General features: G+C 39.6%; 3 protein-coding genes across 3 annotated transcripts in view; 1 reads left to right on the top strand and 2 right to left on the bottom strand.

The window, feature by feature from the left end:
- Positions 1-66525: 66525 nt before the first annotated feature.
- On the bottom strand, positions 66526-89535 carry LOC124271400 (phospholipid scramblase 2-like). Its single transcript, XM_046706542.1, is given in 12 exon segments — positions 66526-67662; positions 68436-68494; positions 69297-69399; positions 69939-70059; positions 70656-70786; positions 71769-71845; positions 74783-74822; positions 74824-74861; positions 75643-75774; positions 76504-76719; positions 80217-80273; positions 89385-89535. Coding segments are annotated over 12 exon segments (1059 nt in total). The 5' UTR covers positions 89419-89535; the 3' UTR covers positions 66526-67611.
- An 18646-nt stretch (positions 89536-108181) lies between these two features.
- LOC124271398 (protein RCC2-like) lies at positions 108182-130931 on the top strand. Its single transcript, XM_046706539.1, has 11 exons — positions 108182-108429; positions 109910-110000; positions 113658-113798; positions 119127-119258; positions 120049-120137; positions 120902-121016; positions 122289-122455; positions 123771-123951; positions 125779-125884; positions 126814-126886; positions 127751-130931. The coding sequence occupies exons 1-11, from the start codon at positions 108205-108207 to the stop codon at positions 127922-127924; spliced, it is 1494 nt and encodes a 497-aa protein (XP_046562495.1). The 5' UTR covers positions 108182-108204; the 3' UTR covers positions 127925-130931.
- A 6713-nt stretch (positions 130932-137644) lies between these two features.
- LOC124271399 (COP9 signalosome complex subunit 7b-like) overlaps positions 137645-144179 on the bottom strand; it is a 19833-nt gene continuing 13298 nt past the window's right edge. The window contains exons 6-9 of the mRNA XM_046706541.1: positions 140398-140540; positions 139726-139831; positions 138569-138687; positions 137645-138166 (exon numbers count right to left, since the gene is read on the bottom strand). Of these exons, the coding sequence (XP_046562497.1) occupies positions 138130-138166; positions 138569-138687; positions 139726-139831; positions 140398-140540 (405 nt within the window). The 3' untranslated portion in view covers positions 137645-138129. The remainder of the gene's footprint in view (positions 138167-138568; positions 138688-139725; positions 139832-140397; positions 140541-144179) is intronic.

Below are 144179 nucleotides of genomic sequence, written 5' to 3'. Positions count from 1 at the left end.
AGGCCATACCAGCAGTGGGATGAGATAAAAAGCTACCGAGCAAACATCCGTATATAGCCAAAGACCTGGACCTATCCTCCGCAAAATCGGTGAATACTTAACTAACAAGTACGCCCTATGGTTGGACATGCGATCCACAGATGACGATAAACTACACGGTAGCGGCCGTCGCGATAGACAATGGCAGCGAGGGATAACCATCCAGATTACCAAGAAGGCTCAACCCCGCTGGCAAGTTGAAATTATATCTGTACGCTATTATGGACGCGCAACTTAATATAGACAATGGAGATTCGTGCAAGCCATCTACTGATGGCAGTAGGCCACTGCCTACTGATTTACCCCCGCGACCCACACTGTGCCATAGTGTGTGGGCAGACTGGCTGTGGAAGACCGTTTTCGTGTTGGATATGTTGGAGGGTTACTACAAGGATGTGTCTGATAACATCGTTATCATGCGCCCTACTCTGAGCATGAATAAAACGTACACGGAAAGACCTTTGGTCATGACTGACCCGGACGTACACAAAGTCGACCCGGGAACACGCCTGCAGGACTGGTTGAAAGCTCTTCACGAGAAATTTAAAGGGGAACCGACGCTGTTCATACTGGATGACCGCAGCTAAATCGTGAGATAACAAAAAGAGAGACATGCTATCGTACCTGGCCTCCGGTCGGCACGCAAATCACAGCGTCTGGGTACTAACGCAGAAGTTCAACCTCGGTGTTGAAAGACCCCAGGGAGCAGACGCGATGGGTGGCCTTTATTTCATTGCAAGGACAGGGATTCGTCTGAGGAGGTTTGAGAGAGAACGATGTGATGAGCAAATTAGAACGGGAACGGGTGAAGAAACAGCTCGCTGAAACTAAACATGCTAAGCTCGTGCTCAAGACCGACCAACCAGTAGCATATAGGGTGTTTTAGCTTAGCAAATGCTTAGCAAAGCTTAGCAATGCTTAGCAATGCTTAGCAATGCTTAGTATAATGCTTAGCATTTAGTTATAGCTATGGTATTTGAAGTGTTCGTCGTGTGCAACTTAACCTTCATTTCCCTGTGTTTTGCCTGCATCGGGTATTATATAGTTAAAACTAAATCTTACTTGTTATATTATAAGATGGAGTGTGAGGAATTGCTCGAACAATTGTTGGTACCCCAAGTGGACGATGGCAAGCGAGAGAAACTGGTGGCGTTGGCTGTTGGTGGCAAAGCCAAACATTACTTTGGGGAGTACACTCCGGATAAAATTCACAAAATGACAGCCGAAGAAATCGATAAGCTGTACGCTAGATACGAGTCCCGGCTCGGAGCAGAAATGACAAAGACAATAGGATCGGCTATGACCCAGATATACACTGGTATTGCGTCATACTTCCTTCCCATTCCCCCAGAGCGTCGACTTTACTTGTGGGAAGACCTCGAGAAAGACCCTTTTATCGAGCACGCCTTGAGCTCCATTAGCCGCGAGCTGTACCACAAATATGGTATGTTGTTAGCCCCGGTGACGGCGGCGATTATTACGGGCAAAGCATTGCCAATTTGAGAGGAAAATAATAATAATAGTATAGATGGATACACAGGAGACCCCACACCTGAGGAAACCCCCACGTTGGGGAAACCCCAACTGGAGGAGACCCCAATAACTGGCGGAAACCCCAAAGTTGGGGAACCTACAGTAACCAGGCAGAAGAATCCTAAGAGAGTAGCTGCCGGTAAAAAACGGTGGTGTAAATCCAACATAAAATTATCAGGGTGACTCACCCGAGCGTCTCTTGTTGGTTGTAGCGTAACTGCAGCCGTGGCTATCTCGTGGCTATATAAACGACACAGTGAGGGAAACCCAGGGACAGGACTCCCAGTGAGGGTCCTGGATTCCGGTGATCCGGTCCCCAATTAGAGGTCGACCCGCACATCATGTTATAATTTAATATTTTATATCATATACATAATGTCTGAGGGGAAAACGTTCTGTCAACGACGCATACCACGCCACAGTGGTCGCCAGTCTAGCCGTAGGATACGCTCGGTTGACCAAAATGGTGCTTAAAACAACCAACTATCAAGCCAGATTTCAACCTGCAGGATATATGCCTCATACAATGAACCTTTGGTATGGCGATGGCTACAAAGACATCCTAGTAAAACAAGGGATACTACCTGAAAATATTATGAAGTAAAGATGGCCACGATAGCTATGATGGTCGGTGGGCGTTAGTAAAATGCCCCAGCATTTTCCGGGAGTAATTTCCTCTTCCCTCGAAACTACGAGTCACACGCGGCTGAAATACAGGCAGAGAGGAAGCGGCATAATCTCGCTTATTGAGAAATTACAGGCTGCCCAATCCGAGTACGCTAAAACGCCTCCAGAGGATCGATTACATTAACGAACAACTCAGGCGTGAAAACCATGCCGCTCACACATTCCACGATGTTGACGACGAATTAGCTGAAAGAATACTACTCTATTAACTGGTAAACAGTTGCAAACCACTAATAAACCCACACTCGCTCAGTACTACACACAAATTCATCCAAGGGACAAAATGGACCGTGGAACTGACTTTCATAGCTTCTAGTATAGCAGCGACTGCATTGGTTGCGTAAACAATTAGACTAAATACTCCATATAAGTATGCTAAACATGAGACCTGCTCCATAACGATGCGAATACATACTTATGGGGAAGACCGAGGCCTGTGGTAGGAAATGCAGGACCCAGGGTACCGTTGTTTCCACACATGGGAAGCCTCTAACTACGTGTGTTCTGTGTGCGGTATAGGGTCAAAGGGCACTACTGTTTATGTAAAGCCTACGGGCTTAACGTGAGTCAGACATCACCTCATCTACGAGAATAAAAGGGCTTACATAAAAGAACGTAGGCGATTTCTCAAGATAACAGTGTAGTGTCCCAATTAGAGATTATACACACCTACGTATAGCTATGTTTGTGTGGAAATTGAGCCCAGGGAAGGTTGCCTGAGCAGCTGGCAGATGGATGTGGGGAAAGTATAGATATCAGTGTCCTGCAAACCCATGATTGTTAGTGAACTATATAAGGGTGCTCCCATTTACAATCATGGTAAAAGTAGGGTTTGATGTGCCATGGCTGGGCAATAATTTGGAATTACTTTGATGGTGGGCGAGTAGATGTGCATGGGGATATAGATATACCTGTTGGGGACTCGTTGCAAGTATTACAAAAACACCCTACTATGCTGCGCATATTCCGGGTGGGTTGAGGGGAATAATCGATAAGGTGTATTCTTGATTTTTACCCACGGTGGGCCAATTAGACATTGGTTCTCTTTAGGTGTACGCAACTATGACCACTGTTGGTGAACTTAAGCCGGTCGCCAAGCAGCCAGGTGTGATCGGTATTCTCGAACGCGAAGCCAGCATTGTTGAGATTACTAGGCTTGAAGCCCTCCCACGGTAAAACAATTAAAAGCTCAAGCAAAACAGCTTGGGCTCACGGGTATATTCCAACCTGGGGGAGAGCTGGGTTAATGACATTGTTATCACATGCCCCCAGTAGCAAAACCTCCCACTGTAAAACAATTGAAACCGAGGCACGTGATTTGGGGTTAGGGGATATTCCCGTATGAGGGAAACCACAGCTTGTAGAACTATTACGACAGAATAGAGCTGTCGACCTACAGTCTTCTGCGCGCACTGAGCGTGCTGTAGGCAACTATTTGAGAGGCTGGCGCATGCACGTTGATAGGAACATAGACATTACAGATATTAAGCCACTGATAGCTGATAAGATCAACCAGGAACTAGCCAGTCTGGGAAGTATCAAGTTCCAGATCACAGTGAAAATGTCGCTCGATAAGAACGTAGGGGTGGGTCACTGGAGTACCGTTCAGCCTTACTCCGAGGTAAACAAGAGGTTGCCACACATATAGAGACCATTGACGCATCAATCGATACTAGTTTTCAGCAGATACGGGAATACCTAGAACGCTACACACACTTGGGGTCTGGGTGGGCTGTAGATAAAATCGATAATGCTCCATCTAGACATAGCTAACTACGTAAGCCTTTCAGAGGCGGGTCATACCTAGACTTGCCCCCTACCATAGGAAAAACAGGCTATGGTAAACGTTAAGAATAGAGGAGACGATTGCCTGAGGGTAGCTATCAGGTCAGCCTTGTTTCCAGCTGACACTCATTCAGACAGGCTTTCTAGCTATCCCCAAGATGATGGGCTCAACTGGGATGGTATAGATGAACCAACCCCATATCCCAGATCACTCAAAGTAGAAAAACAGAATAATCTAGCTATAAATGTCTTTGGGCACGAAGGCGACACAACAATAGTGCATGTGGGTTAGCTCCAGTGTTGGGGAAACCCTAACTGGTGGAGGGACAGGGGGAAACCCCTCGCGTTATCAATATATTTCATGATCCAACGAGGTGAAAAGTATCACTACACGTGGATAAAACATCTCAGCCGGTTGTTGCACGACCAGTCGAAACACGATGGGAAAAAACACTTTTGTGTGCGATGCCTACACGGTTTCAGCCGAGCTGATTTATTAGAATCCCACCGGGAGGATTGCCAAGGTGTGGGGCAGACGGCCATACGGGTCGACATGCCTGAGGAAGGTGACAATATCCTAAAATTCGGCAACCACAAGCACCAAATGTCCGTGCCTTATATCATATACGCTGACTTTGAAGCCTTGGTCAAACCAGTTGTTGGGGATACCCCAACAGTTGAGGCTGCCGCCGGCGCTGGGGATACCCCAACCACACTCAAAACACAAGAGCATGAAGCCTGTGGGTTTGGATACATTGTCGTCCGTTGTGATGGGGAAACGAAAGCTCCGGTAGTGTATAGGGGCCCTGACGCGGCTGAAAGGTTTCTAAAGTGTTTGCAGGAGGAAGAAAAAATTATTAGGAATGCACTGTATAGAGTCGCTCCAATGCGTATGACCCGAGCCGACAGGCTAGCTCACGCCTGTAGCACTAACTGTCACGTGTGTGACTCACCACTGAATGGTGATTCGGTGAGAGATCACTGCCACGTAACCGGTAAGTATAGAGGCGCGGCTCACAGCACGTGTAACCTCAAGCTTAGAATCAACCCTAAGACAATAAACATCCCCGTTGTCTTTCACAACTTGAGAGGGTACGACTCTCACTTAATCATGCAGGCCATCGCGAAAAATCGATGGTAATATAACGCATTCCCAACAACATGGAGATACATCTCCTTCAGCTTAAACGGTCTTAGGTTCATAGATTCAGTACAATTTCTCTTGTCTTCATTAGACAGTCTGGTCAAGGTCAATGATACCTTCCCTATCACCGACCGATACACAGACGCCGAGACTAGACCCCTGCTTATGAGGAAGGGTGTGTACCCCTATGAGTACATGGATAGTTGGCCCAAGTTCACCGAGACCAGACTACCCCCTATCAGAGAATTTTACAGCAATCTGACAGACTCGGAAATATCCCAAGACGATTACTCGCACGCGATTAACGTATGGAATAAACTGAGTTGTAAGAACCTGGGGGATTATCACGACCTGTACTTGAGGACGGATGTACTGCTGTTAGCCGACGTGTTTGAGACGTTTAGGCGGACATGTTTCAAGCAGTATAAACTCGACCCCGCATGGTATTACACCAGCCCAGGTCTGTCGTGGGATGCCTTGCTTAAAAAGACCGGAGTTAAGTTGGAATTGCTTACTGATTACGACATGCACCTATTCATTGAGAAAGGCTTGCGAGGTGGGATCTCCATGGCAACCAAACGATACGCGAAAGCAAATAATCAATACGTTAAGGGCTACGACCCTAGCAAGCCAACCAATCACATTCTCTACCTCGACGCCAACAACCTGTACGGTTGGGCCATGAGCCAGTATCTACCTACAGGGGGATTCGAATGGGCGTCACATGAGGTCGATGTTATGAGCATCGCACCGGATTCAAACACAAAGGTTATATCCTCGAGGTTGACTTGGAATACCCCAAGGAATTACACGCATCACACAACAGCTACCCCCTGGCCCCCGAACGTATGAGGGTTAACCCAGACTGGATGTCTGAGTACCAACATAACTTATTAGGTGGGCGTGTGACAGACGTTGAAAAACTCGTGCCTAACTTAATGAATAAGACCAAGTACATCGTTCACTATCGCAACCTACAGCTGTACCTGTCGTTGGGTATGAGGCTGACCAAAATACACAGGGTGCTCTCCGTGTTCACCCAGAGCCCCTGGATGGAGCCCTTACATCAGAATGAACACAGACCTCCGAAAGCTGGCCACCAGTGACTTTGAGAAAAACCTCTACAAGCTCATGAACAACTCGGTGTTTGGTAAGACTATGGAGAACCTGAGGAAACGCGTGACCGTGAAGCTGGTTCGGTCGAATGAGGAAGACAAGCTCAGGAGACTGATAGCCAGTCCGGCATTCAACCGTAGCAAGATATTCACCGATGACCTAGTTGCCCTACACATGAAGAAAAGCCACATAAAATTCAACCGGCCTGTTTACGTGGGGATGAGCATCCTCGATTTATCCAAACACCTGATGTACGATTTTTACTACAACGAGCTCAAGAAACAGTACGGCGACAGGTGTGAAGTACTGTACACTGACACAGATTCCCTGCTGATGGAGATTCGAACCGAGGACGTATACGAGGACATGAAAAAACACCTCGATTTGTATGACACCAGCGACTACCCTAAGGACCATGCCATACACAGTACGGTAAATAAAAAGGTCCTAGGTAAGATGAAGGACGAGTGTGCTGGCACGCCCATAGCCGAGTACATAGGTTTGAGGCCTAAGATGTACTCCATACTGAAGGCCGACAATGGTGAAATCCGGAAGGCTAAGGGTGTTAAGAAGTATGTGGTGAAACAACACATCAAACATGCCAGATTCAAGGAAGCCCTGTTCAAGACCCGTACCTTTAGGCATAAAATGAACACACTTAGAAGTGATGGCCATAAGATATACGGACTGACTATAAACAAGACGTCCCTGTCGCCTATGGACACTAAACGTTGGATAGCTATTGATGGGATAAACACGTACGCGTATGGACATGAGAAAATTGAACATGTCACGGAACCAGAGAAAGTTTGAGGCTATTTACTATAGCCCGCGTGGGTACTGGAAAGGAGCTAGCGCTGTAGATAAGCTGGCTAAAATGGCGCGAGTACCCCCGGAGGAAGCCAAAGCGTGGCTTGAAAAACAAGCCCTGTGGCAGATCTATTTGCCGGCACCACGCTACGTGCCTAGAAGGAGGTTCGGTATTAACATACCTAATAGCGTTCACCAGGCAGACCTACTGTTCCTACCCCACGACAAGAGGTACAAGTATGCCTTAACCGTAGTGGACGTAGCCAGTCGCTACAAGGAAGCCGAACCCTTGACCGCGAAAGATTCGGCCCAGGTAGCCAGAGGATTCGAACGCATATACAAACGCAGTCCGCTGACGTGGCCAACAGAGCTGCAAGTTGACCCCGGGCGGGAGTTCATGGGTGCCGTGTCACAACTGCTAGCCAAACACGATACAAAGGTCAGGCGTGGCACGGCTGGAGCCCATCGCAGCCAAGCCATAGTTGAGAGATTTAATAGGACTTTGGCTGAGCGCTTATTCGGGCATCAGTATGCTAGGGAGATGGCAACCCCAGGAAAACGATCGACTGAATGGGTCACGAGGTTACCTAAGGTGGTGTCGGCAATCAACCATGAAGTCACCCGGCTCACGGATAAGAAACCGGCAGACGCTATCAAACTAAAATCAATAGTTGCAGAGCCGGCTGCTCCATTACGTGGGAAGGAGAAACAGATACCAGATAGGGCCCTAGTGAGGTATCTATACCAGCCGGGGGAACACGAGGGTGATAGCCGTAAGCGAGCCACCGATCCTATATGGTCAGTCAAAACTTACAACATAGATAAAGTGGACATCAAAGCAGACGAGCCTAACTTATACTACTTGAGGGATGGGCCAGGTAGGGGGTTTGTAAGAGCGGAATTATTGATCGTACCGTACGGTACAGTGTTACCTCCTGTCAACACGGCATAGATGAACTTCAGCCAAGTCCCCGGTAGCTCAGTAGCGCGGCTAGAAGGTATAACATTGGGCGTTCGTACCCCGCTAGCGTCTCAAACTTTTTCATAGTAGGGGAAATGGTAGCAAGAGCTAAGGGTCCGACAAAAGCCTTATTTGGTAAATAAGGCTTTGCAGAGGCTTTTGTTGGAACTGGTCCCGGACTGTCTTTCTCTCTACTACTTGTTGTTTTACGCCGCACTCATCGATCACTTGATGCTCTGGTTTGTTTTCAGGGGCACATGGCAGGAGTGTGGTGACGGGCTATAAATACTTACTCTGTCTTTTTATGATGTTACATGGCGGTTTCTACCGGTAGGGCAGGAACCAAAGGGCTTCTCACATTATGTGCAGAATTGAAAAAGGACCTCCTGTTTTGGCAATATCTTTGCTAAAGGTTGCTTTGGCGATGTCAAACAATATCCCAGCAAACTCACGGCGTGGACACCAGTAGTGGACTTCAAACATTGTATCTGTTTGTGGGAATTTAACCAAGGCCTTTAACGTGGCCAGCCAGCACCTCAACCACTAGGCTACACCAACGCCTTCCTGTAAAAAGGTGTTTTGACGATAATTACCCAAACGCCCACAGTACGATTTCCATGATAACCATTTTGCATGCATCCCTTCATATCGCTGTGCGAAACAAGGATGGGACCTTTAGGGTGGTAGTCAAATCAAGTCAAACATTAAACAGGCGGGTACAAGTGCGATGGTTTTACACCTGGTATCAGTAATAGGTGATGATTTATAAATAAAGGCGACAAACTCTTTCCGTATTCATAATAAATATCTGCCAAACGCAGAGACGATTGCACGATTCCGACAATATCTTGTGATTATAAATCACCATCTAATAGTGATGATACCAGGCGTTCGTTTAAAGGTGAGAGTGGTGGGGTAGCCTAGAGGTTAAAGCGTTGGCTCGTCACGCCGAAGACCCGGGTTCGATTCCTCACATGGGCACAATGTGAAGCCCATTTCTGGTGTACCCCGTCGTGATATGGCTGGAATATTGCTAAAAGCGGCGTAAAACCATACTCACTCACTCGTTGAAAGGTGAGTATTTCTTGCCCCACTGTTCGCACCCGTCAAAGACACATGTTGATGACAGTCGGGATCTTACAATGTACTCTGATGAGTTTTCTTAGGATCCAGGGAAGGGCTCTCTGTTGCTATTTAATATCTACTACTGATGTCATATAACAAAATTCACAAAACATATACTAGACAATTCCATACCAATGAATAACCAAATGAAAACCCAAGAGTGAGTGAGTGAGTTTGGCTTTACGCCGCTTGTAGCAATATTCCAGCAATATCACGGCCGGGGACGTCAACCCAAGAACGACATTGATAATATATTAGTGTTCGGATACAATATGTATAAAAAATTGTAAACAATAAAAACTTTTGTCTTTTAGAAATCATTGTTTTGTTGTCACACTTAAAAACGTATGTGACATAGTCAGAAATACAATAAATAACAATTTCCACTGAAAACTGATTAAATCCTTTGAACCCGAATACAAAACATACAAGAACGATATTGATAATACGTCAGTGTTCTTCTATGATATTTATCTTGTCAAAATTGTAAGCATTAAATTTTGTTTCTCTTTAGAAATCTATATATTGTGTTCACACTTAAAACGTATGTGAAATACAATAAATAACAATATTCCCTAGAAACTGATTAAACCTATTCAACCTTAATAAAAATTAAATTGCATTGTTAGTCGAGCTTGTCTGGGATATCATTAATAAATTTCGTTCCAATCTCACTTTACGAAAAGGATATTGTTTTCGTATGACTTCCCTCAGGTCAAGTCAAATTGAAGATGGCAATAAAATATTTGTTATGGTGAAAATCCCTACACAAACAACCAGATCGTATTTCAATGTTTAGGATGACTATGTATGAGTAGACGTAGGAGTAGTAAGGCCCTGAAGCAGTTGATGATAAGATGGCTGGTTTTGTTCACAAGAAAGAAGAGCAATTTGTTTATGTGACAGGATGAACTGTTTGACGGAATGAATATATTTAGAGTTTTGATTCTTTAGTTTTAACTAAATTAAATATTCATGATCAGTTTAGTATATTTTAAACATTCTGTAAATAATCGAATCTGGATCAGACAATCCAGTGATGAATAGCATGAGCATCGATCTACACAGTTGGGGTACGATGACGTGTCAACCAGGTCAGAGTTGAAAAATCAAATGTTTTGACATCATTGGATTTGGTGATTCTCCTAGATTGCAAACATAAAAAACATCATTGGTTTATTTTTCAGAGGGACCACTTGGCTATTAATTCTCCAATACGTGCACACACATGCACGCACACACGCACACGCACGCACACGCACACGCACGCACGCACACGCACACGCACGCACAGAGCTAGATGTTACAAACATACACTCCACTTATACAAACATTATGTTTTGGCAAATGGATTTGCGTCCTGAATCTATCGGAAACAGTGTGTATTCATAAATCACACATTAGTTATACCCCTTGCTGCGACAGATATTTCGATATTGTAGCCATTATCTTAGAAATGATACATCAATGATTTCATATCTGAAAACATATTATCCAGATGCTCCCTTGATTCTTACAGTGACATTTAAAGATAAATGTCAGCTTCGTGGCAGCTAAAGAGAACATCTTGAGATTTATTGTATATTATAGCGAAATAAATGATTACCCTTGAAGAGTTTTTAAATTAATCATGCAACTGAGTAGTGGTTGTCGAGGGATGTGACAGAGCTTTTAGTTTATTTCATTATACTACACATAATCAGATTAATATGAAATAGCATACTTTGACGACTGAAGGATTACATATTTGTTAATTTGTAAATATGCATGCCCACACCAACATGATAAATAGTGATTTTAGGGAGAAGGGAAATGCAAAGCGCCTATTTTAGAAAAAGCTTCAAGGAAAACGTAGATGTCAAGATTGCCATAACATGTTGTCATACATAAAGTGCAACGGATCATTCTATGATTTGAGTTGGACAATCCTACAATCGAGTTACATGTTAAGATGTCGAGTTACATGTTACGGTGTCGACTTACCTGTTAGGGCGTCGAGCTTCATGTCTTGATGTCGGTTGACAGGACATTGTTGAATCAATCAGTTCAGAGCTCCATGTTACGGTGTCGAGCGACTTACGCGTTACGATGTCGAGCTACGCGTTACGATGTCGGCTGACAGGGGCATTATTCAAGTACGATGTGTCGACTTACTTCAAACGTCAGTTTCATGTTGTTGAGATCAATCAGTTCAGGAAGCTCCACGTTACGGTGTTGAAGACATTCATGTTTCAGGATGTTTCAGATCCATGTTACGGTGTCGAGCACCAGCTGACTTACCTGTTAGAATCAGCATCATCAATGTCTGTTGACAGGACATTGTTGAATCAATCAGTTCAGAGCTCCGAGTTACGGTGTCGAGCTACGCGTTACGATGTCGGCTGGTAGGGCATTATTCAACGAAGTAATTACTTCAAGGCAGTTTCACTGAAGACATGATTCCTGATGTTTCAGATCGTAGAAGACCAGCTGTTGCTGCACTCGAGGATCATCAGTTTCAAATGCCAGTAATTATAGAACTACATTAAAACTTTGAGGATGCTGATTGACATCAGTTAGCCCGTCTGTGGTATCATCTGTGTTAATTAACAAATTCCATTAATCACGAATTACTCAAGGATGTTATCGATTCAGTCAAGACACTAGATATATTACTTCACATTCCATTAATGTAAACATTACTCATTCACAGTGTAAAATAGTTACATAATGTCATTTTAAAATTATTGCACCTTTCAAGGAATAAAACATTTATTTTACGAACACATGTGTAGAAGAAGTTACCGCGCCTTATACCAGTGCGCTCCATGTGTTCTCCCAACAACCACTCATATGGGTGAGTAGGATTTTACGCCGCATTTTCGAGCAATATCACGGCGAGGGCCTTCGGCGTGACGAGCAAACACTTTAACCACTAGGCTAACCACTCGTATGGATTTAAGATGTTTTCAAACAGATCAATAAAGAATATTTAACTTCATCGTACTTGCAGTCAATTTAATTTAGTGATTTCCTGATGACACCAAAAACACTCCTGGGTCCTGCATGTTTGATGTTGCAGCAAACCAAGTATTCCCAATGACATTGCCTATTGGCTCGCTCGTACAGTGTTGTTGGCGTCATGAGCTGGACTTTATCTTGTAGCGAATATCCCTGCAGCAGAGAACCCCCTACACATGGCGAAAGATGACTGAGTATTATGTAGCAACATCTTCCGGTATGTTCTGTAAATATACTTGACAGCCCTTCCTCTATGACGCAGACAATGTCTATGGATATTTGAATGTATGCAGCTTTAACGTTTCTGGGTTGACTGAATTGCTGTGATTTAGACTTTATGCGTTATTTTGGTCTTGGTGAAAAATATATGATCATTTCTATCATTTAAATTGTAAACAATTTTGTAATGGTGTTCATGTAATGTATGTCGTGTCATGGCAAAACCATTCATCCTTAACTCGCTGATATCAGGTTTCAGAATTACTCCAAGTTGATGCTTTGTTTATGTCCTTGCTCGTTATTTCACCAGTGTGACCAGATTCAAAGACGCCGGTCTCATGGCTTACTAACAGCATTATACTGTAATATCTTAGGGACTGTACAAATCCCCAACCACTCGCTCTTTCTGCCAATCTGCGGGGATGTTCTTGAGACCTGCGATAGTTCAAATGTTGCATCACATAACACGTATAATCTGATAATAAAATACCAGTTACCTTTCACAATGTACGGACAATGGGGGTGAGGGTAGGATCAAAGTTCCTTACGGGACATCTTACAGACACGTTTACCAACACCTGGTGTCAAAGTACCTTTAGTAATAATCACAAGTATTGGTTTCTATGAAGATGCTGCTTTTTTTATTTGTGTCTCTTTCATGTGGTGATTCACGTCCTCATCTCGCCGATGGCAAAGAACAAAGAAGGATTAAAGGAAACATGTAATAACGAGTTGTACTCTCGGGACAGGTTCAAGTTCACTATCAATTGTGTTGTTCCGCACAATCGTTTGTTCTCTTAAAATCACAGAACAAGAAAAATAGATCCATAAAATCCTGATTCTCGTTACAAAAAGGGCATTGACAAACAACGGACCACAATTCTCAATCGTTTCTAATCGTTTACAATTTTCAATCAGCTCTGGGTGCGGGGGTTTCATAAATGGATTCACAACATCAAAATCTTCAGATATTCACAGACGTGTGAACGATTCACATCAAACACAAATGTTGAACAATCAAAACCCTTCTTTCTTGTTTACAAAGGTTCAGACAGACTCTGTGGTGTATGATATCCTAATTATTATTATTGCAAAACGTCAACACTACAAACGTTTCAGTCATCGGACAAAACACATTCCATTGAGCGTACAAGACAAACAAGCTGCAAAAATTATGCTGTTAGATCACTGAAAATAAATGGTGATACCAGGTGTTCGCAAGACGAGTTGACCGATTCATGAGGTCACACTTCAATGCTGACATGAAAGAGTGGCTTTAAAATATGTTCGACGCATTTATATTTTTCTGAAACAGGTAAATGCCAGTAACTGTAAATATACTGACCTATCATATGATGTAACTATTAACTCACTCACTCACTCGTCCACTCACTCACTCAACCACCCACTGACTCACATCTAAAAATGACGAAGATAATGCGTAGAAACATACGATCAGTATACTAAATCATCAAACAACGAGGTACATGTATAATAGGCGTTTAACAATCACAACCGTGGCACAGTGTTTGTAACGTCCGTCAACCCTCAGCCAACTTCCTCCTCTCTGCCAACAATAGAACCTCAGATGCTCATTGATCATGTCGAGCCAGACATTATTGCAATCACATCGCTCTGAACTACAGATATAAACACACATCCCGACTCAGCCAGTATGATACAGTAACATGGCATGGTAATAACCAACATTAAATACCTTGATCCAGACTGGACGCCCGTTTCCTACGTATTCCAATACATTACGGGAGAGTCTGTTCAGGAACTCCACTGTTCAACTTCTGACAGGAACCACTCCACATGATCAACATCCATTTATTGACGCCATCCAGATAATTATTTTTCCATACAAAATACGTCTGAAGGAACAAATGGCCCTTTGAGTGGTTCCTGCGAATATCAGATACCTTTTTTAATGATGCTGTCTTTGTGAGGGTGTCGGGTGCAGTAATGCCAATTTGGTAGATTGGCCATTGCGGAATGAATTTGTCAGATGAATTGGTTGTAAGGTTATGTACACAACTGGCTGGACGAAATGAAGTTTATCTGTCTGATTTTGTAAGAAAATTTTCAGATTTTCAGAAATCCAGTTATTGTATCGAGCTGGAATGGATTAAATGTTACGGAAGTTCCACGTGTACTGGAAACCATTATTCATTTTTTCCCTTTCAATCTCAGGATTAGATCTGTACATGTCAAAATTCTTCTATATCATATAATTTCATTTGGCTGGATGCAGTATATTAATTTGAATCTTATTAATCCAGTTATTGTATCAAGCTGAAATGAAGTTATTGTAAATGTCAGATGTTTCCTTTTAAATCTAAGGAATATGTCTGTACATTACAGGATTAATACCCGGTTAATTGCAGTTTCATCTGTATCATGTAATGGCATTTGCAGGTGGAACTGATGTTGTTTGACTATTTGTCAGAGGAACAATGGCAAATTTTATATGCGATCCTCCAAGACTTACAGGAACAGAATGAAATGGTAACATTGATCTTTGGAACTCATAGGCATTTTTATGGGATTTGTAAATCCTTCCGAAAATCATGTACCGAATCGATTGATGCACTAGGAAAGTCTTTCAACTGGCTCGTTCTCTCGTTTTGATGGATATTTTTCAACGTACACTTTAACTTACATGGTTAATTGGAATAATAATCACAACTGTATTTGTACTGGTCGCGATATTTGGCGCCACCCTGTAATAACTATCAACATGACACAATGCCAGGCGTCACCAGAGTTGAATCTGTAGACCACAGAATGGGAAAAGCGCGACTACGGGCTATCACTCGTGCTGGATATAACTCAGAACTCCCCTATATTTTGCCAGGAGTCACCAGCGGAGAATCTGTAGACCACAGACTGGGAAAAGCGCGACTACGGGCTATCACTACTGCTGGATATATCTCAGAACTCCCCTATATTTAGTGCTGGTCGGTTAGAGCTAGGTAAATACACTCAGCAAGTTGGATTTACAGTTGGGAGCTAGAATGGACAACGGGAAATGCTTCATCAGGGTAAATATTCGGTCAGACTTGACATAAATATTAGATATGATAACAATACCCAAGACTTAGAAGGAAATCCCTTCATATCTATTCATTTACACTTCAATGTCCTTGGAACTGATTTAAGGATACGCACTTCCGGTTGAAATTGGTTTAATTTGTACAATGTAATCAGTAGCTGGTGCCCCAGCTATTGCTGGAATATTGCTAAAGCGGTGTAAAAGAAAACCAACTCACAAATGTGAGAGGTAAAACCTAGTAAGTACTGTAAGTCTCCGACCTTTGTGAAATCCAGGAGCACGCAAGGTGTGAAAAGTCTAGAAACGTAGTCAGGATTCGAACCCATTATCATAAGGTTCTGACATGGCACTCTACACAGCGAATAGTGGCACCTTTAGACATGTTCTAACGTATGTTTATGTTAAGTAACAGTCGACCATGCCTCATAATCCTCTTAATCGCTAAATAAACAATTTGCTCGACTGGCAAAAGAGGATACCACCGTTTGAGTGAGGGAAGAATAAGAATAAGAATATTTCAGCAATATTACAGCGGGGGGACACAGGAAATGAGCTTCACACATTGTACCAATGTGGGGATTCGAACCTGACCCTTCGGCGTGACGATGAAATGCTCTGACCACTAGGCTATCGACCACTAAGTTCGATTTTTTATATTACTGCAGTGAAATCGATGGTCAAAATCATTGCTACCATTAGGAATGTAGGGATATTAATGTGCACCCATGTATATATAATTGAACTGAAATTGAATTGACGGAGGTGTGTAAATAATCGAGTAAGGACCAGACAATCCAGTGATAAACAACACGAGCATCGTTTTAGGCAATTGGGATACGATGACATGTTTCAACCAAGTCAGCGATCCTGACCACCGAATCCCGTTAGTCGCCTCCGAACTGTCTGTTAATTTGGACGAACCTAGTGGGCTTCCATGTTAGAATACGCCTCCAGTAACGCAAGCTGCTCCAAAGGTCGGTGAGTGAGTGAGTGAGTTTAGTTTTACGCCACTTTTAGCAATATTCTAGCAATATCACGGCGAGGGATACCAGAAATGGGTTTCACACGTTGTACACATGAGGGGAATCAAACCCGGGTCTTCAGCGTGACGAGCGAACGCCTTAACCACTAGGCTAATGCCCCTGCTCCAAAGGGCTACCGAAGGTATGGGATGGTCAAGGTCGGTGACCACGTTGACTGTTATATCACCCCGACGCCGGGAATCGTTGGTCACTCAACTCAGTTATTTACCTACCCCCGTCATATTCATGGAGAACTGCTACCTGCGGCGTTAAACAATAAGCAAACTATACCATTACAACACAAATGTCCGGTTTCTTTATGTTTTAGTTTAGGTGGACTTGTCAAAATCAGCAGGCCTCCACCGTGGTCTGGTGGGAAGGACGTTGCCCGGTTCATGAAGGTGTGGTTCGATCCTGTCGCCGCATCACACAAAGCTCGACGATGGTTACCCTGCTCGATGTTGGGCAAAGGCGACGTCTCGGGAAGATTAGTTCGGTGTCAGTATAATGTATCTGGTAGGTCATCAGCGTTAAACTGCAGCTTGGTATCTCGGTGGTATAAACTCGGTATTAGTCTCAACTATTACAAGCACCCATACCTAATGATGGCCTTAGAAGTTAAATAATGTTGAACCCTATGTAAACCCTACTCAACTTCACAAGATTGTACGGTGGCAGTTGATGTACATAAGTCAAACACAGCTGTGTCAAACTTCCGGTTGTATCGTAGGGTGATCCCTATGTATTCCTAATTGAGTCATAATGTTTGGGTTGTCTCGAACCTTCGACACAACCGTGTTTAAGTATCTATTCAGCCTTTCAGTTTCCCAACATTGTACAACACATTCCTATCTCAACAACACCGTCAGTCAAGTACATGGTTACTTCAATAGACGCTTCAACTGACGGCTGAGAATCGGATATTCATGAAACGTAGTCTCGCTTTGCACACGCATACCAATGAGAATCTCACCTCGTGATTTCTCGTGATTTCTCGTTCAGTCACCGACTTCTATTGATCCCTAAACTTTGATTATCTACCAGAACAAGTACCGGAAATAAAGGCAGAGTAATTCAAAGAACGGTCCTTATTTAGAGGTCGGCGTGGTATGACTCTCAAACAACCATCAAACGCCATAAGTTAGATCAAAGCAGATAATGGCTCATTCCGGAAGCTGGCTGCACGTGACTGGCATGTAGCACTTAGCTCACGTGATCACCTCGAGTATTTACAGCTTCTGTGGTGAAGCCGTGCCGCTATTTGGCCTATTGATGTTTAAAAATCAGGTCAGAAACCAGAAAATATTAAATATTTTTCCTCTGACTTGCAAGCTGAATCTTTGTAACATATGTTACATTTGGGATTACACTTTCTCAGTATAGTACCACTTTGGGGTAGTACTTTTGTTGGGTGGAGTCCCATCCGGGATTCGAACCCACACACTCAGACTCAGATACCTGATCGCCAGCACACAAAGTCAGCCATCTAACCCACTCAGCCATCGCTGAATCAACTGAATCTTGTCAGTTAAAGCGATGAAGTCATAATTTAATAATCACTGGTTTCCATTGTACGATTCTCACCACATCATACGTATGTTAGTGTCAGAGTGAGTTAGTGGTTTCCGCTCTGAGAATAGGATGACCTTTCAAAAGTAAAAATAATACACACGATAAATTATATGGCGTCCAATGTCTGTTTGCAATAGTTCTGTTGAGAGCCTTTCGGGATATGGAGTTAATAGGTACTTGTATAAGGAATTCCTGCTTTCTTACATGGTCTGGGGCGGTGGGGTAGCATAGTGGTTAAAGCGTCCGCTCATCACGCTGAAGATCCGGGTTCGATTCCACACATGGGCACAATGTGTCAAGCCCACTTTGGGTGTCCCCCGCTGTGATATTGCTGGAATATTGCTAAAAGCGGCGTTTAACCATACTCACTCACTAATATTGTTTACAGGTGTTTTTGCATGTGTTTTACACATTAGCGTTATGGTCATGTGGAGGACATTTCAAAACATGACGCATCAGTGACAAACATAATGTCCGACGCAATTCCCTGTTTTGACCAGTACAACACGTTCCCGATATTTTTCAAGTGAAACATTGACCAGCCTTAGTGTATGTTTATGACGGGCGCAACCAGTGTGGCAGGATACGCTGACCTTTCTGCGAACACCAGGTATCATCATTGTTTGATAGTGAGTCATACACACAAACTCATGCTATAGTTGGAATCAACTTGTAAAAGAGTTTTCTTGTATCACGGCGGGGAACACCTTTAATGGGCTGACCGCCTCCGTGGTGTAGTGGTTAGAGCGTCCGCCCGGAGAGCGGAAGGTCGCGGGTTCGATCCCCGTCCGCGTCATACCAAAAGACGTTAAAATATGGTACTTGTTGGTCCCTGCCTGGCGTTCGGCATCAATGGGTACAACAAGGACTGGTCGGCCGGAGTCAGTATAATGTGTCTGAGTGGGGTATTCATGCTTCACTGTGGCATGGTATCTCAGTGGGCTAGCACTATAAAACCAGCTTAAGTCTGGGCTAGTACAAGCAGCCGCACATACACATACACACGCATGCACGTCGTCATATGAGCGAAATATTCTCAAGCACGACGTTAAAACCCAATTTCACCTCACCTTTAACGGACTCCTCCACACCTTGTACCCATGTGGGGAATCGAATCGAATGCATTAACCCCACCAACCCTAGCCGCCTCTGAGACAAAACAGAGGCACAACAGGGACTGTACTGAAACGGATATTTGTCATTTTGTTTTAAACACACTGTTGATCAAACGTTTAGTAAAAATCATTTTATTATAAATATAATTTGACGAACAGAATTCTGCCGTGACGCCCTGAAGATGCTTCTCATCAAAGTTTTCTTGTTTCAGTTCTAAGAAATAATCTGTTTACTGAAGTAAAACCAAAGAAACAGATCAAGTCAATATCATACTGAGATTAAAATCATTGAAAAATACTGATCATTAAAAATAGTTGCTTGGAGAATAGTCTTTAATGTCTCTTATATGGACACAGATCTGAGAGAGACCTTATATGCTAATGGCACAAGAAACTACTCGTCTTCCAGTCTCACTTGGACTTCACAGAATATTCTCAAAGTGTCCAGATCCTTTTTATCTACTCAAAGGAGAGACGTTTTTTCATAAGGAAATTGGGAAAATCCATACGGGGAACGTTAAAGGGTTTGTCACAATTTAATATCTGATTAAGGTGTGTAAAGTTGACTTTAAAGATATCTTTAAAGATATGGTTGAGAATGACACTAGCACGGTGATAGGATATAGAAAAATATGTTTACAACGACACATCCTGTTGATGAACCACAAAATGCGTTAAACATTGCAAAGAGGGTTTCATTACTGTAAAGGTTAATACCTGAATAGAGAGGAGGGGGGGTGGGGGTGGTTGAGAGAGGGAACGAGAGCGAGCGAGAGAGAGAGAGGGGGGAGGAAGAGATAGAAAGATAGGGAGGGAGAGATAGAGAGAGGGAGGGGAGAGACATAGGTAGAGAAAAGAGTGAAGGGAGCGAGAGAGAAAGAAAGAGAGCTGAAGAGAAAAAGAAAGAATGAGAGGGGAGAGCGGCCTCGAGCGATAGAGAGAAAGAAAGATAAAGGGAGAGAAAGAGAGGGGAGAAAGAGAAAGACCTGCAGAGTGAGCGAGAAAAAGAGATGGAGAGACGGTCAGATTAAATGCAACAGACATGTTCTATGTCCATTTAGAATTCCTTTCGGTTTCATATATCTCCTGTAAAATACCATGATTCCATTTCTCTTGATAGCATCGTTTCGAGAGTGACCTTATCAGCTATATTTCCATCGTCAGTAACTTCCCACAGAAAGTATCTCGCACGTCAGTTTGAAAAGCTGGATCATTTGAATATAACTCAAAACGAAGCCTTGTTTGCGGCTGTGTCCAGGATGTGCTGAATACAATAAATACACTGTTTATCGAGGATAATCCTGTGTCCCATGATATGTTGAAGAGATGCTGCTAGAACAATGCTCACGTTCAGTCGTGTAATAGATAACAGATTTAAATGGTATAACGACATCTAGCAAGGCAGCAAGAACGTTTATTGCCCCCTAATTATATGAATAAATAGTGGTTTACCGTTCACGAATGACTGACTCATATCTGTTAATGACGCTTCTCGACTGTCCTGTCTGACAGTATATAGTTTAGATCAATGCATCTGTGGTATTTGTGAAACGATGGCAGACGGTACCCAGTCTGACTGGGTCAGATTACAGGACGCGGTTTCACTCGATGGATTGTATGTCCTCTGACTGGGTCAGTTTACAGGACGCGGTTTCACTCGATGGATTGTATGTCCGCGGGTGAATGTCAGTTGCTGTAAATCGGAGCTATTCACAGAGGCAGAAAATATCATCAATATAACGTTTACCTTCAATACGTATTGTCAGTGTCATTTCATAGGGAGTATTTACTGGTTATTACATCAATTCAAGCCTTCGCTACCTTGAGGTTTGAGGTACGAGCAAGTGCCCTTTTCAAAGAGCGCCATACGATTCCTGCTCAAAAGTGTTTTGATCATGTTTCATGTTTATTACTTATGGCGTATCTTTCAGATGGTTTTGTTGTGGTGATGTAAAGGACATTTCCAGGTTTGATCCATCGGTGACCGGTGTAGTTCACTGTTTCCTGTTTTACCTCTGCACTTTTTCAAATGAACAATTGACTTGCCTTTGCATGTATTTATGATGAGTACCACCGCATGGGCAGGATAGCTCACCTTTTCACCAACACTTAATATCATCATTATGTGATGGCGATTGGCGGACACTGTCGTGATACAGTCGGAATCGAACAATCGACTAGTCTTTGAGCAGAGATATCGTAAGAGTAAGGAAAATGTTTTCCTGAAGCTGGTATTTCTGTAAGAGGGTTGTGGATATATTGCTGTAGTATATGCTGAAACGTAGGTACAATACTGTAGTATGGAGTATCATCAAGAGTCACTGTACTGGGTATAACGTACCTTCAATTATGTGTCTTACCATTGAATATTCAATGTAAAACATAAAAAAATCACCTAAAGCAAACATCGCTTTCTCCACACGTCTACCAATACGTTTATACCCTGGATAATGACTGGTAATTTTCAGTCACTCAATATTTTGTGTGTTCGTTTGTTTGTTGTATAACGCAGGACTCAAACATTTTCCAGCTATATGACGGAGGTGTGTAAATAATCGAGTAAGGACCAGACAATCCAGTGATAAACAGCACGAGCATCGTTCTAGGCAATTGGGACACGATGACCAAGTCAGCGATCCTGACCACCCGATCCCGTTAGTCGCCTCCGAAGACCAATTCTAACCCGGATCTTCACGGGTCACTGTGTTCAATAAGTATCACGATGGAAATAACTGTAATACATGTGAATAAACAAGATAAGACTGATTGTCAACGTGGATGACGTTGTCGCGTACGTAGGAGGAAGCTGTCGTTAAGTTCTTTACGTTGTGCTGCAGTCATATAGACAGCGTAAGAGGTTGAAGACAAGTAGATAAGCTATAACGATGGGTTGAACACAGTGTATGGCCTAACAATGATTGCAGGCCCGTGTTATCTAAAGTAGCATGGCTACAGTAATTATCATCATCAACAGGCTCTTCCGTATTGTGTTTTTCTGTTTAACGCCGCACTCATCAATATTTCAGCTATTTGACGGGTCTGTAAATAATTGTGTCTGGGTATTAGTGTTGGGAATTGGTTAAAAGCTCATAATTGATGATTGGTTCATTACCATCGATCAGTAAAAAACATGTAGTTTGGAGGGGTGTGTGCAAAATTTCACATCTTGATGGTGTTAGGAACATAAATTTCTTGGAACTTTAAGATAAATTCAATCATGACTTGGAACGAGCTTGTAGTGCTTATGAAATGTAACAGACAAAACCAACCTTGTGAAAAATATTGTTTATGAAAACAAGTATTCCAGAATCGTTTGGGTTCGATTATGAGAAAACATGATCGATTGCTTGGTCGTTTAGTCACTGCGACCAATCTTCGATAATTTCAGTTCATCGGACCACCACTACTGGGTGTACAGTCCAATAATTAACATCATCAGCAATACGTATCATCTGGATACGATGAGAGACATAAACCAAGTCTGTGACTGGCATCATGAACATCGATCTGCCCAGCTGACATATAATGACATTTATCAGCCAAGTCAACTAGCCTGACCATCAGATCCCTTTATTCGCTTCTAGGAATCTTGCCATGTCACTCACTGACTCTTTGGGGTGAGCACAACACGACAAGAACCACTCCCATGTCACTAGAGACCGGCAAAGCATGTATGCATCCCCCATTAACCCCTTGGATGCAGAGGGACATAAATGTCCCTCCTCTTCAGCTCTTCAACTTTTATGCGCAAAGTTCACTTTTCAGACCTTAGAAAAAACTTGGCATCCAGGGGACTGACATAGTCCTTGTGGCATGGCTACTCTCGTGTACACGGAAACAGCTTACAGGATTATTTACAATTGTCATATTCAGAATGGTTAAACATGGAAATTTTAACAATATTAATTTTGCATTTTTTTAATCCTATGTCATGTAAAATATGGTGTACACCATATAATACAGTTACTGAATACCCCGTAAATCTGTAAAATATGACGCTCACCAACTAATATACTCACTCCCTGGGATATAGTACAAACTTATTCAAAGCGGCATCAATCCCAAGGTACTCGAAGCAGTGAAGATCCGGGTTAGAATTGATCTTCACCAACCCATGATAGTCGTCAGAGGATCCGGGCGGTCAGGCTCGCTGACTTGGTTGACACATGTCATCGTATCCCAATTGCGTAGATCAATGCTCATGCTGTTGATCACTGGATTGTCTGGTCCAGACTCGATTATTTACAGACCGCCATTATATAGCTGGAATATTGCTGATTGCGGCGTTAAACAACAAACAAACCAATCAGACAACCCACTTTCCTCGCTTACTGCTTGTGTATTAACGTGTGCCATCAAGGCCTGAACATACGGTACGTGTAACATCAAAGATACGTTAACAGATAGGTGAAGGCTACTTCAGTTGACCCAAAACATAATACATTTCGAATTTTGTATTCATTTCAAATATAATAAAATGCGCAGAAAAACCTATGCCTGATCATATGATCGACATATCGACATATTTTCAACCTTGATAATAATAAAAAAATGTTGTTATTAAAATTTAACAATTCTTTTTGTGTTTGAAAGGCATGTTTACGAGGGAAAACATAGGGCTATATAATTGTGCTATCTCCGTTTTAAATGGATTTTAATGAATGAAATATTATCTTTCATTTTGTGGAGACATCTATTTCCTCCCGCCGGACATTCTGTAATTAATTGCCTTCAGGTCATCAAGAAATAAACAGCGTTCCCAGTATTTCATTTGTCCCATTTGATTTGTACAATGAGTGTAAAATGATAAGACAACTATTGGTCAGAATTGATTGATATTAAAGCGTCAGAGTTTAATATCATGCCGAGGGCGTAAGAGCATTCAGAGTGATTATGGGTGGTCTTAAAGTTAAAGGAATCTCTGTGTTACAGTACAATAGCGCGAGGGTGAATGTTGTGTTGATGTATCATATCTAATAGTCCGGATATTTCACAGCCAGCACTAGTCCAGATATATCACAGTAGCGCAGACAGCAATAGTCCAGATATATCACAAAAGCGCAGTCTGCAACAGTTCAGATATATCGCAGTAGCACAGTCAGAAATAGTTCAGATATATCGCATTATCGCAGTCAGCAATAGTTCAGGTATATCACAGTAGCACAGTCAGAAATAGTTCAGATATATCGCATTATCGCAGTCAGCAACAGTTCAGATATATCACAGTAGCGCAGTCAGCAATAGTTCAGATATATCACAGTATCGCAGTCAGCAACAGTTCAGATATATCGCATTATCGCAGTCAGCAATAGTTCAGATATATCACAGTAGCGCAGTCAGCAATAGTTCAGATATATCGCATTATCGCAGTCAGCAACAGTTCAGATATATCACAGTAGCGCAGTCAGCAATAGTCCAGATATATCACAACAGCGCAGTCAGCAACAGTTAAGATATATCGCAGTATCGCAGTCAGCAATAGTCGAGATATATCACAATAGCGCAGTCAACAACAGTTCAGATATATAACAATAGCACAGTCAGCAACAGTTCAGATATATCGCAGTATCGCAGTCAGCAATAGTTCAGATATATCACAGTAGCGCTGTGAGCAATAGTTCAGTACCACAATCACCAACTGTCTAGCTATATCACATCACCACAATCACCAATTGTCTAGCTATATCACATCACCACAATCACCAACTGTCTAGCTATATCACATCACCACAATCACCAACTGTCTAGCTATATCAAATCACCACAATCACCAACTGTCTAGCTATATCACAGCACCACAATCACCAATTGTCCAGCCATATCACAACACCACAATCACCAACTGTCTAGCTATATCACAGTAACACAATCACCAATTGTCCAGCCATATCACATCACCACAATCACCAACTGTCTAGCTATATCACATCACCACAATCACCAACTGTCCAGCCATATCACAACACCACAATCACCAACTGTCTAGCTATATCACAGTAACACAATCACCACTTGTCTAGCCATATCACAACACCACAATCACCAACTGTCTAGCTATATCACAGTACCACAATCACCAACTGTCTAGCTATATCACAACACCACAATCACCAACTGTCCAGCCATATCACAACACCACAATCACCAACTGTCTAGCTATATCACAGTAAGACAATCACCAATTGTCGAGCCATATCACATCACCACAATCACCAATGTCACCATATCACAGTATCCACAATCACCAATTGTCTAGCTATATCACATCACCACAATCACCAACAATGTCCAATCTGTCCATATCACAACACCACAATCACCAACTGTCTAGCTATACTACAGTAACACAATACCACACAATCACCAAGCTGTCACCACAATCAGCCATATCACAACACCACAATCACCAACTGTCTAGCTATATCACACCACACCACAATCACCAACTGTCTAGCTATCATCACAGTAACACAATCACCAACTGTCCAGCCATATCACAACACCACAATCACCAACTGTCTAGCTATATCACATCACCACAATCACCAACTGTCTAGCCATATCACATCACCACAATCACCAACTGTCTAGCCATATCACATCACCACAATCACCAACTGTCATGCCATATCACAACACCACAATCACCAACTGTCTAGCTATATCACAGTAACACAATCACCAACTGTCATGCCATATCACAACACCACAATCACCAACTGTCTAGCTATATCACAGCAACAGAATCACCAACTGTCCAGCCATATCACAACACCACAATCACCAACCGTTTAGCTAATATCACAGTACCACAATCACCAACTGTCCAGCCATATCACATCACCACAATCACCAATTGTGCAGCTATATCACATCACCACAATCACCAACTGTCCAGCCATATCACAACACCGCAATCAGCAACTGTCTAGCCATATCACATCACCACAATCACCAACTGTCATGCCATATCACATCACCACAATCACCAACTGTCTAGCTATATCACAGTAACACAATCACCAACTGTCATGCCATATCACAACACCACAATCACCAACTGTCTAGCTATATCACAGTAACACAATCACCAATTGTCCAGCCATATCACAACACCACAATCACCAACTGTTTAGCTAATATCACATCACCACAATCACCAATTGTGCAGCTATATCGCAGTAACACAATCACCAATTGTCCAGCCATATCACAACACCACAATCACCAACTGTTTAGCTATATCACAGTAACACAATCACCAACTGTCCAGCCATATCACATCACCACAATCACCAACTGTCTAGCCATATCACAACACCACAATCACCAACTGTCCAGCCATATCACATCACCACAATCACCAATTGTCCAGCCATGTCACAACACCACAATCACCAACTGTCTAACTATATCACAGTAACACAATCACCAATGGTCCAGCCATATCACAACACCACAATCACCAACTGTTTAGCTAATATCACATCACCACAATCACCAATTGTGCAGCTATATCGCAGTAACACAATCACCAATTGTCCAGCCATATCACATCACCACAATCACCAACTGTCTAGCTATATCACAGTAACACAATCACCAATTGTCACCACCAATTGTCCAGCCATATCACAACACCACAATCACCAACTGTCTAGCTATATCACAGTAACACAATCACCAATTGTGCAGCAATATCACAACACCACAATCACCAACTGTTTAGCTAATATCACAGTACCACAATCACCAATTGTGCAGCTATATCGCAGTAACACAATCATCAATTGTCCAGCCATATCACAACACCACAATCACCAACTGTCTAGCTATATCACAGTAACACAATCACCAACTGTCCTGCCATATCACATCACCACAATCACCAACTGTCTAGCTATATCACATCACCACAATCACCAATTGTCCAGCCATGTCACAACACCACAATCACCATCTGTCTAGCTATATCACAGTACCACCATTACCAACTGTCCAGCCATATCACAACACCACAATTACCAATTATGCAGCTATATCACAGCAACACAATCACCAACTGTCCAGCCATATCACAACACCACAATCACCAACTGTTTAGCTAATATCACAGTACCACCATTACCAATTTTCCAGCCATATCACAACACCACAGTCACCAACTGTCTAGCTTTTATCAAAGCACCACATTCTCCAATTGTTAATCCGTATGACAACACCACAATCAGCAATAGTCCAGCTATATCACAATGGCCCAGTCAGGAGAAGACCAGATGTATCACAACAGACCATTAAGTGTCGAGTCTGGATGGAACAAACCATTGAGAAATGCACATGAAATCAGGTCATGCTGACATGCGGAACTTCAAAGAGAAGACAAATCTACACATCAAAGGCATTTCAAGACCTAAAATAACGATCGCCACTTTCGTGAAAGAATGTATGTTTACGGATATTACTTTTCATGTATTTGGAACCATATTTACATCTTGATCATTAAATGAGACAGGGCAAATGAACCTTGGCAAAATCTTTGTAAAAAGCTTAAATCTTTCAAGTAATACCTAGCATTGAACTTTAGAAAATTGACGAATTATTTCTAATATTCTTTGCCCTCTGTATTCACAAACAGCCAAAATACCAACATGTTCAAAAAGCTAAAGCAATTAGTGAGATACTTTAGCGGAAGTTCAATGCAATTGTTGTTTCTTTAGCTCCTTTGATGTATTTTTCAACAACGTCAAGTTGATTTGTGTTACAAAGGACACATCTATAATTGTTTTCATGGAGTGCCAAAAACATTTTCACAGAAACTTATAGGAACAGCTTTCGCATGTATATTTGTTTTGAAATCTAAATCAACATTTCAATGCATTAATATATTGAAAAACCTGGTATTGTTACTGTTGAACTATTTACCCAGTTAAAACAAAGTCAGATGAATATCAGTTGAAGACTGGTCTCACGCGTTCATGATGACAGCGTCCAGTAGTTTGATTAGTGAACAGAGGCCCTCCAAACGTTTTCAACCAATGTTCACCCACTGCGTTGAAGACCAGGTTAGAATTATTCTTCAGTAACCCATGCTTGTCGTAAGGCTCGCTGACTTGGTTGACACATGTTATCGTGTCCCAATTGCCTAGATGGATGATCATGCTGTTTTCCAGATTCGATTATTTACATACTGACGCCGCTAGAACATTTTGAACAAAAAAAACCCAACCAACCACAACGGGGAACGTTATATGGATATACAGCTTCTTTATTATTGATGTAAGCGACGTTTCGCTGTAGCTGCTAACACCGTTAAGCTGGGCCCCGTCTCGCATATCGCAAGGTAGCGCGCGCAAAGGGAGCCGCGAACCAGCTTACTAACACCGTTGTCAAGCGTCGGCATCTACATCGTAACGTCGCTTACAGTAATGATAAAGAAGTTGTATATCCATTGAACGTTTCTATTTGTTCATCACACCAAGTTCTATATGCCACTCAAAGAAGTTCATGTTCACCCATCAAGTGTTTTCAGCTATTGTCCATCCTCCAATAATTAGATTCTCCTGTTGTAGTTAGTCATTTTAGGTCATCACAGATCGCTGGTGAGTGAGTGAGTGAGGTTTTACGCCGCTTTTAGCAATATTTCAGCAATATCACGGAGTGGGACACCAGAAATGGGCTACACACATTGTACCCAGGTGGGGAATCGCACGGGTCTTCGGCGTGACGAGCGGACGATTTAACCACTAGGCTACCCCACCGTCCAGATCGTTGATAATCGTATGCAGAAAGAGACTATGGTGTTTCTATTCTATTTGAGGATGTAATATTGAATGCATATGATCTCACATAAACAATCTCTCCAGTATCTGTGCAAGTGCATATCGGGTGGATGTTAGTTCTGCCTGTGTTTTCAATGGAAATTCATTTACGTTGGAGCTGGTCTCAAGGTCACGGTTATTTTGTCACTTTGGGCCTCAAACCAGCACCACATCGGAAGATTATCGCGACTTTTCGAACCATACCTTACACATAAATATACAGACCTGACAACTGTAGGGTAAGCATGTCTCCTTATAGCAACATGGACCTCAGGCAATCATGACATTCAGTAGTAATGTCATCATTCTTAACTGGTTCTTTCTATCTGAGACGAAGGCTGCAAATTACGCCTTCGGCTTTGTCCGAATTAGCATCATGAGTATGGCTGAGTGCATTTGATGATTTGTAAAACTATTTTGTGTTGCACCTCATATTGTGTTGTTTTCGGATTGTGGCTCTTATTATCGTCTTCCTAGCGCGTGTACTCTCCAAAGACGGAAATTTTGTTTTGTATAAGGTAAAAATGACAGAAAATCGGACGTTCTGATTTGACATTTGAGAATAGACGTCATGCATCGCCGTTCTACGTCATCGCCGACATGCATAGATCATTCGGCCATTAAAACATTTGGCTGGGAATGTCTTTAATGCATGGCGTTATTTGTAAATTGTATTTGAACTGAGTCGGATTGTCTGAACATGTTATGATAATGAACACGACATTTCGGAATCGACGTCAAATAACGTCAACGTTTCTGTCACGTTCTGATGATAGACATTCAAACGTTGTTATCCTAAGCTACGGCTGTCTAATTGCGGCGCCAGGGCACCTGTTGCCCCTGACCTGTTCGAATTTACACTGGCAGAGATAACATGTATTAATGTGCAGGTTAAACGTGTTTTAAGGACAAATGGGTTTCAAGAGCAAACGAAACATTGGACTGTGTGAGTGGACTTTTAGGATTATATTAAAATTGTAAGTAAAATCAAAGAATTTTCTCATTTCTGCCGGTGGGGTAGCCTAGTGGTTAAGGCGTTCGCTCGTCACGCCGAAGGCCCGGGTTCGATTCCTCACATGGGTACAATGTGTGAAGCCCATTTCTGGTGTCCCCAGCCGTGATGTTGCTGGAATATTGCTAAAGTGGCGAAAAACCATACTCACTCACTCACTCATTTCTGCATTTCAGATGCCAGGTTGAATTTTGCAACTGACCGCCATGGGTGGAAATGAAAATTATATGCCTAAAATATTCATTATATTATACTTGAGTGATGTCACTTGTTATCAACAAAGCTCGGCTTTTGTGTATGGGAGAGTAGGCACAGCGCGGTTCCAATATTCCGATATGATATGTACATAATGCCAAGCTTGATAACTCCTGGGTTATCATGGGTTTAACCAAAATAGTAAATATAAAATATATAAAAGTAAAAATAGTATTTTTCTAAAACCGGTAAATGTTAATGACTGCAATTATATACTATTCACACTTTGCTAAGGATCAAATCATGGATTCAACAGAAACCTATGTGGGGTCAAATTTGTTTTAAATATCTAAGCTTATTGTAAGCATGGATCCTAGGTTTCAGTATGTCATTGCATCTTGTGGATCCCATACCTGCTATTGGCATGTACTGTTTATTTGTCAATGACTCGTTCCATGATTTGCAAAATGGTTGATTGGTGCCATGAAAACCAATTTTATGGTTTCTCGTGTATCAAGTGCATAAAGTTAGCTAAAAGTTATTATTTGCCTCAAGAGGGGTTACCATATTGTTATTTATCCAGTTTTTAATGGATACAATGTCAAATTATAAACCTACGTTTAAGTAAAGTTGTGATTATTTTTTATCCTTAGCAAAGTGTCAGTAGTATATACTGAGCTACATTGTGACGTATCCACTCACTCACTAACTCACACATCACACACTCACTGAATATGAACCAACTCACTCATGCAACTCACTTGTCATGCATATAAACCAGTTCAAACCCAACTTGCTGACTCGCTTACTCACTCACTCACTCTTGTCTCCAATACCACTCTGGTGGGACAATCTATTTAGGAGTGGAATAAATATCGATCTGAGGTAGTAATAGAGTATCACGTCCCCTCCCGGGCTGGGCGGTGAGTGTGAGTGTTTGGGTATTGGTTGGGGGCACGTGTAGCAGAGGGAAGAAAAGAGGTTAAAAGGTACGCGTCTCAAACACTTGACCAAACCATTTAATAATCCCGCACTCGTTCGTTGCCCAAGGAAAGGTATTACGTACTCATTCTAGGAAATCCCTTTCAATATATATGCTCATTGCTAGTGCCCAAGGCGTCGTGGTGTCACGTTCATCACGAAGATGTTGGTGCCAATCACTTCTTAAGATGCCCAAGCACATATTGGCTACTTCATAGGGAAAGACTGTTACAGCTTCATCATTGAATGAAATCAAAGCGATAGAGAATTAGGGCTGTTTGCTGCACGGAGGCATTGACTTCTACCGTCAGCTCGTAGAACAAACCGCAGCAACGATTTAATAGCGATCAGCATTGTTACTGAAACGAGCTGAAACATGATTTTATTGATAGCTAGTTGTGTGGAAATGTATAACGATGACTCTTCTATTGCTGTTTGTTTGTTTGTTTACTTGAATACCTGTTTGTTTGTTTGTTTGATTCTTTCTTTCTTTGTCTTGTTCAACGGCGGCTAGTAAATAGTGGAGACTGAACCAGACAATCTATTACAAGCTGCGTTGAACCCAACTCCTCACTCACTAACTCACTTGATTCCGGGTAAGATTTGATCTTCAGTTGCGCATGCTTGTCGTCAGGGGTGACTAACTTGGTTGACACATGTCATCGTATCCCAGTTGCGGAGATCGGCCGTAGATCACTGGATTGTCTGGTCCAGACTCGATTATATACAGACCGCCGCCATATAGCTGGAATATTTCTGAGTGCACCGTAAAACTCACTCACTCACTCGAACACAATAGGACGGCAGCAGTTACCAACATGTAAATGATGGGTGAATCTAGTTCTATTCCTGATGTCTATAACTCCTTTGATTGGCATTCTATAAGCTGTTAAATCACTTCTCAAAATCAGTTTGTTGTTTTTAGTTAAAATATTCTGCATGTTTTTATAACTCGAGCTTTCGTTGTTACAAAAGCATCCAAACCTTCTCAATTGATACCCCGTGGCGTTTTTTAACACAAAAAAGTGTAAATACACTTTATAATCCACGAGGGAAACGCTTGTCTAAACCTCTTAGCTTTTCAGTGGCAGAAGTGTATAAATAAGAGCATACAATTAAGTTGCATGAAACTATTATCGTAATAACTTAATCCTACACGCATCTTTGAAGCCATGTTTATTGAACGCCCGCTGGGGACACGGGACTAATCAATACCCAGGTTAATAACCAGAGTGCATTTAATACGTATTTAACAGGTACTTTCATCTTGCACAATTACAGATACATTTTCTGGCACTTTATCTTCAAAACTAATTTTTTATCATATCTGCAGGGACATGTAATCTGAGACATAGTCTAAAATTTCTTTTTCAAATTAAAAGCATTTGTTCCCATGGTAATATTTTTGATAATTATGAGCAGCGGAAGGGGATATAGAGTTTAACGTTGCGTTCAGTATAATTACTCTTAAATACCGACATGGTGCACGCATGTAGGTGCGGTTTGTACAGGCTTATGTCGTTTTTATAGTCGAAGTTATAACATGGTTACCCCAGTCAGACACATGCGCACTGAGAACTCCCAGTTGTGAGACACATTAATTAATGGTTCAGTGCACACAGGTGGTGCTTCCCCATCCCTGCGATGAAAGTGGGAACAGCCCTGTTGCTGAAGAGTACCCGCAGGAGGCATAGTTCATTAGTGAGCATTAAAGAGCATTTATTGTTTTCAATAAAGAACAAGTTAAATACTGAAATACTGAAAAAGATTATCATTATATTTACACAGAAGAAATAGTTCATTAAATATTTCATTATGATTTTTGATTCACACATTTTGATGATTTGCGTTATTATGATGTTTGAGTGTCATTATAAAACACTTTTGTACATGGGTCCATATTTGGCGATTTTGACACTTTTCATATTGATCACGAAGTTAGTACCTACACAAAGTGTTTATTTTTTAAAGCCATTTACCTGAGTATGTTAATTACTTTATCTTTTAAGCTACCTCCACAAGATTCAGTTAAATAGCTAATCCCTAATTAGCTCGGGTTAATCCATTCTATCAGATAGGGGAGTAAGGTGTGTTTTCTTTGCTACTTACCTACTCCACTGTCTCACAACTGGGAGTTCTCACAAATGGGAGTAGACCCTCAGAGTCCATGTTTTATACCCCTCACTGCCGAACGCCAGGCAGGGTAACAATAAGTACCACGTTTTAACGGCAGGGACGTACAACCGATTCTACGTGTAGCCGATATGTCCACTACATCTCTGGCACCGCGGGAATTGAGTGGAGGCCGTAGTGGCTGAGTAGGTAGATCGCTGACTTTGTGTGCTAGCGATTAGGTGTCTGACTCTGAGAGTGAGGGTTCGAATCTCTGGTGGGACTCAACCTTACAAAAGTACTAGAATCTGTTCTTTACTGAGGAGGTGTTATCCCAAATATAACACATGTTACACTACTGTACCAATGAATGGCATGATATACTCTGCAAACAAAGAAACGCAAAAGTAGAAAAATAGGAAATAGCTGACGTGGTTTAATTGATATTCAGAGAAAATGAATACCAAATATTAATTTCGCACGTCTGGGTGTATCGGGAGTGATTGGTGCAGGTAAAATAAAGTACGGCCACAAAATACCGAAAAAATTGGGGAAACGCAATTATGTAACTTGACGTGGTAGCGTGGCGGCCAAAGACACCAACATGGAATGAACGCGCAACATGACTTGTTGGGCTATGAAAACGGTCGGTTTTCATTTGTCTCTCATCTCAATGGACAGCAAGTGATTATTGAAATCATGCCACGACTGACAAGCTCGACGCAACAACGCAGGCAGCAGACAGGGGAATGGGCTTCGGCCTTAGCCAAGTTTTCCACGTATCGCAAAGCATTTTTCCGGACAATGTTGTAATCATGTAGAACCCTTTACAAAGTCGAAAGACATATTTACAAAATGACTTTTTAATAAACAGTGATGCCTCAATTGTGCGCTAATATATGTCGATGAATTTCAAGTATCCCTAGCACAATTTCGATGACGGTGAAGAATAACTTATATCATTCATTGGCCCCAATAGCTGTACGTGTGCCAGCTATGCACATTTATCAGACTACGCTTCATTGTCAAATACCTCCAAAGGTATAATATCATATATACTCATGCCAATAATGGTTGTCACCCCCCTCCCCACCCCAACCCCACACACACCTCACACCCACACCCCACACCCTCTACAATTAAAAACTTGAAGGGGTGACAACCATTATTGGCATGAGTATATAAATCTGGACAATTCTTTTTAAAATGTATTTTGAATGTATTCAGAACCTTTTGTTGTATGTAACAAGAGAGAGTGCTGGTCTGTATTAAACGAACGTAGGAGATATATAACTACTCAATATTATAGGGAATCAGTCATATTGCGTATCTTTGTATCGAATACGAAGACTTAGCCTCTGAAAATAGGACGTTTCCAGAAATAAAAAGTCAATTTAAATTTAAAATGAGCCCCAATGAGCTGGGAGATTCAGGGGAGAATCTAGCCTTGCTTCGATAAGTGCTGCGCAGAAGGGAAAATAATGATATCGGGAAGGGTTAGACAGTCAGTTTACCGTGTTCGTAGAGGCCCATAACCATGCGTACAGTGTAACGTTTAACGTTCACTAAGTTCAGTATGGTGAGATGTGGGCGAAATACACATCGTCAACTCCCCTAGCGTGTTGACAGCTAAAATTGAATTTAGACCGTCACTCTCTGGCACACACGATGTCATAACAAAATAAACGACCCTAGTGTTGTCTGCGAAAGTCTCGTCTCATATCCAAAAGGATATGACACAATAACACTGATTCACCAAAATATATATGATAAGACATTGACAAACATATTTCAGATTGAATCAATACTTTTCAATCAGCAGGAATCGTTTGCACTTAATACCTTCACTGGTTCTTTATCCTAATGAAACCTAATTATAAATATCTCCAATTCTTGCACTCGACTAAGTAAACCTACGTCTGTAGTTCCCGGGGGTGGGGGTATAAGGAGGGGGCGGTAGATGTTCGTGAATGGACTGACTGACCCTCTAGGTCAAGATTAGTCAACCCCTGGGCACAAATTGGACATAAAGCCCAACATTAGCTTCCTGATCCGTTCGTCTGATTCGCTGGTGTGTTCCTCAAGGACAAACGTTGACGACGATTGTAGTTCTAACATTTGCATCATAATGGGTGGAACGTTGATATCTGGCAACAGAAGTCCGTTACAGCGATACGGTCGAGCCTGGTACAAGCAAACCATGTGGTGACATAATTTGAGAATCCAATAACTTCATTAAGGTACTACTTAAAATAAATGGAGGTCTCTAAAACTGACTCGGTTCGACCTGCCCTATGATAATCGATGTGTGGGGACGGTAATACGGTAATTCTTTTTTGTATTTGGGTTGTTGTTTTGCTTTTTTTTTTGGTTATTGTTTGTTTTTGTTTGTTTGTTGTTTTTTGTGTGTGTGTGTTGTTTTGGGGGGATTTTGGGGATTTTGTATTTTTGGGGATATTTTATGTTGTTTGTTTTGTTTGCTTTTTCTTTGTTGTTGTTTTGTTTGGGTTGTTGGGTTTTGGGGGTGGGGGTGTGGGAGGCGTTTTTATTGGTGAGGGGGTGTTTTGGAGGGTGTTCTTTTATTTCTTTGGGGAAGAGATGGGGTTTGTTTTGTTGTCGTTGTTGTTGCTGCTGCTGCTGTTTTGTTGTGTTCTGTGGGGGGCAGGGGTCCGGAGAAATTTAGTATATTGTCGTAGGACTTCACCCAAACAAACTCGACTAAGTTGATGGAGTACAATGACAGGGCACTTGCCATTGCGTGATGGTGGCACGGCAGGGGTTGTGGAGGGGGTGGGTGGATGTAAAGCTAACTCAGTTGCGCTCTCCTTATTCATTGTCTCCAGACGTTTCCATCGTCATAGATTGATCACATGACAAGCTTGACATACACAAATTATTAAAACAATACCTCGACTATATGAAAGTTTCAAATAATTGACAGTTGATGGATTGTCAACAGATTTGATGACGATAATTCAATATTGCGACGGGCAATCAGCAAATAATATACAGATGGTGTTCAATAATTTACAAGATGTATTGGTCTGTTGCTTGTCGTATTGACGCAGCACCACTATCACGTTTAACACCTCACCACAAGGCTTGAACTTTATTGCACGTTATCATCAATATAGATATGACACTTTCTACTTAACGCCACGCAAATGACATTGTGGGCGGTATGCGTATAGATACAGAGTAAATATATACCCAAAATTACCAGATTTCAGTTCCTATATTTTTTCATGTGACTGAGATATTTTTTTGATAATGAGTAAGTTAGTAGCGAGGCAAAGTTATAATTATCTACCCATTACTGCAGTATTTATGGGCCAGCATTCACAGTCATAATGTATTATACTGTGAAGCATTTCGAGTCGAGGGTCATCTCAAATTTTTTATATTTTTCTTCAAATCTTTAATCCTCGCAAAGACACAAGGGCCTGTGCCAGCATTGCCAGATCGTTGAATCAACAATAGGTTAAAGAATGGCGGGTGAGTGAGTGAGTGAGGGAGGGACGTTGGTTTTACGCCGTTTGTAGCAATATCCAAGTAATATCACGATATCCCAGTAATATCACGGCGGGGACAAAACTATCCCAGTAATATCACGGTGGGGACATCAGAAATGGGCTCCACACGTTGCATCAATGTGGGGAATCGAACCCAGGTCTTCAGCGTGACGAACGAACGTTTTAAACCACTAGCCCCTCCGTTGAATTGACTTATGCGCCAACTAACACATAAAAGTTTCCTTTTCTCTTATAGAAATACGTGACCATGTACCGACTCATAATACCATGGATATCATTGAACGGTACCCGGAGCGGTATTCATATATAATAAGCTTATGGTTGTTTACCAACCCGGTTCCGATCTTTGGAAATAATTATGTCAAACCGAAACATGAGTCTCATTAACCTATTCAGACAATGACCTACATTCCAGCCGATCCGGATTTTCTCGTGTGAAAGTGAAAATAGACATCACAAACAATTATGGTTACACTGAATTCCAATTCCTTGTTTCGTAAGAAAATGGTATTTACACATGAATTTTAATTTTAAACTTTAATAACATCGTATTTCCATATTTCATGGCGAGGTGTAGGCAGCATGACCTTAACTAAGACGTCACAGACTGCCCCTGTTTGATAAGGTCGTAAAATTATTCACAATGCATCTGGCTCACTGGTTACACCTGCTAATTGTTTTTGTGCTTATTCAATGTAGTTCTTTATCGCACAATGTGATGGATATAATAGCAAGTCCGTACCAGACCGCCAAACCTTTCTAGCGGCAGAGCCTCGTTTTGAGATTTCCACGATTTCCAGGTTTCCGTTTGTCAGAGCTCGCTGTACGACAGAGCACTCTGCACGACATGTTTGTAAGGATTATAAGGAGCATAGTGTTGCAATATACAAGTGCTTAGAAGTAACAAATCATTCTGATTAACAATTATATGCATCCAGTTAAATGAATTGGTCTCAAAATACTGGACTGGTTATTGTACTAAGTTGCGCAGTAGGACGGGACCCAGTCAACAGGAAACGAGACTGTTGTGTAATCTATGTTTTGACTTGTAAATCAGTACCTGATTCAGGAATGGCGGGTTTGTCTAAACCGATGTTACTATGGAATACTGTAAGGGACATTCTTATGATCTCGCATACTTAGTTGTGGCATACTTACCTCCTCCATATTTTGTTTCCAAAGGTCGAGATTTCGAGAAATGTCCTGTCAGGAATCCATACATTTTGGTACCCAGTCAAACACTGTTATATCGAAGTTGAAGGGAAGTAAATTATTCCAGTTATCCGAGATTCGATACAACCGAAAGAAGGAATACGAAGTGAAGAAGCCTTTACTTCGAGAAAACAGTAAGTTCGACTCAGCGGTGTTTGACTGTAGCCTATATGCAACATTACTGGTTGAGCGATACACAGAAATCAACGCATTAGGTGAGATTGTAAGGCGCTTCCATAGTTAAACAGGCTGATAAATATTGGTTTGTTGTTTAAAGCCGCACTCAGAAATATCCCAGCTATATGGTGACGGTTTGTAAGTAATCAAGTCTGGACCAGACAATCCAGTGATCAACAGCATCTACGCAATTTGGATACGATGACACAGGTCAACCAAGTCAGCAAGCCTGACCACCCGATCTCGTTAGTTTGGGTTGCTGAAGACCAACTCTAACCCGGATCTTCACGGATGGAGACAAGCATGGGTTACTGAAGATCAATTCTAACCCGGATCGTCACGGGTGGAGACAAGCATGGGTTACTGAAGATCAATTCTAACCCGGATGTTCAAGGGTGGAGACAAGCATGGGTTGCTGAAAACCAACTCTAACCCGGATCGTCATGGGTGGAGACAATCATAGGTTGCTGAAGATCAATTCTAACCCGGATGTTCAAGGGTGGAGACAAGCATGGGTTGCTGAAAACCAACTCTAACCCGGATCGTCATGGGTGGAGACAATCATAGGTTGCTGAAGATCAATTCTAACCCGGATGTTCAAGGGTGGAGACAAGCATGGGTTGCTGAAAACCCAATCAAACGCACATATATCACATCTGACAGTAGGAAATAGCACAATTCGTACTTTCGTAATAGAAGCGTAATAGCAGCTGTAATGTACTAAAACTGGAAATGTGGAGGTGTTAACTGTCTGGAGTGTACTATGCAATATGGCTTGAGCTATGACACTTGACCAGCGCGGGGAATTGTTTTAAAGCTCTGTACAAAGCGGCATTAGATTTAAAACCTTGATGGTTTGGTTGGTTGCTGTTTAACGCCGCACTCAGTATTTAAGCTATATGGCGGCGGTCTGTTAATAATCTAGTCTGGACCAGACAATCCAGTGATCAACAGCATGAGCATGGATCTACGCAATTTCAAACTGAGAATCTTATGTTTCAAAACGCCTCGCAAAAACCTGCTGCAATACAGTACACAATATGGTGTTTGCGATATGGCAAATTTGACAGTTCTGTGACATGACTATGTGAGCTGGTTAAGATGTCCGTCCACGCCCAATACACCGACCTTAGTGCAGCCACGCAAAATGTCCTACTCCCATCATAGTCGCAAAATGCCAAATACAAACGCTGGAATTCAAAACATGTTTATAGATATGTTTATAGATAGATGCAATCCACTTCACCTAGACCTTTGATATTTTCTTTGTTGTAACTTTCTTCCTGTACTAATATCTTCAAACTGAAGACAATACACCGAAGGGCAAAAGAAAGTTCCTATTTAAAAAGTAATTTCAGCAAACTGCACATGCTAATAAACATCCAGGCAAAATAAAGTTCCCATTTCACTTCATAAGTAATTTCTCAGTGACAAACTCGACATGCTATTGAACTACCGGGCAAAAACAACAACAAATTTCACCTATGAATGAAATTTATTCGTTTGTTGATGTATTCCATATGTCTATTATTGGTCCAATCAACATTTCAAGTGTATGGTTACGTTAGTTTTGTTAATCCAGAAATTTGCTGATTTTAGTGCGTCTAGATTAACAGGGTTTCTGTGTACTTGGCAGTTATCCAGACAAGTTCAGTCACTTCCCTTTAAACACATGTATCGATTACTCACAGAAGATGATTGCCAGTGTCAGAGGACCTCACGCACGGTCACTCTGTCCGTTAAATCTTTCTTAATGTTCACTTCCTTTGGAATGAAACGACTCGAATCAGCTGTAAACGACTGATGGCTGAAAATATCTCAAAAGAACACGGAGGACCACTCTTGTCATGCCGAGACAATCCGAATGGCATCTTGGGGGTCACGGAAAGGGTCGAGTGGCGACGAATGCTGTAAGAATTAGGTCGTCGTTATTTCTATTCTTGAGGAAAATTATCCGCGTTACGAGGCCATTTGAAATGATTGATTGGTGAGGTGAAATTCCAATGGACAATGTTGCGGGTTTTTTGGGAGACAAGAATCATCATTTCATTACGGGCAGCTTCAACGTTTCAATGTTTGGCGGATTTGGTGTTTGAAGCAGTAGTGTGTTCTCAGGAACACGGATGTAGACTGCCTAACCAAAGTATAAAACTGGATTTGACCACACAATTACATTCGTTATTAAAACATTACTGGACCGAAAACAATTTGTCAAAACACAAATGAATTTGGGTCCTAAACATGATAATGTTACCTGTGTATGGAAAAGGAAATCAACATCGAGTAACTATTTGTTTTTCGTTTCGTTTTTCCTACCATCAAACATGGCTGTATGTTCATTTTGCCAGGTAGGTTTGTAATGACATAAGGGATCACTTCAATCATAACGACATTGTATATCACAAACTTGTTTATCAATACCAGGGATTCTGGGTACGAAATGTAGATCAGTTGGTCAAACTCGGTGGCATGGCTGATTTTGTGTCATCGTACTCAGTTGTTTTGTTCGTGCTTTCTCTGGTTACAGGGAATATTCACGCCCTTACAGCTGGAATATCAACACAAACCAATTTGCACTTAACTTACATTTCCGTGAGTGAGTCAGTATACTTAGATGGAGAATTGATCTTCAGCAACCCATGCTTGTCATAAAGGGTGACTAACGGGATCAGCTGGTCAAACTTGCTGACTTGGTTCATACAGGTCATCATATCGTAAAGGCGGGTGATGTCAGTCACTGGATTGTCTGGCCCAGGCTAGATTATTTACAGACTGCCGTCATATAGCTGGAACATTGCTGAGTGTGGCAACAACAGTAAGGCAGCGTTCAACAACAAACAAACAAACAAACAAGCAAGCAAAAGTATGGGAGAGGGACGTAATCTGCACATTGCATCTGGGCATTATAGACAACTAAATCATCAGTGCCACTATATTTCTGAAAGCAGGTCCTTAAAATGTGTATAAAACAAACCACGAAACGCCAGCAGGCGTGAAAAGAGCATGACAGAGGGCTATACCAATTATCCGTGTTTGTTTGGCTCCGGAAACACCATCGACGACCATGTAATCACTAAGACAGAGAGATGGAGTATTGGGCGTCCCCTGTGACCAGGATGACCCGCTGGCCCATCTGTCTGTCACCCTTTCACATTTTACGCATCTTGTTCATGGAGTGCACTTCCGCTGAGACAACAAGGTAAAATAATCCCCACTTTGGCCAGCTCTAATTGTCACATTTTTGTTACAGAAAAGTTTTGAAAGTTCAGACAGGGAGAAACTTTGCCTTAGTCGTGTTTCAAAATGAACATGCTATCGTGTCACTGAAATGTCAGGTCCATCACTGGATTGTCTGGTTGATGCTCGATTGTTTTCAGGCCACGTGTTCAGCATGGCAGGAGTACTACTGGCTGTGTGAGGTGGGGATAGGGGTGTGGGGCAACAAATCCTTACTGTGATGCAAATGATATGGGTGGCATTGCTACCGGTGAGACAGGATGTGCGTACGCATTTCGCGAACACCTGGTGTTAATGGTTTTCAGTTGAATGGATTGATTGATCAGGCACGATGACATGTGTTCATCGTACAAAACCGCCTAGATAGTTGTTCACAATATCGATCACTAGATTGTGTTGTACAAACTTGATTATTTACAGGCCGAAGTCATCTACCTGGACCATTATTGCATGTGGTGTTAAGTGAACATGGATTGAGTAACTATCATTCTGTGACACTTTCAGCAATATTTGAATAAACTTACGGCGGGAGGCACAGGAAAAGGCCTTCACACATTGTATCCATGTGGCGAATTCAACCACTTTTTTCGGCTGGACGAGCAAACGTTTTATCAATTTGACCACCCTAGCGCCCAAAACATGACCCTGGGGCATATGGAATGTAACCGTTCAGTATCTGAAATAGATTTTGATTCTCGCCATGGTGCGTTCTGTGTGCAAGGAAGAAGCCTTTAATTGTTTAGTTTTAATTGTTCACATATCTGGATGTTCAACAAATGTATTTCAGACTTTTATTTTACATTTTATTCCAGGACAGATGACCGAGTGGAAAAGACAGCGGGTGAAGAGGAGTTGGTTAAGAACGGCACAGCATGTAGTAAACCTGGTGTGAGAATCGTCTTTCAGTTGAAATATATGTTAACATGTTTCTTCTGCAAATCGAAGCACCTGATTTATAACCGAAAGAGCCAGCAAACCTAATTTAACGACATCTTTTTATTCAACACAGTACAAAAGACGATGATCAATTTCAAGTTTAAATCGCTATTACTGTATTTTCTTCACCCTTAATATCTCAAGCCCAATAAAGTCACGCGAACTTGATTAAAATGTATTTCACTGCAAGCGTGAAAAGAACGGAATACTTCAAACTGCTTGATAAACATCATTACCCGCGTCTCCAACAAGGGTTCCCATTATTTTTTACATTTTTTTGTTTTCTGGAAAGCTACATGGTTTTCTCTGTCAGCATTAGAGGATTAACATGTCAACAAACACGCTGTGAGGTGTCAAATGTTATTTAACATGAGAAACTAATTAGATTTCCTCAATAAAAACACTGACAAAATCAATCACAACTCAAAGGAGCGCTTTGACACGTCATTAATTTTGACACATTCGGCTACATCGTAGAGAAGAGCTGAAGTGTCCGCTTCTAAGCTATTACTGCCTCTTATGAAAGTGAGTTATTTTTATACTTTCGAGATATTTCATGACCTATCTAATTACTGACGTAATTAACTCGAAGCCTCGTTCTAATGGTACACTTGCAGGTTTCAAGATACTAGAGGACTTCTCCAAGTTTCTTCCCACCAGTTAACGTCGCTTCATATTTTTAATTAAAATTATCCATTTTATCAGTTTTAGGTGTGTTGACATTCTCTGTGTTGATGCTTTGAATGCGTTCGATGAACTCTATGGAAAACATAAGTCCTCTCTTCAAATGAAAACACGATAATCGCGAGTTTTAATTAATGAAGACAGCTGCACGTGTGCCACTGCATGTATAAATACAAACCATTGCCGATAAGTAAACATTACCTACAGACTACCGACTCCTACTCAGATTGTAAGCACGTGATCAAACCTCAAAGAGGAGATGTGTCGCCAGCAAAAGCGTAATATCTTGAAAAACGAGCTTCGCAATTGTTGTCATTACTGTAAGTGATATTTGACATCAATATAAGAATTAAAACACAAGCATCTATCTTGGTTAACTAATCATAGCGATACATCGTTATTCTTCAGTAATGTAAGTAACATTTTACATCTCCGGCATGTTTTCATTGTTTTTTTAATTAGAACACAAGCATCTATCTTCGTTAATTAATCATAGCGATATTACGTTATTCTTCATTATTGTAAGTGACATTTTACATTGTTTCAAGTGCTGACTTCTATAGTGTTAGATTGACGTCTAACAATAAAATCAGATCTTATGGACTATTGGTCACAACGCACTGATACTGCCATCCTGCTGACATTGCGAAATTGGCAGTACACAAAACCATCAATAAAGTAAAAATAGATGCTGGATTTGATTCACAACACGCTTTGTGTCTCTTCCGCTATCAGAAAGACAAAGCTACAGTGATCCATTCATTACTGCAGTATTTATGGGCCAGCATTGCCATATCGTTGAATCAGCAATAGGTTAACGGATGGCGGGTAATTGATAACACTGGTTAAACCATGTGCTGTTTTATTGAAGACCGATGTGTCTGGTCTGATGTCCAGATAAAAAGTCCCTTAAACGTTGATTGTGTTCCTATAAAACTGATTTGGGTATTATTCCTAGCTTTAAGTTTTGTTTATATTTCATTTTATAGTTCAAGTTTACTGACACATGAGGACAAAAATTCTAAATGAGGCCTCGTTATGCTGTTTTGTTTCAACCTTGGAAAAGACATTCACCAAACATTAGGAAACATGGAAAAGTATTTTTTGTTATTTTGCCAGTTCTGTTTAATGCAGTTTTTTTCTAGACGTCAAAACAACTATGTTGTCCTGCTGGTATTGAGTGGAGATAGGCAGATCTAATCAATCTAACACTAATCATTAACTCTAATCAAGCACGCCAATCCGCCCTTCAAGTTAAGTGTTCTGTTCACACTTATTGTTTTCATTTGAGAGTATGTTTGTTTCGTGGATCTGGCAATCTTTACATAGCCTTTGACTATGAATAACAATTTTATTCAAGTTCCACTCTGATCTGATTCACAGGTATGCAACAGCTTTCAATACAAAACAAAATTAAAAACACGTTTCGAACAACTTGACAATCCATGTATTTCATATTGAATTTCCTTTATATCCTATTTGCCAAATTATCACTACCAATGACTCGTAAGGAGCCAAGAGAATAATACAATTCCAAAACAGGAATCTATGAATAATGATTGAGAAAACCACTGAATTCATCAAATAAGATCTGCGTATACTAGTTTTACATTGCTAGCCTACTGTGATACATTGCCACAATGGATACCCCACTCACACGCAGTATACAGATTCTGTGTTGACCAGTCCTCGTTTTATTCCCTTCATGCCGAGCACGAGGCACGGTAACAACAAGTAGCATCTTTTACTTGTCCTGGTATGACTCCGATCTCATAATAGCTGATGTATCTGGCGTTCTTGGTGAAATCATACATGTATTTTGTTCGGTCATGTATCCTGCATCTAAACTAATATAATTTAAAACACATTTCCCCTTCTCGTGATAATCATGTGCACATCCCGGGTTCGACACAGTGCGTGAAAATGTAAAAAACGGTTTTCAAGAGGGATTTGTAGGTTGTTAAAGTGTGCGTGCGTGTGTGTTCGTGCGTGCGTGCGTGTGTTCCCTGCCGTGATGTTGCTGGGATATTGCTAAACGCAGCTCAAAATCCAACTCACTCACTCACTCCTATTTTACTCAGTAATGTCTACAAAACAAACACGTTGATAAACTTCCGGTGAAAAGGAAATTCCTATTTTTCAAATTAATTTCTTAGTGAATAAATCCATGTTTTAAACTGCGGGGCAACAAACAAACATTTCACTCATGATTGAGTGTTAATCGTTGGTGAGGTATTTCAAACTGTTATCTTGATTTTGTTTTTCTTCAGTTTGCAGTCTTTCTGCATATGTAGAGCATAGTAATGTTCACATAATGTTTGTCAATTTTTGGCACCATCATATTTTGTATCTTATCGTTAGTTTCGTTAATCCAGAAATTTGCTGATTTCAGATCGTCCAGATTAACAGGGTTTCTGTGTACTTGGGCAGTTATCCAGACAAGTTCAGTCCCTTACCTTTAAACACATGTATCGATTACTTACAGAAGATGATTGCAAATGTCAGAGGACCTCACGCACGGTCACTCTGTCCGTTAAATATGTCTTAATGTTCACTTCCTTTGGAATGAAACGTCTCAATTCAGCTGTAAGCGACTGATGGCTGAAAATATCTTAAAAGTACACGGAGGACCACTCGTGCCATGCCGAGACAATCCGAATGGCATCTTGGGGGTCACGGAAAGGGTCGAGTGTTGACGAATGCTGTAAGAACTAGGCCGTCGTCGTTTTTACTATTCCTTTGGAAAAATTACCCACGTTACGAGGCCATTTGAAATGATTGATTGGTGAGGTGAAATTCCTAGGAACAATGTTGCGGTTTCTTTGGGAGACAAGTATCATCATTTCATTACTGGCAGCTTCAACATTTCAATGTCTGGCGGATTTGGTGTTTGAAGCAGTAGTGTGTTCACAGGAACACGGATGTAGAATGACGGACCAGATCATAAAACTATATTTGACCTCGCAATTACCTTCGTTATAAAAGCCGAAGACCCGGCTTCGATTCCAAACATGAGCACAATGTGTGAAGCCCATTTCTGGTTTCCCCCGTTATGATATTGCTGGAATATTGCTAAAAACGGCGTAAAACTAAACTCACTCATTCTCTCGTTATGAAACATTACTGGGCTAAAAGCTTTCGTTAAACACAAAAGAATTGGGGTCCTAAACATGATCATGTGTGTGTTGAAAATCCTATCACCATCGAATAACTATTCCGTTTTCGTTTCATTTTCCCTACCATCAATCATGGCCGTATGTTGAAGTACTGTAATGACTCTGGGCTATATATAGGACATTGTAGGCGATTCATTATATACCAGTGTTCTGGAAGTATCTGTTGGAACTCTTTGGCTATGTCTTGTGACGTGAACAATTATGGTAGTTTTGCCCTAATGACATAAGGGATCACGTAACTTTAACGACATTGTATATCACAAACGTCATTATTAATACCAGGGATTCTGTGACATGACAATGTGAGCTGGTTAAGATGTCCGTTCACGCCCGATACACCGACCTTAGTGCAGCCACGCAAAATGTCCTACTCCCATCATAGTCGCAAAATGACAAATACACACGCTGGAAATCAAAGCATGTTTATAGATATGCTTATAGATAGATGCAATCCACTGCACCTAGACCTTTGATATTTTCTTTGTTGCAATTTTCTTCTTGTACTAATATCTTCAAACTGAAAAATACACCGAAGGGCGAAAGAAAGTTTCTATTTGAAAAGCATTTTCAGCAAACTGCACATGCTAATAAACATTCAGGCAAAATAAAGTTCCCATTTCACTTCATAAGTAATGTATCAGTGACAAACTCTACATGCTATTGAACTACCGGACAAAAACAACAACAAATTTCACCTACGAATGAGATTTATTCGTTTGGGGATGTATTCCCTATGTCACTTGTTGGTCCAATCAACTTTTCAAGTATATGCTTTTGTTAGTTTTGTTAATCCAGAAATTTGCCGAACTTAGTGCGTCCAGATTAACGGGGTTTCTGTATATGTACTTGAGCAGTTATCCAGACAAGTTCAGTCCCTTCCCTTTAAACACATGTATCGATTACTCACAGAAGATTATTGCAAATGTCACAGGAGCTCATGCACGGTCACTCTTTCCGTTAAATCTTTCTTAATGTTCACTTCCTATGGAATGAAACGTCTCAAATCAGCTGTAAGCGACTGATGGCTAAAAATATCTCAAAAGAACACGGAGGACCATTCGTGCCATGCCGAGACAATCCGAATGGCATCTTGGGGGTGACGGAAAGGGTCGAGTGTTGACGAATGCTGTAAGATTTAGGTCGTCGTTATTTCTATTATTGAGGATCATTATCCGCGTTACGAGGCCATTTGAAAGGATTGATTGGTGAGGTGAAATTCCTATGGACAATGTTGCGGTTTCTTTGGGAAACAAGAATCATGATTTCATTACGGGCAGCTTCAACGATTCAATGTTTGGCGGATTTGGTGTTTGAAGCAGTAGTGTGTTCTCAGGAACACGGAATGTAGACTGCCTAACCAAAGTATAAAACTGGATTTGACCACACAATTACATTCGTTATTAAAACATCACTGGACCGAAAACATTTGTCAAAACACAAATGAATTCGGGTCCTAAACATGATAATGTTACCTGTGTATGGAAAAGGAAATCAACATCGAGTAACTATTTGTTTTTCGTTTCGTTTTTCCTACCATCAAACATGGCTGTATGTTCATTTTGCCTGGTATTTTGTAATGACATAAGAGACCACTTCAATCATAACGACATTGTACATCACAAAGTTGTTTATCAATACCAGGGATTCTGGTTACAAGATGTGGATCAGTTGGTCAAACTCGGTGGCATGGCTGATTTTGTGTCATCGTACTCAATTGTTTTGTTCGTCCTTTCATTGGTTATAGGGAATATTCACGCCCTTACAGCTGGAATATCAACACAAACCAATTTGCACTTAACTAACATTTCCGTGAGTGAGTGAGTACACTTAGAGGGAGAATTGATCTTCAGCAACCCATGCTTGTTATAAAGGGTGACTAACGGGATCAGCTGTTCAAACTTGCTGACTTGGTTCATACAGGTGATCATATCGTAAAGGCGAGTGATGTCAGTCATTGGATTGTCTGATCCAGACTCGATTATTTACAGACTGCCGTCATATAGGGGAGCAGGACAAAAGCCATCCGGACAAATGCCACCTAAGACAAATGCCACCTAGGACAAAAGCCACACGGACAAATGCCACCTAGGACAAATGCCACCTAGGACAAATGCCACCTAGGACAAAAGCCACCTAAGCCACCTAGGACAAATGCCACCTAGGACAAAAGCCACTTAGGACAAATGCCACCTAGGACAAAAGCCACCTAGGACAAAAGCCACCCAGTTATTTTACCATTACTTAGAGGACAATTACCATCCTTCTTGACTTTAATGTTGATTTTGTTGTAAACTTATGTAGACTTTGATGAATAATTTGGTTTCTTATAAAAAAATATTCACTTTGAAAAAATGTTGATTTTGATGTAAAGTTATGTAGACTTCGATGAATAATTTGGTTTATTAAAAAACTATTCACTTTGGTAAAAAAGTTGATTTTGGTGTAAAATTTTGATTTCATAGTAATGTTGACTTTTTAAAATGTCAACGTAAATGGATGTAAAATATGATTTAGAAATGGTTTGACCTTGAATTTGTTATAATAGCATTCTTTTGAAAGTAAGGCTAACTAAGCACATGGGGAGACAAATAAATCCGTTGGCTAACAAAACTACTTAGCCTGTCGGAGTAGCATTAAGAGGAGATGTTATGATAAAATGTAAGCAAGGAGGATTAATTTTAACGATTGTATGTAAATAAATATACAGAAGAATACTATACCACCAAAATAAAAATAATCAAATACATTTTATTTGGGTCCCGTCACATATCGGAGTCCATGGCAACGAAATGGCAGACCAAGCTGCCACACTTGGATTCCACTCAACAACAACAAAAAAATACCTTACTCCTAAACAGACCTAACAAATAAAGTTAACAGTATAATAATAAATAAGTTCAATTATAACTGTCAAATAATAAGAAAACATTATCCACTCTACCAAATTCAACAAATACAAAATGTAAAAATTATCACCAAACGCGCCGAATTGATGTTGCCACAACCAGACAAATCACAAATTAATTCAAAAGAGTTCTCTCTTTTCATCCACTTCATTTTGTAACCTTTTATATGTTTATCACTATTCACATGATAAATATGTTTTTAAACATGGGTTGGTTGAAAAAAAATACAATAATAATAACAATAACCATTACCTACACTACATCTATATTAAATTCCAAATCTCTATTACTCTTTACCTATTTCATATTTTTAACCTTTTTAATTCTGCCTCCCATTCAAATTTACCTTTATACTCAGTTGGTTTTGTTGTTGGTTGTTTGTTATTGTTTTTTGGGTAGTAACACCACTCTTTCAAAATGTCTATATTTTGTTCCCTTCTCATTTCTTAATAAGTGTACTTCCCCGTCGCCGAAATCCTTTAGTTGTGCGTGCGACGTTAAATAAAGCAAATAACTAACTTACTGTCCATTTCACTTCCAATATGGACAGAATATGTTTGATCGCAGAAAGGAGTATGAAAGCAATATTAATGAAAGTGTGAATGAAAAATGAATTAACATGCAAATACATCTGGGAAATATGATATTGTGTTGGTGGTTTTTATTTTTATTTGGGTGGCATTTGTCCTAGGTGGCATTTGTCTGGGTGGCATTTGTCCTAGGTGGCATTTGTCCTAGGTGGCTTTCGTCCGGGTGGTATTTGTCCTCGGTGGCATTTGTCTGGGTGGCATTTGTCCGGGTGGCATTTGTCCGGGTGGCATTTGTCCGTGTGGCTTTTGTCCGGGTGGCATTTGTCCTAGGTGGCTTTTGTCCTAGGTGGCATTTGTCCTCGGTGGCTTTTGTCCGGGTGGCTTTTGTCCGGGTGGCATTTGTCCGGGTGGTTTTTTGTGCGGGTGGCATTTGTCCGGGTGGCTTTTGTCCTAGTCATATAGCTGGAACAATGCTGAGCGCGGCAACAACAAACAAGCAAACGTATGGGAGAGGGACGTAATCTGCACATTGCATCTGGGCATTATAGACAACTAAATCATCAGTGCCACTATATTTCTGAAAGCAGGTCCTTAAAAATGTATATAAAACAAACCACGAATCGCCAGCAGGCGTGAAAAGAGCATGACAGGGGGCTATGCCAATTATCCGTGTTTGTTTGGCTCCGGAAACACCATCGACGACCACGTAATCACTAAGACAGAGAGCTGGAGTAATGGGCGTCCCCTGTGACCAGGATGACCCGCTGGCCCATCTGTCTGTCACCCTTTCACATTTTACGCATCTTGTTCATGGAGTGCACTTCCACTGAGACAACAAGGTAAAATAATCCCCACTTTGGCCAGCTCTTATTGTCACATTTTTTGTTACAGAAAAGTTTTGAAAGTTCAGACAGGGAGAAACTTTGCCTTAGTCGTGTTTCAAAATGAACATGCTATCGTGTCACTGAAATGTCAGGTCCATCACTGGATTGTCTGGTTGATGCTCGATTGTTTTCAGGCCACGTGTTCAGCATGGCAGGAGTACTATTGGCTATGTGAGGTGGGGGGCAGGGATGTGGGGCAACATATCCTTAATGTGATGCAAATTGTATGGGTGGCATTGCCACTGGTGAGACAGGATGTGCGTACGCATTTCGTATAAACCTGGTGTTAATGTTTTTCAGTTGAATGGATTGATTGATCAGGCACGATGACATGTGTTCATCGTACAAACCGCCTAGACAGTTGTTCACAATATCGATCACTAGGGCATTCTGTACAAACTTGATTATTTACAGGCCGAAGTCATCTACCATTATTGCTTGTGGTGAACATTGATTGAGTATCGCTTTGCCCCGCTTTCAGCAATATTTAAATAAAATTATGGTGGGGGACACAGGAAAAGGGCTTCACACATTTTATCCATGTAGCGAAGTGAACAACTTTTTTCCGCTCGACGAGCGAACGTTTTATCAATTTGACCACCCTAACGCCAAAAACATGACGCTGGGGCATATGGAATGTAACCGTTCAGTATCTGAAATAGATTTTAATTCTCGCCATGGTGCGTTCTGTGTGCAAGGAAGAAGCCTTTAATTGTTTAGTTTTAATTGTTCACATTTCTGGATGTTCAACAAATGTATTTCAGACTTTTATTTTACATTTTATTCCAGGACAGATGACCGAGTGGAAAAGACAGCGGGTGAAGAGGAGTTGGTTAATAACGACACAGCATGTAGTAAACCTGGTGTGAGAATCGTCTTTCAGTTGAAATATATGTTAACATGTTTCTTCTGCAAATCGAAGCACCTGATTTATAACCGAAAGAGCCAGCAAACCTAATTTAACGACATCTTTTTATTCAACACAGTACAAAAGACGCTGATCAATTTCAAGTTTAAATCGCTATTACTGTATTTTCTTCACCCTTAATATCTCAAGCCCAATAAAGTCACGCGAACTTGATTAAAATGTATTTCACTGCAAGCGTGAAAAGAATGGAATACTTCAAACTGCTTGATAAACATCATTACCCGCGTCTCCAACAAGGGTTCCCATTATTTTTTACATTTTTTTGTTTTCTCGAAAGCTACATGGTTTTATCTGTCAGCATTAGAGGATTAACATGTCAACAAACACGCTGTGAGGTGTCAAATGTTATTTAACATGAGAAACTAATTAGATTTCCTCAATAAAAACACTGACAAAATCAATAACAACTCAAAGGAACGCTTTGACACGTCATTAATTTTGACACATTCGGCTACATCGTGGGGAAGAGCTGAAGTCTCCGCTTCTAAGCTATTACTGCCTCTTATGAAAGTGAGTTATTTTTATACTTTCGAGATATTTCATGACCTATCTAATTACTGACGTAATTAACTCGAAGCCTCGTTCTACTGGCACACTTGCATGTTTCAAGATGCTAGAGGACTTCTCCGAGTTACTTCCCTCCAGTTAACGTCGCTTCATATTTCTAAATTAAAATTATCCATTTTATCAGTTTTAGGTGTATTGACATTTCTCTGTGTTGATGCTTTGAATGCGTTCGATGAACTCTATGGAAAACACAAGTCCTCTCTTCAAATGAAAACACGATAATCGCGAGTTTTAATTAATGAAGACAGCTGCACGTGTGTCACTACATGTATAAATACAAACCATTGCCGATAAGTAAACATTACCTACACACTACTGACTCCTACTCAGATTGTAAGCACGTGATCAAACCTCAAAGAGGAGATGTGTCGCCAGCTAAAGCCTAATATCTTGAAAAGCGAGCTTCGCAATTGTTGTCATTACTGTAAGTGATATTTGACATCAATATAAGAATTAAAACACAAGCATCTATCTTCGTTAACTAATCATAGCGATACATCGTTATTCTTCGGTAATGTAAGTAACATTTTACATCGCCGGCATGTTTTCATTGTATAAGAATTAGAACACAAGCATCTATCTTTGTTAATTAATAATACCGATATTACGTTATTCTTCATTATTGTAAGTGACATTTTACATTGTTTCAAGTGCTGACTTCTATAGTGTTAGATTGACGTCTAACAATAAAATCAGATCTTATGGACTATTGGTCACAACGCACTGATACTGCCATCCTGCTGACATTGCGAAATTGGCAGTACACAAAACCATCAATAAAGTAAAAATAGATGCTGGATTTGATTCACAACACGCTTTGTGTCTCTTCCGCTATCAGAAAGACCAAGCTACAGTGATCCATCCATTACTGCAGTATTTATGGGCCAGCATTGCCAGATCGTTGAATCAGCAATAGGTTAACGGATGGCGGGTAATTGATAACACTAGTTAAACCATGAGTCTGTTTTATTGAAGACCGATGTGTCTGGTCTTGTGTTCATGTAAAAATGTCTCAAAGTTTGGTTTGGTTCCTATAAAACTGATTTGGGTATTTTTCTTAGGATTAAATTTTGTTTATATTTCTTTTTAAAGTTCAAGTTTACTGACACATGAAACAAAAACATTCTAAATGAGGTCTCCTGATGCTGTTTTGTTTCAATCTTGGAAAAGACATGCCCAAACTTTAGGAAACATGGAAAAGTAATTTTTGTTATTTTGCCAGTTCTGTTTAATGGAGTCGTTTTTTCTTGAGATCAGAACAACTATGTTGTCCTGCTGGGATTGAGTGGCCACATAGAGAACTCTAATGACCTTGACACCAATCATTAACTCTAATCAAGCACACTAATCTGCCCTTCAAGTTAAGTTATCTGTTCACACTTCTTGTTCTCATTGGAGAAAATTTCCGATTTGGGATCTGACAATCTCTATATAGTATGATTCTTATCAAAATACAACGTAGTAATACCAGTTAAACGGCATCAGATTTTAAAAGATATTTGAGAGTAGTGATAGCCGGAGTTGGGATATTACTGCTTGGGTTCCCATATCGAGGCTTGATGTGACTTTTCAGAAAAATAACAGCTAGTGGAATCGAACTGGAACTTTGTTTATTCTGCTCAGCCCGCAGTTCTTTTACAAAAAACATCAGCCATGCTTTGGTGTCAGTGATGTGTACAATATGGAAAGGCCCCCCTGATGTCTCCCAAAAAAATAACACAAGCTAGATGTTTTTTTGCAGAAGCTTTGTTCTTTGCGAATCCCCACGTAGCGCAGCAGACAGATTTGAGAGTTATACTCTTGAAACAAAACCCATCCTCACGTTAAAACCTAAACCAATACTTGAAAAGTTTGAGAGGTGTGCCACCGGAACCATACATCCCCAGATGAAATGTACGCATGGGAAGAATTTCATATTCCACATATATTGCACCAAAAACACTTCAGGCGACAAGGGAATAATGAATTTCAAAGACAGGAACCGATAAACAAGAAGAAAATGCATATGAGGTGAAAAGAGGTTTATCGTCGTTCAAGACTACTGCATTGACATATCAACTTGAACGCGTGTGTGCGTGCGTGATCTTCAGTAACCCATGCTTGTCGTAAAAGGTCGACTAACGGGATCGGGTGGTCAGTCTCGCTGACCTGGTTGACACATGTCATCGTGTCCAAATTACGTAGATCGATGCTCATGTTGTTGACCACTGGATTGTCTGGTCCAGACTCGATTATTTACAGAACCCCGCCACTTAGCTGGAATATTGCTGAGTGGGGTGTAAAACTAAACTCACTCACTCACTCAATATCACGCCTAGCCATATTCCTCAGTGTTTTCATAGAAACGGCCAGTCTGGATATGGGCCTCCATGGCCCAAGCAGTGAATCTGTCTATCCCAACCCAGCCACTGCTATCAGTACCCACAAATACATATAAAATCTGGTGCCGTTCAACTCATTTTGTATTTTGACATGAAATCATACTATATAGAGATTGTCAGATCCCGAAACAGACATATTCTCAAATAAAACAAAAAGTGTGAACTGAACATTTAACTTGAAGGGCAGATTAGTATGGCAATTAGAGTTCATAAGAGTTTTCTATGGCCACTCAATCCTAGCAGGACAACATAGTTGTTTTCATCTCTAGAAAAAAGACTTCATTAATCAGAACTGGCAAAATAACTCAAAATACCTTTCCATGTTTCCTAAAGTTTGGTGAAAGCTGTTGAAGGTTTGAAACAAAACAGCATTAATGGGCCTCATTTAGGAAATTAGTTTCCTCAAGTGCCAGTAAACGTGAACTTTAAAAAGACATGTAAACAAAGATTACACGTAAGAAAAATACCCAAATCAGTTTTATAGAAACAGAATACAAGTTTAAGGGACTTTTTACATGCACATCAGATCAGACACATCGGTCTTCAATAAAACAGACTCATGGTTTAACCAGTGTTATCAATTACCCGCCATCCTTTAACCTATTGCTGATTCAACGATCTGGCAATGTTGGCCCATAAATACTGCAGTAATGGATGGATCACTATAGCTTTGTCTTTCTGATGTCGGAAGAGTAACTAAGCGTGTTGTGAATCAAATCCAGCATCTATTTTTACTTTATTGATGATTCTGTTTACGGGCAATTTCGCAATGTCAGCAGGATGACCATATCGGTGCCTGGTGGCCACAAGTTTGTGAGATCTGAGGCGAGACAAAAATAAATATTGTATGTCATCGATCTTCCGCTATAGAGGTCTCTACTTGAAATAGAAATATCGCGATGATAAATTTACGAATACAACTGCATGTGTTCTAATTCTTACCTACAGGACAGCATCTTGTATATTAACACTGAACAAGATTGTTCAGTGGAAATACAATTTCTTCAATACAATATATGCAATGTTTCATGTAGAAGCAGGGCAGTAGGGTAGCTAGTGGTTAAAGCGTTCGCCCGTCACGCCGAAGACCCGGGTTCAATTCCCCACATGGGTACAATGTGTGAAGCCCATTTCTGGTGTCCCCGGTCGTGATATTGCTGGAATATTGCTAAAAGCGGCGTAAAACTAAACTCACTTACTTATCTAATGAAAACAAGTCGGCGATGTAAATTATCACTTACGGTAATGACAAAAATTGCAAAGTACACTTCTCAAGAAATATCTTTTTATCCTTGCGACAGACAAACCCTTCGGTAGTCTGTGGGTAATGTTTACTATCAGCAATGGTTTGTATTTATACATGTAGTGGCACATGTGCAGGTGTCTTCATTATCAATACTCGCGTTTAACGGGATTCCATTTGAAGTGAGGACGACTCTAGTGAACTTTACGGTAAGTGTTCTACTGTCGTGTCCACTGATCTACTCCCCTGCCTAAAGGTACGCGTGTGTCTTTTGTACTGGTTGTGTGTGTTCCTGTTGTGTATCGTGAGAAGTAGGGCATCCATTATTTATTGAGGATTTTTGATTCAGTTGGAGTGTGTGAGCGAGTGAGTTGAGTTCATCCCGTTTTATTGCCAATCAAGTTATGTCACGGCTTGGGACATCATTCATACAGGGGCGGTGGGGTAGCCTAGTGGTCAAAGCGTTCGCTCGTCACGCCGAAGACCCGGGTTCGATTCCCCACATGGGTACAATGTGTGAAGCCCATTTCTGGTGTCCCCGACCGTGATATTGCTGGAATATTGCTAAAAGCGACGTAAAACTAAACTCACTCACTCACTCACCATTCATACATGTTAAGCGCTGTGGGGAATCGAAAAACGAACGCACTAACCACTAGGCCACCATTTTGCTCTCCAGTTGTTTGATCTATAATTAACAGTACTATAACACGAATTTACAAAAACTGAACGTATTCAAAGCATCTAGATAGAGAAATGTCAACACACCTAAAAACAGAAAATAATTTTAATTTAAAAATATGAAGCACCGTTAACATGTGAGAAGAAACTTGAAGAAGTCCTCGAGCATCTTGAAACATGCAAGTGTGCCATTAGAATGAGGCTTCGAGTTAATTACGTCAGTAATTAGATAGGTCATGAAATATCTCGAAAGTATAAAAATAACTCACTTTCATAAGAGGCAGTAATAGCTTAGAAGCGGAGACTTCAGCTCTTCTCCACGATGTAGCCGAATGTGTCAAAATTAATGACGTGTCAAAGCGCTCCTTTGAGTTGTGATTGATTTTGTCAGTGTTTTTATTGAGGAAATCTAATTAGTTTCTCATGTTAAATAACATTTGACACCTCACAGCGTGGTTGTTGACAGGTTTAATCCTCTAATGCTGACAGAGAAAACCATGTAGCTTTCGTGAAAGCAAAAAAAAAATAATAATAATAATTTGAACCCTTGTTGGAGACGCGGGTAATGATGTTTATCAAGCAGTTTGAAGTATTCCGTTCTTTTCACGCTTGCAGTGAAATACATTTTAATCAAGTTCGCGTGACTTTATTGGGCTTGAGATATTAAGGGTTGATGAAAATACAGTAATAGCGATTTAAACTTGAAATTGATCAGCGTCTTTTGTACTGTGTTGAATAAAAAGATGTCGTTAAATTAGGTTTGCTGGCTCTTTCGGTTATAAATCAGGTGCTTCGATTTGCAGAAGAAACATGTAAACATCTATTTCAACTGAAAGACGATTCTCACACCAGGTTTACTACATGCTGTATCGTCATTAATCATTTCTTCATCTTCTGTCTTAAATACCAATAACAAAACAATTAAAGGCTTTTACTTCACACACAGAACGCACCTCCAAGAGAATTAAAATCTAGTTAAGATACTGAACGGATACAATGTCTGAAGCCCTTTTCTTGCCCCCCTTTTCTTGAGTCGTTCGGGGCGGTGGGGTAGCCTAGTGGTTAAAGCGTTCGCTCGTCACGCCGAAGACCCGGGTTCGATTCCCCACATGGGTACCATGTGTGAAGCCCATTTCTGGTGTCCCCGGCCGTGATATTGCTGGAATATTGCTAAAAGCGGCGTAAATCCCAACTCACTCACTCACTCACTCACTCACTCACTGGAGTCGTTCACAGCGCCGTTATGTAATATGTTTGTTAGTTTGTTGGTTGTTTAACGCTGCACTCAGCAATATATGAAATAATCTGGACCAGACAATCCAGTGATGGACATCACGAGCACTGAGATAAGATGACATGTGTCAACCAAGTCCGCATGCCTGACCTCCCGATCCCGTTAGTTCCCTCTCACGACAAGCATGGGTTAGTAAAGAACAGTTCTAACCCGGCCCGGGCGGTTCGAATCTTATATTCACCCTAATATTTTTCTTGCCTTATCAACACCATAAGCTTGCCAGTTGGTTTCGTCAAATGGTAGACCTCTGTATTACTTCGGGCTCTCCTTTCACACGAAGCTGATATAGCCTGCTAAAAAAATTACAATACTGCCCAAACTAATAACAGTCAGCCCGACATAACGGTCAGGAACAGTCAGTCTGTATCTATTGGGGACGATAGGGTAGGCTAGTGGTTAAGGTGTTCGCTCTTCACGCTGAAGACCCGGGTTCGATTCCCAATATGGGTACAATGTGTGAAGCCCATTGCTGGTGTCCCCCGCCGTGATGGTGCTGGAATATTGCTAAGAGCGGAGTAAAATTACACTCACTACATCTATTGCTGAGTGCGGCGTTAAACAACAAACCAACCGATGGTACTAACTCACATATGTTGCTGCAGATGTCACACATATATCGATGTTTGTGACATGGCGTATCTGTACCTTTGACCGCATCTTAATGGTCTGGTATTTTATGCCATTGGCCATTGGTCCGAGTGCGTATACTTTCCTCAGAGGGCGGTAGGGTAGCATTGTGGTTAAAGCGTTGGCTCGTCACGCCGAAGACCCAAATTTGAGGCACAATGTGTGAAGCCCATTTCTGGTGTCCCCTGCCGTGATATTGCTGAAATATTGCTAAAAGCGGCGTAAATCCATACTCACTCACCCACTATACTTTCCTCATTGGTTGACTACAGCGAGATGATAAGGCCTGGGTAACAGAGGATATTTTATGGGAGCTTCATTATTTGAACGTCGTGTTTATCGGTGCTCCAAAAAATGTCGGAACCTTTAACCAAATGAATATGGTCGATCATTCAAATGCCAAGTGCCAAGAGGTTATTGTCAGTACTGACTTGAACTACGTCAGTTTTGATTAAGATTTAGTCAACACTAACTCAACTATTAATTCAACACCAGTTTGAAATATTGGTGCTTTTTTTTGGTTATCTAATGATAGTCTTTCCTGATGTGTAGTCAGCGGGATTCGAACCTGCGGAGCCTACCCCAGCAACCGAACGCAGTATTCTGTCCTGGCGATACTCTATATTCTCTATAGTAAGAAGTTCCATATTACAACTTGAATGAGGAACTTCTTTGAGAGGCATTTAGAAGTTGGAGCAGTAAGGAAGGATATGGATGAACAACGTCTTTATTGCTGTGAGAGTGACGTTTTGGTGTAGGATCTAACACCGTTATCAAGCAAGTCACGAACAGCATAAGGATAAAGGATCGTATATACAAGTTAGAGCAGACACAAAAACAACACAAGGGCTTAGATGAAAGTGTAACAAATGACTGACTGAGTTTGGTTTTACGCCGTTTTTAGCAATATTCCAGCAAAATCACGGCAAGGGACACCTGAAATGGGCTTCACAAATTGTACCCATGTGGGGAATCGAACCCGGGTCTTCGGCGTGACGAGCGAACGCTTTATCCACTAGGCTACCCCACCGCCCCCGTAACAAATGAAGCCTGCAAAGTACACAATGGTATATGAAGACTGTGATATACATAAATAGGTGATTATAAGGATTATTAATGAGTTGTATACATAAACGGCGGATTATCGATGATGAGGATCTTTAATGAGCTGGTAGAACGCAGGAGGTACGTAGTAACCTTGTTCACGGTTGATTCATGGATGGAGTCTTTGATGTAGATGGCTTCTTGGAGTTTCTTGAGTTTGTAGTCTTTGAGGCTGGTTGTTAGGGTTTGGATTTGTCCTACTGGATATTGTGGTCGGGATTGTCTTTGATGTGACCTGAAAGGGCTGATTTTGAGTCTAGTTTGGATACTGGGGTCTGATGCTCTTTGATTCGGATTTTGAAGACCAGGCGGACGATAACCTACATTATATGGACGCTTCAGTTTCCTGCCTCGTTCAAACATAGCCAGCTTTAAATGATCAAGTCTGGACCAGACAATCCAGTGATGGTTGGTTGTTGTTTAACACCACACTCAGCAGTATTCCAGCTATATGTTTGCAGCCTGTATGTCTGGACCAGACAATCCAGTGATGGTTGGTTGGTTGGTTGTTGTTTAACACCACACTCAGCAGTATTCCAGCTATATGCTGGCGGACTGTAAGTCTGGACCAGACAATCCAGTGATGGTTGGTTGGTTGGTTGTTGTTTAACACCACACTCAGCAGTATTCCAGCTATATGTTGGCGGACTGTAAGTCTGGACCAGACAATCCAGTGATGGTTGGTTGGTTGTTGTTTAACACCACACTCAGCAGTATTCCAGCTATATGTTGGCGGACTGTAAGTCTGGACCAGACAATCCAGTGATGGTTGGTTGGTTGTTGTTTAACACCACACTCAGCAGTATTCCAGCTATATGTTGGCGGACTGTAAGTCTGGACCAGACAATCCAGTGATGGTTGGTTGGTTGTTGTTTAACGCCACACTCAGCAGTATTCCAGCTATATGTTTGCAGCCTGTATGTCTGGACCAGACAATCGAGTGATGGTTGGTTGTTGGTTGTTGTTTAACACCACACTCAGCAGTATATCCAGCTATATGTTTGCAGCCCAGCTGTACTGTCTGGACCAGACAATCCAGTGATGGTTGGTTGGTTGTTGTTGTTTAACACCACACTCAGCAGTATTCCAGCTATATGTTGGCGGACTGTAAGTCTGGACCAGACAATCCAGTGATGGTTGGTTGGTTGTTGTTTAACACCACACTCAGCAGTATTCCAGCTATATGTTGGCGGCCTGTAAGTCTGGACCAGACAATCCAGTGATGGTTGGTTGGTTGGTTGTTGTTTAACACCACACTCAGCAGTATTCCAGCTATATGTTGGCGGACTGTAAGTCTGGACCAGACAATCCAGTGATGGTTGGTTGGTTGGTTGTTGTTTAACACCACACTCAGCAGTATTCCAGCTATATGTTGGCGGACTGTATGTCTGGACCAGACAATCCAGTGATGGTTGGTTGGTTGGTTGTTGTTTAACACCACACTCAGCAGTATTCCAGCTATATGTTGGCGATGGACCAGACAATCCAGTGATGGGTTGGTTGGTTGTTGTTTAACGCCACACTCAGCAGTATTCCAGCTATATGTTTGCAATGTAGTCTGGACCAGACAATCCAGTGATACGCCGCACTCAGCAATAATCCAGCAATATGGCATGTTTTGTTTGGAAGAGAGGGGCATGTCTGAATGGTCCTGAATTACATGGATTGCTACTTACACAATCACTGGATTGTCAGTCTCGACTCCATGCTGGCTTCAACATTACTACCCGTGAAGGTCCGGGTTAGAATATTGATCTTCAGTAACCCATGCTTGTCGTAAGAGGCGACTAGCGGAGTCGGGTCGACAGGCTTGCTGACTTGGTTGACACATGTCATCGGTTCCCAACTGCGTAGATCGATGCTGCTCATGCTGTTGATCACTGGATTGTCTGGTCCAGACTCTATTGTTGACCACACCGCCGCCATATAGCTGGTATATTGCTGAGTGTGGCATAAAACTAAACTCACACTCACTCACTTCAACATTACTGAATTAGGCTGAGAGCACCATTACATCTCAGATGTGCAGCAAAATGATGGTGCAAGAAAATAATCCTTTCAAGGGTAATATTTCACTCTTCAACAGTTATTGCATGTAACTGACAACAAACGTCATTGTTTCATATATGTATTTATTCTACCAGAAAACATGCAAATATAACATAGATTTTTGATAACATGAAAAATTAACAAAAATATGTATAGATAATGTAATTCTCCAGAGGAATGAATTTTATCAGGAAGTGAAGTTAGAAATAAACAGACTAAATTGTCACACCATAACTAACAGCAGTGTTCATTGACTGAGAGTGACAGGACACAAATAGTGTATCCTATACACAAACTGGGAGCTGGCACAAATACACTTACACTGCAGGATCTTGGGGGTGGAACAAGACTTGGCTGTTCAGACAATAAAGACTGACTTCACTTTTAAAGGGACCTTGGGTGGTGGGGTAGCCTAATGGTTAAAGCTTGTCACGCCCAATGCCTGGGTTCGATTCCCCACATGGGTACAAGGTGTGAAGCCCATTTCTGGTGTCCCCAGCCGTGATATTGCTAAAATATTGCTAAAAGCAGCGTAAAACTAAACTCACTCACTCATTTTAAGGACCTCACTTTGATTGTAATATAACAGCTTGCCTATTTTGCATCTGATACATCGTACTGCATATGAGACCGAGGGCAGCAAGCGGTAGATCGAAAGGTCACACAAACATATTTCATGGACCAGAACTTGTCACTGTAACAGGAGAACCTCTCCTAAAGAAACTACCTCAGGTGAACTCTGAACAGTAAATGAGTATGGTTTTATGCTGCTTTTAACAATATTCCAGCAATATCACAGCAGAGGAACATCAGAAATGGGCTTCACACATTGTGCACATGTAGGGAATCCAACCCGGGTCTTTGGCATGGTGAGCAAACGCTTTAACCACTAGGCTACCCCACCGCCCCAGGTGAAGTTTGTTGAGCCAATCAGTGCTGAGGTTTTCAGATCAGCATATCCATGTTTTATATGTCGAAAATAAGCTTCGATTTCAGTTAAATGTTCACTTATAGAAAGTGTCATAATTTGTTGTGGATATTTTACACACAATCATTCTGTTGTGCTCCTCTATAGCATCTATACCCTAAAGAGAATACCCTTTACCGTTAGTAAAAGATTTGATTTCAGTAAAATTGTTAATTTGTTTAAGAGGGTGGATGCAAGGGGTACCAGGTTTTACAAACTAAATGCTTATGAACACCAATTCAGCTTGGTCAAGCCAGACACATGTAACTGACAATAAATCTACAAAATAATTTATCATTTTCATTAAAATGTGTGAATTTCTTCACAAAATAAACCTCAATCATGGTTGGACTAAAGACTTATTTTCCTTTGGCCTCTTAGCTCAATGATGCAATACATCATTAAAAGCCAGAAACCATTGGTCTTGGTTACAGCAAAAATAGGCTAAGTGGCAATTTTGAATCAAATATATTTCACAACACATCTTCAAAAAAGAAGTAAAAGATCATAACAATACGACCTCTAGTGACCTTTACCCAAAATTCAATGTGGCCAACCAAACATGTAGATTCTATACCATTATGTATTCTAATCCTATATACTAAAGTAATCATGCACAGTTTTTGTTAAACCTTGCTAATATCAAGTGACCTTGTCCTTCAGTGTCATCCAATCATATGTCAGAAATATTGGTGCAGAGGTCAAATTTGTGGAGAGACATCTAGCAACAAAAACAACCTATCCCTGTAATAAGAAGTAGGTTGATAACTATCAGAATGAACTACAGTCTAACATGTTCATGTTGATAGAAAGTTTCTATTACAACAATTACATCACAATACACAAAAACTATAAGTGGGAAAAGATATCACAGGCCGCATTTACTGGAAAAATAAAATACATTGGCCTCCTCCTGCCAAAATTATAATCTGAGTAATATGATTATCTTCAGCATGTATAATAATATCAATCCAAACTGAAAAATATGACAGTAAAATAGTTTAATTGTTGCTCTTGCATTTACTGATCATTTCTGATAGTTCACTTCTTGTTCTACTGCTAATCTAGACTAACGTTTTTTTCTCTGAAATTATACAATTTTTATTAAATACAAGCAAATACACTTCAATTAAAATGAGCCCCTGTGAGTAGGGATCTTTAGATTCCAGACAGCATTTTATGTAGGGGGGCAGTATGGTTACACAATGTCATTTAAAAAGTGGTCAAATGTAAGACATTACTTTTGGGATTACACATTAAAGTACAGATTCTAGTATTTTTTTTGCGTTGACTCCCATCCAGAATTTAAACCCCCACCCTCAGAGTCAGGCACCTAATCGCCAGCACACAAAGTCAGCCATCTAACCCACTCAGCCTCCCACTTTCACAAAAATGGAAGTTGGACAACTGGTAGTCTAGACCAAGGAGAGTATGGTTAGGTGAGTGAGACAGACTACAGCTGTACCTGCCCTCAGCTTCACATCATGTGAAGAATGATGATACCTCTATAATTCTGTGTTTGCTGTATTAAGAGTCCTACTCCAAGAAGTGCTCCCTGACCAACCCCCAAACCAGGCTGTAAGTAATTTTACCATGTACTAAGCATGTAAGCATACAATGAAGTCCATCGTTTCTTGCTCATATCTTCAGATATTATTACAGAAAAGCACTGTGAAGATCTGGGTGATAATTTATATGAAGCAACCAATACATGGGCATCGGGTGGTCAGACTCACTGACTTGGTTGACACATGTCATCGTATCCCAATTGCGTAGATGTAAAGCAAGCTCATTATGTCTGTTACTGGGTTGGCTGGTACAAATTTGATTATTTACAGACTGATGTCATGTAGCTGGATACAAGAAACAAACAAAAAACATGCTGAAAATACATCAGTGGAAAAGCGATACATGCCCCGCACAACAACTTGCATAATCAAAGACAACAGTGCAAGCCCCCCTCCCTTCCTCTCCCCAAGTCCCCCAATAGGGACAACCCATGAAGATCCGGGTTAGAATTGGTCTTTAGTCACCCATGCTTGTCTTATTAGGCGACTAACAGGATCGGGTGGTCAGGCTCGCTGACTTTGTTGACACATGTCATCGTATCCCAATTGCGTAAATCATGATATTGATCACTGGATTGTCTGGTCCAGACTTGATTATTTACAGACCGCCGCCATATAGCAGTAATATTGCTGAGTGTGGCATTTAACAACAAACCAACCAACCAACCAATAGGGACAGCAAAGGAATTATTGAAGCATATTACAATATTCTTTGTATTACAGTGATTGCATACAGGTAAGTCAATGACAGGAATGGGTAAAACAATACACAATGATATATATACATCTCTGCTTCACCCAGGAGAACACAGGTAATGATTTTCAGCCAATTAGAGTGTTATTTAGTTGACAAATATTAACTAAAATTACTGAGTCGATATTTACAATCACAGGCTGCAAACTTAAGGCACAAATTGTGTTGGTTTTATTTGAAAGAAACAATGACATTTCTCATCAAATGTTGCTATATATGTGGCCAGTTATTGTTGGAACCACCATCATTAAACTGCCATACTGATTTGATTGTTTTTGCTTGCCAAGTCACAACTGCACTGGCAGATTACATGAGTGATGTAATTTCCACACAAACATACAGTACACAAACCTTCAAAATACAAACTATGTACATCCCCCTATAACGCATTTCACATCAACATTGATGAACATTGATGACACTCATTTTCTTTCTTGATTTGAAAAGGTAATAAATGTCTGTCACAAAAACAATATAATAACAGTGTGTGAAATAAGGCCTGTCCGACCGCCGGAGACGGTCTAGATTTCTGACGGACAGTCTAAATTTACAGCTAGCCAGCTCGATGGTCTGATAACATTTTTAGATGTTCCATACATCTGAGTAATTTCACCATATTTGGTCTGGTTAAATCCATTGTGGGCTAGTAACATTTTGAAGTTACCAGCCCTGATGTCTGGCTGGATTTTGGGCTTATTTCATACACTGGTAATAAAGATATTTTGTGGAGCAAACAATTTTCAAAACAGTTAAAGACATCACAGATTGCTATCAGTGTTAAACCTTGTGGAATCTAAAACTGTTACCATGTGTGTGACGCTCTGTAAGCTTCTCTCATCACTTCACCTCTTGCCATGAATCTAACTTACTATCACGTAGATTGTCATGAACATGTATTTTGGCCGATGTATGGTGATCAGCTAATGCTCTTAAGGTATAAAAATACCCTAACTGTCATCATCTTGCAAACATTTGTAAATAATGCTCTTTCCAAAATCAACATAGAATATCAACAGGAATTGATGCATGGGTGAATATATACTAATAAAAACAATATACTGAACATGAATATTTATAACACTCATTACAAAATCAATACAATATTAACATGAATCGATGAATGAGAAAGTGTATACTGACAAGAAAATATGTTTTTAAGGATCATGAATATCTTCCTGATATTTATATACATTTTTGTGCTCATTTTTAACTACCAAAAATATACTCAAATATTCATGATCCCCAAAAGTTTTGTTTGGAATATCTGAATACCTAGCAGTCAAAGTAATTGATAAAAAGAGTAACTGCTACACTTGAAGTACAGAAGCAATATAGCGTTACACAACAACCAACAAACCAATGTTATTCCTTGAAAATAGACATGGTAAAAGAGAAGTATATTATCACATTTTACTTTCATGTCCATTGTATTATGTATTTTCGTTCAATGAAATTGGAGATTAGCAACAGTATACATATTATTAAACCACTCACTACACCTAATGTAAAAAGCAATGTTTCCAATTTTTCCCATCATCCCATTGGCAGCCATCTTGGATTTCAAAATGGCCACCAAATTCAATAATGTGCGACCCTTTTTTCACCTTTAAGTGCTATTCTGTAGGGGTGAAACGGTACGGTCTTACCACGGTACAATACGTATTGCGGTACAAGGCCTTCGGTTCGGTTCGTTTCAGTTCGGTATATGAGATATGATCATAATGCAGAAATTTGACAACAAGAGCCAAATCTTAAATTGTTTAATAACATGGATAAAAAAATAACCACAATCTTTGTTATTTTGAATGAACAAAACTGTCATTTTATGATAGATAGAAATGCAGTACTAAAACCGAAAATACCGAATTTTTGGATTGCATTACGGTATACCGAACAGAAGGCAAACTACCGTAGTATACTGTTTCACCCCTACTATTCTGTTTCTATTTCCACTATATATTTGAAACATATATGCTGTTAAGGATTACTTGTAAATAAATCTTCATATCTGACATGGAATGATAATGGTGTTGATGACTGGAATGTATTAAGTTCATTTCACCGAAATTTAGAATTTACTAAAGGATGACAAAACTGTGTCAACTAGTGTTGCTGCCATTAAAACAATGTCAACACCAACTAGCATACTGTGTTTGAATGGGGCATCCATGTTAAACTGCGACATGGTATCTCAGTGAGCAGCACTTAAAAAATGACATTTATTTGGACTATTACAAGCAGCATGTGTTCCACAAACACACACACAAATATCACTACAAAACGTAATCATCTTCATTAAGAGCTTAAACACCATTTCCCCTCACTTTATCACAAGATCTCTTAAAATTTCGGGTTATTTGGGGTCATAATATATCACTGTTATTATTGCTAAAAATAATTCAGGTTTATAAGTTGCATCCCTGTAAGCCATTGAAAACAGCACAAAATTCATATATTGCCCAAATGGCTATAGGAAAAGCTTTTCAAAGTGGTCTTTATATTGTTTACATACCAAAGCTGGATTTCCTGAAGATACTTTGCATCAAACTTGATGAAAATTGGTCAAATGATATTCAAATTGCCCATTTAATACGTTTACGCATGAATGTGAAAAAAAGTCTAAAACAAAGATTTTTGGTCAGCTGAAAAAATTAGAAAGATACATGTTTTTGCATCCTTTGGTGATACAAATATGGTTCTTTGGTGTGGTTTCAACAAGTATGATATTTACAAGAATTACTGGAAAACATATTGTTCCAATATATTTGTGACTTTAGGCGGGGACCTTTCCGTCCTCCTTGTGGTAATGCTGCCTTCAGTGTAGATCCTTGGGCACGTGTATATGTTGTGTTGTTCTGTTGTTGTTCCACTAGTACCTGTTGTTGTTGTTGTTCTGGTTGTGTTCAAAGAACATGAAGTCCTGTTGTAGAGAAGAACAAAGGAGACGATAATTATCAAATTTTAAATTTTAAAAGATATTTAATTTAAACTTTGTTTCTTTGAAAACAGCTCAAATAATCATTATTGTTTTTCTTCCTTTTGTTTGTTTGTTTGTTTGTTTGTTCTATAACGTCACACTCAGCAATGTACCAGCTATATGATGACTGTGAAATAATTAAGTCTGAGTAATTCTGGAATTCCATTCCAATTTGGTCAGCTGCTACTTTCCAGGAACAGTAGCCAAACAACTTTAGTTTCCACCTGGGGATATCCCCTAGCTATTCATTGACTTTTTATTCATCCTCATTAATTTTCAATACATTTTGTTATGTTAGTTTGTTGTTTAAGGCGACTCTAAGCAATACTCCACCCATCTGAATGCAGCCTGTATTTAATTGAGTCTGGACTAGACAATCCAGTGATCAACAACACAAGCATCGATCTGCAATATTTGGGTTGGTTGGGTTGTTGTTTAATGCTGCAATATTCCTTCTATACGGCGATGGTCTGTAAAGATTCAAGTCTGGACCAGACAATCCAGTGATCAACAGCATGAGCATCAGGTGGGATATGATGACATGTGTCAACCAAGTCAGCGAGCCTGACCACTCAATCCTGTTTGTCGCCTCTTACGACAAGCATGGGTTGCTGAAGACCAAAGCTAACCTACGATTTCGATGGGTTCATGCCAAACTGTATGCAAGGGGCAGTAATAGGTCTTAATCCAAGACAAATCCATGTATATGAACTTACAATGAGGAACACAGCTCCCAGCATGACAGACTTCATCTTGACATCCAGGTCCATAGGAACTGCAGGACAGGAGACGGAAATATCACTCACAAAACTCAATTTATTGCACTAGCACTATGGGTCCATAATTTATGGGGGTAAAGGGTGTGATGTGAATGACCCTCAAAGTTTATGTACAAAGTAAGTGCCTCCCTTGTACATGTGTACAAAATCAATGACCCCCCCCTTCCCCAGAACAGACACCCCACTACCTCCCCACACTGACATTTGCATAGGAAAGTCTATACACTTCAGTGAGTGAGTGAGAGTATGGTTTTACTTGCCATTTTTAGCAATATTTCAGCCAGACATTTGCATAGGAAGTATACACTTCAGGCTCTAATTTGCTTCAGTGGCCAGGATAATTGACTTAGCTGACTTCTTTTATTCTGTAGTGGATGTTTTGATACAGATTCTTGTACCGATCTTGACATACTAGCGAGTTATAAAAACCTTGGTAATGATAACGTCTGGTAATGACCAGACTGGGCAGTATTCCCGCAAACGTCCCTTTGTATGACTGCTGAATTTGGGATTTAGGAAGATATCGAGGTGCCACTGTGCTAACGTTAATCAGAATATGCACTGGTTTCTATAGTGAGTGAGTTGGTTGTTACTCCACCTTTAGCAATATTCCGGCAATATCACAGTGGAGACACCAGAAATGAGGCATCACACATTGTACCCATGTGGGGAATTGAACCTGGGTCTTCGGCGTGATGAGCGGATGCTTTAACCACAAGTCAGACCCACATCTTTTACAACATAACTGGACGTATGTCATCTAATAGTGGAAATACGGTAATAATGACAGGAACTCACAGGAAACACCGAAGTTGTCAGCATCAGTGTAGGCCTCTCGGAGATATCCACCCCATTGCTTGGAGATCTTGCCGACCTGGTTCTCCCCATTGGCCGATGATACCTAAAGGAACAGTCCATGGTTTTACCAGACAGTATACTGTCGTATGTGTATAAATTGAAGCATTGACATTCAGATTACCAAAAATGTATGTGCGCTCAAATCATTAAAACAAGACATTACAGATTTCCAGTCACATATAACTTGCCAGATTTTTTTCTTCCTCAGAAATACTCAGAGTTCAGAGGTATATTTTATTTAGTTTAGAAAGTCTAAGAAATTAACTTCCGTATACCCCTCTGAGACCCTCAAGCATTATTACATTACCAGGTGGGACCAGGTGGGGACCTATTCTACACTGCAAGCATTCTCTGACAAATGGTTCCTATTCTCTGTACATTGTAAGGCTGGCTAAAAAGATTGATAATCTGAAGTACGATCGATAGGATACATTATTAATGATTATCAATATGAATATTCTGTCATTGATATCATACATAAACTTTTTTGATAAAATAAAGGATTTGTTGCTACATGTTTCACTAGTGAGTCTGGTGTCATCTTCCTGACATGAGTGCCTCCCATGTGAAAACCTGGCCTACCATGAACTCCTGGTCTTGTGTACAGCAAGGACCTTGGATGATACACCCAGGTCCAACTATGGTCAGGATAGTCTCCATGTTGGGGTCCAAGATGGCGTAGCGAGGCTCCATGCAGCTCTGCCTGTGTGGAATAGAAACAAGTGAGTGAGTGAGTGAGTGAGTGAGTGGGTGGGTGGGTGAGTGGTGAGTGAGTGAGTGAGTGAGTGAGGAGGTGAGTGAGTGGGTGAGGAGTGAGTGAGTGTGAGTGGAGTGAGTGAGTGACTGAGGAGGAGTGAGTGAGTGAGTGGAATTCAGTTCATATTAAGAACTAATGCCAATATGTACATCTATACAAAATAGCAACATAAGCTGTACCTCAAATCACATGCCTACTTCATAGTGTTTTTGGTGGGCAAGTTTTGAGATACCTATCCATCGTAAGACAATTCAGTCTAATGATCTGAAAATGTTCCTTAATGCCAAACTATAAGGCATTTGACCAATCTTTCTGTGAAACATGAAAACAAAAGCACAAATTTAATAAAAATTAACATGATTTATTCATGCATTATTTTCTACGTATTATCTTTTTTATATCTTGTTTCTTTGGAATTCAACCTTGACAGTAGTTTTTCAGTTTCATATGTCTACTGTCTAGTGCATATGTATGGTATCAATGGAACTCTGAAGAATAATGGCCGGGGTGAAACAAGTTCTAAAACACTAGAAGCTACTCACAGTTGTTTGACGTAACCGACGAGCTGTCCAACAGGTGCTTCTATACTGCACATTTGTGCACAACGGTCAGCTCCTGCACAGCAGTTGCACCCTGCACAACACTTGAACTCACGCTCCACTCGTATCACTTCCTGAACAACAGAGTCACACCAGTCATTGAATGGCTTTTAGAAAAGTTAAACATAAGGAAGGGAATTTGTGAGTAAACATTTTTGAACACCCATGAAGATCCGGGTAAGAATTGATCTTTAGTTACCCATGCTTGTCATTAGAGGAGACCAACAGGATCCGGTTATGTGTCGACACATGTCCTTGTATCCCAATTGTGTAGATCATGACAGGCTTACTGACTTGGTGGATGCATGGCATGGTATCGCAGCTACGTAGGTTGATGCTCATGCTGTTGATCACTGGATTGTCTGGTCCAGACTTACAGGCCGCCAACATATAGCTGGAATACTGCTGAGTGTGGTGTTAAACAACAACCAACCAACCAACCATCACTGGATTGTCTGGTCCAGACTTACAGGCCGCCAACATATAGCTGGAATACTGCTGAGTGTGGTGTTAAACAACAACCAACCAACCAACCATCACTGGATTGTCTGGTCCAGACTTGATCATTTACAGACTTGGTGAGTGTGGTGTCAACAACATACAAATTTGTTAGTTTCCCATTACTTTTCAACTTGCTGTGCGCATGCGCAGAGCGTGTGAAAAATATCCACTGACATGCTTCCAGATTGATCATCTGTTTATCAATAGTGTGTTCCTCTTTGTAATGTTTTTTGTTTTGTTTTTTAAAATATTCTTGCTTTAAAAAAAGACAACTAATCTCACTCAAAACAAAGTCAAATATAAACACACATTATCACCACTACAAAATAGTCAACAACAACAAAAAAGTAGCATTACAAAAAAAATTAAAATAAATTTGTGATAAATAATTGTTGATAATTTATTCACTAGTTCTACATTTAATGTTAATCACATTCATAACATTCTTATCTATTTCTATATATGTTTCTCAATAATGTGAGACCAAGGGCAGATGCAAACCAAATTGTCCCACTAAATTACAATTTTTATAATTGACTTCCAGCTGAAGCTCACCTGATTATTGTTGTCCGTTATATGCATTATGAAACCTCTCTGAGGCCCACAGCACTGTCTGGTACAAGTATCTGATTCTGAAAAATCAAAATAGTCCAATGTCTCATATCTTTATGTAATGATAAGGCCACTATATAGCTGAACTCCACCCCAAATGCGCATGCTCTAAGCGCATATAACATGATGGGCATTATTACCCCGGATAACCCAAGCTGCCTGTGAGGTGCTAGAAGGTTAATAGTCATATGACTTATCCCACCGGGTACCCATTTACTGCTGGGTGAACAGAGGCAATTTGGAACAAACTCACTTGCCAAAGGTGAGCCAATATGTGTCACATGTGCTTCATTGTGGGGCAGTACTTCAGTCCAAGAAATTAGCAGGAGTCAAGCTGCCAAACACAGTCACCCATCAAATGACTCTCTGTGCCCAACGTTGCTTAACTTCAACTGATTTGTGACCTGAGCTCTATGCAGACAACCACACACCACCACAATTTATTCAACATTTTAGCATCACTGGTTAAAACTGAAAAGACAAATATGAATAGTGATAGCCATGCCAGCTGACAGGGTGTACAAATTAACACTGATTTTAAAGATTTCAAAGAGTTTCATTTATGAAGGGTTCTATTGTGCCAATCATATTTAGCTATGAGTTTCTCATCTCAACCTTAAACAACAGGAGTGGACTGACCCAAAAATAAATAAATTAAAGTACAAAAATTGTTTTTTTTACTAAATGTGAAAATTATTTTATAAAATTTTAAAACTTTCTTGTTTCTTATTTATGGATCCACCGGTCGTATTTTTTCAAGAATAAGAAAAAGAAAAAATTTAATTTTCCCCACTCAAAAAATAAAATCCTTACGTTTTTATTGGCCAAAAATGTAAACTTACAAGAACACTTCTTTTAGAATTATTTTTTACCCCATATACACTTCATAAATTCCCAAAAGTAAAATACTTTTAGTATTTAGAAGGAATATTACTTTGATCATTTTATTTTTATCTTTTTTCCCTCCTGCCTTTAGGTTTTCTGAGGACAAAAATCCATAAAACAAGAAATAAAATTGGTCTGACCTCACTTGGTAATAGTCTTTAAATTATTTTAGGATGCAGAGTGTGTTTTACACTGCTTTTAGCATATCACGGTGGCGGACACCAGAAATGGGCTTCACACATTGTAACCGTACCGATGTGGTGGAATCAATCCTGGGTCTTCAGTGTGACGAGTGAACGCTTTAACCACTAGGCTATCCCACTGCCCCTTATGATGTACATATATCTGCTTTACCTCAGAAACAATTCATCAATAAATGTAGATAGAAAAATGTCAAGTTGACCAGTTCCTGTATAAGTGTGCTACTGAAGATAAGAAAAGTTTTTATTATTATATTATTTTACGTTGGAATGAAAATTCAGGGCAGGCAGTAGATGGGAAATGCTGAATATACAATGCGTTAGCAATGGCTATCTGTTGCTTTGTGTTTATAAAATGGATTCCCAGCAATATCACGGCGGGGGACACCAGAAATGGGCTTCACACATTGTGCCCATGTTGGGAATCGAACCTGGGTCTTCAGCGTGACGAGCGAGCGCTTTAACCACTAGGCTACACCACCAGCCCAATTCCCTGATGAGGCATCACATGGCATTGGTTACTCACGGAAAGCAAAATATTCTACACTGACCCCAAACTTGACTACTGGGGCCATTTTAACTTTGTGACTGTACTACAAGGGTGCCCCACACTACTATAGTCTCACAGTACCTGAACCACATTATTTTCCGTACTGCCTAGCCCACCTTGCAATGCTAAAGCCCTAAATGAAGCAAGTCTAGATTTCCTCAAGTTCTGAATTTCCCATCTCACTGGGGCTCCTTTTCAATTTAAATGGGTTTATTTGTTACTATGAAAATTATATATATTCAGGGACTAAGCGTTAGTCAACCCACACTGTTGCAATGGTATTTCAATAGTTGTCAGCTGTCTCTATAAGGAATGAGTGGGTTTAGTTTGATGACATTATTGGCAATTTTCCAGCAATACAACGACAGCTTCACACATTGTACCCATGTGGGGAATCAAACCTGTGTCTTTTGGTGTGACAAGCGAATGCTGTCACCACTTGGCTACCCCACCACCCTGATTGTCTCAATAGCACTGAGGTAGTTGTAAAAATTCTTTAAGGCCAGGGCCCAGTTGCACAAAGCAATCTTAGTGCTACAACTATTCATAATTCTGTTAGAGTATTAGAGTTACAATCGTGCTGGAATTAAGATGGATTTGTGCAAGTGTCCCTGGATAATTATATTCATCAATGCAATAGAAATGAATAAAGTATTGCTGATAATCTCGAAGAGGCCATTTTCCTCATCATCATCGCCACTCAAACCAAAGGATAGATTAGAGTTATCTTTCCTTTGGTTTGAGTGGCGAATCTGAAGTTGTTATAATCCTTCCTAGCAAATCATCCGAGATGATATAAAAGTGCACAAACAATGTTTTAATTATAACAAGAAGACAAAGTCATCAATATCCCCCGAAATGGCAAAATACTCTTCATGATTATGTCAAATATTTAGGTGTGTATATAGAAAAGTGGAAGGAGAGTATTGAAAGGTTTTTAAAGTTCTGCTCCAGAAAGAAGCACTATCACCAATTTCAGTATATGTCAAACTTGTTGCCATGGAAATGCCAAAAATATTTTATTCAGAAATCCAAAACTACCAAAAGGCACCAGTACACCACCAGATCTATCTATGTGCCAAGTTTGTTGAAGAAATAGTGAACGGTTTTAGAGTTCTGCTCCGGAAAAGACAAATGTGCACGGACGGACGCACGCACGGAGTCCATTTAACAGACGGAGGGGGATAACAAACTGTAAGCATTGAAAAGGTATATTTTTATGCAAGCTATCAGTGATATTTCTGTCATCAATAAATTCCTATTGATTTAGTTCTATGAAAGAATAACAGTTTTGATAGTTCAACATTTTGTCAGAAACTCACCTTCTGAAGCAAAGTAGACCTGCTGACCCAGACTGTTCCGTTATCACATACTTGTTAGCTGTCTCAAACCCAGTTATCACTGAAATCAAGTACAATAATCCTCAGTAGTCACAAACATTGATACATGTACCTAAGTATTGAACATACCTTGCTGTCTCATAGTAACGGTAATCTTGATAGATTAACTACTTTCAATTGAGACCTGCTGAGAGGTTTCACTGTTGACTCATATAGAGGCATTTTGAATTGCGTCTATTTTGTTTTTGAAGGTTTAAATGCCCACATAAAAATCATACCAATAACCTCGCATAACATGTTTAGTATTGGGGCCTACAGTTTTCCCAAATAGTGAGTGAGTGAGTCTTTACGCTGCTTTTAGCAATATTCCAGCAACATCACGGCCGGGGACACCAGAAATGGACTTCACATATTGTACCAATGTGGGGAATCAAACCCGGGTCTTCGGTGTGATGAGCCAATGCTTTAACCACTAGGCTACCGGGAATCCTCGTATTTAAGCCCTGGGCTTAATTTCGAATTTGACCCATTTCATCTAAGAAACATTTTTTCTGAAATTAAGCCCTGGGCTTAAATTCGAGAGGAGGTAAATACAACACAACTTTATTCTTTTTCACTTGTAGTGGAATGAATCTTATTCTATGAACAAATTCAATAATCTTTTCAACATAACTATTATAATTTGAGAGAACTCTTTTAAAATTCAAACTGTTGCATTGAAATCAGGCCTTCGGTCATTGATCCGCCTTTGGAAACAAAGAGTTCAATATTTTGGGGGACATCGCATTTTGGAACATTCACAAGATTTTTTAAGATCACCATAACTTTGAGAATGTACTGACTCTCAAGGATCTCCATCTGCTGCTGTACCAGGAGCTGGTCGATCTGGGTGAGGTACTCTAGTCCAGGAGGACACCCTGGGATTGCTTCAGGACGCGACATCCACTGTACGGGGGGCCTCTGACCTGGCATCACTGCAATAAAAGTCAGTTCATTCTACCCTCTTTTCAGTAGATACATTCAAACAACTCCATGTCAGCGTAACGTGGTAAACATTCTACAAGTATCTGCTTAAAGGCACATTGTTACCCATTTTCGCCTGTGTTACATATGTTGGGCATATGCACTCACTTTAGCTTCCTATTGATGCAATAAAGACATATTATCCCCTACAACTTGCCTGAGATTGATAATTGAAACTTTGAGGTGAACAGCTTCCAAACAGAGAATACTTGCTATATATGGAATGTAAACAATTCCTCCGTACATAGAAAACTGTCGGTGTTGGCCAAACTGGTTCCAATTACAAGTTGTGTGTAGGATATTTGTAAAGAGTGCTCCAAGGGACATAACTCTATGGGGTTCGCTTTTTTAGGTAATAAATTATATGGTAGCTTCCCTGAGGGCTGATAGTTAGTATTATTGAGAGAAATGCATTATTTATTTTTAGAGAAGTTTGGTGTGAAATGCCTTTAAGGTTAATAATGGAACAATCAGAGAGTAGTCTCCCTTTTCTCACTGTAATAAGCCAGACATGCTTAGACATTTGAAAAGTTTAAATTGTCATAAACATAAGCTTATAACTAAATATTTGCAATATTGTGAACAGATTCTGTTTGGATATGATGTCAAGTTTTAGTTAATCTTTATTATTCCAAAATGTACAAATAACGTTAAAGTTGAACCCTGAAACAAACACTTACTTCCTTGGGGTGGAGCACCATAGCCAGGTTGACCTCCATATCCCGGCTGACCTCCATATCCCGGCTGAACTCCATACCCTGGTTGACCTCCGTACCCTGGTTGACCTCCATATCCTGGAGGTGGGCCATAGCCAGGTTGACCTGGGGGTGGGCCATAGCCAGGTTGACCTGTGGATGGGCCATAGCCAGGTTGACCTGGCAACTGTCCAGGAGCACCTGTAAAATAAACGGGAACTGACAATTCCTTAAAAAAAGAACATAAATATAAATAAAGGGAACACAAGGTATTTGAGAATTCTTAATTGCTACCGTTTATACTCCATGACACAAACACAACAGCTGGGAAACACTGAAACAGCAACAAGCTTTGCTTTGTATTTAATGAGCTAACGCTTTAACCACTAGGTTACCCCACCGCCCATCAACATATATTCCGGCAGTATACCATAGTATCTCATAGATAAGACGACCCCCTTCTACAGACATTTTCTTTGGGTCCTCAAAATTCGGCTTATAGACGGTAATATACGGTATATCACGGCAGAGGACACCAGAAATGGGTTTCACACATTGTACCCAATTATTGTGGGGAATCGAACCCAGGTCTTCAGAGAATGCTATAACCACTAGGCTACCCTACACCTCAAGTTATATGATGACACTGTTAAGTCCCTACCATATTACTCCAGTGATCGATAGCGGGAGCATCAATCCACTCCATCAGGGCACGATGACATGCAGTCACCCAAATTACTGTATATTACCGTATATCACCGTATATTACCGTATATTACCATAGATAAGCCTAATTTAGAGGACCAGTAGCCTGATGTCTTGTGGTCTGGTTGACAGCAATTGGGATCCCATCGCGGGGGGTTGGCTTATGTACGAAACATACCGTTTTGATACTGATTTTAAGGGTCAAGTTAGGGGGGTCGGCTTATCTATGAGGTCAGTATTATACAGTACATTATTGCTATTGTGTCAACCAAGTCAGTGAGCCTGACCACACGATCTCGTTAGTCGCCTCTTAAGACAAGCATAGTCACCTTCTGTGACAAGCATGGGTTGCTGAAGACCTATTCTGCCCCGGATCTCCACGGATTAACTAGGGCTGTAACGATCCATCGAACTATTGATGGATTGCAATTGTTGAGTCTCCAATAGCAATTAATCGATGGTAGAAACAAAAAACTATTGATGCATCGATAGTATGTGTGACTATCGATAGTTTAGTAATTGACTTCCGTTGATAAATGGGCAGCGCAAGATACAGGAAGTACCAGATTCGTTCACTTTGATTTAGTGTTTTCCGCTCTGTTACCTCTTTAACAAACTTGATCTTGGTTTCAAGTTTCTTGTCAGTTATCAAAAGAGACCGAAACTACTTCAGCTTGCTCTTATTTCATATAACTATACATTCATTTGGGAAATGACTTCAAATGAGACAATTCAAGGGAAAAACAAGAATAAAATTGTGTCCAGGGACACGGATGCCCCTGCTGCTGTAGGAAGAGTTCCCTACACTCTGTGTGCTCTGGTGATTAACTTCTACTAAATAAATACCACGGTTGATTATAAAATAAATATATCCAAAGTGTCCAAGGTAAATACTTATTTGTAAATGTATGTCACAATGAACTTACCACAGTACAATTAAACCTATATCATGAAGGTTCATGGTACAAGGGTAAATAAACTAGCAATAGCAATATCAGTGTGGAGGCAAGTGAAAGCAATAGATTGCTGTAGAAGCTAAAGTGGTAAGTTATGGCATATTCTGGAACATATTCAATATGGCAGGTTAAAAGTTAACTGTTCCATGACAAGATATTATTGCATACCCCATACTGTTTATCTGTTTAAGTCCATAATTCTTTCCATGGAGTTGAGATATTAAAAACTGAGCAACTGAGAGTTTTAGTCATAAACCAATACAAAACAAGTTTGCAATTTATGTCAGGTATATTGATGGTAAACTCTATGGGTGAACCTGTTTCTATACAGTATACTGGACTTTGTTATGACTGAATTGAACAGTGAAAAATATACTGTTTATTAGCTAATCATATAAATTGCAACACAACACTAAACAACAAAATCTTTGCAAAAGAAATCTTGCTTTTTTTATTCACACAAAGAAATATGACACTAAAACTTTCATGACTCCCAAATAATAAAAATGACTCCCAAAAATTAACACTGTGAGTCACCAAGACTCCCATTTTCCAAAGTCTGTGTAAAACCCTGTTATGTACGAAACATACCGTTTTGATACTGATTTTAAGGGTCAAGTTAGGGGGGTCGACTTATCTATGAGATTGGCTTATCTATGGTATTATACAGTACGTTATTGCCTTTACGACCAGCACTAGAGAACTAGTGGTGGGCCGATTAATTGAAATAATCGAAGATTGGTTGCAGTGACTAAACGACCAAGCAATAGATCATGTTTTCTAATAATCGAACACAAACAATTCTGGAACACTTTTTGCATTAACAATATTTTTCACAAGGTTGGTTTTGTAAGTTACATTTCGTAACCACTACAAGCTTGTTCCAAGTCATGATTGAATTTATCTTAAAGACTCAAGGAATTTTATGTTCCTAACATACTAGTTAAGTAGTAATTCTTTCAAGATGTGAAATTTGCCACCAAAACAACCCCCAAAGAACTACATGTTTTTTCATTATGTAATTTTTTTCATTAACAAAAAAACAAACAAACAAAAAACAGGAAAATCTCATAATTGACGCTAACCAATTATTTTCGATGATTGATCGGTTGTAATGAAACAATCATCAATTATGAAGTTTTGACCAATTCCCAGCACTATAGAGAACAAGGGCTGTAACAATCCATCGAACTATCCATGAATTGCAATTGTTGAGTCTCAAATAGCAATTAATCGATGGTAGAAACAAAAAACTATTGATGCATCAATAGTATGTGTGACTATTGATACATTAGTAATTGACTTCTGTTGATAAATGTGCAGCGCAAGATACAGGAAGTACCAGATTCGTTCACTTTGATTTAGTGTTATCCGCCCCTGTTACCTCTTTAACAAACTTGATCTTGGTTTCAAGTTTCTTGTCAGTTATTAAAAGAGACTGAAACTACTTCAGCTTGTTCTGTTTTCATATAAACTATACATTCATTTGGGAAATGACTTCAAATGAGATAATTCAAGGGAAAAAAAACTATTGCAATTGTATTGCAATAGTTGGTCACAACAGACTATCGCTATCGCAATAGTTTCCCCCTCAATAGTCACCCCTATAGAGAACTATCCTCACAGACTCCCCTTGGGGCTGTACAGTGTACTAGCAAACAAGGATAAGTTGAGCACCGACCTGACAATTGACCTGTATCAGCATGTATGAGTGCTGCCCACTGGCACTTAACATTGTGAGTGAAGGGGCCCCAGGTTGCCCATCATCAAGTGTAGTGTGACTTGCTACACCTACGTGAGAGTCTTATGAGCAAGGCGTGTGCAGCTATGCACAGAATCAATTCCATCGTCATGCAATGCACGTGCACTAGCCTACATCTGCTCTACCTTTCACAAACCAAATGGGTTTGCTCATTACCGTGCACCGCCACCGCCTACTTCTCGTAAACACATTATCTGCGCTGGTCCAACTTATCCTTGTTTGCCAGTAAATAATTACATGCACCTACTACGTATGCCTACAAGCAGGTTACTCACCATTGTATGCTCCCTGCTGTGGCTGCATGGAAATTGGGGGCTGCTGGTTCATTTTGTCTGAAAAACAGGAATCATGAAAGTATATGGCTTGTCAATATCCACAGATTAAATGTATCCACTTTATTATTTTGTTACTTGTTATCTGAAAATAATGAGGCTTCCATTTATCTGAAAATATAAATGCAATGGAGCTCCCAATAAAGGGTGGTCTCTACTGCATCCTCCACCTTAAAATTGTACATCCCTTCCAAACACCAGAATCCTATATTGCTGATTCTACACCCCACGACACAGCCTAATGAACAGTGAGTGAGTGAGTGAGTGAGTGAGTGAGTGAGTGAGTGAGTGAGTGAGTGAGTGAGTGAGTGAGTGAGTGAGTGAGTGAGTGAGTGAGTGAGTGAGTGAGTGAGTGAGTGAGTGAGTGAGTGAGTGAGTGAGGATTTTATACCACTTTTAGCAACATCACGGCAGGGGACACTTGAATTGGGCCTTTGGCATGAAGAGCAAATGATTTAACCACCATGCTGCCCAGCCATCCTCTTAAAGGAAATAAATACTGGTGATATTATTAAATAAGAGCCAGTGAAGGAAGGAAACATGATCATATAGTTGTCGCATACATTGGCCCTACATTATCTGACTCATATCATGTCATTACGCTGACCTGAAAGCTAAATATTGACGTTACATGATATGTGATAAAAGCATCTTCAGGCAATTGCTTCATTATTTATTGAATCCTGCCTCTGACAGCAATTACATGATTTCAATGTAGGAGAAAAATCATTAAAATTTACACACATTTTTTTGCCAACACTAACCACAAGAGTTTTTCTATCAGTGTTTTTCAAACCAGTATCAACAACACAAATATAATAACTTGTGTTGGATGATTTGTTGCAGTATCTGGGTAATCACATGGATTCAGTGGAATTCATTGTTAGAGTTTGGTCCCTTGGGCATGCCATGATTGTTTGAAGCCCAGTGTGTTTCAAGCTGAGTCAGCACAATACCTGGGCTTGTGGGTGGTTCCATGAAACACCAGAGACCTTCGTCACTTCAAGCTTTCCTTCCACATGAAACTGTGATATAAGGGACCGTTCATAATTTATGGCTAGGGGGGTGATGATGATTTTAAAGGGGTCACCCATTTTGTTCTGGGGAGGTAGGGGGGTCATCAATTAAAAAATTGTACACATGTTTATTGGGGGTTTGCAATTTTGTATATAAAAATATTTTAAAATTATGCTTAAAAATATGGGAAGGGGAGGGGGAGTCATTGATTTTGTACATAAATTTTAGGGGGTCATTCACATTGTACAGGCTTCTCCATAAATATCATCATCAACCCCCATATCACAATCAAAATGTGCAATGCACCTCTTCTTTACACAAAGAAGGTGGTTCCCAAATTTGAAAACAATCCAACCAATAGTCTCCGATGGAGAGACAGACAGACATAATTCCTTGGTATAACTACATACCAACCCCTGACTTTTTTAGGTTGGGGATAAAAAAATTCCCTCCTGAGAAATCAAATAATTGCTTCATATCACAAAACATGCACTGCAATTGTGTTGATACTATGTAACACTGGCAACTCATGCAAATGTCATTCGAAAGGGATAAACTTTATATGCAGGGCTGCACGGTATTACTGGTATAGCGGTAAACCGCAATACAAAATTGTAGCAACTACGTATCGCGATACACCTCTGATGTACCGGTATACTGACCAATAACAATTGTTCAATTTTAACTCACATTAAACTGATCTTGTTCATCTTTTTACCGAGGCCATGTTGTCACTGTGATGGATCTGCACGAACAAACCGTCAGCTTCAGCGTAACGCGAGTAACAAGCTTACGATGTTACCTCCCTTGATTTGTTTGGAAATGGAGGATGGGGAACATGCAGAATTCGAGGTTGGCTCTAACAAACGTACTATGGTCGATATATTGTGCCCTTTCAGATTAAAAAAGCGGAAATCGAATGAAAAAGTGGAAGAAAACGCTGCTAAGTGTTTACATTCTCCTCTTTCTGAATAGAAATTTGAAATAAGTATCAGCATACACTCTGGCAATCCAAAATGTGTTCCTTTATCTGGTGCTTGTGTTCAGAAAATTGGGCTTGTGCTGAAACTGTATTTTTTAACTTATAAATTTAGTATAGTCTGAGGTAGAGGGATTTTAGTTTTGACTCTTTTGAGTCATAAATTACTGTTAAATTACTGAGTTTTAAAATAAAAATAAAAACGGAAGAATGTTCTGGTTTTTCCTTTCTTAACTTTGAAAGAAGCCATACAATGCACAATGGTTACTCACATGTTCTGTGATTTAATTGGAACGTAAAAGAATATTACAAAGTGGACAGATCTCAATAACTATTCTTTCGCAATATATATTGCAATACATATTGCAGTGCAGTAGAGAGTATCACAATATATCGCTATACGAAATTTTCAGCAATATACAGCCCTAATTACATGCAGGTGTTTGGAGTACTTATGGAATACATGATGACCATTATTTCATTCGGACCGACATCTGTAAAATACAAAATTTATCGGTACTTCTCCGGAGTGCTCTCTCTCCACGTGAACTGACTGATTGATTGAAACACCAAACCTGCAACGACCACATACAGGAGTACAATGACATCAGACTGGAATAGAATGATGTCACGCTGGAATAACTGGTTTGAAAACTGGCAAAGAATAGGGAGTGAGAGTGTGTGGGAATGAGGAAGGAAGGATGGGGAAAAGAGGAAAGTATTAAAAGTAACATGTGACATCACGCCAGTAAAAAAATATGGATATGAACTTTATGGATAACAACTTATTTATTACAAGGGTGCGAAATTTCGATACAGATTTGAAATTCCTGCGTTCCTGCTTGACAACAGTGCAAGAATCTGTAATGAAATGTCCGTTTTCGTAATAAAGCATTTATTATCCATGAAGTTTGTCTGTTTTGTACTTCACAGCTTCCAAAATGACACTCAAAAAAGTAAGCTTCAGTGTGCACGAAATCAACCTTGATGTTGTTTGAGGTAAATAGGTTCGGCAGGATAAATAGACCATGCTGGCCTTATCACATTTACGATCAGTGAATACGACCTAAAGCGTGTATACACCAACTCAGTACACAAGCTCCAATGTGTGATAAGGAAGTGATCCTGCTTGATTATTGTGTTTGATATGTACATGTACGAGCAAGACGGCCATTAACAGGTGCTTGTGTACACATAACCTCCAGCTTCAAAGCTGGATTGTATTTTGATTTTGATATTTCTCTCCCTATGATAACCATAACACTATGATAACATGCTACAGAAGTTCTGCGAGTGGGTGAGTGAGTGAGTGCATGAGTAGGCGAGTTTGTGGTGAGTGAGTGAGTGAGGGAGGGAGTGGGTAGGTAAGAGGGTGGGTGAGTGAGTGGGTGAGTAGGTGAGTGGGTTTTGAGTGGGTGAGTCAGTGAGTGAGTCAGTGAGGGGCACATGTGAAATGGGCACACTTTTACCCTTGTGGGGACCTGGGTGCTTAGGCTAGATTGAGTGAGAGAGTGAGTTTACTTTTACGCCGCACTCAGCAATATTGCAGCTATATGGTGGAGGTCTGTAAATAATCGAGTCTGGACCAGACAATACAGTGATCAACAACATGAGTATCAATCTGCGCCATTGGGAACCGATGACATGTGTCAACCAGATCAGCGAGCCTGACCACCCAATCCCGTTAGTAGCCTCTTACGACCAGCATGGGCTACTGAAGATCAATTCTAACCCGGATCTTCATGGGTATGGCAGCTTAGACCATTAGACCAACATGCTGTTCATAAGAATCAGAATTACAAAATATGTCTTGTTTTCAGTCAGGAAAACATCTTTGGTTGGTGGTTTAAAACATCAATATTAGCCAATCAGAAATCAGTTTTCTTGAACCTGGCTCCCCTTGCCTTATACTAGTGACTTTCATTCCAGATGCTTTGAGAAACTTCAACCCGAAGCCGAAATCAGCACAAAAAAACTAGCGAATGTCTACTTGACAGCCACAATTGTATGGCAGTACAAACCTCTCCCATTTCAAATAATTATCCAACGAGGCAAGAGACACACAGAAACTGTTATCAAAATACCTCTTGACCTTCCGGAGTGTGCATAAGTAGACACCACATTCCATCGGTCACTTTACCAGTCTCTCCCACTTGACCGATACAAGGTCATTTACCAGGGTTTGTTATGGGAAGTTCTCAGATCTTTAGTTAATCAGTAAGCAGATATAAGATTAGTTTCTTAAAGACGATATAAACATGTAGTCCCCTTGATAGTCCTTATGTCTCTCTCCCCGACCGCGTCATACCAAAAGACGTTAAAATATGGTACTTGTTGGTCCCTGTCTGGCGCTCGGCATTAATGGGTACAACAAGGACTGGTCGGCTCAGAGTCAGTATAATGTGTCTGAGTGGGGTATTCATGCTTCACTGCGGCATGGTATCTCAGTGGGCTAGCACTATAAAACGAGCTTCAGTCTGGGCTAGTACAAGCAGCCGCACATACACATACACACGCATGCACGTCGTCATATGATCGAAATATTCTCAAGCACGACGTTAAACCCAATTTCACCTCACTTCACCTTATCTCTCTGATACTTAATGTCACGTCTTTCCGTTTCTTAAAAATGTCCATGCTTCTATCAACGCAAGAAATGTCCATCCAGTGCATACATACATGCAGAATGGACACAGAAATGTACTTTGCAATAATAATGAAACGCACAATAATGTTAACTGTACCAAATTCCTGCCAAGAAATATAATGTTCCTGTATTATATACAATATTCTTAGCACCAAATTCTTGCAAACAAATATAAAGCTCCTGTCATTAAAATAATATTCATTGTACCAAATTCCTGCCAGGAAATATAAGGTTCCTGTATTATATACAATATTCTTAGCACCAAATTCTTGCAAACAAATATAAAGCTGCTGTCATTAAAATAATATTCATTGTACCAAATTCCTGCCAGGAATTATAATGTTCCTGTATTATATATAATATTCTTTGTGCCAAATTCTTGCAAACAAATATAAAGCTCCTGTCATTAAAATAATATTCATTGTACCAAATTCCTGCCAGGAAATATAATGTTCCTGTATTATATACAATATTCTTAGCACCAAATTCCTGCCAGGAAATAAAATGCTCCTGTCAATAAAATAATATTCATTATAATGAATTCCTGCCAGGAAATATAAGGTTCCTGTATTATATACAATATTCTTAGCACCAAATTCTTGCCAGGAAATAAAATGCTCCTGTCAATAAAATAATATTCATTATAATGAATTCCTGCCAGGGAAATATAAGGTTCCTGTATTATATACAATATTCTTAGCACCAAATTCTTGCAAACAAATATAAAGCTCCTGTCATTAAAATAATATTCATTGTACCAAATTCCTGCCAGGAATTATAATGTTCCTGTATTATATATAATATTCTTTGTGCCAAATTCTTGCAAACAAATATCAAGCTGCTGTCATTAAAATGATATTCATTGTACCAAATTCCTGCCAGGAAATATAAGGTTCCTGTATTATATACAATATTCTTAGCACTAAATTCTTGCAAACAAATATAACGAATCCTGTCATTAAAATAATATTCTTTGTACCAAATTCCTGCCAGGAATTATAATGTTCCTGTATTAAATATAATATTCTTTGTGCCAAATTCTTGCAAACAAATATAAAGCTGCTGTCATTAAAATAATATTCATTGTACCAAATTCCTGCCAGGAATTATAATGTTCCTGTATTAAATATAATATTCTTTGTGCCAAATTCTTGCAAACAAATATAAAGCTCCTGTCATTAAAATAATATTCATTGTACCAAATTCCTGCCAGGAAATATAATGTTCCTGTATTATATATAATATTCTTTGTGCCAAATTCTTGCAAAGGAAATAAAAAGCTCCTGTCAATAAAATAATATTCATTATAATGAATTCCTGCCAGGAAATATAATGTTCCTGTATTATATATAATATTCTTTGTGCCAAATTCTTGCAAACAAATATCAAGCTGCTGTCATTAAAATAATATTCATTGTACCAAATTCCTGCCAGGAATTATAATGTTCCTGTATTAAATATAATATTCTTTGTGCCAAATTCTTGCAAACAAATATAAAGCTGCTGTCATTAAAATAATATTCATTGTACCAAATTCCTGCCAGGAAATATAAGGTTCCTGTATTATATACAATATTCTTAGTGCCAAATTCTTGCAAACAAATATAAAGCTTGTTGTCATTAAAATAAACAAATATAAAGCTATTAAAATAATATTCATTGTACCAAATTCCTGCCAGGAATTATAATGTTCCTGTATTATATATAATATTCTTTGTGCCAAATTCTTGCAAACAAATATAAAGCTCCTATCATTAAAATAATATTAATTGTTCCAAATTCCTGCCAGGAAATATAAGGTTCCTGTATTATATACAATATTCTTAGCACCAAATTCTTGCAAACAAATATAAAGTTCTTGTCATTAAAATAATATTCATTGTACCAAATTCCTGCCAGGAAAAATAAGGTTCCTGTATTATATATAATATTCTTTGTGCCAAATTCTTGCAAACAAATACAGAGTTTTTGTAATTAAAATATATTATATGTATCAAATTCAACCAAGAAATACATAGTCCTTGTGAATAAAATAAACACAAACATTCTACACCAGTTCAATACTGACAGGACCGTCATATGTCCTGTAGGACCCTTGTATTGTAGGTTAAGGCAAAACCCTGACCTCTTATACACGTCAGCCTGTTTGCGAAAGATACCCCATTTTCTTTTGCAACATTTTTTTGTTGAACAGTAACCTGAGATGACGCCTAAAAATAGCCTCTCTGACTAACAAACTTACAAATATTTAAAGTGCAAGATAAGATTTCACTTCATAAATCAGGGGTTGAAAAATTTTCAAAACTCCACTGGACACAGGTCCAGTAAACTTTCAAAATCCACTTCACCAAATATTAATTTCACTTGACCACAATTAATAATTTGGTTTCTTTTGCAAATAATCTTTATCAATTGGTAGCAATTGCATTTTTATTTCATCAAAACATATATCAAAATGTTTCTGTAGTTTGTCATTACTGTACCACAGTAAAGTTGAATGTGGATATTTACTTGACCGACCGGAGAATTCCACTTGACCCGGGCATCGGGCAATGGTATTTTTCAACCCCTGTAAATATACAGACAAACCATCTCCCAATAATATCATTTTGTATATCACTTACAGCTAAAGGTATGTATGACATGTACGAGGTTAAAATCATTCCGATGTAAACGGATTACGAAAGAGGAAGTGAGTGATTCACTTTAGCCATTGATAAACTTATTATGCAATAAGAAATGAATCATGTGGCTAGAAATTATCTATAAAATAATGTGGAACCAAGAACCTTTTCTACCTTGCGCAATATCTCAGGGTCTTGCATACTTACATTCAATTTGGGCCGATTGCGACACTGTCGTAATCATGATGTAAAATAGAATGAGGTGGTGTAGAGGAATGACCCTCTCCCATTTTGAAATATACTAATCATGCTGGTGTATTCAACATATAAAAATCATATACCTGACAATCAAACCAAAAAACAATTTTACAAATCATCTAAATATTAAACAAAGGTCTTCAATCCGCTTCCCCAAATAGCTGTAATATTATACTGTTTGCTCAGTGTTTTACATGAAGAGTTATGCATACAATCATGGAGTTTGATAATGGGAGTAAGAGGGTTCCTGCATCCACATCACATATTGGGTTACATTATCAGATGCACATTAGAGTTTCATCTGTTGCCCATGGGGAGGGGTGGGGTGGGTGGTGGGTGGGGTGGGGTGGTTAAAGCGTTCGAACGTCAAGCCAAGGACCCGGGTTCGATTCCCCAGATCCGTACAATGTGTGAAGCCCATTTCTGGTGTCCCCTGCCGTGGTATTTCTGGATTATTGCTAAAAGCGACATGAAACTAAACTCACTCACTCACTGTTACCCAGGGCGACATTAAACACTAAGTGCACTCATGTGTTTTTTGTGTATTCATATTAGTGCTACCACCGTCTTGTCATCTGCCGTCAGATGAGTGGTTCTTTTGAATTTTCATTTATCAGCATTACTGATACATATTCAGTTGTGTCGAAGTTGAAGGTACGGTTGACGCGCTCTCCCACGGTTGACACAACCACAAAAGGTTGACTATAGGGAATATCCGGGGACCAAGCTTTTACTTCGAGACATCAGTACCGCATATTACGGTAGATAAACCGATGTTACCGATAAGCCGGGGTCCTGACATTACCTTTAAAATTAGAATCAAAATGGACCTTTGTCCATCTTTTCGTCCTGATCAGTCATCAGATGTAGTGACAACAAAATATTGAATTACGCCAGTTAATCCTGTTGTTACACTATCTCGTAAGAAACATGTTCTCTGCATATCTGGAGTCATGTTTGCATAATCTAGTTCATTAATGTTACTCAAAATGACAAAACAGATTAATATAAGATTTATATTAACAGCAGTGAAGTCATGTGTCCCTCCGATACTTATAAATTCAGTCTACATTATTCACAGCAATCACTATCATATCACGTCTACTCACACCTGGAAATGAAGTGTAGTTGACAGAAAATGGGTACATCCTCAAACTTCAGCTTATCTACAGTCATATATGGTAAGTTCCTGACATCAGATTTCAACAAAACAGTGGTTGACTGTATATATTATAAAACTGATGTTACAGGGACAAACATTATTTTTAATAACTTTAATAATACTTGCTGTGACAGCTAAATGACAAAGTCTAAGCCATCTTTAAAAATTAATATAACATTATTTATTGAATATCACAAAGTCCAGGCCTCAATTATATATCAATAAAACATATTCATATGTTCCCAAAATATTTGATGTGATTATTGTCATCAGATCATATTCGCTAAGGCAGCCATTAATGACAAAGTCGAGGGAATCTTTATACACTAATATTGATATCCTTACAGAATACTTCATGTGATATTGTAATTCTAAAAATTTCAAAAGCAGAGTTGTCTTTTTCTGAAATGAATCTATATCTCACCTCCAGCCCCTCCAGGGGCTTTGTTGTCAGCCATTGTGAAAACAAATGTTGTATAAATCCAAAGTAACAGAGACAATGCTTATAACGCCCAGTCTCTAGCTCTACTGTACGTGCAAGACTAGTGCTATGTGTGTCGGGCAGATAAATCAGGGTTGTACATTGCGCAATGTACGTTATCTGACAGCTGACGTAGTGCTTGTTTATGGGTAAGTCACGCTGGTGTTTTGCCTGTCAATGGACTTGCATGTGTCATTGATATATTTGGATTTGAAACCATGGGTTTTTTACCATAGGAAAAGACATGGTTATTGGGAACATATTATGTGGTCCCTTTATATTAATACCTATGATCATGAATGTATCTAGATACACTATCTGACCTAGATCTGACTGTGGACATAACTGAGACTGTCAGTGGTGTCCATTTACAATCCACCAAACCTGGCCACTGCCCAACGGAGGGGCATCTCAAAAGTTAAATAACAAAATTCACTTACAAAATATGCTCCCATTATTATAACAACAGGGTCTTGTGTCCGTTATTGTGAGTGAGTGAGTGAGTGAGTGAGTTTAGTTTAACGCTGCTTTTAGCAATATTCCAGCAATATCACGGCGGGGGACACCAGAAATGGGCTTCACACATTGTACCCATGTGGGGAATCGGACCCGGATCTTCGGCATGATGAGCGAACGCTTTAACTACAAGGCTACCCAGCTCCAGGTATATGAAAGCTCAAAGAGATCCAGGTGTTAACCGCTTTGGTAAAGGTTAACAGGAATATTTAAAGGTTTTCAAGTAATGCGTACTACTGCCATTTCAGGCAAAAGACATAGTTGTAGCTATGGAAATTTTAAAATTTCATTTTGTAAAGATCCCAAACTATTGAAAGACACCAGCCGACCACTAGACCAATATTGCTGCCAAATGAAGAAATATTGTAACTTTTCTAAGATGTGCTCTGGAAAGGAGAACTACCCCAGTTTTCACTGTATATAAGCTGTAGCTACAAAAACTTACAAAAATTTCCCAAACATAATCAGAAGGCACAAGTTCACCACTAAACCTGTCTTCGAGCAAAGTTTGGTCAAAAGATATTTGGGGCGGTGGGGTAGCCTAGTGGTTAAAGCATTCGCTTATCACGCTGATGATCCGAGTTCGATTCCCCACATGGGTACAATGTGTGAAGCCCATTTCTGGTGTCCCCAGCATGATATTGCTGGAATATTGCTAAAAGCGGCGTAAAACTAAACTCACTCACTCACTCAAAAGATATTCATGCCATATCTAGTCAGAGTCAAAGTTATTGCCATGGAAACTGGAACTGTTAATTTAAAAAAACAAAACAAGCTATGAAATGACACCAGTCCACCACTAGATCCAACTGTGAGTTGAGTGAAGAGCACAACCCTCATTTCCAGCCTTACTCTCCAAAATATACCTTTCAAAAATCCCAAACTAGACCTATCTATGTGCGAAGATTTGTGAAAAAGTCAAATCTTTGAAGGGCATTTAGAAGTGGAATGCATAAGAAAAGCGAAATTCATGGGTATCAACTACTTTATTGTGAAAAACACTTGTTATTCACAATAAAGAAGTTGATATCCATAGATCTTGCTTTTCTTCTGAAGAAGTATTTTTCAGTTTTCAAGATCTGCAATGGAAATGACAGCTCGTATGGACAGATGAACTGAGGGGCATACATGCGTCTGAATATTTGTGTGGCTGTGTACTACAGCAAAGACGGTACCTGTGTTCTGCGGTATCGTTTCCAGGAGTAATCAATGTTCAGCTGATTGATGGCTGATTGTGGGGCGTGGTGGTGATAAGGTATTGTATGTACAAAATACTTCGGCAATGTTAGCGTTACAAACTAAAGTTTTCCTTGTAAATATTTGAGTGTTTGGGTGCGTGGGTGGAGTGAGTGAGTGAGTGAGTGAGTGAGTGAGTTGGATTTTGAACGGTATTCGAGCTACAGGTATATGAAAGCTCAAAGAGATCCAGGTGTTTGGTAAAGGTTATCAGGAATATTTAAAGGTTTTCAAGTAATGAGTACTACTGCCATTTCAGGCATAAGACATAGTTATAGCTATGGAAATTTTAAAATTTCATTTTGTAAAGATCCCACACTATTGAAAGGCACCAGCCGACCGCTAGACCAATATTGGTGCCAAATGAGTGAGTGAGTGAGTGAGTGAGTGAGTGAGTGAGTGAGTTGTCAGGTGGGTCGGTGAAAGGATGGTTGTTTTCGGTGGTTGTTTGGGTGGATGGGTGCATAGGCACAGGCAAGCAAACATGCAAGCAAGTGCTTACATGAGTGAGTTTAATATGGCTTCACACATTCAAGGTATGGAACACAGGCCTTCAGCGTGTCAAATGAATACATTCCACTTTCCACCCCTTTTTATTTATGGAACTTTATCAGCTTGATGAAGTCTTTGTGTGTGCTTTCTTGTAAAATCTACAAGAACAGCTATCAAAACATGCTTCCTTAACCAGCGTTTAAAAGTCCTGCCTGCCCGACCGTCCGGAACGGTCTATTTTCATCTCGGATTAGTTTACCTAAACTCGGTGCATTGCCTGTTAGTGCTATGTTGCTCATTGCGATGCTAAGTGCAAACAGTAAATATTCAGAAACCTGATTTTTGTTTTCATTGTTGAAAACCGGGACAGGCACATTTGTATCCGGACTGGAAATTTTTTAAAGTTACCAGTCCGGCTGTCTAGCTTGGAATTTGGGGAGTTTTAAACACTGCCTTAACACATAATTTCATAATGACACATGTAGGAATGCAATGGTTTTTCTAGAGACAAATGGCAGTAGAATATTTTTAGGAGTAAATCAAGTTTTACAAGGACATTCATAATTTCAAAATTTTCTTTAGAACATTTTTTGGCCTTGCTGAACTGATCTGAAGCACTGGAAATGACTTAACATACCATAATGACGTCATCAGCAGATCAGAATTCTGTGAGCAAGTTTTAGAGCCACCATAGATTCAGAGCCACTTTTGCTGGGATCTTTATAAAACATTTCAGTTCTATGGGCCTTGTATTTTCCAAGTTGATTTCGCAAACCTGCAAGGTAACGACGAGGGGACAGCACACCTTGATTGAAAACTAGGTCACTTGTAACCTGAATCTATACTGGGTATCAATAGCTTAACATTACATTAATACATACAGCAAACGAGTCATTATCAATGGCCATGAATCAATCAATACCTGTGTTTGCTTTGATCAAGCACACGTAGGAACGGTTCAATAATGCTTAAGGCCACTTTAAATTAATACTTTGATTGTATATCTCCATTCGCTTCACAACCATTCTCTGTGGTTTATTTGAGGGAGCTTCTGCTCGGTGATTGGAAGAAAGCAATAGAAATGGAAAATAATTACCTTCTGCATTATGGGAAAAAAAACAAGGCGGAGTGAGTACAATGTGGCTCAGTGGGGTATCATGTAGGACTGGAGCATGTGGCTGACCACTATACAAACACACTAGGCCAAGACAGACAGACAGACAGAGACAGAGAGACAGCCTCTCTCTCTCTCTCTCTCTCTCTCTCTCTCTCTCTCTCTCTCTCTCTCTCTCTCTCTCTCTCTCTCTCTCTCTCTCTCTCTCTCTCTCTCTCTCTCTCTCTCTCTCTCTCTCTCTCTCTCTCTCTCTCTCTCTCTCTCTCTCTCTCTCTCTCTCTCTCTCTCTCTCTCTCTCTCTCTCTCTCTCTCTCTCTCTCTCTCTCTCTCTCTCCGACCGTCTCTCTCTCTCTCTCTCCGACCGTCTCATAGTGTTAACAGATAAACTGAACAGTTTAAATTCAACAAAATGCCTCCAAAATCATAAAGGTAAATGAAATTTTAATAATAAATTTATGGTAGTAGTTTTCAGGCTCTAATTCAATAAATTCATAAACCTTGTAAATATTTAAATCTAACATGCTAACAAGGACACATAACAGTACTTTTTCATTTCATAACAACAAAAATACTTGCATAGTACGCCAAAATGATTTACTTCAGACATGACAAAGCTGTCATGTAAAATACTGTTATGACTTTATTATTTTGAAAGAAGAGTAAGTGAGTTTGGGTTCACGCCACTTTCAGCAATATTCCAGCAATATCACGGTAGGAGACACCAGAAATTGGTTTCATACAATGTACCAATGTGGGGAATCGAACCCAGGTCTTCAGTGTGATGAGTGAACGCATTATCCACTGGGCTATCCCACCGCCCTCTCATTAAATTGTGAAATCATTAGATTACCACACAAGATTAAAGAATTATTAATAAATTACTTTTGAATAAAATTGGATTAGTTTTAAATTTTCAAGAGAAAGTATGGCGAGTGGTTATGGTTTCATGGGGCTTAGCAATATCATGGTAAGGGACACAGAAAATGAAAAATTGGAAAAAGCACTGCAATTGTTCAAACATGTGGGAACAGCAATAAAGAATGTGGGGTTTTGAAAGAAAAAGCTACATGTAAACTGAAAATGGACAAGAACCTGAATCTGTGGAAAAACATGAATTGCTTCATACACACACATGGGATGGCATAAGGACACAATAATAAGGCACAGTGGCCTGTTCCACAAAGCATTTGTAGAGCTAAGATGATCATAACCAGAGGCCCAGATAAGCTGTGTATCCGGGTAAAATACGCATAGAATTACGCATTGACAAATAATTGTTGCGTACCAATTACGAATTTAAAATGTTAGATACGCAAAAAGTTTAAAACAAATGCGTACTGAATATATTTATAAAAATCGCTTGCGTAATGAAAAAGACATCGATTGTTATCAAGTTGTACTGTTAGTATAGGACTAGTGTTGTACTGTCAGTATAGAATCAGTGATTTTTTATGAAATCATTTCCATTATATTTAAGTTGGTTTTGATTAGGTATGACATAAGGCAGAACATACCTGCTTAGTAAACTTACTCAATGGCATATACTTAGGTGAGTAAAATGACTGAAATACGCACATATTTGAAAGCAGTGGGTAACGGAAAATGAAATACCCACTCAACATTCATAATACCCACTCCAAAAAAATACAGACATGAGCTAAATCTTATCTGGAGCTCTGCATAACTCCCATACTTTAACATAGACTTAGGACTGTCGTAGCACTACAAACGCTTTGGTGAACGGGGCCAGGGAGACCACGCTGGCATGACCCTTATGGTTAAGTTGTAGTCCACAAAGACATGTATGTTGTTTGTCATTTCAGAACGGTACCACTTCAGCAAACTTAGCTAATTCTGAATCCTGAACTGGGCCTATATTTTCTAAGCTCTCTTAGCGCTAAGATAGTCGTAAGTGCCATACATTAACATTAACTTACGACTATCTTAGCTCTAAGAGAGATTCGAAAATATAGGCCCTGGTCTGTACCATACATAATACTGACATATTACAGGTAATATCTAGAATTCCAGATGACAACTTACAATTTCAGGTGAATAAATACTCCTGTTCCTGGCAGCTCTGACTTATGTCCAGAATAAATGGTACAACTTGTTTACATCAACACCACAATAAGTATCCACCAGTAAGCTTACAAACATTTGCAGGTGGATTATCGTCGTGACAAACCCCACATACAATGATGTACTATTGATGCCCATCATGCATTAGTGACGAGGCTTAGCAGATCAATATGCAGTATTCTTGTGGGGCCTGACATTAGATGCGGCTGCAGATGTGACCGAGGCCTGGACATTAATATTTGAAGACGAAGATGACCATGATAAAAAGTTTAAGCAGATCCAGGATTTTGAAAAGCTCATAATATTGAAAAAGTAAGTCAGAAAATCACCAGTGGACAGTAAGGTATAAAGTGAGTTAAATAGGAGTTGTGTTACACATTGATTAAGAAAGCTGAAATGCACAGATTAACCTTGAAATCGGTACAGACAGAATTAAATTGTGAGTGAGTGAGTTTAGTTTTATGCCGCTTTAGCAATATTCCAGCAATCTAAGTTAGGGGACACCAGATATGGGCTTCACACATTGTACCCATGTGGAGAATCGAACCAAGGTCTTCAGTGTGATGAGTGAACGCATTAACCACTAGGCTACCCCACCGTCCCCTCATTAAATTGCCCTCATTAAATTGCAAGATCAAAGAATAATTAATAAATTACTTTTGAAAATAAACTGGATAAGTTTTAAATTTTCAAGAGAAAGTATGATGAGTGGTTATGATTTCATGGGGCTTAGCAATATCATGGTAAGGGACACGGAAAATGAAAAATTGGAAAAAGCTCTGCAATTGGTCAAACATGTGGGAACAGCAATAAAGAATAAACCATATTACATAAGTCAGTCAACACACAAACATCAGTCAGATTGAATGACAAAGTACTTTTTGTTCTTACATCAAGGAAACACTGTTAGAGAAAGACGAGAAACGTCCACCCAAAAAGTGTGGGTGAGTGAGTTCAGTTTTACACCGCACTCAGCAATATTCCAGCTATATGGCAACGGTCTGTAAATAATCGAGTCTGGACCAGACAATCCAGTGATCAACAGCATGAGCATCATCTACGCAATTGGGATACGATGACATATGTCAACCATGTCAGCGAGTCAGACCACCCGATCCCGTTAGTCACCTTTTACGACAAGCATGGGTTACTCAAGATCAATTCCAACCCGGATCTTCACGTGTCCCACCCAAAAAGACAAGTCCACACTGGGCAAGTGCATAAGTCACAAGTCAGTCATAGAAGGCAACGAATAGCCCTTTTCGCACGCACATAGGAAACCAAGTCTCCTACAAACTGTGCCATGTCAAGGCGTCTCAAACAAGAGCTCTTCAAAGCAGGGTTCTCTATGCTCAGGAGGTGAATAGCATTGTACAAAGCACTGGAGTTCAGACAAGACACAACTATGAAGGGAAGTCCTTCTATCATGGAGTGGTGAAGCTTCCAAATAGATGGTCTTCAATTGCTACATTTCATTATCAACCATATCTTATAAAAATGATAACAATATACTAAATCCACATCCTTGGTAATATTTCATGCTTGAGTTAGGGCAATAACTATAAAATAACGGTCTGGACTATATTAATCTTTCATGGAAAAATTTCCTGTAACCATGGTAACCTTAGAATTCCGAACACTGGTGCTACCATTTTGCTGTGTTGAGTTGTACTTGCAGTCACAGGGTTATTTACATACATACCAGTAACGAGGCACATTCTGGCACTACAATAGATTAGTATTACATCACAGATATTACTCTCTGTTATCAAAGGATCAATGATTCACCAACACATTGTCAAGACTTACATAGCAATTACACGGGGCTATGCCCCCAGAACCCCCTAGACACCTCACCTAGAGACCTTCGTGAGAAACCTCATCTAGAAAACCTTCGTGGCTTGGGCATGCACCGCAGCATGCAAGATTCCTAGGGCTATGCTTTTTAGGAACACAACGCTTTTTTTCCTACCGTGAATACTGGATAAAATTAAATGTTATGTTTGTTTGTTTCTTGTTTAATGCTGCACTCAGCAATATTCCAGCTATATTGTGTCAGTCTGTACAAAATCAAGTCTGGACCAGACAATCCAGTGATTGACATCACGAGCATCGAGCACTAGCAATTGGGATACAATGACATTATCAACCAAGTCAGTGAGCTTTACCACCCGACCCCGTTAGTCGCCTCTTACAACAAGCATGGGTCACGGAAGATTAATTCTAACACCAGGGCTCAATTTAGGAGATGTTAACCCACTTGCACTAGGTGCAACCTAAGATAAAAACCTAGTTGCACCAGTCATATTCCAGTTGCACTGTTTTTAATGCAATATGTAATATCAGAAATATGCTATTGAATTATGTAGATGTTTTATTCAGAAGTTTACCCACTCAAAAATTGACTTGCACCTGGTGCAAGTTAGACAAATAACTAGGTCGCTCTTTGTAATATTGGGTTGCACCAGTGCAAGTAACAAAGCACTAAATCGAGCCCTGTAACATGGGTCTTCACGGGTCTGTTATGTTAACAGTTAAGAGTGAGTTGTGATTACATGTTATGTAATATTGTTATGTAATATGCATGTGAGGATTTAAAAAGATCATCAATCAAAGGATTAACCAATGATCCTTTGAATGATTAACCTCTGTTATCATGCTCAGTGGATCTGTCAAAAGTTAGTTCTTATGCATGTAGGTTTATTTACACAGATGCGAAACACCCACATCCTGTCATTAAGTGCCTGTGTGAAAACAACATCCTTTGTTTAAAGGATTAACCAATAATACATTGACTGATTATTTTGAAGGATACTAGACATCATGAAATTAGTTGTCACTGTGCTATCTCGGCTGACCAATGAGACTTTACAACAATGTGAAAAACCTGAAATGACGTTACATCACCAGTTGATAAACTAGCAAGTGTTGAAGTGAGTGAGCGTGTTTTTATTCTGCTTTCAGCAATATTCCATCAATATCACAGCTGGGGACACCAGACATGGGCTTCACACATTGTACCAATGTGGACAACGGAACCCGGGTCTTTGGCGTGATGAGCGAACACTTTAACCACCAGGCTACCTCACCGCCCCTATCATGAGTTAAAATATCCTGAAACATTATACATATTTCACAATGCTAGATTGTTAAAAGACACGTGACATGGAATGGATATCTTGCATGTCAGCTACAGATGTATAGGACATTGTTCCTTTGTGTGAATAGACTGGATACTTTCCTCAACCAACCTTTCTTGCCTGATATATTCATATAAACCTTCTCGGTTGTAATTTACAACATTTGCATTTTGTTTTCAATAATTTGTTCCAGCTGGCAGCATTGGAGAGAATCATTCCATTTCATTAACGTTATGGTAGGGAATTTCTTTCATGCCAGACACACGACATGGAGTTATTGGTTTCTCAAGCCTTTTCTTTGTAGGCATGAATGTGTAAAATATGACCCTCAAAAGCAATTATAAAATGCCTATTTCACAAATTTACTAAAAAGTCAGATTAACTTCCAAAGTGAATAAAAAATAAAAAATTGATTAATTATGCTAAGAATATATACCAAAAACATAAAGACTAAAAAGATTTCTGTTTTATTTCAATCCTGACATTTTTAGTCAATGGGAGATGAAATTTAACTTCAAAAGTTTGGAAGTTGGAACTGTTATAAAAAAAACTAGGTGGGCATATTCAGCTGCCAGTAAAATAACTGAAATATTATGGGGTCACGAAGATGATGACTTATCCCAGTTAATTCCATGATGAAACTGTATTTCAATGTTGTTTATCAATGTTACTATCAATTGCATCTACAGGTGGCACAGCAGAGGTCGTGAAACAGTTAGGAATTCTAGGCTTCATCCAGATAGCCTCGGGGGGTTAAAAACAATATATTTAACCAAAGTAACAAGCAGTCTCGATGAATTACTTTAGATCAGTGTTGACGAAGGGGTCATTGTCATCACATATACTACAGATATGTACACCAAGTACATTTCTGCAAACAGAAACATTTGTTTATTGGAACTGTCATACTATTGTATGAAATGCATTCAATTGCTTTATGTAAGAATCAACAATATCCAGTGATGAGTATTTCGCGATGCACTCTATCACTTGTAATCAGGCTCACGGGAACTATAACCAGTTTAGGTTTTGGGTTGAGGAATATGGACTGGTCCACCGTTTGGGTACCTGGTATGTTGGAACCATATGTTTATGACAAAAGCACGATTTGTGGATGTCAACTTTTTCATTGTGAACAGTATGATGTTTTGGAGTGTATACTTGGTCCAAAATGAAGGAGCAAGCATTCCACGTATTATGCATTCCACTTCTAAATGCCCAAAGATTTGTATGTTTATGTATTTTGACTTTGTTATGTGTACTGGCTGCCGAACAGTTATCGCCAATACAACAGTTATCAATACAACAGTATCACGGTCACAATTCCGGTCAATTAAAATTCTGGTATTTTTGACAACAAAAAAAGACAGCAAAAGAAAATTCTTCACAGTAATAAGTAACATAAGAGAAAAATTAAAGATGAAGTTATGAACCCTATAAAAATATTTAACTTAGTGAGGGGGATGTCACGCAATCTACATAATAGCTAGTTCAAGTTCACAAAAGTCATTGATTGTTTCATTCCCTATCAATCTACTCTAAAAAAACCACTCAACTGTCACACAATCTATTATTCGAGGTAACTTTATGATATAAATATATATTATTTCACAAATGACATGAAATATTCTGAAATGGCGATAACTGTTACAATTAGTTGTGAAAAAACACCTATTTGTATGGCCATGATTCCCTTCCGCCACATTAAATAAAAACGGTGGCAGTGAACAGGGCTGGACACATCGGTGAATAGCTAATTAAGTATCATAATTCATTCTGTTTCATTAATCTAACGAACAGCAGAGTAATTTTGTCAATACCGCTAAAATATGGTGATAACTGTTCGGCAGCCAGTACATTTCCGTATAAAGAGAGGCACCTGGGGTACGTACATCTTTAATACTCGTGCTGCCAATGACCCCTTCAGCGTTAGTGCTAGACTTTCTCCCTGAGATAACAGGTCATAAATCACTGATTTCAAATCTGATTGAAACAGATTATTTGACGGCCAGATCAATAGAATTATTAATGTTTTCTTAATCACTTAATGCTGTATTATGATAAGAACATTGATTATTGTCCAATAGCCCCTATAATGATTTATACATTTTTAAGATAAACATAGCACTATATATTTTATTATAAATGTCCACATTCCCATAAGACTTACCAAATATGTTTATTATTATAGCATCACCTCACCAAGAGACAGTCATACGTCTGTACGAGTTATGACAGTGGGTACCTCGTTAGGATGAGAAAGCCACAATAACTCGGTGCGCCTAGTGTCTGCAAGAGTTGTATACTCCCCAGGGTGTTGAGATTGATAATACGATGTGCCATTGAGATTGACATCCAGTGATCGAGGGAAAAAATACCAGCGCCTTGAGCATGCACTAGTTGCCTGGATATGTGCGCTATATAAGTATCCTATAATAATAAAAATAATAATAATAATAATAATATCTGCCACAGGACTCAAGACATAGACGCCCGGCTCTGATATATTTATAAGTATGACCTATATATATAAGATATTTATTTATAAGTATGACTTATATATATAAGATATCTTATATCTTATATATATAGGTCATACTTATAAATACTTATCAAAGCCGGGCGCCTATGACTAGAGGCTCCTCGTTGTCACAACAACATAGCCGAGAGCCGCGATCATAACCAAACTGCCATGTGAATATAAGACAGAGACACAACACGCATCTACCTGTTACTTGGTAACGCTGGAATCCAAGAGCCGGTATCTTTGGCCCAGTAGAGTGTAAGCGTCACTATTTGTAAACATTTACGGTCAAATGTCAAGCTGTCAAGTTCGATAACTCATGCAAATTGTTGCCGTAACCATGTTTAAAAGCGGGTGTAATATACAAGCATTTCGTGTTCGATTCCTGATGAGTGGGATTTCGTCGCACTTTTCTGTTACATCACATCAGCGTTCTTTGCGAGGAAAAAGAGGATTTTTCAAAATCGTTGTTTGAATATTTTAGTTTTGTTTAATTTTGTCTGAGATTCGTATAACACGAAATTTCTAAAAGTTTTGCATTAGGAATACAAATGAACAGTAACATTGAAGAGCTGGTAATGGGAGGGTGTGTCTTTGGGCAAAGGTGGTGGGGGCAATAAATATTCCTGTCACACACTCTTTAATAACATGTTAGTGATGAGTGATAAGAATCTTTGCTTGTGTTGTAAAATTCAAAGCAATTATATCTGCAGATTTGTTAAACGTCTCAAGAATGAAAAGTCTCTGGGCTCATTTGTATTATACATTATGAATATAATTAAGGAACCCTTTTTTCTGTAAAATATGTTTATTTAAGAGACTAGGTGTTAGTCTGTTTTAAGCCAGCCATAATAAAAAGAAAGACGTGCATTTTTACAGAATAGAAAGAAAGGGATGTATTTTTACCACATTTGCTGACCATGAAATGCATGCCTAATTATGCTAAAATGCTGTTTCATATTTTGCAAACATGTTCAAATACGAAAATACTAATTCCTCTATTTAGCGCACGCAAATATTCCCACGTGTTATATAACCCGTGAAGACCCGGGTTAGAACTGGTCTTCAGCAACCCATGCTTATCGTGCGAGGCGACTAATGGGATCGGGTGGTCAGGCTCGCTGACTTGGTTGACACATGTCATCGTATCCCAATTGCGCAGATCGATGCTCACGCTGGTGATCACTGGATTGTCTGGTCCAGACTCGATTATTTACAGACCGCCGCCATATAGCTGGAATATTGCTGAGTGCGGCGTTAAACAACAAACAAACAATGTCTTTATATCTTTTTTATTCCATTTCAAGTTGCATGTACAAACTGAAAAGTGAAATGTGTTGGCAGTTACATAATCAAGTTAAGAATATATAACTGTATATGCTTATGAGGGTTTATTATCCATATAGTTAAACATAACCAGTGTCATATCACTTTTGCCCAGCAAACATTGTTTCTGTATTTCGTCGTCTGTAACGTCATTAAACAATTGAACGTGACGTAAACGAACAGGGCAGTCACACTTGCTTACCGTGTTTCACTGCACAAAAATGTACATGAATATAATGGATAATAAAGAAATTAATACACTCGCAAGTGTGCCACCCGACTTATACGAAACTCGTGCAAAATTGTGTATTGGCCTCGCTCTTGCTCGGGCAATACAAAATTTCACACTCGTTTCGCTTGTAATCTCTATGTCCAGATAGACAATAGTCCTGGATATAACAGGTTGCCCAGAGAGGGGCAAGATGAAAATGTTATATAGCTGCAATGGACACATTAGTTTGAGTAAGACATATTTTATGAGTGCTTCATTGGAATGTCAGAGTAGGATATCTGAGAGTTGCCATTTCCCAGTAAAATAACTACATCTTTTATTTTTCGTTGCAATAAACCTTTCAGTACAACATTTGTCCTTAAGCGATATAGGAAATCATGCAAAAGATATATCTTGCTGTTTATGGCTTGAAGTATAGATGAATGTTTTGGCAAGCAATAATATGTGATTTACTACTGGGTTGTTTGAGAACAGTCCAAACATAATAATGAATTAAGATAGTGTCAACTTGTCTGGGGGTTATTATTAAGGAATTCTTCAACTTTAAACCAAAAGCTCCGAACGAATTGACATTCAAAGAAAACATATATCAACCAACACGCCATCTGAGGTCATCACAACAACACATGTGCCAGACTGTAGTCAGTCGGACCAAGACATTTGGTGAAAGGTCTTTTCAGGTTGTCGGCCCAGCTTTGTGGAACAAATTACCCCTCTCTCTTCGATCAGTAGAGACATTCAGTACTTTCAAATCCAGATTAAAAACTCATTTGTTCAGCATTGCATACGGAGTTCAGCAGCGTTCTTGAGCAGTCTTCTTAAGACTGGATATTAGCGCTATATAAATGTATATCAATGTAATTTAATGTAATATATCTTCTGTGGCGGTTTTACAAAATCTACATATGTATCATCATCAACCAACATGTATCATCATCAACCAACATGTATCATCAACCAATATGTATCATCAACCAACATGTATCATCATCACCAACATGTATCATCATCAACCAACATGTATCATCATCAACCAACATGTATCATCATCAACCAACATGTATCATCATCAACCAACCAACTTTATTGCTATCATCACTACTTTTGCATTATACTGAGTTTGTACTGTCACTCTCTTTTCATCCGTCATTGTAATATCTTTGTAGTGATTTGTATTAATTAACAATTCAAAATTAGTTAACATTAGAATACAGTTGTTAATTCATTTATATCACTCTGTCTGTGGTTTCTTGTTCTGTTACGAACTAGGGCGGTGGGGTAGCCTAGTGGATATAGCGTTCGCTCGTCACGCCGACTGACTGACTGACTGAGTTTAGTGTGAACGCCGCTTTCTAGTATTGGCGGGGACACCAGAAATGGGCTTAAAACATTCAGTCAGTCATCAGTGGGGAATCGAACTGTCTGTGGTTTCTTGTTCTGTTACGAACTAGGGCGGTGGGGTAGCCTAGTGGATATAGCGTTCTCTCGTCACGCCGAAGACTCGGGTTAGATACCCACATGGGACAATGCGTGAAGTCCATTTCTTGTGTCCCCCGCCGTGATATTGCTGGAATATTGCTAAAAGCGGAGTAAAACCAAACTCGCTCACTTTTACGAACTGATGACCGCTCAACTTGTAGTTTCATATTGGGAATAAATACGGAACAACATCTACGTATGGCATTTTAGTATTTTACCCCATATTTCTAAACATGATGAGCTCTTTACTTCTTGGATTAGTGTCAATATATGAATATTGTCGGTAAACGACGAATTTCATTCTACAGTTATTCAAGTTGATGTACTGCATACATGTATATCAAAAGCAAGATATCTCCATTGATATATAAATAGAGAATCATACAAACTAGTTACTCAACACACGGTTAAAAATACAGCTTATCGTAATTCCCTCTGTAAACATTTGAAAAACTGACCCACGGAAATCAATAAACTACTGCGTCAATTTTACAAGTGCGCCTGGACAAAAGACAAAAATATAAACATAACGCCCCTTTCCAACAGTACCGGTATATATGATCAAAACCTGTAGATGTCTGAAAGGAATTCAAGTTTTGTTTGTTAGTCTTTTTATCTTTTTTATCTGTTCATTTATTCCATTACTAAGTGAGAAGACCAAATCCAAATGACACGTAAAACAAAAGTTTAAAAAGAACACTCATCATGGAACAAATATGAAACAGAGTTGCGTCCCTTATGTGTGCCAGGAGATAATGACTGTTCGAACCTTTTCCGAGATTAGCTCTAATTATGTTTCGAGTATTTTCAGAACCGTGGTAGTCATGCGCGTATGATTACAATGTTTGAATTTCAAGATTGAATGGAAGAGGGTGTATAATTCCAAATGAACAAGGTCGAACGCCAAACATTCTTTCAGCTATTCGTAAGTAAAATCAATCATAAAACTGACAATCGACATAAAAATGTGTTTAGAAGTTTCTCTTTCCAACGGGAGAAAAAGGAAAATATACCCCATGCTGTCTTCTGTCGTACGAAGTGGCTACATTGTAAACCTATGTGTTTAGAGGTTTGAATATTGTTTGAAATGGGCGTCTTCAGTGGTTATCGGCCTCTGAATGTGTCTGAAATCTAAAAGAAGAATCGTTAAAACGAAACAGTAATGGTTTTAAAAAATGGGTGTCAAAATCTCTAAAAGTGAAAAAATGGTTCCTTAATGGCCAAAAATTGAGGTGGTATTATTATTGTATGTATTATATTTTCGTGTAGAAATATATTCTCCAGAGCCTGTGAAACATTATCTATGCAAGCTGAACGAGCCCTACATGTCATAAAGAAATTCATATGCAAATATAAAGAATTACCGATCCATGCATCATTTAAACTGTTTGATGGAAAAATTCAACCAATTTTGTTGTACGGCTCTGAAATATGGGGCATTAACATAAACAAGAATATTGAAAAGGTACATTCAAAGTTCTGTAAGTTCTTGTTGCGTGTTCGCTACAGAACTGCGAACAAGATTATTTTAGCTGAATGTGCACGTTTTCCACTGTTTATTAACGCCCGATGTCGGGTTATTTCATATTGGCTAAGATTGATGAGACAACCAATTTCACGATATTCAAGATGTAGTTATGAAATGCTTAAAACACTAGATGATACCGGAGATATTAATTGGGTTTCATTCGTTAGAACTATTCTTTTTAGTTATGGCTTTGGAAATGTATGGCTCGCTCAAAATGTAAGTAATACACAATATTTCATCGAAGTATTCAAGCAGAGATGCAAAGACATTTTTCAACAGGACTGGTATAATGAAATAACGTCATCAACCTGTGTCAACTTTTATTCAGAATATAAATATTGTATTAATACAGAAATTTACCTTTCAAAGATTAAATCACCACAACTTAAGCGTACGCTTACTAAATTTAGATGTAACGCTCACAACTTCAAAGTCCAAGCGGACGGATTTGCCAAAACTTCAAATGCATTAGATACCCAATGTCCATTCTGCAATTTATCGCAAGAAGATGAGTACCATGTATTACTTATATGCCCGAAATATTTAGAAATAAGAGAAACATATTTGCCTTATTTTTTCTATAACCAACCGTCGAGACAAAAATTCTGTATGCTACTTCGCACAGAAAATATTGACTTGTTGTTTAAGGTAGCCCTTGTGTTGTACCACATACTTATGTTGAGAGAAAAAATGTAAATTGTGAATGGGTGTTTATGGATTTATTGATGTTCCTATAACTCGCGTATTTACAGGTTGCGCATAAATGCACTGTTATTATTGTACACATGTACTATTGGCCTCAGGGCCACATATACAAATAAACATGTCTGTCTGTCTGTTTAGAGGTTTCTGCTCTTTCCAACGGTTGGACCCTTGTGGTTTACCTGTTTACCTGGACACCGTCCCACGCCTAGCAGTTCCAGGTGTCTTCTGTCGTACGAGTGTCCGGCAGTTTGGCTGACTTTCTAAGGCAGCAGGTATAATGAGTCTGTCCTTGCCTTTGTTCATTGCTTGCAAGCACTTGACGCATATTTGTTGTACTGTTAAATGGAGACCGTCGTTTAACTTCATCAGTAAACTGAACACGAGAAAACTAAGCATCATTCCGTCGAGGGCGAGACAACTTCACCGTCAGTTGCATGGTCAGCTGAGCTGTCCACGTTCCCCAGAGGCTTCGTCGGAGATGGCCAGCATCGCCGTCAGAGGTTGGGTAACTTCATCTTCAAAGGCATCGTCAGTGGTGGGTTCAGCTTTATCGTGAAAGATATCTTCAGAACTATGCAACGTCACTGTCAAAAACATCGTCAGTGGAGCAACTTCACCGTCAGAGGTGGGGCAACTTCACCGTCAGGGGCATCCTCAGAGGTGAGGCAACTTCACTGTCAAATGTGTGGCAACATCACCGTCAAAGGCTTCGTCAGAGGTGGGACAACTTCACATTTCAGTAACTTCGTCAGAGGAAGGTTATCTTCCTCTTTCAGTTGCATCGCCAGAGGTGGGGTCAGTTCACAGTCAAAAGCTGACCCAGACAGCGTCGTATTAATTGTTGTTGGTAACTTTAGACCTTGCAGCCTACACCAGTAATTATGAAGATGTTTTTTTCCGATTTCACAAGATTTAGTACTTGCGGGGCCAAATGCAAAGCTTTTTGTGATTTTCAAAGTGCCCTTCACTAAACGTTGATAGAACAGTCATATGCGAAAAGAGACCATATACAGTTATATGGTTATCGGTATAAGGTCTCTGGCGAAAAGTTTGCAAAATGTGAATAATTATTTACCCTTAATAAAGTCAATGTTATGTGCAAATGATAAAATAAAAACAGATACGTTTTATTAAGCTCTCAAAAGCACCCTCCCCGACCGCGTCATACCAAAAGACGTTAAAATATGGTACTTGTTGGTCCCTGCCTGGCGCTCGGCATTAATGGGTACAACAAGGACTGGTCGGCTCGGAGTCAGTATAATGTGTCTGAGTGGGGTATTCATGCTTCACTGCGGCGTGGTATCTCAGTGGGCTAGCACTATAAAACCAGCTTAAGTCTGGGCTAGTACAAGCAGCCGCACATACACATACACACGCATGCACGTCGTCATATGAGCGAAATATTCTCAAGCACGACGTAAAACCCAATTTCACCTCACCTCACCTCAAAAGCACCTCGATCTGTGGTCTAGCAGATAGAGCATCAGGTCTTAGCGCAGAGTTTCTGTGGTTCGATTCTCGGGGCGGCTGTGTTGGGCAGCCTAATGGTTAAAGCGTTGGTTCGTCACGCCGAAGACCCGAGTTCTATTCCCCACATGGGTACAATGTGTGAAGCCCATTTCTGGTGTCCCCCGCTGTGATATTGCTGGAATATTGCTATTTAAAAGCGGCGTAAACATTCGAAACTTCAGTGATGGATCAGCAGAATCTGGGTTCACAAGAAGGGTTAAGTGTATCAATAATCAGTGAAAATTTGTGGCTCGATTCTTTTTATATTTTTATCCAAAAGACTTTCACGTTTCATTTTTCGAAAAATGCTTTGATTGTGATGTTATTGAACGGCACATAGTAAGCTTCTCAATTTATAAGTTTTGAAATGCGAAAATGATGCATTTGACAACTACAGTGTGCTACGGTTATAACGAATTCAAAGGGGCCGGTAATTTTGATCGTTTTAATCGTAATTTGTTTTAAGCATTTCGACTAAAACATTGAATAACTGACAGGGACCAAAAATATAAAGGTAGAACGGTTCGTTACAACCGTCAGGTCGTTGTATATATTTGCGTGTTCTAATAAACGTAATTTATTGTAAATATATTTGAATGTAACTTGATGCCGTCGTTAGAAACAAAACTCCCTAAAACATAAAATCTATCGTGAAAAGTAGGTACTACCTCTGAGCTTCAGATGCGTGTTAAAAATTATTTCATTGGAAGGCAAAATGCTGCCAACCTAGTTATTAGGATTAGTTCCTGACTAGGTTCCGTCTACATTGCGCTTAGTATTATAGTATGATTATTTTACGCGCGTTTACACGATCAACCAATCAGGACGGTCTCGAGCACGTGGCGCGAGATCGCGAAAGTGCGAGAGTCTATACCATTGCATGATAAAGGGTTTCGCGGTTTTTGTTGACGATTTGACAAATAAGCTCTTACAAGCAGCCGACATGCCTCCAAAGAAGCGAAACCCAGAGGGTGAGGGTAAAGTACAAGTAAAGAAACGCAAGAAGAAGAAGAACAACGACGATTCTGACGATTCCGATAGCGACCACGGAGCTGGAAATGGAGCGACACCGATGAACAATGAACCCGATGATGACATCGATATCGTAAGAAAACATTAAATATCCACCTTTCAATCCATCACATATGTTTTGATTGGTCGGACTCGGGTTATGTTCCGTAATGTGTCGATCTCGTATAATAAATGGTAATTTGGCCAAGTGTAATGCCGTAGGTTTGAATGACGTCTGCTTTGTTAGAAGGAAACAATGGGTTCTGAATCAATATTAAACCACGACTACCCTACTGAACGAGACGATTTATTTTATGAAATTTGTGTCATGCAATGATCTGTGTTGTACTCGTTAATAAAAGCAGGTCGTGAAGCCAGTTGCCTTCATTTAGGGGTGACATTCAGACGCAACTGGGGATAGTGTTATTGATTTTATGATTTGAGCTGGGCACTGGTGATGTATGGCGGTTCTACATATCAGTTGATTCAGTAAATTTCCATGGCGTGTACTCATGTGAACCTGTCACGGCTCTACATAAATCAGAGATGACGATGAATTGTGTGACTAATAATTGTTTTGATCGTGGTGTTATACTCAATGTTGTCATAATGTTTTCGTCAGTTTCCTGTAAAGAATTAGCACAACCAAAACAATGAGAAATGTCAGATATGCCTGTGATAGTCAGTGGGTCCGTAACAAGATATAAGGAAATATTCTGCCAGTTATGTAACAAATATTGTATGATAACATTGTTGAATTTAGATTGTTGTATTTTGTTCTGGAACTGAGCATAGTGTTTCTATTTTTAGATTTGTGGAGTTTTTTTCATTGTCTGATCTTGCATATGAATATAGTCTCTCTTTTTTTAATTCACAGAAACGCATTAGTGTGGATTTTAGATAAGGGATGTGTTTTGCATATATTTAGTAGTGAGATGAAAAGTGTAGGTAAACATTCATTAAGGAGAAGTGTTTTCAGTAGTGTGTTATTTATATGTTTGCAATTATATACCAGTATGCATATTCATCAAAGGCAGTTGCAGCGTGAGAACCATAGGCTGAATCTGTCTACTTACATTGCTCTTGATTTAAGTCATCTCTCATATTACCTCAGCCCTGAATAAACGTTTGTCCAGACTATATGATGATCAACAACCCGTTGATAAATAAATGGACACGCGAAGGTCCGGGTTAGAATGAACCTTCAGTAACCCATGCTTGTCGTAAGAGGTGACTAACGGGATCAGGTGGTCAGACTCACTGACTTTGTTGACACATGTCATCGGTTCCCAATTGCGCAGATCGATGCACATGTTGTTGATCACTGGATTGTCTGGTCCAGACTCGATTATTTACAGACCCAAATCTGTAGCAAATGCCAGTAATCATTCACAAACTGAATTAAAATTTTCCCAATTCCTCAAATTAATTAAATGGAGAATGTTAAAAATTTGTGTCCAATTTTGTAGAATATCACAAATGCCTACCTGAAATGGCTGTGAAGTGTATTGAGAAAACATGTATACCTTTTTTAGTGTTTGGTGGGTGAGTGAACCCTGTGATGTTTGTTGCAGACCCTTGAGGGATCCATGCTGAGTGGGGAGGTCTTGTTTAGTGGCGGCACGAACTGGGACTTGATCGGCAGGAGCCAGCTACCTAAAGGAGGTGAGGAACAACTTATGGTGTGCTGTATTATCGGTATATATGTTGTGGTTCTTTCTTTCAAGGGGGCAGTGAGGTAGCCTAGTGGTTAAAGCGTTCAGTCGTCACACCAAAGATCCGGGTTTGATTCCCCACATGGGTACAGTGTGTGAAGCCCATTTCTGGTGTCCCCTGCCATAATATTACTTGAATATTGCTATTTAAAAGCGGCGTAAAACCCAACTCGCTCACTCACTCACTTGTTCTTGCAACAAATCGTATCACAAAATTATTTTTGAATGTGCATTATATCAGATTTCAAATAGCGATTCTTAACTTGTGTTTGATGTTATCCACTTGCCAAACACCCGCGAAAAGTTATTTTGCAGTTACCTCCCTTATGTACATGCACACTTTACACTTTTGTCAATAACAAATGGGTCTCAATAATAGCAGATTGGTCAGTTGTTTCAAATATGAAAGAAAAATCCTAACTGGGGAAGCTTCTGTCCTAAACAAACAAAAAATATTTGGTCAATATTTACTGTTATTATCTGGAGAAAACAGCATTACCAGCATCTTGTTTTGTTCTATTTTTAAACGTCAATTTATGCAGTAATTTTTCAGATTGCTTCTGAATTCTAAATTTGGAATTATAATGTATATATATAACAATACAGCCTTTGGTTTGGCAATATAATGTGATGCTCTTTGACACTCCACTGTCCATCCCCATTAACAAGCAAACATTTCCACCCTTGATGTGTCAGAAATCAATGTTAGGCGACAGTGACATCTGAATCAAGAAATAGTTAATTTCTAATTGGTTGAATATGTTCTACTTAGTAGCATGTGGGGTAGATCAGGGATTTACAGGACACGAATTCCTGCATCCTATACTCATAAAAATTGACAATGGACGCAACGAAATTTATTATCACGTCCACAGGGACACAGAAAAAGTCCAAATGCTTTTTTGTAAAAATTCCAATCAAGTAACAATAAGTTATCTGAGGTTGCTAGCTGGGTTATGGTATTATTTGCAATTTAAATTCTGTAACAATTTATCTGATGAACATGATTCACAATACGATAACAGTATTAATAAAATATATAAGTGTTTGGGACCCCCATTTTGTAGTCCAGGACCCGTGAAAATTAAGAGTACCAGTCCAAGGGACCCTCATATACAGGAACCGAGTAAATCCCTGGTAGATATTTATGGAAGGGGTGGTAGGGTAGCCTGGTGGTTAAGCGTGGAAAACCTGGGTTCGTTTCCCCACATGGGAATCAATGTTTGAAGTAGTTTTGATAGAAATGAATGTATGAAAAGCACTTTTCTCATAAAGTTGTTTCAGGTTATGAGATGGTCCCACCTATGTTTACTTCCTGGTATTTGGTAACTTACGCTATTGATTTTTTTTTTAAAATTTATATTGTGTCAACAGGCTTGGCTATCAGATTGAGGCAAGGCTGATATATACTTTGTGTACCTTATTCGACAGCAATGTTAGTGCTGTGGTTTCTAGATTTGTCTGACCCATGAAGATCCGTGTTAGACTTTGTCTTCAGCAGCCAATGTCGCAAGAGGCGACAAACAGGATGTGGTGATCAGGCTCGTAAACTTGGTTGGCACATGTCATTGTATCCCAATTGCATAGGTTGATGCTAATGCTGTTGATCACTGGATTGTCTGGTCCAGACTGAATTATTTACAGACCACCGCAATATAGCTGGAATATTGCTGAGTGCGGTGTACAACAAACAAACAAATCTAGGTTTGTCTGCACCATGCCCATGTTTGTGGGTCTCACTAAGATGGGCTTCCCCCCATACACACACATCTAACTGACAAACTGTTATATCATTCAAATACTAACAGGATATATTTACAATTACATCTTCAGTAAAGTATAGATTCTAGTCCTTTTTGGGGTTGAGACCCATTTGGGATACAAACTGTTACTTCTTGTTTGAAAAGTGGAACTTTCACATTTAGTTGTAAGTTTAGTCTTAATTTAAATTTTGTATCAGAAAGTTACAACTGCAAGATAAGTTCATGTTAAAAAAGAAAAATGAAAGTTTTCCTAATTTACCCACCAAAGAAACTGACTTTAAGAGGGCGATGGGGTTGTCCAGTAGTTATAGTGTTTGCTTGTCATGCCGAAGGCCTGGGTTTGATTCCCCACAGTGGGTACAATGTGTGAAGCTTATTATCCCCTGCCGCGCGTTTAGCGCGAAGCGGGGGATATAGTATTAGGCTCCGTCCATACGATGAATTGGAATATCTTAAGAACCGTTCACTAGATTCTTTTCATATTTGGTACCTAGGTTCATCACAGTATAAGAAAGGTCCAAGTCAGGTTTGGTGACCTTGACCTTCATTTCAAGGTCACAAGGGGACTTTAACGTTTTACCTGCATGTTAAGCTATCTCAAGAACCGTTCTCTGGATTTTCTTCATATTCAACCCCAAGCTTTATCTACGGAAGGCACAGGGCCCAGTCGATTTGGGTGACCTTCACATAATTTTCAAGGTCATGGCGACACTTTGAAGATTTCAGCATGTTAACTTGCATGTTAAGATAGTCAGCAAGATATCGCAAAAAATATTCACTGGATTTTCTTCATATTTGACACCAAGCTTCATCTAGGGAAGGCCCAGGGCCCAGTCAATTTAAGTGACCTTCACATTATTTTTAGGGTCACAACAACACTTTGAAGATTTTAGCATGTTAATTGTCAGCAAGATATTTTAAGAACGGTTCACTGGATTTTCTTCATAGACTTTCAAAACCTCCCTTGAATGTTTTTCAATAAGCAATTTCTTTAGTACTAGTTTTGCATATTTCATACACTATGACATTCATGTCAAGGTCAAAGTCAGTCTTGAAAATATGTTTAAACAACTATAGAGCCAGATATCAAGAGAGGTTGACTGGTCATGTTTTTGTTGACATTTAACTTCATCTTAAACTTTCATTACTTTATAAGTTTGATTTGATAATTTGCGGCGGGGGATTATGTCACCTGAGTGACAATGCTTGTTTCTGTTGTATTGCTGGAATATTGCTAAAAGTAACTCCAAATTTGGAATTATACAATATATCATTGTGTGTATAACAATACAGCATTTTGTTTGGCAATATATTGTGATACCCTTTCAGGGTTTGGGATAGAGAACTTTGACAATGGGCCATTTTCAGGCTTATTAGCCATTTTCTGAATTTAGAATGGACCACTGCCCTTGTATCAATAGTAAACCCTCAAAATTTTAATGGGCCATATTTTATTCTAATGTGCAAAATGGCCAATTACCCCTTCCTTTCCCAATCCCTGCCCTTTGAAACTCCAATACCCATCTATTATAACAAGCTAACTTTCCATCTTTGATGTGCCATAAAGCAACTTCGATGTGTGCAAGATTAATATTTGTTCATTACATTTAATAATTATATGGTTATAAGCTTTGTCGTTATTTGGCTGAAATATTGCCTGCATTAAATTTTACCTCATTAATCCTGAAAGTTTAATACTGTCACAGTACTCATGCAGTAATGTTGGGTACTATTGAAATAGAATTACAATAGTGAATATACACCCTTCTAATATATTATTCGGTTATACATTCTAATCTATTGTTTATGAATCATGAGTGTTTGAAATTGTAATTTGATTTCAGTAAAAAACCGAGGTGGACCCAATCTATGGGGGCCCCATCGTATTGCGAGTCTGAAGAATGTCCGTGTGCGGACGGTGGTGTCGGGTAGTACTGGATGTCACTGCGTCATCATCACTACAGAAGGACAAGTCTATACTTGGGGTCAGTTTCATATATCATATAACTTCTCATCCATTTGTTAATACTATGGCTGTTACAATTCACTTACGTGTTTAGTTTACCAAATCCCTTTATTTTGTGGCCACTTGAATCGAATATTTATGAGTGCATGACAAATCAGTGGTTTCCACTTGAACTCATGTTATTTACCGTAGTCATGCAAGAACCTTATAAAAAATTGTTTTGTTTTACTGTTTCACTGAGGAGCAGCGTGATAGCCTAGTGGTTAAAGTGTACGCTCGTCACGTCCCGGTTTCGAATTAGAAATAGAGCCAATCAAAACATGGTTCTTGTACACAATGTTACAGACACTGAAATAAGATGAATGAGTTGTAACTTTTATCTCCCCTCGAAATGTCATGGAAATTGATGTGCCTATTGAAATTCTTGAAAATGTTTTCTTTAGAGCCAATCAAAACATGGTTCTTGTACACAATGTTACAGACACTGAAATAAGATGAATGAGTTGTAACTTTTATCTCACAACCTCGAAATGTCATGGAAATTGATGTGCCTATTGAAATTCTTGAAAATGTTTTCTTTTTCGTTGAAAGACAGATTGTGGCCATTGCCATGCAAACATGCATTTAAATGTTTTATTTTTCAGGGAATCTGACTTGGATTCTTCAAGCAAATGTTCTAAAATATTCTCTCTCAAGATGGTAACAAAATATAGGTAGAAACTATCTTTTCTCAAATTTAGAATTGGTTTTCAAATTGTGTGAAATTCTGTCAGTGTCAATAATACTTTGCTGTTCAGAACTGATAAAACCACAGTCACATTCTGTATAGCGACCTTAGTGATAACACTTACTTTACTAAAACGTCTTTGGTGTTATTTTGGATTGCAAGGCCAGCATCTTGAGTATTGTTCATTTCTATTTAGACAGCAGTCAGAAATATGTGAAATTTGTTACACAGTTGAGGTTGTTGGCCAGTTTCACATGGTGATCATAGCGCTAATATGGCTGTGTCTCCCATAGCTTAAAATAGATTTACCACTGTTGTAGCATTAATTACCGTTGTAATTTTTATGCAGGTGAATTCTTGACCCCAGTCTTAATCGATATGGCTTTTATAACCCTCTTTTCACAGACATACAACAGTTATAGCTTTTGTAGTGTTATAGTTGTTTTGTGCATCTTAATCCTGGCACACCACCTCCTCTTCCCCCTCTCTCACACTCGGGGCGGTGGGGTAGCCTGGTGGTGAAAGTGTCCGCTTGTCACTCCGAAGTCCCGGGTTCGAATCCCTACATGGGCACAATGTGTGAAGCCCATTTCTGGTGTCCCCCGCCGTGATATTGCTTGAATATTGCTAAAAGCGGCGTAAAACCATACTCACTCACTCTCTCACACTCATGCACACTAAGCATGATTAGACTGTCATTCTTAACACATTCACTGGAACAAATTGGACCTGATTGTCTCAAACCATCCTTGACTAACAGGTACATTGAACACTAAAGGATTAATGAGATCTTAATGGCAGCATTGAAATAGATTTTGCGATAAGCTATTTAAGCTATAATTTTTCTTATTCTAAAACACACTTACATGTCATTAACCTATTCAGCACCGTAGGCCGGAAAACCGGCCAAGACGTCACCCGTCACCAGTCCCCAGATACCGTAGGCCGGAAAACCAGCCAGGCAGTAGTCACATCAAAATGATATATAATTTTAGGAACCTAACTAACATATGATTCATTTATCAAATCTATCACTTTTCATAATGCCTGAAAACACTTATTACATTTCAAATGGCCATATATAATCGACAGAAGTAGAATTATGAACTATTTTTCGCAATGTTATTGAAAAAAACGATTCTCAGACACATCAGAGAAAATTAAGGATGTTTAGAGGAAATAATTAAATAAATTAAAGAATAAAATCAACAACAGTACTCATAAAAGTTGTCAAACGAACATTATAACTTACTATTTCCATCTTTATTGTGTGATCGTGTAATGTAATTCAAGTGACATCTCGGCTTTTGTCTCTTCGAACTTTACGCTCGGACACGATGTTTAATGCTAAAATATATGCATGAAGCATTTTTGTAACCTAGCACAATATGTCCACTATGTTCCATAATATACGCATATGTTGTGATTTTTTGCGTAACACGTTCAGAATAGCATGATTTTACCCAAAACTTTCGTCTGAACCTGCAGGTTTTCGTTTACGACGACAGGATCCATTGCTGTTATCTGATTGGCTGCCTTAGGTCACGTGTCTGATTTTGACCAATCACGATCCTTATAGCAGACTGAGGCAAATAAGCGTCATTAGAAACCAATCTTTATCCAATAAAATCGCTTCTTACAACTGTGAAAATACTTTTGGCAAGGGTACAGTGATATTGTTGATGTTCAGAGCTTTCGAGCGATACCCGCCATCAAACAAATCGCCTCACATGTTGTTCATACGAAGCTTCGAAAACGGAGGTATTTCACGCTGTTGTATCACGTTACCGATTATGTAAAAATGAAAATATAAAAGAAAAGGGTAAGGGGATATTATGACGTTACAAATGAAAAAAAAATCGCCTCATTTTTTGCTTCCTTCGGGGTTTATCTGGAGACATATAAATGTGTAAGCTTGCATTTTCATTAAAAATTAATTTAAGTTGTAGTCGTATTACTTGAATAATATCATAAATATTACTTTCATATTTATAAACAGTAGGATTAGACCTTTCAAATGGTGTATGATATGTAGTAGCAATAATGTTTTACAAGCAGATATTTTCCTTGATAAACATAGGCTCCATCTATGACCTCAAAGTCTCTGGGAACTTGGTGTCATGGCAGTAAAGGCCTCTGGTTGACTGGTGTTGAAAGAGTTAATGGAGGTTGAATGATGTGTTAGTGGAGGTTGAAAGATGTGTTAGTGGAGGTTGAATGACGTGTTAGTGGAGGTGGAATGACGTGTTAGTGGAGGTTAAATGACGTGTTAGTGGAGGTTAAATGACGTGTTACTGTAAGTGGAGGTTAAATGACACGTTAAAGGAGGTTGAATGGCATGTTTAAATTAAGTTCAATGACATGTTAGAGTTTTAGTGACATAGTTAACTCTTTCAACACCAGTCAACCAGAGGTATTTACTGCCATGACACCGAGTTCCCAGAGACTCTGAGGTCATAGATGAAGCCTATGTTTATGAAGGAAATTATAAGCTTGTAAAACGTTATTGCTACTACATCCCATACACCATTTAAAAGATCTAATCCTACTGTTGATAAATATGAAGTTTATTTTTATAATATTATTCAAATAATACAACTACAACTTAAATAAATTTATATTTGAATGAAAATGCAAGCTTACATTTATAACGCCCAGATAAACCACGAAAGGAGCAAAAACTATGGCGATTTTTTCCCATTTGTGACATGTCATAATATGCCCGTGCCTTTTTCTTGTATATTTTCATCTTTACGTAATCAGAAAATTATTATAAAAAGATTTCTTAAACAATATGTATGGTCAGCCTTATTTCCGATATCTGTGGCTTCCGCTTGGTAAAATGACATAACAACTGAAAATACCTCCGCTTTCTTCAGATGAATAACATGCTGCAAATCGCTTGATGTCATGACGCTTTTTCGCCACAGTCTGCTATAAAGGATCGCCATTGGTCAAAATCAGACATCGACCTAAGGCAGCCAATCATATAACAGCAATGGATATCCTCCTCGTAAATGAAAACTTTTAGATTTTGACAAAAGTTTTGGGTAAAATAATGGTATTCTGAACATATTAGGCAAGAAATCGCTACCTATAATGTAAATTATGGAACTTATTGACGTGATCGCGGCTTGGTTATGACCTGCATGACAAAAATGCTTCATGTATGTATTTTCGCGATTAAACATCGTGGTCCGAAAGCTGTTGAAGATTGAGCGGCGAGCCGAGATGTCATTTGTCAGTGACTTGACTTGCATTACATGATCGCAGAAAAAGATGGAAATAGTAATTTTATATGTACGCTTGACAACTTTAATGAATGCTGTTGTTGATTTTATTCATTAGTTTATTCAATTTATTTAATAATTTCTCAAACATCGCTATTTTGCTCTTGACAATGTTATTGAGACCCGCCGTCAAGCATGTGTCCGAGAATCGTTGTTTTCAAGAACATTGCGAAAAATAGTTTATAATTTTAATTCTGCTAATAATATATGATAAATTGAAATTTGATAAGTGTTTTCAGACATTGTGAAATGTAATAGATTTGATATATGAATCAAAAGTCGGGTAGGTTCCTAAAATTATGTCTCATTTTGACGTGACTACTGCCTGGCCGATTAATCGGCCTCCGGTGTCTGGGGACTCATAACGTTGTGGCCGATTATTCGGCCTGCGGTGTTGAAAGGGTTAAGGAAGTTTGGTAACATGTTAATGGGAGTTAAATGAATGGTTGATGGAAGGGTTTTTTTGGGACATGTTAAGCTAGATATTGACACTTTGAAGTTTGATAACCCATTATTGGAGGGTCTGTTGCATGTTCATGCATGAATTCAATTTATGAAACAAGGCCAACATGAGTCTGATTGTTTTACAAATAGACTTGATCAGTATGTCAAGATGCACATTGTTTTACAAATAGACGTGATCAGTATGTCAAGATGTCCGTTGTTTTACAAATAGACGTGATCAGTATGTCAAGATGTCCGTTGTTTTACAAATAGACTTGATCAGTATGTCAAGATGTCCGTTGTTTTACAAATAGACGTGATCAGTATGTCAAGATGTCCGTTGTTTTACAAATAGACTTGATCAGTATGTCAAGATGTCCGTTGTTTTACAAATAGACTTGATCAGTATGTCAAGATGTCCGTTGTTTTACAAATAGACGTGATCAGTATGTCAAGATGTCCGTTGTTTTACAAATAGACGTGATCAGTATGTCAAGATGTCCGTTGTTTTACAAAAAGACTTGATCAGTATGTCAAGATGTCCGTTGTTTTACAAATAGACTTGATCAGTATGTCAAGATGTCCGTGGCTTTACAAATAGACTTGATCAGTATGTCAAGATGTCCGTTGTTTTACAAATAGACGTGATCAGTATGTCAAGATGTCCGTTGTTTTACAAATAGACGTGATCAGTATGTCAAGATGCACAAGGCAAAGATAATATGTATTTCTTCATGGGCACGGTTGATTTGATGTAAAAATCTTCAAAATACACAAGTTTGAAACAATGTTTCCATTTGCAACAATAAGAATTAGCTATCGATAAAAGTAGGTTTGGCTGGAATTTTCTGTATGAGCCTTGCAAGATTTTCATGTTGTGTTTCAGGTCGTAATGAGAAGGGTCAGCTGGGCACTGGTGACGCAGTGAGGCGGGATGTCCCAACAGCTGTGGAGTGCCTCAAGGATATCAATATCATCTCAGCAGCTGTAGGGAAGAATCACACACTGTTCCTCACAGGTGGGACCCATAGTCTTTGTTACAATCAATTTGTGTCAAATCAATTACAACAGTCGCATAGTTATAAAACAAAACATAAATGTCTATCTAAAATCAAGAGTTTTTATAAATACAGTCCAGTAGGCAGAGCTTATACACTTACCACCCAGAGGAGCTTGGTGCCGTAAAAGATTAGAGGTATATAATTATGCAGGGCTCCAGATAATTTTTCAACATCAGGAGTACGTACTCCTTATTTTTTCAATATAAGAGTACTGGAAAACTTTAAGAGTACATTTAGAGTACTGAATGGAATTTAATGGAGTACCAGTAATCTTGTGTTTTGTTTCATATATGCACCACAACATTGCTACTCTTGTGTAAACAGGTCAATAAACAATAAAACAATACCTTTTTCGGATAAATACAACTGTAAATGATTCTAAGACCGTAAACCATTGCTGTGGTGCGTATCTGCTACTTTTTCCAAAATATGTCCTTCCGTATTGTGCATATTTTTTATCCGTACATACGCTTGATACGGCCCTTATCTGGAGCCCTGATTATGCCTAGGAATTGTATCTCTTTACATCCATCCATCCATCCATCCATCCATCCATCCTTTTTATTTCAACCATTATCTTGAATAACTTGAATTAACTTGGAATCATGTGATAGTATTGTACTGTAGACTGTTCTGTATTTTGTGTCATGACCAGAAGATGTAAACAAATTAGATGCTCTGCAAACCACAGTGTGACTGGTGATGAATTTTCTATCACTGACTGATCTCTATAATGTCTGTTGGCAGACAAGGGTCGAGTCTTTGCTTGTGGAGACAACAAGATGGGTCAGCTTGGTCTCGGCCATCAGAGTCCGTCAGTCCCCAGTCCCACCAGGGTAAGTCTGCATGGGGAGGGGCGGTGGGGTAGCTTAGTGGTTAAGTGTTCGCTCGTCACGCCGAAGGCCCGGGTTTGATTCCCAACATGAGTACAATGTGTGAAACCCATTTCTGGTGTCCCCTGCCGTGATGTTGCTGGAATATTGCTAAAAGCCGTTAAAGCTAAACTTACTCACTTACTGCATGGGGAAAAGGTTCCAGATGGTATTAGCTTCTTCTGTGGCCGTCAGGGTTTTATATGATCCAGACATATGCCCCCTATACGCACAGATGTATAGAATGGATACAGAAAACAGTGCATCCTGGGGGACTTAGTGCCTGTAAGGACCCTTGAAATTACTAACAAGGAGGCATTTGGAGGTTTAGTTTTATACTTTTTATAGGGCAATAGAGGAGAGAGTGAGGACCAAGGCATGAGTAGGTCACGTGCAGGTTTTGGCGGGAATAAGGGAGGTAACTCAGGGTGGGGGATTGTACGTTCGCTTCAAGGGAATTTAAGGGATTCAAGTTTCCACTTGACCGTTCGGAAGAGAGGATGAGAAAGCAAATAAGCATGAGTCAGGATAAGTATAAAATATTAATTTTATCATAAATATTACGTATTTGTTTTATGCTGCATTATATTGCAGCAATTTGATAATAGCCAAGTCTGGACCAGACAATCCATTGATTAACATCATGAGCATCAGTCTACATGGGATGTGATGACAAGTGCGACTTGTGTGTTCAACAATTAGATTGAATATTGTTTTGTTGTTTTCAGATCCAGTTCAAGGGTCCTCCAATCAGGAAGGTAGCTTGTGGAGCGGAGTTCAGCATGATGTCAGATATCAATGGAAACCTCTACTCCTTCGGGTGTCCCGAGTACGGGCAGTTGGGTGGGTGGATATCTCAGTACTCTTTAACATTACCATCACCAGGAATTGGTTTATTTATATGCAAGTCCTGGAGACTCTCTGAAAAGTTAATGAGGATCTCGGTTTAAAATGGCAGAGATGCCAACCACTCCGATTTAAGAGGAGTTACTCCGATTTTCCTAAACAAAATCCTCTCTCCAATTTGTCTTTAAAAAAACTGATTTTTTTAGAAAAAAATCTGAAATGTTTTTAATGGTATACAATTTCGTATGTCACCAGTAATTTATTTGAGTTGACACCGGAAAAAGCATTGGAAGCTTAGTGTGTGATCTTTTGGGTCTCGATTGTGCATATTCCATGTTATTGATGACAAAGTTTTTCTTCGAATGCATGTCTTAGCCCGTATGTACATGAAACAAAATGGAGCCGACCACGTGGTCACCCCCTGTGAGTTCACACTGTCAGTGCTCAGACTCGGCTTTCATTAGATTGAGGGTTGGCATCTCTGAAATGGGTTTTCAGTGTGATCACTGTACCTCCAGCAAATACAATAATTGTAGGTTGTTATGAAAAGAGATTTTCTTATTTAAATCAAAACTTTTAATCCATGGACTGTCAGTTTTTTTATTGCATATAGAAATATGAGATAATCTAATATACGTTTCAAAATATTGATGTGGATAATGTCCACACTGTATCTAACTGGAGTTGCATTAGATGTTAACTTCCTTATTTTCTCATTGAATTATAACATTTCAATAATATTAAACTAATCATTGACATCTTTAAGCCCCTCTCAATAACCATATCCTTTTACCAGTGAAAATGTTATTTACAACCATAACAGCAGTGTATGGAATGAGGCTCGTCCAACTGCCCGAGACAGGCTAGATTTCTGACGGACGGTCTACATTTATAGGTAGCCATCCCGATGGTCTGGTAAAATTTTTAGAAAACATGTTCCATACATCTGAGTAATTTTCTTTGGATTGTCTAAAATTCGGATTGGTTAAAGCCATTTTTGGCTGGTAACATTTTGATATTACCAGCCCTGGTGTCTGGCTGGGCTTTTGGCTTATTTCATACACTGACAACAGCATACGTTGGTTGACTTTATTTACTGTTCGCCATGGTATAGCTAAACCTGTTGATCTCTGAATTTGTTTCATTTCAATAAAGGGTGAAAAAATTGGAACTATATCACAAGCAGTGATCTGTGAATCGTCAACTGGGAAGTTTGCGAAAAGATGTCACATTCACCATGTTCTCAATTTTGTTGTCCTCTCATTCTAGGTCATAATTCAGATGGTAAATTTTTCGTCACAAGTAACAAATTGTCATTCAAGTGTGAACTGGTACCAAGAAAAGTGGTCGTGTTCATTGAGAAGACACGAGACGGCCATGTTGTTCCTGTGTCGGATGTGGATGTACGAGACATCGCCTGTGGCGTCAATCATGCGGTAGGTTGCTGTCACAGACAGCTTTGTTACAGTCTGTGACGTCCATGACCTTGAGTGCAGGGGGTCATCGGTTCGATTGCTTACCACATCATATGGAGTGAGACTAGTTTTACGCCGCTTTTAGCAATATTCCAGCAATATCCCGGCGGGGAACACCAGAAATGGGCTTCACACATTTTGCCCATGTAGGGAATCGAACCTGGGTCTTCAGTGTGAAGAGCGAACGCTTTAACCACTAGGCTACCCACACCACCCCACATCATATGATAGTTGTTCACTGCATGGTGCTTAGTATTGGGGGATAAAACAAGGACTTGTTTTGTCTGAGTGTCTATAATTTCTGAGAATGATTGTCATTAGATTGTGACATCATGAAAACCAATGACACTCAGGAGTCAGGGCTCCAGATAAGGGCCGTATCGAATATGTACGGATAAAAAATATGCACGATACGGTAGGAAATAATTTAGAAAACGTAGCAGATACGCACCAGACCAATAGTGTACGGTCTTAGAATCATTTACAGATGTATTTATCTGAAAAAAAGTATTGGTTATTGACCTGTTTACACAAGAGTAGCAATGTTGTGGTGCATATATGAAACAAAACACAAGATTACTGATAGTTCATTAGCTTCCAGTCAGTACTCTCAATGTACACTTAAGGTTTTCCAGTACTCAATATTGAACAAATAAGGAGTATGTACTCCTGATGTTGAAAAATTATCTGGAGCCCTGGGAGTCTTAGAAGCATTTTGTCACAATTTCATTATGACGATAAGGGCAGGGGGCTAGCCCAGCAGTTAAAGCTTTCGCTCGTCACGCCGAGGACCTAGGTTCCATTCCCCACATGGTTACAATGTGTGAAATTTCTGGTGTCCCTTGCCGTGATGTTGCTGGAATATTGCTAAAAGCGGCGTAAAACAAAACTCAGTCAGTCAGTACAATGTGTGAAGCCCATTTCTGGTGTCTCCTGAGGTGATATTGCTTGAATGTTGCCAAAAGCAGTGTAAAACTCAACTGACTCACTATGGCAATATCTTCAATGTAAACAGGTTTGGTATCGAAATACAGCCTTGTCTGACAATACAACCTTGTGTATCGAGATTGGGTCTTGTATATGGCAACACATCCTTGTCTGTCGCAATATGGTATTGTCAATCACAATACAACCTTGTGTGTTGCAATGTTGCCTTGTACATGAAAGTTTTTTGATTTACCTTGTGTACTGCCATTCTGCCATGTGTAGGCAACATGACCTTGTCTGACGCAATATGTCCTTCTTTTTAGACATCATGCCCTTTTTGTGTTGACAGTTAGTCCTCGACACGAGGAAAAGAATATTCACATGGGGTTTTGGAGGCTATGGGAGGCTAGGTCATGCCGAACCAAAGGATGATCTTGTGCCAAGACTTCTGAAATTCTTTGAAGGCCCCAACCGGGGTGCGTCACAAATCTACGCAGGTTCAACATACAGCATGGCAGTCAGCGAACTAGGTAAGCAGACAGCTGGGATTCAAGCTTCAGATAAACACCAGTAGCAAAGCACTCTTTTTGGTATTCCAAGTTGAAAACAACAGCCTGGAAAGTATGGGGTCAGCGGTTCAATACCCATCGACATCATACTAAGAGACATAGGAATGTGTTTGTTTTTACCAATACCATGTCTTGGTGCTCGTCATTAAGGGTCTAAGACAAGGGCTGGTTTGCATCGTATTACTCTGGGATAGACCGGACTCATGGAAACACAGACATCTCTATATACAGTCGAGCACCGTTGTGTCAAAGTCTGATCACTCGATATCTCGGTTGTCTCAATATAACATCTTGCTCCTGGCAAAATCCTTCATAATTTATCATTATTTAAGCGCTTTTAACTCGATGTGGATGTCCCAAAAATTATCCTTTTAACTCGATGTTTGCAAAGAAACTCGATATTCACCTACCTGGCATTGGCAAGTATCCCTCTGAACTGAGGTTGTTTCCACACGTTTCCACACAGTGCTGCTTGAATCAAAGGCATGTGGTAGTGTAAAGTAGCTAGGGCTAATGGAGTTGAAGTTGTTTTGTATTTAATTAGGATTAATTAAGAAGGATTTAATTAGGAAGTACTCAATGTTATGACTAAACACTACGATTTCTTTTTCTTGGTCCCATGAATATCGCGACGGTGCTCGACTGTACATGCAACAACCTTGTTTAACCCCATTTCCCCTAGATCAAATAATGACAGGTTAGGATAGGTTGTATGGCTGAAAGTAGACTAACACTTAGCAGAGCTCCAGATAAGATTTAGCTCATGTGGGTACTGTACCCACTGTATGTTTTGGAGTGGATATTATGAATGTTGAGTGGGTATTTCATTTTCCGTTATCCACTGCTTTCAAATATGTGCGTATTTCAGTAATTTTACTCACCTAAGTATTATGTCATTGAGTAAGTTTACTAAGCAGGTATGTTCTGCCTTATGTCATACCTAATCAAAACCAACTTAAATATAATGGAAATGATTTCATAAAAAATCACTGATCCTATACTGACAGTACAACACTAGTCCTATACTAACAGTACAACTTGATAGCAATCGATGTCTTTTTCATTACGCAAACGCTTGTTATAAATATATTCCGTACGCATTTGTTTTAAACTTTTTGCGTATCTAACATTTTAAAAGCGTAATTGGTACGCAACAATTATTTTTCAATGCGTAATTGGAAATTTTCTATGCGTTTTTTACCCGGATACGCAGCTTATCTGGGCCTCTGAATATATATAATTTGGATAGAAACAAAAATTCCTTTTAAATTGAAAAGGAGCCCCAGTGAATACATGATATGTTTTTATGGATAAATACTTCTTGTTATTCTTTATATGACGTTTCAGAGCTAATTCTTCCTCCTTCATGTTTGTCCAGTTTCTAAATGCCTTTTAAGAACTTGAAACCCAGTGAGATGGGAGATTCAGAACCTGAGGAAATCTAGACTTGCTTCATTTAGCGCTTTGGCATTGCAGGAAGGGCTAGGCAGTAGGGAAAATAATGTGGTTCAGGCACTGTTGGACTGACTACGCTGAAAACTATGATCCCAAATGAAAGAAAACTAAGTTCTATGGATAGTCAACTTCTTTATTGCAATGAGTGTGATGTTTAACACCGTTATCAAGCAAGTGTGTTAGTACCTACACTGTTATTGCAATAAAGAAGCAAGAACTGTTTTCTTTCATCTTCACAACTTCTAAAATGCCTCTCAAAGAAATTATGATCCCAAATATAACACTTGTTAAATTTGAGCATTTTGTATTTGAGGTCACTTTTGTATTTTGCAGGTGCTCTGTATTTATGGGGCCAGACAAAGACAACAGGAGAGGCAGCAATGTATCCCAAACTTGTACATGATCTGACAGGGTGGAAAATACGCAGTGTGGGCTGCTGGTAAGACTTGGTTCTAAACTACCCGTGAAGATCTGGGTTAGAATTGATCTTCAGTAACCCATGCTTGTTGTAAGAGGCGACTAACAGGATCGGTTGATCAGGCTCGCTGACTTGGTTGACACATGACATTGTATCCCAATTGAGTAGATCAATGCTCATGCTGTTGATCACTGGAATGTCTAGTCCAGACTTGATTGTTTACAGACTGCCGCAATATAGCTGGAATATTGCTGAGTGCCGCGTAAAACTAAACTCACTCACTCCCTCACTGTTCTGAACTTCTTTTATGAATCATACCCGCCATATAGCTGGAATATTGCTGAGTCCGGCATAAACTAAACTCACTCACTCCCTCACTGTTCTGAACTTCTTTATGAATCATACCCGCCATATAGCTGGAATATTGCTGAGTGCGACGTAAAAAGAAACTCACTCACTATGAATTATACATCAACTGCCGGCTTGTTATTGTATTTATTACCCAATATTCGTATTTGTTCCCCCTAATTGTGATATGTATCATAGTTGCCACACAGTAGATTTGTTGTAACCCTGGTTATTTAGCTGTTCAAGCTGGTAATATTAAATGGTCGTTGAAACTTTCCAAAGGTGCTCAAAAGACCTCTAATATGTAAACATATGGCATTAAAATCAGTGAGGAAAAGATGTTATAACAACCATATTCATCCTCATCATCATCATCATCATCATCATCATCATCATCATCATCATCATCATCATCATCATCATCCAATCAAAGCTGTACAAAGCAGGAGATATATAGCAGCCATCACCCTACTTTGTTTTCATGTCAGTAAATATTTTTGAAAATTCGAGAGAAGTAGGTGGAGATTACTGAAACCATAAATGTTCTCATCATGGTCCGTGGCTGGAATAACACAAACACGTGTGTATTTTTTTCATTGCAGTAATCGCAGTATAATGCTGTCCGCAGATGAGAGTGTCATTAGCTGGGGCCCAAGTCCAACATTTGGTGAACTTGTAAGTTATAGAAACTTTGCTGGTATTATTCAGATGACACAAGGAATAGGCTACACTCAGTGGAACCCATGAAGATCCGGTTTAGAACTGGTCTTCAGCTGCCCATGCTTGTTGAAAGAGGCGACTAACAGATCTGGTGGTCAGGCTTGCTGACTTGGTTGATGTAATTCATCATATCTCATTGAGTAGATCCATGCCCATGCTGTTGATCACTGGATTGTCTGGTTCAGATTTTATTTTCTACAGACCACCACCATATAGCTGGAATATACGTCGTTAAACAACAAACAAACAAACAAAGGCTATGTGTGAAGTCAAACAAGGGTTTGGAGTGACGAGCAAACTCTTCGACAAGAAGGCTTTCCTTCTGTCCCTTTTCAGATGAAAAGTTGATCAGTTTCCTGATTGCTGGTTATTTACACGAGAAGCTATGACCCATCACTTGGGTCTGTGTTTCCACTTTGAAACCAGTGAAGATCTGGGTTAGAATTGGTATTCAGTAACCCATGCTTGTCATAAGAGGCAGACTCGCTGGATCGCATAGTCAGGCTTGCTGACTTGATTGACACGTCATCGTATCCCAATGGCATAAAACGATGCTCATAAAAAGATGTTGATCACTGGATTGTATGGTCCAGACTGCCACCGTATAGCTGGAATATTGCTGAGTGCGGCGTAAAACTAAACTCACTAACTCACCATAGAAAAAGCAACGAAAGACAGTCAAGGCAAAATTGAATATGACCATTTTTTAAACATATCCTGTCTCAGGGTTAGTACTCTCTATCTCTCACTCTGATTCTAATTTGTTTACCCCAGTGGTTGTTAACCAACGTTATTGCATCAAACAATGTGTTTTTCCAGGGTTACGGTGAGAACAAGATGAGATCTTCAACTACACCTCAGGAAGTCAAGCTGCTAGATGGTGTTCACGTCCACGCCATTGCATGTGGCTACGCACACTCCATCATCATTGCAAGATGTGACACAGAAGAAGATCAGAAAAGACTTGAGAAATTCCCTGTATTTACACCTTGACCTGTTTAAGATAACTTGAGCAGGGAATTGCTGACATTGCAGAATTCCATCCGAAACAGTTCTGCGAAACATGTCACAGAAGAGCTGAATTCTCCACTCAGAACTACTCATCGCGACCGAACAAATTTCAAGCATGTCTCATAACTTTTACTATATCTTACTAGTATATGACAACCATTTTAAGGATCTTGTACTTTTGGAAAGTTGCCTTTTTAATAGTTTTCGATAAATTTACAGTGAAGAATCTAAGTATGTTTATACTTAACATCAATTTGATTATGTTGTTTACTGATGTTTTTTCTCAAACAAGATGTTTTGAAGTGTTACAAGGTGTCTAGTATCATTACTTAGATATCTTCATTCCAAAATGGTTACCATGGTGACAGTTGTCTGCGAGGCAATGTGTATATGTTGAGAATTCTGCAGTTTTTGTGAAGGTTGTGAAAAAGCATCTTCACTAAAGTACTGTTCACAGAACAATTCAGTAATTGTATAAAGGCTATGAGAAGATTCAGCATGTGTTTATGATAACCTGATGACCCACACTCACCATGTTATTAAATTTGTAATTTGATGTCCGTCTCTCAAGAACTGGTGATTTGGTGGTGTAGTGGTTAGTTACGTCACTGGTAGGTCACATCCAAGACTGAGAATCGGTTGAAAGTAACAGTGTACTTTACGGCTCTAGGTAATACAGGGCTCGATTTAACTGTCTATATAGGACATGTTTCAGTGTAGGTATTTATTGGAAAAGGCAACAAAATCGTTGTCACCAACATGCGCTAACCCTTACTGATGCAAACAACATTGGTCGTTAAATACATTCAGTCCCTGTAAGTGTGATTTACCATGCTCCCTCACCAAACCATGTGTTAATGTCAGATGATTTTCTTGTTAGCTTTGTGCATTTTTCAACTTTGATAAATTTATGGGACAAGGGTCCAGCCTGTTTGGGGTTTTTTCAGGTGCAACAAGGTTTTAACCAGGTGCAGCTTGTTTTGTCAGCTTGCACCTGGTGAAAGTATAGATCTAATTTCCTAAAATCGAGCCCTGTAATTGTCTGTTACAAGAAATACAAGGATTTTGGTTTCTGGTGCCAGTTTTTAAGTTACCGTTCCTTGATTCCAAGACTGCTAAAACAATTCAGGATTGTTTTAGCAATGTCAAACAAAACCATGAGGACGAGATGTCAGATTGTCACACCATGCAATGCTCTCTGATAACTGTATATGATCTGTATAACTTTCTTGAGACTTCATACATTCATAAACACCAAAAGTCTAGTTCCAACAAGTACGCATCTGTTCGAGGTCTTGTTGAGTATATATATCAAGGAAGTATCAATCATATGTTAGGTCAGAGTTTTGGACTGTTTGTATTTGCCGTTCTATAAATGTAAACAATGTGGTGAGCGTCCAAATTAAATGCAAATGTAATTTGCAAGTTTCTAAAATAACATTGAAAGAGATGCTCAGGGTCTCTAGTTCGTATACGTGAAAATCCAAAGGGACTTGGTTTATTTTTAAAAAACCCAACTTTTGAAGCACTAGTCCAATATGAGTAGCAGACAAGTCAGATTTGACCAAAGGTGTCTACCCTTACTGGCCGTCATTAAACTTTGGGCGAGTGCTTGAATTCAGTGCAAATCAGTCCCTCTAGTGGAGGGATTTCCCTTGTTTTAAGTCTGTACAGATACTATTGCAATAAATCAAATATATCAAATATTTTAAAACTAGTGCACCTATCTGAAGCGGGTTATGTACTCATTGCTGTGCTATGTAGAGAATCATCCTTCATGTCAGCCATTTGATGCGTTGTAAATACCATCTGCATTCATCATTGTATTCATTGTCTGTTTCTGTCCAGTTTCGCATTCACGTTGGATTACCTTCACCTTGGAAATATAGTCCAAAGCATTACCTCTCTTCTGACTTTGTACAAGAAACCTGTATGTTTGAGATGTTAGAAATGGGAACCAGTCTTATGTTTTGTACCACACCAATTTTTTCATTGTCCTCTGGGGTAGCCTAATGGTTAAGGCGTCCGCTTGTCATGCTGAAGACCCAGGTTCGATTCCCCACATGGGTACAATATGTGAAGCCCAACTCTGGCATCCTACCGCTCATGATATTGCTGGAATATTGCTAGATGCGGCGTAAAACCATAATCACTCACTGTCCTCTGGGCCAAAAGCAAAATGTGGATGGCTTTTATTGATACCATAATAACCTGCGACAGGGAACAACATTGCATAACATAACCACTTGTCTGTTAGTCCAAGACTAGTGAAAATCTTGAGGATCTAATTTCTACTGAAAGCTGGTTATCTTGCATTAGTTTGAATTTAACTGCAGTCAGGTTGGATATGACCATCCTCTTGCCATTGACCTTTGTTGTGAGTAATGAGACTGTATGAACCCATCCATTCGTAGATCATGGGTGTTTTGTCCACTGTGAAGCGTTAATAACATTAGTGATTGTTTCATGTTGAGCTAGGGGTGGTGGGCTTGTTAATAATTCGCCCATCATGCAGAAGGCCCGGGTTCGATTCCCCACATGGGTACAGTGTGTGAAGTTCATGTCCCGGGATATTGCTGAAATATTGCTAAAAGCGACGTAAAACCATACTCACTCATGTTGAGGTACTATAGAGGATGTTTTATTTGTACAGATCTCGGAACATTGGTTAAAAACTCTGCAAGAAATTGAAGTTCCTTTCTGTTGATTTGAAGTTTTCTTCACTGTTTGCTTATTTTGTTAACTATGTTTACTATTTGAAGGTTTCATATTTGTTCAGTTGGTGATCGTTTCCATGGTGATGAGTAATCCAATTTGAATGTGAATCTAGCAATCAGAAACCTTTGGTGTCGTGTTTACAAGGCATGTTATGTGTAACATCGTCATTACTTGTTAGTTATCATTTTTTAGCTGTTTGGTCCAAACATGATTTTGTCATATTTGTGTAAAGGGCATTCAAAAAATCAAATAAAAGTCAATGTATATGAAACTGGATTTTACAAAATGTTTCTCAACCTTGCTCTTCTCTCCTAAGTCGAGCCAGGTTCTAACACTTCTAACCTTCACTGTGTGGGAGTTGTGTCCCTTGGATTTGATAGAAACTTTTGGGTTTGAATTAGGGCTGCAACGATTCACGCAGATCTCAATATACGATTTTCGATATTGGACCCTCGATTCGATTCTTCATACAAAAAACATCAGATTTCATTTAACTCTCAGAGTTTATTAAACAAAACATCACACTGAAAACTTTTTTGCAAGATATTACTGGGAAATCAGGAATGTTGTAACCTTTTTCAAACAAATAAAATATGACATTTAAACACAGAACAACACTTTGGCAATGTCTACTAGCAACAATTCTCATTGGATAATTAACCCGGCGTCAACCAATCATGTTTCGCCTTATTTCAGTGCTCAAAACAGCTCGAGTTAAGTCAAGATTACGTTCTCGCTGTGTGGAAATAATACAAAAGGATATTCAAATATCGAATCGAAATAGTGATAATGCTTATCGAAAATCAAATCTGATTCGATTTTGATGAATGGAACCAGGTTGTTGCAGTCCTAGTTTGAATCCTGATTTGTCTGTACCATGCATGTATGTGTGGGTTCACCAAAATGGTAAATGTCATGCATCACTTCAGGGTTTTTTTTGCACATTAACATAGATGGCAATCTTCCGCTGATCTGCAGATATCCGCCGATTATATTTCAAATTGATCAATTCAAACCCCCCCATTCGGTGACACAATATTAGGTTTTCCTGTTGCCATCCCCGCATTAAGCTGACATGCCGTGATATAACTGGAATATTGGTCAGAACTTTCACTCACAGACTCTGGTGATGCCAGAAGGAAGGGTGATTCAGTTGCCGATGGCGATGCTATTTGATGTTCAGAGTTGCATATTTTGGGCGTGCAATGATCCTATAATGATTTGTTTGAATCTCGGTTCACCCATGTTATCCCCACCATGAAGTGGGAGGAGGGGGATGTAGGTTTGAGCTCTGTCGTTCCGTCCGAGATGATGGGGACAGATTTTCTCAAAAATTGTTATAGATGGAGAAACCTAATTTGGTATGTGTTTTCAGGACATGAATGCCTTGATGGAAACCATGTTACAATTTGTAACAGAGTTATTGCCCTTGTCATGCATTTCTTGCTCAGTATCCCCAATGGGGACAGATTTTCTCATTTGACAGCTTATGTGTCGCTATTTGTAGGAAGAATGAATAGTTTTCCAGGGATTGGGATAGAGAACTTTTACAATGGGCCGTTTTCAGGATTATTAGCCATTTTCTGAATTTAGAATGGGCCAATGCCCTTGAATCAATAGTAAACTTCAAAATTTTAATGGGCCAGTTTTCATTCTAATGTGCAAAATGGCCCATGGCCCCTGCCTTTCCCAATCTTTGGTTTTCAAAATAGGAACAGAACACTGTTTCGGGGGATATTGCCGCCGTGATGTTGCTGGATTATTGCTTAAAGCGGCGTAAAACCAAATTCAGTCAGTCAGTCAGTCGGGGGATATTGATGACATGTCTTATTGTTTGATCTGGTTTGTCATCGCAGTAACTGCCAATGGGTTGCATCAAAGACGACTTACCATGATACAAAACTAGAATAGTGTCCAGGGTGGAGTTCGACCCAACCACTTATGTTCATGTTTGAGATATTGAAATCAAATATGCTTCTCCAAATGCCATGCTGTTTCTCTCAAGAATTTCAAAACATCTGTGTAGATGGGCTGACCAGAAAGAAGCCTGAAGTGACTGTCCCTTTGGAGTAAAGTGCTTTGTTACATACTATAAAGTGGTGCCTTTGCTGTATAGCCCTACCTCATCCCAAGGTTACAATGGTCCTCTGATATTAAACGGGGCGGTGGGGTAGCCTAGTGGTTAAGGCGTTCGCTCGTCACGCCAAAGACCCGGGTTCGATTCCCCACATGGGTACAATGTGTTAAGCCCATTTCTGGTGTCCCCTGCCGTGATATTGCTGGAATATTGCTAAAAGCGGCGTAAAACCCAACTCACTCACTCACTCACTCTGATATTAAACACTCTAATTATTACATCTACTTTAAGGTTAAGATCAACCATTACATGTTATGATTTGGTTAGGCCGCAGTTGATACATATCCCCATAAATTGTGTGATATGATTCATATCACTATACAGTACTCTTATTTCCATACGGCGAATTGCATGTATTGTTTTAAAAAATCTACTTTATTGTGACGCGTGTAGCTGTATTGTTACACCACCATCAATCAAGGGGCTCAAATAGCCAAGAAAAAGTGTCGGAGCTGTCTCCCTTATGGGTGACAGTATCTGTTAGTAATTCCTGATTTGATTCACTTGGAATAGGTTTCTAGTTTTATCTACACCTGAACTTTGTTCATGGGTATCTTCAAAGTGGTAAACTTTCAAAACGGCAACAGTCACTTAAATCAAACTCCATCACATACAGTAAGTAGTCCTTGACAGCAGCTCAGAATGCCCAATCATAATCTTAAAATGAAAATTGAAAATGTGGATTTGGTGGCTAAATTGGTCACAATTTCAGTTTAGAGTAAATGGTCTCCTTGTCTGTGGTCTGTGGAGCAGCTGGTTGTAGCAGTCACAATTGGTGCCATCTTCATGTAGTGGTCAGTTTGTCTGCTATGTGGATGTGGCTGCTAGTAGTGGTCAGCAGTCTGGATTTGGATGTGGCAGTATGGCTGTCTGCTGTCAGTGGATGTGATAGGTTGTATGGAAACAGTGGATTTGATGGTCACTATGGAGGCTCAGTGGATTTGATGGTCACTATGGATGCAGTCTGGATTTCATGTTCTGTATGGCTGCAGTGTTGATTTGGTGGTCACTATGGCTCCGGTCTGTTGATTTGATGGTCAATATGGCTGCATGCTGTCAGTAGATGTGTTGGTCATTATGGAGACAGTGGATTTGGGATCAAAATGATTTGATGGACAATATGGCTGCATAGTGGTTTTCATGGTCTCTTTTGCTGCAGTGTTGATGTGATCGTCACTATGGCTCCAGTCAGTGAACCTGGGATCAAAATGGCCGCAGTCTGTGGATTTGATGGTCAGTTTGGCTGCAGTTTGTGAATATATTGATCAGTTTGGCTGTAGTGTGTTGATCTGAATGTCACTTGAAGTCTGTGGACTTAATAGTAACTGACAGCAGGTAAGGGCTTGCTTGATGGTCACAATGTCTGCAAAGTCAGCCTGTCAAGGTTACAGTTTGACTTATTGCTTGAGACAGCACCTCAGTTAATACTGCATCTTGTAAATCCTGTACAACTCTGCCTCATCACTGAAACATACCTCAGACGTTTTTATGTTAACCATTTGTGGAAATGCAGATAACCCCGTGCCTGATTTTCACTGTATCTGCAGAAAACCTTTTTTTTTTTTAAATTCAACATGGTTTGTTAAGGATCATATTTGCAGGAATGATTACTGGATATTTTTAATATTTGTAACTGGTTGTATACTACAGTAGGACCTGATACTGGCAATGTTGTACGTGATTGTTGTGTAGATAGTCAAATTTGGGACCAAACATACAAACTAACATGAGGATTCTCTGGTACAAGGAATGGTTTATTTTAAACGTTTGGTCAGTGCATGTAACAAACATATTTCACAGAAAGTGTTTGCCAGCGATCAAAATTATTCTTTGTTGAATTGAAAATGAATTATATCCCTTTTACATATGTATATACGTTGGATTTCAGTTTATTGTTACTGAAGTTACTGTTGAAATAATTTCATGAATATTTCAGTTCCGAGTAGAAGTGAAAATCTGTGGTTTTGATTCTGTAAGAAATTTGTAACCATGTTAAATGAAAAGTTCTAATGTACTAATGAATATTCATCCATGTCATATTCTTTGAGGATGATTTGATGAAAATGTAAAGGTACTCTGTTATTAATGTAAGACCAGGCTGGAGAAGATTGGCAGCCCCAGCGAGTTTGATTCAAGTAATTCACTTTGTATCAGCGCAAGAGTAACATAAGTCCTCTTAGGTTCACATGTTATGAATACACAATGCTTCACATGTTGCTAATTTTGACAAGACCTAAACTAATACCGGTACATACTGGCAAACAAGGATAAGTTGGACCGGTGCAGAGAACGCGTTTACGAGAAGTAGGCGGTGCATGGCAATGAGCAAACCCATTTGGTTTGTGAAAGGTAGAGCAGGTGTAGGCTAGTGCACGTGCATTGCATGCAGATGAAATTGATTCCGCGTGTAGCTGCACACGCCTTGCTCATAAGACTCACGTCAGTGTAGCAAGCCGCACTACACTTGATCACGGACAACATGGGGCCCTTTGCTAACAATGGCAAGCGCCAGTGGGCGGCAAAATACATGCTAATACGGGTCAATTGTCAGGTCAGTGCTCAACTTATCCTTGTTTGCCAGTAGGAGATTGAAACCAAGTGTGCATTAATTTAATGAGAGTGACCTCCCTTGAAATCTAAAAAAGGTAACTTTGTAAAAGCAAATTCAGCAAAGGTTTGAAATATCAAAATTGAAACATTTCTTCAGACAGTTTGATGACAACAGGCCTAGTACTCTAGGTCCTAGAATATTGATCCGAAATCCTTAAATGATGGTTGCTTCTCCGACTTTCAGTTGGCTGATATGTATATGTATGGAATTTTTTAAAAATATTCACCAGATCATCCATTTGAAACGTTTCTTTAGACATTTTGAGAACAGGCCAACTCCCCAGTGTCCTAGAATATTTATCAGACACCCTCCTGAAGTTACAGTTGATTCTCAGACTTTCGATTGGCTAATATGTATGGAATCTTAAAAATATATTCACCAAATAATCCATTTGTGTTGTATATTTTGTAAGGTCACAATGAAAAATAACAGTGCTCACAGTCGCTGTTTTGTCCTCTAAAGAAAAATTGTTTGGTATTTTGATAGCCAACTCTCATTTCTCGTCCCATATTTCTCTGATGCAGCTAAATGGTACAGTGGAATGTGTTGTTACATACTACTGGGTGTACTATAACAATACTGCCAGCCTATTTCATACTGTTAAATCAGATTCCATTTCCAAGGCAACTGTAGATGATTGTCCAGTGACTGAATGTGTTGCACTTATAGACAAATAGTTTGGCAAGCTACTTCACCCCACAGATGTAGTGTTGGGTTTAAAGTTTCCCCAACTTAAAGATATTGCAAAAGCTTTTGGTATGCATGTTTAGTTCAAATTCTATTTGTGATGTTTTACATAAACCATATGTTAGGGACCAGTTCTAAATATTCTCGGGGTGGTGGGGTACCTAGTGGTTAAAGTGTTCACTTGTCACGCCGAAGACCAGAGTTCGATCCCCCACATGGATACAATGTGTGAAGCCCATTTCTGGTGTTCCTTACCATGATATTGCTGGAATATTGCTAAAGGCGGAGTAAAACTGAAACTTACTAAATTTTGTCATACAAAAAACAATGTTATATTTTAATAATACTTTCTTACCAAAAACAATGTTGAACTGCTGAGTGAAGTATTTTTATCATTTGAAAAATTCTTTATATTGGCGATTACACTGACAATAAAATCCTATCTCCTGGCAAGACTAGTTGGTGTATATACTGACAACTTATGAATCATAGGATCAGAATTTTTTCTTTGTTTGGATACTGCAAGTTGATTATGTTTTCTGTAAAACTTGCAGGGTCACTCACCTCCAACTTCAGGAATTAAGACTTTTATCTGACATGAATCTTTTGAACTGGTCCCCTAGGGGATAGTTTATCCTAATAAATTACCAGTAAACTTGACCGAATGTAATTTTCAATTTGATCCCATGATGTAAATTTCTACCGTTACCTCACTTCTACACATTTGATATTTCTTGAAGCATATGCATTTGTTTGAACAACCATGTAATTTGTTTGTTAATGTCAACATAGTTGCCATGTGCGAGGCCAGATCTGATATGTTAATTAATATTTTAGTATTGGCCTGTTTGTCTCATTTTGTAATTGTTTGAACTTGATCTAACCCATTTAAGCATATGACAAGTTTGTAATGCAATAAAATAAAAGTAATCGTGCAATACTCCAGGATGTTTGTTGTGGGTTGTCATACAAGTGAGTGCATGAGTTTTACGTCGCTTTTAGCAATAATCCAGCAATATCACGGCGGGGAGACTCCCAGAAATGGGCTTCACATATTGTGCCCATGTGGGGAATCAAACCTAGGTCTTCAGCATTAGCAATGAATGCTTTAATCACTAGTCTACTAGTCTACCCCACAACCCTCGATGTGATACAAGAATGGGCTAAGTGGAGAACTTCAACAATATTGATGATGACCGTGAATACACAAAGGAAAATATCTTCCATTCCAAAACCTTAGTACCATGCAACCATGATTTATGACTAGTTGATGACGTCAATTTGGGCATTACTTGATGAAATTGATCAGTTTTATTTCTTACAGAATAATACATGGACACAAATTTATTTAACGTGAATGCTCAGCTATTATTAAACACATAATATCACAAGTTTTCATGAAAAGAACTTCTGGAGTGGTATTTAAACATTAATGGACAGAATTGCCAAGAATAAAAATATGACTTATCATAGCAACTGTATCAATGTAAATAATGGACATTTGTACATTCCCGACCTATGCAGTGAACTAAATAGAAATGTGTCAAGGGATGTTTTACACATTTATTACATGATCAGCGTACAAATGCAAACAAATTATTTCTGCAGGTGGTAGATAAATAATGAAGTTTTTTTTCAAATCAGAACAGATAACACTTGTTATTCCCTTCCTGTCCAGAAATTACCTCCTACTTTCATATACTCGGTATACTGAACAAAAAAAGTTATGAATCATGAATATTTGGGTGAAAGTTTTAGAACTGAGGACAACAATTTAATATTCCACATTAAACAATATTTCATGATCCTTAACCTTTTCGTTTCAGTACAGATATAAACAAGTCCTCATGATATATATTTAATATATATCGATAACACACCTTGCAGACTGTATCCATTCCACAACTGGTGATAGGCCGGACATTCAAGATCTGCTTGTGGCACAGGGAGGTAACTCTAGCTTGAGTGTCTGTAGCACGTAATATTTATCTTTCCACAGGTATGTACAAGTTCACAAATTAATCACAGCTCACATCACTTCCATAGCTTCGTTGTACTGCTTCCTCGTAGTCTAAAACAGACAGGCAATACAGAAAATAACAAACTCATCTTGATCAACGAAAACGGCAGATATGATTTGACAAAGTTGGCAAAATGTGTAATTTTACTCCATTCACAAGTCAAGGACTGACTGACTGACTGAGTTTGGTTTTACGCCACTTTTAGCAATATTCCAGCAACATCACGGCGGGGGACACCAGAAATGGGCTTAACACATTGTACCCATGTGGGGATTCGAACCCGGGCTTTCGGTGTGACGAGCAAACGTTATAACCATTAGGCTACCCCACCGCCCCACACAAGTCAAGGATGATAGAAAGCATGTAATATATTGTGGTACAAATGGATTATTATTGGAAATACAATATGAAGTGAATCTTGACAAATCCAACATGGACAAGTGTTGCCCTACCCTTTACTCTTGGATGTCTTCTTTGGTTTGTCTGACTGGGAGAGGGAGCTGTCGGTGACCATCTGGTCGTCCAGGTCCGACTGCTGTGTGCTCTTCAGTGTCTTCTTGATGTTGGCCACCTGTCACAGAAATGTCAGTGAAATCGGGTTTAACATTGTGTTCAAGATTATTGAACTTATACAGTGATTTGCTTGGTTGCGATGAATCCACTACTAGGTGAATATGATACATATAAGGAATATTTGGTAACTACCGGTATTACAAATACTGGGAAATGAATGCAAATATCTTTTCATTATTTGGGTAATGAATACATTAATAAGTCTGTAGTTGATATGTTCAGACCATGTTGACTGTGTTACTTTGTCACAACAATGGCCAATGACCTACTATCAAATTAAATGTGGAAGTGTTGAATATATTCCATTTTGCATTTCTCATTTTGATAAATAACACCCAAATTCAAGTAAAAACTCTTCTTTTAAAATCAATTCAGGGGTACTCGATTCTAGTGAGCGCAAATAACAAATTGAATCCATGAAGTTTGATTCACCGAAAACGTAACAACCCTAACATGTACACATGGATGTGTGTATGTATGTTTATGTAGCTACTTGGGCTGTTTCAGACAAAGGCTGGTTTAATAGGCTAGCCCACTGCAATACAAAATTTTACATGGACACCCTACTCAGACATAGTGTACTGTCTCTAAGCTGAACAGACCTTGTTTTATCCCATTCTCAATGAGCACCAGTCGAGGTAACAACAAGTACCATATTTTAACATCTTCTGATATGATGTTTAAGGGGACCAAACCACCAGCCATCTGCTCCCCCATAATGGCTGACTTCTCTAAACTGATAACAATGACCCTCTGAACTGTGACAAGGGAAGTAACTCTTCTTCCAATTAATGAATGGATTGAGTATGACTTGGTACAGGACAGGATGTGACTGACTGACTGACTGACTGCGTTTGGTTTTACGCCACTTTTAGCAATATTCCAGCAACATCACGGCGGGGGACACCAGAAATGGGCTTCACACATTGTACCCATGTGGGGATTTGAACCCGGGTCTTCGGCGTGACGAGCCAACGCTTTAACCATTAGACTACCCCACCGCCCGACAGGACGTGAAGAAATGCCTCTTCCTCACCTCTGTTTCAATCTCTGCCTTGATCTTGTTGTTCTTCTCCTTGTTGGCGTTGGCCTTGGAGATCTGGTCTTCTATACCCTTCAGAACTGTCTCGCAGCCATTGCACCTAGAACACACTCCACATGTAAGGAAACATGGTTTCATCTTAGTATGTTGTTTTACGCAATACAGCAATATTCAAGCCACATGAAATAAGAGACCAATTAAAGACACAACATAACTCCTGTCCTTCTAAAACAAATCTTAATTATGCAAAATGTTAAATTCATATTAATACCCCAGACATATATTTTTATAACTCTGGCAATTATGTTTGTTTGTTGTTTAATGCCGCACTCAGCAACACTCCAGCTATATGGTGGCAGTCTGTAAATAATCAAGTCTGGTCCAGACAATCCAGTGATCAACAGGATGAGCATCAATCTACACAGTTGGAATACCATTACATGTGTCAACCAAGTCAGCAACCCAGACCACCCGATCCTGTTAGTCGCCTTTTACAACAAGCATGGGTTGCTGAAGACCAATTCTAACCCAGATTAATATGATGAACAACCTGACTCAAAACCACAAATCTGATATAATAGGAATGCAAAACATCTAAAAACACTTAGGCAGAATCACCAAGTTCAAAGTGGTACAGTACAGAATAGATATACATGAAATACAAACCAATCTTGCAGGACGGTGATGATTTCTGGGACTGCATCAGAGCGGATGTCTCGACCGATGGCGTAGTCCACTTCCAACTGTTGATTCCTTTGGTCCAGCTTGCCATGGATGATGTCAGCATAGATAACCTCAATGATCAGATCCTGGATAACACATAGAAGCTGCTTCATATGGGAAATATAACTGTACACAGGTCAGCAAACTCCCAAAAGTATGCCAACTTTTGTTTCATATCAAATGTTGTTGCTTAGTTCCTCTTACAATCTGTCAAATGCCGATACTATTATATTGGTTATTATTAGCAATCAACATATGTTTGACTTAAAAAAAAATAAAATAAAAAACAATACAATGTTGGGAAAATGTGGGAGAGAACCAGTGTGCGAAAAAAACACTGGCCCGCTAGTCCGTTGCTAGTAAAAAGCCAATCAGGCCAGTAAATCTGCAGTCACTGGCCCGAATGGTTGATGAAATTTCTTGGGGTGATTTTGTAAATATATCACTCACTCCGACTTGTTAAGTTATAACACATTTTTATATCCATAACATTATGGCATGATAAAAATGTCCATCATATTAGCAGCTTAATGATGAAATCCGTGTCATGCCGACAATAATGTAACTTTCTGAGTATAATTGATATTTTATACTTATCCTGACTCATGTATTATTGCTTGTCTCCTTCCTTTCCCGAACATTAGTGGAACACTTGTATCTCCTTTTTGAAGCTCCATTCAAAAAAGCAGACGTAAAATCACTACTCACCACGAGTTGTCTCCCTCTCCGTTTTAGCGGAAATACGGCGCCACCCGTCTTCCCACTCTTCACTCTCTCCGAATTGCAAGCCCGACACTTAGATTTGCTGGGAAATCCAAAGTGCCTAGCGGGGAGGTTGGGAGGGCTTACCTCAAGAGTCAGGATAAGTATAAAATATCAATTTTACTCAGAAAATTACATATTTTTCCTTATCCTGACTCATGTATTATTGCTTGTAGAATCCAACGGATTTGGTGGTGGGTCAAGCCACTTCTGGATTCCAATTTGGTGATTTACGTCTTGCATACCCCCTATGGGAACTTCCTGGTAGCACTTCAATTTACTGCTATGCTCTGCTGCTGCTGTAACCCTTACTTCCAGCTTTCTCTGATGGGGGGACCACAATTGTTAACTTTTGGTCCTTGCTTCTGTTAACATTATATGTGGATTTTAACAACTCCATCGCTTGATGCATGCATCAAGTGGAGAAGCGACCCTTCTTATGTACGAGTAAGTCCTTACAAGTACTTGGTCTTATCACTCATGCTAGTCTGTCTTAGACGTGCATATGGACTCTAAAGCTGTAACTCTCCTGAGTGTTGGCTTTTGCAAGTCATGTGATAAAAGGGCGAGACTCTGTCTCAGCGCCTCCGTGGAACTGTCAGTTGTTGTGCTACAACAAGGGGGCCGAAATGGTGAATGCCGGAGACGTCTTCAGTGGCGATGTCTCTCAGGTAGTGGTTGGCAAACACCATGTCCGATTTCCAGAAGCAGCCCTCCATTATCGTCGTGATAGAGCAATTCCCATGTAGAGCGAGTGTTGACGCCAGAGCTCTAATTTCATGTGGATTGGAGGCTCGTGTAGGGATCAAGTCCTGCTGCTTTGCAGGCCCGTAGAATGACAGTTCTCATCCATATTGATATCGTAGTGCAGAGATCTCTGTCTGTGTCTCTGCCGATATAGGGATGAAAAGACGCTTGAATTTTCGTCTCCTGGTCCTAGACCTTTGTAGGCAGACTTTTAATGCTCTTACTGGGCACAAGGATAGGTCCTGTGTATCCTGTGGCCCAAGGACTGAGGATAATGCTGGGATGTGGAATTGTCTGTCCGGTTGACCTGGCAGTTGATTCTTTGCTATAAAGTCCCATCTCAGTCCCATATGTACGATGTTTCGATTTTCATCAAATCGTGTCCTTTCAAAGCATGTATTTCCGACATCCTTGCTGCTGTTGCTAAAGCCATCAGGAATAGAGTTTTCTGTGTCAAGAACTCAAAAGATGTCCTATCTAATGGTTCATAAGCGTCACTGGTGAGATGTCGTAGAACTATATTGAGGTCCCAAGCCGGAGCTTTAAATCTCTGTTGTTGGTCCTCCAGTTTAAAAGAGCGTAGTAAGGCCAGTAACTCTGGTACCTTAGTCAGTTTTACACTCGTCCTCATAGTGATAACTGAGCTCAATGCTGCTAGGTATGTTGAGAGTGTAGACCCTTTTAACCGCTTCGTTTGTCTTAGGTGACAAAGATAGTCCGCCACTTGAGGGTGTGTCGCTTTCATGGCTGTGAAGCCTGTTTTCAAGCGTGGGTCTCAGAAGCTTAAGCCACTTGTCGTCGTACAAGTTAGCGTGTTGATTTGCTTAAAGCTAAGCGTGACGCTTTAGCTGCCCTGGCGGAATATCCTCTCTTATTCAAGCACGCCTTGATACGGTCCATGCGTGTAGGAGGAACACCATGGGGTGGCCGTTTGCTTGCTTTGTGTGTGGATGTACTAGCAAGTTCGTCCACTCTGGTAGTTGCAGTTGAGGCGGTCCTAATTCTTGTATGAGAATGGGGAACCACATTCTCGCTGGCCAATAAGGCGCGATCAAAATCAGTTGCAGGTTCCTCGTCTGCATGATATTCTGCAACACTTTTCGTATTAGAGCTGGTGGCGGGGAACTTCGTAGCGTTTAGTCCTTCCCAAGAGATGCTTAGAGCATCTGTTGCCCATGCTCGTGGATCTGGTATTGGAGAGACGAATGTTACCAGTTGATTGTTGAATCTTGTGGCAAACAAGTCTATTAGTGGCCTCCTATCTCTTGTATGATCTGTTTGAAGATTTCTGGATGTAGCATCCATTCTGTTGGGGATGGCTGAGTTGGACGAGATAGTCGTCTGCTATCACATTCTTGGCTCCTGGAATGTGGCATGCCTTTATGTGGATGTTCAGATTGTCTGTTATGCTGAACAGATGAAAGCAAAGGTTCAGAAGGTTCGCCGACCTTGTTGATCCTTTTTGTTTATGTAGAACGCCACTGTGGAGTTGTCCGTGTGTACCGTTAGATGAGCATTTTTAGAATGCTGGTCCAGTGAAGTATGGCGTTTATCACTGCTTTCATTTCTAGCATGTTGATATGCAGATCTTTCTCTTGTAACGTCCATTTCCCAGCTGACACTTCGTTGTTGAGGTGTGCTCCCTAACCTTGGAGAGATGCGTCCACATAGAGATGCGTTTTGCACTCCGGCTCTGCTAAGTAGGTGCCTCCGCATAAAATTCGATCTCTGAGTCCACCATAGTAGATATGGTTTTAGTCTGTCCGGGAGTCCGAAGGGGTCCGGATCGTCCAGATGTGCAATTACGAAGACCTGTAGTGGGCGTAATTGTAATCTCCCTCTGCGCGTCATATCCTGTGCTGACGTGAGGAGACCCTGCCACTGTCGGAGTGGCCACGGAGAGAGTAGAGCTTGCGATACCATCTTTGTATCTTTAGCCAACGGTCCTCTGGTACTGTTATGCGGTTTTCTGTTGTGTTGAGCCGAATTCCTAGGAACTGCAGGTCCTGTGTAGGCTCTAGATCCGACTTGAGGAGATTCACTAGCCACCCTAGTTGTGTGAGAAGCCTGATGGTGAAGTCTAGTTGTAGTCTGAGATGATATGGATCTTGATGAGCCTGAATCCCATCGTCTAGGTAGTACGCACTGCGTAGAACTCGATGATGTAGGTATGTGACTATGGGCTTCGTCACTCTTGTAAACAACCAGGGGGCCGA

The sequence above is a fragment of the Haliotis rubra genome, unplaced genomic scaffold (assembly GCF_003918875.1).
Source record: "Haliotis rubra isolate DU_JTF1 unplaced genomic scaffold, ASM391887v1 Scf16, whole genome shotgun sequence".
NCBI lineage: Eukaryota > Metazoa > Mollusca > Gastropoda > Lepetellida > Haliotidae > Haliotis > Haliotis rubra.
Note: the sequence above shows the minus strand (reverse complement) of the source record. Positions and strands in the feature narration are given on the sequence as shown.

Coding starts and splice junctions, on each gene's coding strand:
- LOC124271398 (XM_046706539.1), top strand. CDS start 108,205: ATGATAAAGGGTTTCGCGGTTTTTGTTGACGATTTGACAAATAAGCTC. Junction 120,138..120,901: donor CAGTCCCCAGTCCCACCAGG/GTAAGTCTGCAT, acceptor TGTTGTTTTCAG/ATCCAGTTCAAGGGTCCTCC. Junction 122,456..123,770: donor CCTGTGGCGTCAATCATGCG/GTAGGTTGCTGT, acceptor TTGTGTTGACAG/TTAGTCCTCGACACGAGGAA.